The sequence below is a fragment of the Rhododendron vialii genome, chromosome 3a (genome assembly GCF_030253575.1).
Source record: "Rhododendron vialii isolate Sample 1 chromosome 3a, ASM3025357v1".
NCBI lineage: Eukaryota > Viridiplantae > Streptophyta > Magnoliopsida > Ericales > Ericaceae > Rhododendron > Rhododendron vialii.
In genome coordinates this window covers 146,629-274,472 of record NC_080559.1, presented here as the reverse complement: position 1 = coordinate 274,472, position 127,844 = coordinate 146,629, and the positions used below count along the sequence as shown (strand labels likewise).

Here is a 127,844-nt window from a genome sequence, read left to right as displayed (position 1 = left end):
CGATAAACGCACTAAAATACAAGAAAAACACGTATTTTTGTGCACTTTTTACATTCTTTAATACACATTCACACACCTACTATCGTCAGCCCATTGGGCTAATTTTAAAATTTTCCTTAATAATTATATTACACAGGATCTTAAATCGAGGATGAAGAACAACGACATATTGAGATACAAAAAGCATATTATGTGATCGTACCAAATGTATATTAATCACATTTCTCATACACTACGTTTCTATATTTAATGTGTAGATGTACTCAACTACTCATTGGCTCACGGACGGACTAAGTGGAAGATGAGCCCGGGCGATCAACCTATGCAATTTTCACAATTTGTTTAGAATAATTATTGTTTTTGTCAAGAAAAGTTTCTAAACCCGCTCTTAAGATTGTATATATGGGTCTAAAAAATTTGTAACTGCATGTATGTTCTATGTTTTGCGCCCTCTTAAAATAGATACGGGTGGCAAGTGAAGTGCAGTTGGTGTCTCCCTTTATACTCCTATATGCACATGAGCAATGTTCGATTCCTGTAAACATCTCTCCTCCTCCCCCAATCGATCCCCTAGGATAGAGTAGGATAAGTTTAATGAATGAAAAATAAAAAGAAGAAGAAGAAGAAGATACGGGAGCATATATCATAGTATAATTTATTACTACAGGTAGATCGAAAAAATCTAAGTCAATTATTTTGGTAGAATTTTTGCAGCTTCATTGAGAGAAACTGAGATAATCTTTTACAAGTCACAAACTTTTCTTTATAATGTTTGATCCACTCAATGATGAACTCAAAATTATTGTTTTGTGAAGAAGACAGTAACATAACATCACATACTATATGTTAAGAGGAGTTGGTTGGGTGATTAGTAGTTGAACGTTTTACATAATCAAAATTAATTAGACTAAGTACGTACCCAATCAACTGAACCAACTTGCAAGTCCATATTCAACTCAACTTAAGAAGATAGATTTAAGGGATTATCTCTCTCTCATGTGACGTGAAACAGGATCCACTGTGATCCTTTTTGATGATCTGATCAGCTAGCTGTTTATTATGTAAGTCTCGATTTTTAGAATATTCCAGCAAAAAAACACCACATTGATTAGAGATTGTTATCTATGAGAACGAATTATATTTGTCATGAGAGAAATAAATGGTACTAGAACTTTGACCATTCGTTCTCTCAAGACATATCTTATTCGAACCAAATCTTAGTGATATCTAATTGACATACATTTTCTCAAAGATGATGCGCGCGTTGAGTCTTACAAAAATGTGACCTCCACTAATGGACAGTAGGATTGGTCCTCAAGATTATTCAAAATGCATGTAAGTTGGTACAGACACCTGAGTCATAAAAAAAAAAACAACAACTCAAATCATTATATGATAGTACCTTGTTGGGTCTTATTACAAATCATACGAGGGATCACATGAGGCATGATCGATCAGTTGAAAGGATCCCAGTTATTCGCTCACATGACCAATAATTTATTAGTTAATTCGTCGCCATATAAAATTCATTGGCATTTTTTTTTTGGGCTAAAACGATAATAGATGATATTATTAATCTCAATCAAAATATATCAAGTAGAAGGCTCATTCTTAGATAAGGGACCAAGAAACCATGACGGCGTGGATTCAATCCAATGGCTATACCGCAAACCAGAAAAACCTTTCTCATCCAAAAACACACACTTCACCATAAGTTTCGATTGAAATCCAATCGACAAAGTAAAAAGGAAAAAATTCCATAATGTCACAAACCATCCTAATTCATCACCGGTAGAACCATTGTGACCACGGCCACAAATCACGAATCTCTGACGATCTTGAGATGCTAACCAGAATCACAACCATGAATGCCGACCCACTGGCGACGATCGAGGAGGAGCAGCGGAGGAGGGATCAACGGCGAAGAAAAGCCGAGAGAAAAGAAATGAGGGGTTAACCCAAAGAAAACTCTCATAAGGGCTGTGAAAAAACCATCACCGTAGAAGAAGAAAAAAATAACACTATCACGGCCTGTTTGGATGGCGGAGAAGAAGGGGGATTTGTGAGCCGGCCGGATTTGGAGTCCTGGTCCCACTCAAATCCGGTGTTTGGTTGAGTTTTAAGGAAGTTGGAGTTGAATACTGTAGCGGCTTCAAATCCCCTTGGAGGTGGATTTGTGAAGAACTGGTCTGAACCCGTCGTTGGCAAATCCGGGGGTTTTTCAGACGTTTTTACCCCTCCAAATCCCCCTTATCGATCCAGGTGGCCCTCGTTTTTGTTTACTCAGATGATTTTTGTTTTCTGAAAACCAGACCGACGCAGAGGGAGAGAGAGTTTTTGTTTTCTCAGACGATTTTTGTTTTCTGAAAACCAGACCAACAATGAGAGAGAGAGAGATCTAGAGAGAGAGAGAGAGAGAGAAGAGAAGGAGACCGAACGGAGAAGATGGTCGGCGGAGAGAGAGAGATCTTATAGCCAGAGAAGACCCCTGATTTCTCTGGGCTGGGTTGTTTACGTCGGCGTCAGAGAAGAAGTAAACCTGCGATGGGTTTTTTTTTTTTTTTCTTCTTTCCCTTTGAGGAAACGATAGAAACGAGGTCTTGTGTACCTATATTTACATATACATATGTTTTTTTTCCCCAGAAAACGAAGTATATGGGGTCCATGGGTGCCATTTTTCCACTTTTGCAATTACGTTTTTTTAATTTTTTTCAGAAAATAATATTTTTTTCTAATAAAAAACATGATTTCAACATTTGTGTTCTAAAATGAAATTATTTCATCATAAAATTAAAGATAAATATCAATTTATTCTAATTAGTATGAAATAAATCAATTTTGAGCATTCCAAAAATCAAAGTAGGGGCAATTCAGTCATTCGATATCTAATCCCATCATATACACCTTCCATATCCTCCTTGTCAACAAATCATCCAAACACCTCATTACAAATTCACCATTTTTAAGAGGTGGGGCCACCCTTCTTAACATATCACCCCTCATTACATATCTACCTTCAAATCCACCCTCATTCTATATCCACCCAAAACAAATCCTCCATCCAAACGGGCCGTCAAGGTGAAGCCCTCCCCTCCAGCGCCTCATAAGGGCTGTGAAAACTCTAGGGCAAGGGAGGGAAAGGAAGAGAGTCGGCTACGGTTTTTTCTGTGAGAGAGAGCGCTCCAGTGGACTGCCAACAAATATCTTGACCCTTTGGAGTTGATACGTACCTAGCACTCTGGTTAATTGATTTCCTGATTTTTGCAGGGATGTTCTACGTAATCGACCTAAATTTTTGCACGGATGTTCTACTAATCGAGTTCTACCCTTTTTTGTTCTCAGCGAAAGTCAGAATTGTTAATTAAAAGTTAGTGAAGTTTGAACCTTTCTTAAATGCATGAGAATATATAGTGTCCAGGAACGAGTCTTCTACTTGATAAAGTTGTAATCATTGAAAATATGAAATTGAAAAATAGAATATACCAACCATTCTAATTTTTTCAGTTGGCATATTTTTTGAAGTGATCAATTTATCGTCGGATGAATGTTTTAGTTGATAAATTTATCCAATGATAATTAACTTTCAATTTAGATAAACTTTTTTAATTTTCTTTTCGAGTAAATATAATGTTTTCGGTGATCTCCGGTTAGCTATGCAATATGCACCATTAGGGGGCATTTCTATTAATCTATAAGTCGCAGACTACAATTTTTTTTTGCATTTGTTAGTTTTACACCAAAAATTGGGAATTAATTTTGCCACTGTCCTTTTTGTTAATGCCATTCCCATTCTCTCACAAAATAAATCATCTAATCAAGACACAAAGGGGAGTGGCAAAATCACTCCCCCAAAATTTTATGTATTAGTTGTTTGTCTCGACGAGAGGAATCGAAAAAATAAGAAAAAAATTTGACTTTTACCCAAATGTTTTGGGAAATATCTAAGGACAAGCCCAAAAGCTGACTTTTTGGACTTTTCTTGGAGATTTCAAAAAATACTTATATAAAAGTCATAAATTTTTACTTTTTCGATTCTTTCGTCGAAACGAATTAATAATACAAAAAGTTTGACACAAAACTAACAAATGCAAAAAAAATTTGAATAAGGACAAAAAAAAAAATATTGTCCACAACTTTTAGATTAGTAGAAACGCCCTTATTTTCATTTGATACTCTTAGATAATACGTGAATAAGGTAAACACGTATTGAACATCAATTATTTTATTGTTGTAGCTGAGGCTAGTTCAGTTGATCAAAACTCCATCTTCTCACTAGTAGATGAGGCGTTTGAATCTCTGTACCAGTGTATGAGTTATTTGTTAGGATTATTTATTCTCTTAATGATGCTATTAGTTCGGTTGGAGGATTGTGAACATCTTTCTAGTTTGATGTAATTCTAATATTTGAATTCTCGTTGTACATAAAAAAAAAAAAAAGGAAAATTTATATAAATGATCTTTCTAATTTTATCTGAGTCTCATTTTTGTCCTCCAAGTATCAATTACAATTTTTTTAACCTTCAAGTTTGGTTTTCGTATCAAATTAGTCAAATTGATAACTTCTGTCAGTCAAACTGGACGGAAAAAAAATCAAATTGATGGCAGTTTGGACGTTGTAGTTCATACCAAGTTGGTCCAATTGATGACGTTTGGCCTCAATCTGATTTTTTCCGTCTAGTTTGGCTGACAGAAGTTATCAATTGGATCAACTTGGTACGAAAACTAAACGTGAAGGTCAAAAGAGTTGACTAAGGTTGACAAGCATTGACCGGCGTTAAAAGTGCCTAAAACCCTAAGGTACCCTATATAAAAAGTGCCTAAAACCCTAGGGTACCATATGAAAGTGTTTAAACCGCTAAAACTCTATAATAGGAAAGTATACCCTAAAACCCTGTGAAATTGTCTAAAACCCTATGGTACCCTATGAAAGTGCCTAAAACCTTAAGACACCCTATTAAAATGCGACAAGATTGAAAAAACACGAAAAATATATATTTTGTGTTAGCCAAACAATGCCCTTGTCTCATTTAAGACAATTTAAATGAAAAAAGACATTTTTTGTGTTAGTCAAACAAAGCCTTTGTCTCATTAATGGCAATTTTATCTTTTCACAGACTCTAGACTCTAAAATATTTTTATTAATGGACTCTACACATCACAAAAATTTACGCTGGATTAAAACTCATATAAGGTTGTTTCATTTGGACTTTAGACTAATATGTTGGTATATATATATACTATCTTGAACTCGGAATGGTTCCGCATAATCTGTTCTATATATTGATACAAAGAGTAGTAACAAAATGTTTTTAGAATTGTATGTATGGTCAATAGTATTTTCGTTAATTGGTAGGATTAACTAATTAATGTCACCTTCATTATATATACACACACACACAAATCTTCTTATAAGGGCGCCCTTATTAGGATGTCCCCTTTTTCCGATCGAATTTCAATGATCTGAGTCGCTCAATGTGTTCAGAACATGATTCTAAGGATGTCCGCGAGAAATTGGCAAAAAAAAAAAAAAAGACCGGGGAGGGCTCGATCAGATCATTTTTTGTATTTCTAATAAGTTGTTTAATCGTTGGCATGTTGAATCGTACAGCGTTTTGATAAAATGCAGATGCCCTTATAAGAAGGGGACTCATATATATGTTGAACCAATGCACACAATACTTTAATTGCGATGTGAGTAGTTCCAGTTGTTATCAGAGTACGTAATTGGAAGTAAACAGCCTCTCCACAAAAATAGGAAGAAGGTAATAAGTACTTGTGCAGGCTAGGCTAGGCTAAGCTAGGCGATGCAAGCACTGGCCCCGCATAAACGTGTGGTGAGAAAGTGGCAGTGCCAATAGGGAACTGAATAATCTCCCCTATAATTTACTCGATAAAAAATAATTTAATTACTACACACAGTTATATTATTTTACCATTGATCCCGTGTGTATAAACGACGTGGATTTCAAAACAGAACCGCTCCCATTCTGTTCATATGATATGATATGATGGTCATCACATGATGTATATGATTGCATGAGATGATTCTTTCTTTTAGAAATATCACGTACTGTATAATGGTTGACGAATTCTTATATAATAGTATATGTTTCTCTTTCTTTCGTTTTTTCCAAAGAGATCGAGGATCGATGTAATTAATTAACTAGATATTATTACTGGAGGAGTACTACATATATATATATATATATATATATATATATATATATATCACAAGCAGATAGAGAATTAATTAATTTACTTGATCATCATCATGTTTAATTAAGAGTTGATTTTGACGGGTGAGGTAATTATTAGAGTGTAAAGAAAGAGAATGTTAGAAAAAGCACAGGATCGGACATGGTCATTATCTCTTAGTAATTATATATATATATATATTGGTTTAAACTTCAAATTAACCAAATTAAGTAGCTAGCTGGCTAGCTAAGCTGGTGTTGTTTTTGGGATCACCCAAAGGATCCCTAGGAAGCCTCCAAGTGGCATTGTTTGGTGCCTTGAATCGATTGACCTAGTAGCTAGTTACTCGTAGTTGATATATACTTATATATATATATAGTAGTATATATGAATGAAGAAGACGATCGAGCTGCAGGCAATTGGAATTAGGAAACTTCGTGCCTAGCTTGATATTGATAGATAGAGATACGAATAGGATGTGATACAGCTAGCTAATACGGAGATACGAGAAATAAAAATCTAAAGCTCGATCTGTTTCCTAGCTCAATGACTTCATCAATTAAGTACTACGTACTGTAATAAGATGTTACATTTAACTAATCTGTTAAGCTTTTCTTAGGCAATGAATTTGTCAACACAAGATATTGAACAGATATCATCCGTCTATTTTGTCTATATATTGTACTATTTCAATATTAATAGAGTGCAAAGTGATCTTTTGATCGAGAAGCGTCCTGCCATTTGGCAGCTAATTACACCTAGAATTTACTTTTTAAAATTGAATATTTACACAACTACTTATAATGATCTTTTTTAAGCACCCCGTTTGGCCGCATAACATCACAGGGTCTATTTATTTAATCATAGCTGTCTTTAAGATTTGCCTTCTGGCATTAATGATACGCAGTAGCAAAGGGAAAAAATGATATGGATGAAAAACAATGACTATGACATCTACAATATTTTTTACTTGCCGTGCCTATAATTCTCATATTAGTATTCAATATTTAAAGTTAAATTTTCCAGCCCATAATTACCACAACAATAGAATCTAAATTGATCTTAGTTATCTTTAAGATTTGTTGTTTGTTGTTATTTATTATGTATACTCCAATAATAATCAACAGAGTCCTTTTAGCTAGTGAGAAAGGTTTGCAACGAGGACAAGTATTGATTATTTAGGGCAGTGATTTTGCCACACTCTTTTTTGATAATGCCACACCCTGCAAATGTATTTTTTGGTGCAAAAATACACTTGCAGGGTGTGGCATTATCAAAAAATAGCGTGGCAAAATCATTTCCCATTATTTATTAGTTGTCCTTTTACGATAAAAATTTAGTAAATATAAATGGTCGGCCATAATTAATCCTACTTTTTATTTTTAAGCATTCTGATTTCTAAAAAACACTGAACAAATCTTGTTAATCTAGTTTAAATTTCAACCGAACTAATCATCTTTATATGCATGAGTAAGTATCATTTTACGTTTCAATTTTGAATTTTAACTAAACCAAAACATCCCCATATCTAATAGACTTCATCTACCTATTAAATTTTCAATGGCCCAATGTTATTATCAAACCTAAAAAAAATATAATATCTTAAAGGGCTCTATCTATACCGTATTTTAAACAAATTAGCATTCTTTCTACGAATGAATTAAAAAATTAATCAAACCGAAACAAATTTATTACAAAAAATGGGGCTCTAATTCTCCGACTTCAATATCTAAATCTAAAAAAGCATGCATATTGGTTTTCTAATTCTTAGATCACATACATATTTCCTTCACCACACCACTTGCATGCCCACTTCTCTTTTATGTTATGCATGGTTCACTATTTCGATCGAATTGAACTAGCAGTAATGAGTGCTTGCGGTGACAGCGGCTCTAGGATTTTCATCCACCGGTGAAAACCTTATACTGTGTTGGTGTAGAAAACTCTATGGAAAAAATAAACTTCAACTTGGCAAGATACAGTGTAATAAGAAAAAGGAAAATGTACAAACAAATTCAACGGTTTTGCAAACTGATAATCCAAACACAAAACCCTTACATAATATCTAACAATATCCTACGACGAGTCTTTATACGTTAAAAATTCAATTTCCCAAATTTAATTAGACTTTCACTCATTATTCTAACTCTGCACGAGTGATCCACTGCCGAAAATACTAAAGAAAAAATTATTTATATGTAAAAATAATAATTTTTTCAATGCATTTTCTTAACCCAGGAGATTTGATTGAACCCCCAAAATAGTGGTAGAGCCGCCCTGTTGCTTGACATATTAATGATACGGAGTATACAGCAAGAGAGGCGAAAATAAATAGGATATCAATATATATAGTACTAACACTGGTGGCTAATTTCTTTTATTAGTCTTACAATTTTGGGTTCAGTCACATTACAAAAGACATATTACCATTTCTATTTTTAATATCGGTTTTGCCGTTCATTTTGTCAATGACAATGTACTTCGATCACTGAGTTATTTTTGTCCAATAGAAGTCCTAAATTTTTGCAGGGATGTTCTATTAATTGATCGAGTTCTACCCTTTTTTCTTCGTAGCGAGAGTCAGAATTGTTAATTGAAGTTAGTGAGATTCGAACCCCTCTTAAATGCGTGAGCGTACATGATGCCTATTTATTACTTGGCTGCCACTCCATTTGAGATCGAGTTCTACCTTATGAATGATTTGAATCAACTATTTAGGTTTGGGGCGGTCCCCGTGATAGGCTATACATGAATACAGCCTATATAAGATATGATTTCAAATGGATGTTATTTGTCCCTTTAGTATACGCACGCAAAAGTATAGTTTTTTTGTTCTGTTTGGACTTGCTTTCTTTGTCAAACGTATGTTTTTGAGTTCGAGTTTTCTGTAGTTTCGATTGTTCTGATTGTTCCTCTTCTCCCATCTTATTTTGATTTGCAAAAAAGAGAAAGAGATAGAAACGGTGTTGTTTGATCATACTTTTTAGTTCAAACAATTTTCTTTCCGACATCGGAATTTCATGCATCAAATGCATACGATGCTTAATTACAAAGAAATTAAGTTTATTACAAAATATTGGTTAAGAGCTACAACCACGTACCTACGTACACCAAGACGTGAGATTCATGAAGATCAATAAACACATACTATTGCAAACCAAATGAAAAATATGAGTCAAGGACTTTTTTTATTTTTATTTTTTCTTCTGTCAAACGAAAATTCATAAAAACTTACGAAACAAAGTACTACATCAAGAGTATCAACATAATAAACATATTGTGCAAGGAAATAAAATAACTACTAAGCCTAGTCTAAAACTTGCCTAATGTTCAAGCTATTTCTAAGCACAAACTCTCTTATAGCAATGGGCATTTCCACAAGGAATACAAGGTTGACATCTTGTTCAGTACCCCATCGAGCAAGATAATTTGCGCACTGATTGACTATTCGGTAAGTATGGCTAATCGCGGTGTTGGTCTGATCAATGAGTCAAGGACATTGCCAATCAATGAAAATGCAATAGAAACCCCAGCAAACCCGAATCATTAATGGGAATAACTAACCACAGGCGCAATCCGCAAATCTCTTATAGCTAGAGATGCAACAAACACTAAACAAAAACCAAAGAAACACAACTATAAAACCACCGCTCTCGTGCAAGCCATCAAAAATCGGTCGTTATTGCTACAACAAGATCTAGGGCAACTTCACCAGATGTTGTGCCCGGCCATGAAGGTTCCTAAACTAAACCTCCACACGGAGAAAAATACTACTATAAACCTCCCCCCCCCCCCCCCCCCCCAAAAGAAAGGGGAAATTAAGACCACACTCATCCTATCCCGCCAATAATATACTATTCTTTGTTCTGTCCACCCCGCCAAAACTATAAATGCCTCCAGATATGAAATTGAAGGGATGGGAGTGGAGGTGGCGGAATAGATCGGTGAGGAAAGGGAACGGTGAAGGCGAAGGGAGAGAGATGTCAGACAGGAGAGGAAGAGAAGGAAGGGGGGAGTGTAACTGTTTCTTGTTTTTTTTGTCTATCTCTCTAAATAAAGAGGAACAAAGTTTGGGCTCAATCAATCCTGTGTCTAAATCCATGTCAAGCATCACCTTGAGCTGGCAATTTAATCTGGCTGGATGATGGAAGAGGATTCGACACTCACTAGGCATTTTTCTAATACAACTCAAATACATAGTTCGTCTTAGAGCATCTCCACTCCTCACTTAAATCTTGATTCAAACTCAAATTTGAGCCAAAACTCTCATCCATTCCTTACCCAAACTTATACCGAATTTGAGTTTTACTCAAATTTGATTATACTCAAACCTTTACTCAAATTTTTGAAGGCAAATTTCACACATTTAAATTTACAATATTGCTATTAATAAAGTTTTTACTCAAATTTGTGTATATTTGTGCTTGGATTTGCGTTTATCCATTGAAACACACAATACCAAATCAAAAATTTACTCAAATTTGGGTAAAAAAACTGAGTAAGGAGTGAAGATGCTCTTATGTTACAACCTCTCTTAAATTGACCGGTCATGTAAGAAAGACTTGATTTACCATTTGGGTCAATGAGAATTCATGGGTACACAAGATGTTAGCTGGCACAGTCAAGGATAGATCAGTCTTTTTATTAAAGAATTGGCATAAGAAATTGTCATCCCGCAGCAGAAGAAAGGGTCAAGATACCATTTTTTAAAATTGAGATTCAAGAGAATCTCCATAGGAATACAAACAAACAAACAGAAAAAAACACCAATGCAGACCTTCCAAATTACTAAAATCAATAGTTTTAAAGGGGTGTGTGTATGTATATATATATCCATAAACATCCCATACACATGACACCAAACAAGGACATGTAGACAAAGCCCTTCGATACTAAGTTCCAGAAATATAGAGTAGTTCCCATTTTTGTCTCCCTCGATCTTTTAACCCATAATAATATTATCCCATGGAAATTCAATTCCAGCAACAGCACCAAAAGCATAATAACCTTCACAAAGGGAATAATCCAATTCCAGTGAGTAAAGTGAGCAGTAGTAGTTTCAAGGGAAGGAGCAGAGGGACTAATGCCATTAACAAGTTTGTTGGGGTGAGACAAAGGCCTTCTGGGAGATGGGTAGCTGAGATCAAAGACACCACCCAGAAGATCAGGATGTGGCTTGGCACATTTGAGACTGCTGAAGAAGCTGCTCGCGCTTACGATGAAGCTGCTTGTCTTCTCCGCGGATCCAATACCAGAACTAACTTCATCACTCATGTTTCTCATGATTCCCCTCTCGCTTCTCGGATTAGAGATCTTCTCAACAGTAAAAAGAGTGACAAAAAACCAAGTGCTGATTCTAATTCTAATTCTACTTCTACTTCTACCAACCCCATATTGAGTACCAGTACCACCACCACCACCACTACTACTAGCAGAACAACTACTAGTATTACTAGTGCTCGAAATGGTAATGTTGGTGGTGAAGCTATTTCTTCATGCGAGAAATTCCAGCATACCCAGTTGTTTGATGTTGCATACAGGCCTGATATGAGCGAATTTGAATTGGGTTCTTTTCAAACTGGCAATCCATGGGGTTTTGGACACGGAATTGATCGGTTTCCTTTCAATCAGGAACCGTTGGAATTGCCAAGGAATGTTATTTCCTCTGAGACAAGTACTGCTGAATTGGAAGAGTTCTCGGAGTTTGATCGGATGAAAGTGGAAAGGCAGATATCTGCTTCACTTTACGCGATGAATGGGGTGCACGAGTACATGGACACTACTCATGATCCTACTGAGGCCTTCTGGGATCTTCCTTCTTTGTGTTCACTGTTCTATTAACTTTCTATTAGAACTTGTCCCACATTGATTAACTATTCTTTACCTAGCTTAGTATGTCAGTCTAGACAATATCTTCACTCATTGTCAATTGATTTTTTGAGTTGAATGCTTTGTTTCTGTATTTCAGTTTAATAAACGAGCCATTGAATCTTATTCTTCTTTCTTTCTTTCTAGTTTATATTTTTTCTCACTAAAAGAGTGGAAAGAGTACCTTCTTCTTTGGCTTCATCCGAGACTTGAAAATGAGCACTTGGTTTGGTTAATGATTTCTTCAACTTTCTGAGGGAGTGGAGGTAACTGTGTTCTTCTGGGTGTTGTTAACATGTTGTTGGGAAGGTTTCTATTATACGCTTTCTCCGTCTCTCCATATTTTTTTTTTGATCACTCTGTCTCCTTACGTAATTGTTTCCATAATTAATTGCATATGATGAAATTGAAGAATGGATGGATCAACTAACATAGTAGTAGTGGTTTTATTTGTGACAACGTAATATAAATATATCCCACCCCTTCGTATACCATTGACTGATTATCGTCTCATAATTAGTTACGCCTTAAACTAGATAAATTACCATAGTTGGTGATATTTTACTTTCATGTGAATGTCAAGAAGATCGACCAATTATTTGCTACTCATAAGTTGCACCAGTCTATTATTTTTCTTCACTCTTTGAAAAGCAGAAAATATTATTTTTCTTCACTCTTTGAAAAGCAGAAAATAAATAACATGGACAACAATTAAATTCGTTGGCTAGTTTGGAAAGTAGGGGTGCACCCTGATGAACTAGCTAGACTGTTTTCTATCTTGTGCATATATAATATTAAATGAAATGGGACGAATTAAACTAATAACTGCCAATTAATGTTATACAGATTTGGAATATTTTTCACTGGTTAGCTAGAATGCTTCCTTAACTGGTGGCTAGCTACATTTTCGTAGTGGGTTAGTGCACTAATGGAACTCATTATTGAGTTGAAAGTATGTTTGGAAGCTTGTTTGGAGAGTACAAGACTTAAATTACCCGATTATAAAAAAAATTGAAGGCTTAGAGTATTTTTTAGAGGATTCTTCACATTTTATCATCAAAAGTGTCATTTGATACCTTTTATAACTATTGGAAGGATGAATCTTTGAAATACACTCCAATAGATGCTGATTCCTTCAAAAAATACCCTTCAAATACTATTTTTTCAGCAAAAATGATCATACATACATACATACATACAAAGGATAAAAAGTTCAAGCACAAAAAATAAGAAAAACAAAAGGTTAGATGATACAGTAATACTAGTAGGAGGTTTAACTTTGGAGGGGTGCTACCTACCCATGCTCCAAATTTGAAGCAATTGAGGTATTGGAGCATTTAAAAGACACTAAATTACCCTTCAATTTTTTTGATAGAAGTATATATATTAGTAGGTGTTTTGAGGGGGTTCTGGTGGAGAGGCTCATCCACATTGTAATAAGGAAATTGATATGAATAAGCAAACTTAACAACAATGCTAAAAAAATACCTCACATTGTAATAAGCAAAGTTACAAGTCTTTTAGCAAATAATCAAATTCCATCCATTCCATAACCAAACTTAACAACTTTTACCAATAACCAAAACTCAATAACCAAACCCAATAACCAAACTCAAAACTAAAAAACTAAAAAACACCCCACATTAGAATCGTCTCATCAAGACGAATAATTTGGTGTGGTCGGGTGCGTGATTAAAACTCGTTTGCAATTGGACATAGGTGTATTGCGTATTGTGGGGGTTTTTTTTATAGGGATGCAAAAATAACCAATGTGGAGGTAAAGTTTGTTAAGTTTGATTATGAACTAAATGGATAATCAAATACTGACATGGCACATTTTGGTTATTGAATTTGATTATTCTCATTGCGGATGCTCTTAGATTAGAAGAAAGAACATTGCTTAATTAATACTATAATACTACTACTCTATTATATTAGCATGTGATTGTGATATATATGAGAGGGTCAATCATTTGTTAGTTAGGAGCAATTTTTAAGAGCCCGGCCGGGGATGGATTCAATCAAAGGAGAAGAGTACATACATGTGCATATATAAAGTTTGATTGAGACGTGTCGGCTGCAGGAGTGGCAAGCCACGAGGCAGCAGACCAACGTTTGTACACATCAGCGTAACTAGCTAGGAAGGGAAGTTTGTTCGTTTTGTGCTCTGCTTTCGTGGGTCCTGTCCTGTCTCGCCGTCTTGGGAGTTTGCCAGAAGATACTCTATCTATCAGAAAAGGAAACCGAAACCAACTCAAACTCAATCCAAGGAAAAACTCTGAACCTCCCTGTGTCTGCTTCTCTTCACATCTCTCTCTCTCTCTCTCTCTCTCTCTCTCCATATTACTACCATAATAGGAGTACAATGGAGAATAAGTGGCAGTGGTGAAAAATAAATGGGGGAAGAGAAATCAAATTCAGCAGCTGGTAATTCTGTATCTGTATGGCCTGCTGTCAAGCCATTCGTCAATGGAGGTGCCGCTGGCATGCTCGCTACTTGCGTCGTTCAACCCATTGACACCATCAAAGTTACTACTACTACTCTCTCTCTCTCTCTCTCTCTCTCTCTCTCTCTCTCCAGCATTGTCGATAATGAATATATTTGGGAATGAATATGTATGCAGGTGAGAATTCAATTAGGGGAGGGATCAGCAGTGGAAGTCACCAAAAAGATTATTCGAAATGAGGGAATTGGCGGCTTTTACAAGGTTCTTCTTCTGCTTTCTCATTCTTATCACATGTTTATATGTTGGCTGAGGATCTGTTACCAAAATTCTTGTTTTCTTTCCAATCGACGGAGAATCGACGGAAAATCGTATTGTAAAGCTTGCTGGAATGTGGATGTGAAAAGTGGAGTTTGGTTCCTTGCCGTATTTCAGGACTTCTTTGGAAACAAACAATGAAGTGGATGAAGTATGGAAGAAGATTAACAAAATGGACTTTATTAACCCTCAAGGGAGAAGAACAACCAATCGAGATGATTGAGTGAACAATTACAAGTTAATTCTACTCCTAAAAAAGAAAAGATAAAGGCCTGATTGGCGTTGTTTGTGTGTCCTTACAATGAGGCCTAAAAGGCTATTTATAGAAAAACAAAGATACGCAGGAAATAACTTCCTAACTTCCTAACTTCCCACTACTCTTTATTCTTTTCTTTGCTTCCACTTGTCCAAATAACTTCCCACTTCCCTTCAAATGTGTAGGAGCATGACAAGTGTCATTTTAACCTCCAAGTAAATAGAGATACGCCAAGTGTCCTGCACATGTTATTAAAATACAAATACCAATTCTAATAATAACAAAATAGGTTGCATTCCCATAATTCCCACCTTTCGGCCAATTATCGACGGGCGGTGAATATATGGTCCAAACAATGCCCCCCTTATTCATTTGGGTGAAGTGCTAACGTAACCCAAGTGAATAATGAACTAGTACATTTTAAATCACCCTTCTGTCGATATCGACGGGTGATAACTTATAGTGGTGTAAATAATTTGCCCACCATTCTGGAAGAGTTACCAACACAATGCCCTGTAACTTACCTAACTAATCAGTTATCATCGAAATTTATTTTGATAGTTGGCCTATAAACGTGACTAAATTTATAATCAAAGGCCAATATTTGCGAGCAAAGCCTCATCCATTATCGACACAAGCACAAGTGCAGAATCGACGGGAACTTGGCTTATTATCGACAGAAACATCCCACTGTCGACGGGAACCATTGACCTTATTAGTCTTCAACCAAAACCACACATATGGCTCTGGAAATCCAATAGGAACACTTAGTAAAGATGCAACCTCATATTTGAACAAATAGTTGTTCACAATTCACTGCCATAATTGGCCTGAACTCATACTCCATGGGTAAGTTTTCACTATTCTTAACCCGTATAGATGGAGTGGAGGGATCATTTTCTATTTTGACCATTCATGGTCTAAATTGAAAAACTCTAGTCGAATGACCATTTTCATGATTCAACTTGCCTGAGTTTCAAATTTTCGAGCCCTTTAGTGAATTTTGCCCCCCCAAGTTCATTTGGAAAAACCAAATAAAACTGGGCAAGTAAAGATTTTCACATATTTTTCAAAGGATTCTTTTGGCTCATAAACATGATTACAGTTTATAATCAAGGGCAATTACTACCAGAACCATGATGCCAAATAGGTTGTAAGCCTTGTGAATTATGATCGACAGAAAAATGTTCCTATCGACGGGAGCATAACCTGCTATCCATGGCTAAACAAATTGATTTCTTTTACCGTCGATATCCAAACAAATTGGATAAAGTTTGTCAGCCTTGGGTAACTAGAAAATTCAGAGCAAAAGGCATCAACATATTGGCCACTTTACTGCCATTGGTAGTTGTAAGGCCAATTTCCTTCCAAAACTAACACGTACTAGTGCATTGGTCCTTTTGGTAGCCATAATCTTCAACAAATGGCTTAATTTGGCCAAACAAAGGGAATGGGTACTGGATCCATTTATTTTGTTTGGCCTTCTCATTTATCGACGGAATTTTTTTTTTTAAGAATTGTTCCAAAATTTGGCCAACAAATAGCCAGCCTTCCTTGAAAAATTTAACTGTTCAAACTTTCCATTTAAGGCTGAATACTTCAACATCCTAAGCCATTTTGTTTTAACAATTTGGCTTTCTAAAGATGAGTTTGCCCCCCAAGCAAATTCGAAACTAAAAGAGGGCTTATTTCATTTCATAGTTTGGCCATGTATGTCCTGATTTCGTGTAAAAATCTTGAACGAAATCAACCATTGGCCTTCGTTTGGCCAAAATATGAGTAACCGCCATTTCATTATTGGCTTTTGTTTTCTCCATGAAAATCACCATTATAATTTTCCACATCTCTAAATAATATATAGGAAACCATTATCATAATTAACAGGATTGGGGCAATCTCAAATCAATTGATGCCCCCTAGTGAATGCTTTAAATTATGGCCAACGTTTCCTTTTCTGTTTGAACAGAGACCAACCATTACAATTTGACAAATGGCTTCTCAAGCCATTTATAAGTCATACCCTTTCAAGGCTTGTACTGGGTAAATCATATATATACGAGAAAACAATTTAAAAGCAAAAGGAAAAACTGTAGAAAAGCAATGAACATATATATCTACACCTCTTAACCAAAATTGGGCATGTTTCAACCAAAACCAATACGGATACCAATACAGATGGCTTCTAAAAAATCCATTCCTCTTCCGAATATTGTTGATCAATAATTGAACAAATAATTTTGGGGTCCTTGTGATTGATGTGTAGTGTGCCATAAGAGGCACATATTGACTTTGATTAGTTTCAACTCCAGGCGGTACTTTAAAACCAATGGGCGCGTCTCCAATTTGGCCATTCCCATATTGAATTCCAATTCCATTATTTTCACTAGTATTTGGAAGTGGTTGATAAAAATCCGTTGGCCTTGGGCTAGGCCTAGGTTCAAAAATTGGATTTTCAAATACTTGAGAAAAAGGTACCTCAGTAACATGATTTGGACATCCACTGCTTTGTCCAAGGTTAACGTTTACGTTAATTGGTACTTCCATTATTGGCTGATTTCGAGCCATTGCAACTTTAAACATAGCCATCAATGTTTTGGCTATTTCACTCTCTGGATCATTTAAAACCCTCGCAAATCGTTGAATCAAATCAGACGATTCAATCTGTGAGCCATTTGGTGCCATTGCTTACTTCCCAATTAGTAATGAGCCCTTCCTTCTAGCGCCAAAATTGTTACCAAAATTCTTGTTTTCTTTCCAATCGACGGAGAATCGACGGGAAATCGTATTGTAAAGCTTGCTGGAATGTGGATGTGAAAAGTGGAGTTTGGTTCCTTGCCGTATTTCAGGACTTCTTTGGAAACAAACAATGAAGTGGATGAAATATAGAAGAAGATTAACAAAATAGACTTTATTAACCCTCAAGGTAGAAGAACAACCAATCGAGATGATTGAGTGAACAATTACAAGTTAATTCTACTCCTAGAAAAGAAAAGATAAAGGCCTGATTGGCGTTGTTTGTGTGTCCTTACAATGAGGCCTAAAAGGCTATTTATAGAAAAACAAAGATACGCAGGAAATAACTTCCTAACTTCCCACTACTCTTTATTCTTTTCTTTGCTTCCACTTGTCCAAATAACTTCCCACTTCCCTTCAAATGTGTAGGAGCATGACAAGTGTCATTTTAACCTCCAAGTAAATAGAGATACGCCAAGTGTCCTGCACATGTTATTAAAATACAAATACCAATTCTAATAATAACAAAATAAGTTGCATTCCCATAATTCCCACCTTTTGGCCGATTATCGACGGGCTGTGAATATATGGTCCAAACAGGATCGATCTAGTTTTTTTTTTTTTTTTATATGGAACTCACAACTTTACGCTTATCTTCTGAAGGTTTGATGAATATTGTGGTGTCTATGGAGGGAGAGAATAGGCGATAGTTGGAGGGGTGTAGTTTAGATATTCCAAAGCTGAAATTATACAATTTTATATACTGATCTTTTATTTTGTTCTATTGTTCCCCTCACGTTGTGTTTTGCGGTTTAGCCAATTTCTCAACACTTTAAACGGAAAATAACAAAAACTGAAAAAACATAGATTTTTTATGGCCGAATCCCCATGTAGTCAGCGAAGTGGCAATCCAAAGAGGAATCTGGCGCGACATATATACCTAACATTATAGACCTTACGTGTGAAACTTCCTATCTTTTCATAGATTTCATTGCTATTTGGCCTTGAGCATTTTGAACGAGTATAATTTGGAAGTTTTCATTTTTGCGAGGGATTGCAACGTAAGTGTAGGGCACAATAAACAAAAAGACTATTTGCAGATAGTCTTGCACCGTGGGGATTCTCAATTTGAGTTGAAGTCAACTCACGCTATCCCTAGAGATAGCAGTTCATGGTTCATTTCAAGAACATTAGAAAATAATAGAACAACGTAATCAACAATTCTAGCTCAGATGTAGCTGCGCACCAATGATGTAGTCATTGATTTTGACTGCAGAACCGAATTTCCAGAAGGAAATTTTTTGATGATTGGGATAGTAGTTCTGCAATATCCATACTTGCAATATTGTGGTTCAATATGATAGTTAATATATCTCTTCATAAAACCAAGGTTGTTCCTAAGTCATTTTCCCAAAGTACAATAATTTCTTTAAAATTGATTTGTCCAAACGTCTGCTTGACAAGTTAACAAGGAGAGGTTAACCTTGAAATTGCAGGATCTATCTGTAATATTGCATTTGGGATAAACCCACTATTTTTACATTGCATGAAATCCAACTTTCCTCCCACGATTTCACTGCTATGAAGGACAGACCGGATTGCAACATGACTATCATGACATGAACACGGTGAACGATAAACAAATCAAGACACAGTAATTTTGTTTAAGTATACATGAAAATATCAACTACTTCCATCCTCTTATAAGTATGCATGGAATTACGATCAAACTGCCCTGTCGGCATTTACCAAGAGATAACTTTATCAGGGGTAAGCGGCCATTTAACATAAAATTTGTGGCATGCCCCCAGATAATCATATAGGCATAGTTGAGAACTAGTTAATATTTAAGCCTGCAAAGGAAAGAAAGAAAAGGTTTAAAGAACTACTTTGAGTATGGTAGACATTATTCCTCTAGGCCTATGTATTTGTTGCTTACAAACTTTCTAATTGTTCTTTCGCCAGGTTAATGTTTGCCCAAAGCTTTCAGATTGTGGCATTGTGTTCTCGTATTTTTGGCTCAGCATGTGCTTTTATTGCTTCATTTGTGTTTGCTACTGAACTTTAAGGAGCTTTGAAGTTCTACCATCTTGTCTCATGGTGTAATGGGTAGTTATTCATTGTTTCGTAGAGTTGTCTATCCTTAAGTTTATTGGTCCATAAACAGTAATCATTGTGCAGGGACTTTCTGCTGGTTTGCTAAGACAAGCTACTTATACAACCACACGGCTTGGAACTTTCAAGTGAGTTTCCTTGAGAATGAATGAAAATTTTGAAAGCGTGTGGGTAATCTGAGTGGTTTATTTGAATTTTTCATTTACTATAGAGATTGTTCTGTTTCATCTATGATAGTAGAGAAAACTGTATTTTGTTTTTGTAAATCACTTCTATCTATTCCTGGGTATTGCCTAGTGAAATTGTTTAGATATATCATATAATAACAATTTAGGTGTCAGATTTTTTTTTTTTTTTGGTAAGTAATTTAGATGTCAGTTTTGATCTGATTGTTATTTTAAATTGGTTTTCATGGTAGCTCTCTCTCTCTGTCTCTCAATCACACGCTGCTTGCCAGTTGCCTTCTTGGAGGCGTGTTGGTACCATCAAAGACAAACGAATACAGAGTATGAACTGGCTTAACAATGGGGAGTTGGGGTGTTATTTTGAGGACGTAATCAAGAATCTTTAAAGACGACTATTTTATGTCAAAATTGTTGTGCTGGGATCACGGAGTGCTGGGATATTAAGAAACAACATGCAAATAAAATGAGTGTAACCGAAACGACAATTAGACGGATGTGTGGTAAGACTTTGGAAGATAGAATCGGATGGTAGGGGTAGCACCAATAGAAGGTAAGAGGAGAGAGAATAAATTAAGGTGGTTTGGACATGTTTATTGTAGATCGTAAATGTGGTAGTTGGGAGGAGTGATATGGTTACCGTAAAGGGTAGCATTAAACGGAGTGCTAGACCAAAATTTATTCTAGAGGCGGTAGTTCGAAAGTATCTTCGTTTGTTCGATATCGCGGAACATGATGCCTTTTGCAGAGCTCAATGGAGGGAACAGGTTCATGTAGTCGACCCCAATTGATTGGGATTCAAGAAGTTCCCTTTGGCGCCATTGAATATATTCACTTAGCTGATACATTCCAGTTTATCAATCTAAACTTCAGCTTTGCTTGGAAAATATTCTATGCTGGGATCAACAACATTTCTGAGGTGATGGCCTTCTTTCTAGTGGTTTCTAGTGGAACCAGACCACTATATGTAAGAGAGAGCAGGTCCTACAGCTTCTGTTGGGGGGCAATTGTGGGGCCTTCCTGCCTCTCATCACTGCACTGGACCGTCCAGCCCAAGGGACATCATCCAGAACCATTTACTAACTAGCTTTGAACTGAAAGATTTTTAATTTCCGCAGATTATTAACCAAAAAAATTTCATAGGCATAGTTGAAAACTTGAAGGTCCACATGTTTTAGAACAGGGTTCAACGTGTAAAAGGTTGCACTTCTAAACAATTTTGGAAGGAAATGGCAGGCTCATTCATATGAGGCAATTGATAGCTCTTGCTTCGATAAAAAGGTTTCTAGGGCCTTGACGTCCTTAATGCGGTGGTTCCCATTGTTGACAAAATGTAGTAGAATAGTTTTGTCAAGCAATCCAGCTATTGTGCCTAAAAGTGGTAGTCTTTATTCTTTCCACATCTGCTGCTTCTAGGGCTTTCCTAGGCCTGCACAGATTTGGTCTTGGTAAAGAAAGTCAAGGATGGAACTGAGATTGAAAATCTTGATATTCTAGCCGCTTTTAGCTCGACAGGCTTTCTTTGCCTTTTCATTTTCAGTATCTCGGTGATTGATGATATGGTGCTATATATAAATTCCTTAACTGGCCTGTAACATGTAGCTCTATATGGGAGTTATCCACATTTCTAACTCTCTTGTGTGTGTGGATGACTGGGAAATCTAAGTCTCTTGCGTAGTGTGGATGATTGGGGAATCTAACTCTCTTGTGAATATAACCAACTATCATTAAAAATCTCAACCTCTGGAATAAAAATCCGTTAGAAAATTGTTTGGGTTCATTTACTAACAGAGAAATGTGGCTAAATTTTGAATACACCATCTCAGTAATGTTGGGATATCGTCTACCTTGGTACCTAATTAGTGTTACATATTTTTTAGCACAAAATATGTCTTCTCCTTTGCAGTCTCTTGATAATGCGTTTCAATTGATTGAAGATCATATGTTCTCTTTTGCACAAGATTTTGACAAAAAAAGTAGTTGTTGCCAATGGTGGAAAGCCCTTACCTTTATATCAAAAAGCTCTTTGTGGCTTAACTGCTGGAGCAATAGGAGCTTGTGTAGGAACTCCAGCTGATTTAGCACTTGTCCGTATGCAAGCTGATGCCACTTTACCACCTTCTCAACGGCGGAATTACAAAAACGTTTTCCATGCCCTCTACCGGATAATAGCAGATGAAGGTGTTCTTGCACTCTGGAAAGGTGCAGGTCCCACTGTGGTACGAGCAATGGCCTTGAATATGGGAATGCTTGCTTCATATGATCAAAGTGCTGAGTTTTTTAGGGATTCTCTTGGTTGGGATGAAACCAGAGCTGTAGTTGGTAAGATGATTGACCAAGTATTCATTGTTTTCAATTGCTTCAGTTTACTTTAATGTTTTGATTTGAACCAGTATGTTCCTCTTTGGAGTAAGTTGAAATAATATGTTAGGATGAACTTTGTTGTGTAACTCTCTTTATTCTTCTACAAATAAATGACATTTTGGAGTTTTAAAAGGTTGAGATTGTCTTGGTAAGGTCAACAGGACTGCTGGTCCTTTTGCAGGTCAACAGGACTGTTGCTGGTCCTTTTGCAGGGCACACAACAACAGTACACTTCTATTTGCTGTAAGATGGTTATGGTTATTCGCTCGAAAAGACCCTGTTGGAGTAAAGATTCAACTTTCCAAGTAGATGAGTTTTGAGATTCAGGTCAACTTCAGTTTAAAGATGCAGTGGAACTGCTATTGGACTCTTTAAACTTATGCATGGATATGTAGATCCATTTAGCTGTGCAGCTTCCCAATTTGCGAGTTCTTCCTTGCATGTTCCATGAAGGTGTAGAACTTTGGATAAGGTCTAGCCTCCAACCACTGGGGAACCTTGACTGGAGTTAATTTCTATCAAATTTAGAGAAACAGTTGAATCAGAGTAGGTTATTTTTGCAAAGGATTGGAGACGTTCATGGAAGTGGAGTTTGAAATGTACTAAGATATGTATATAGTATGATTAAGAACTATATTCGGACATTGTTTTTCTTCAGGTCTTGCCTCCAAGAAATTTTTTCTTCATGTTCATCCCTTTTACCATAAGAATTTCAATTTTCTTAACAGAATGTTGTATTTCATGTCCTGTTGGCTTGATCTTTCTCTTGCAGGAGCAAATGCAGTTTCGGGATTCATTGCTTCGGCGTGCAGTTTGCCATTTGATTATATAAAAACTCAGATACAAAAGATGCAGCCTGATGCTGAAGGGAAGTATCCCTATACTGGCTCCTTGGACTGTGCCATTAAAACATTGAAATCACGAGGACCCTTGGAATTCTATAGAGGCTTCCCCGTCTATTGTGTTCGAATTGCCCCACATGTCATTGTATGGTACTCAACTCTGTGTGTGTGTGTGTCAGTGTATGTGTCCGCGCGCCAGCTTGCGCGTGTTTCGCAATTTCTCATGTTTTTTGTTTTTATTTTTGGCAACTATAACCTTACAGTTTGGTTTTGTTTCAGCTAATCACATCAATATTTATTGCTCGACTCAATCTTAAAAATTTTGAATCACCCGTGACTTCCATTCCTTTTAACTTATTTCTTGTTTTATGAATCATATGTGACTTCCATCCCTTTCAAGTTATTTCATCAGCTTTATCGATGGTTTGCCAAATACTTGTCTATAACTCTCGACAAAGAAAATACGGCTTGGATCATGGTAATTCGAGGAGATATACCCCATTTCTCGTACCTGGATCCCCTTAATTTGAACCATTTTTTCCCTTGTTCTTCATCACACGGTTGCTGGGAATTTGTCATTACTAGTTCTGTAGTTCTTCTCCAATGCCAATTTGAAACTTTATACACCCATAATTTAACTACCTGCTTTTTGACTTGGTGAAAAGTTTTCGATGGATGATTTTGCAGCTGACATGGATATTTCTGAACAAAATCAAGAAGCTGGAAGAAGCTATTGGGTTGTAGGACCCAAGTAGAGGAAACTTTCAGTACATTTAGCAACCTCAACAAACAATTTTCTTTCCTTTTTTTCTCTGTGTGAATGAATACCTGAACAAAGAAGTTGACCAATTCTGATTTTGTATGAGTTCTGTGTTTGTTGTAAGAATTCTTGTAATTTCATTAGTTGTCTTCTTTATTACTCTGCCATAATTTTGAGACATTCAGTACTGTTAGGTTATCTGTTCTATAATGGTACGAGTTTCACATCGACATTTCAGCTTTAAGTCTTTGGATTAACAAGCGAAGCTGTCGTGCCGATGGATCATGGACGGTAATGGAAATGTAGAGGCTTACCATCTACATATGGGTATTGGGGCAAAAAATATTTATTCCATTCAAAAATTGATATGTAATATGATAAAATGATAAAATGACGGAGGAGCTAACAAAACACGTACTGCGTCCCAAATTTTAAACTGAAACGAACTATAATTTAGCAGTTAGTAAAAAAGCAAAGTACCGAAATAACATTGTACTATGGCCAATACTCAGTACACAAACCACAATATGTTTCGTCGTATACCAGTATTATTTGGTTGTGATCCTGATCCCCATGAAAAGCAAGCACCATAATATAGGGCGATTGACACAATACCGAACAGCTTGCAACCTTTTTATGCCTACCTGGTAGAATATGAGAGAATGCCTCATCAATATCCTATCCTCTCAACCAAGTGTTTCTATAGGAGGAGTTGTCACGCAGGGAAGCATCATGGGGCTTATATTCCATTACATAGCTATGGGGAAGCTTCAAGTGCCGTTTTATTGCATCTCTTAATGCCATCACAGCCTGGTTAAAGCCAAAGCAAGGCCAACTTATTAAAACATAAGGCTTAAAGATGAAAATGAAAATGCAGCAAAAGCAGAATGATGACTCGCGGAGCTGACCTGATGATCCGACGCATTACGGTTCCACACGCTCAGTATGTCCTCATTGAACCGAATGCTTAGTACCACACCACAAACGTTGTCACCATAATCAAGTTGGTCACCCACTAAGGCTAGAACCTACATAAATATTCCAGACCAAACAAATGAATTTAGAGTTCTTCGATAATCGAAATTAGGGAGGAGAGAAAAATTTGCTCTGAACATGACATCACTTCTTGGGGAAATCTTAATCTAACATTTTCTCTTCGTGAATTGGTGCACTAAATACCTTACTAGAGCAATAACAGACTTCCTAAGAGGGAGATAAAATTAGGGAGAGTATAAACTGTACTCGTAATATCAATTCAAAATTCGCTAGTGCCTCCGCGAGGAATAAACAAAATGTTCATAAAATGCAATAGAGGCCAAAGAGTGAAGACCATTAGGACATATTAATAGTGACAACAATAAAGATAGTGACAATAATTCTACCATTCATCTATCCTTGTTTTCTCCCTGCGGATGGGTAAAGGAGTTGGTTGTGATTTAACTGTTAGATGGTGAAAGTTTGTGAGGCTTCTATGAGACTAGAACCCAAAAGTCTCCAATATGATGTCTGAGAGAACCGGCAAACTCACAAAAGGAATTCATGAATTTGGATGCAACTATTCTCAGCAAGGGTTTGCATCCAACATCAAGGAAGTTGGCATCTACAAACATGCAAGTAAAGCCGTTGCTGAAGTTGGCACCTGTATTCAAGCAATTAAAGGCTTTGAGTCTCTTGGAAGGGGATGATGTGAATTAGAAAGAGATTAAGCTAGTGTAGGTGCCCCAACAAGCTACAATAAACCTCGACTTTAGCATTGATTCAGTGATGGTCAGAATATTAGCGCAAAAAAAAATATATATATATATATCTTGGAAGACAAGCCAACATAACCCAAATCGGGAAAATTTGAAAGAGTTGCAATTGGGAAAACAGAGATAATTCGTCGAAACTTTAAAATCAGTCATGAATATGTCTTGCCAATGATCACTGTAGAAAACTAGAATAGCCAAGGTGAATAGAAAAAGATAAAGAAAAGAATAGTAAAACGACATAAAAAAGAATTGAGCTGTGCTACACTTACCAAATCCTCCCAAAAGCGACCTGAGATTGCCTTCTTGAACCGTATAATCCACTTACCACCATTGCAGTTGGCAGAATCCTGATCAAATAATAAACTCAGAAACTGTCTGTATTCGAGGACATATTTAATCTTCCTATTTCACATCTTCTGCTTATTGCTTACTATTTTAGGGTGTGTGGGCAGGCAAGTGAGAAAGGAAACCAGTGGAAGGATGATCACGTAGCGGTTTTCTTTTCAACTTTTACTATTTGGTAGGTAATCAAAATGAACCCTAAATTAGCACAGGTAAATATATATGTATCACATCTAATTACCTCCCACAGAGGGCGGATTCCCTCCTTAAAAAGATGCAAATCAGTTGGGTTCGGCAAAGATGATGGACGAGCCAAATGGCAATAGCAGACCCAAAAAGCTTCAACCTACAAATTTGGTCATATTAAGCTATAAGATTAACACACTAAACCAAGATATAGAAATCAAATTAAGGTCAAGGCTACTGATTGAATTCGCTGTGGCCTCACTAAAAGAGAGAAGAAAAATTACCGTACTAAAATCCACAATTTTCTTTATATTATCTTCATATGATGTTTGACTCCGAACTCCAGGTGTTCGACGAGTGTACCAAAAGACAAACTTGTGCTGCCCATGAAAAATTGTAGCAAGATGAGTTGCACTATTGAGGAATAAATATGGAGAGAGAAAATAATACACTAAACAAACAAACTGAACAAGCTTAAGATAAATTGCCCCCACATGAAAAGAATATGCAAATAAAATCTTAAATCATTTGTTTTCAGGCAGTGAATCTCTAAAAACCATTTCTCAGGTCCTCAAAGATTCAAATATTCCTTAGAAAGACACCCCGTTATGATATAATGATGCAGCGGAAGCTAATGAAAACGCGAACTACTACATCGAGTCCGAATCCGTTGATTAGTAACGAATACCCGGAGATTGAAATCCTTCTCTAAACCTGTTTAGTCTGAGAATACCCAGGAATAAAGGCATGAAACACTTTGTTGATTCCGTAGAATACCAAAGAATGGCATAAAAGAGAACACTCTTTATAATTTCATTAATCATCAAAACTGAATAGCCCTAAGGCTTACAACTCAATTTATAGTAGGAGAAACCCTATACACTAGGAAATAAAGAAAAAGGAAACTACCAAAGTTAGAATCGAGTCTTCTTAATCAAATAATTCTTAAAAGGAAACTAAATAAACTAAATTGAAAAACTAAATAATGTAGACACTTATTTCTATAATTGCAAGATTCCTAACAAAATAAATAAAACAAAAATAAGGAACTTTATATTCTTTTTTTAAATAATATAATCTTTTCATTCTGCATCATAAAAACTCCTACCCCTGAGGCCCTAACTTTTACTGATGATTTACAGAGGTTGTTCTAGAAACCAGAAACCAGTTCATTTTCACAAAAATTATCAAATCAATCCAGTCGCCTAGGCTTGCATGAGCAGGTTGAACACGGTGTAATAGTTCGGAAAAAATTCTAAGCAACTAATTTTCCCGTACACAGTTGACCAAACCCAGGATTAAAATTCGGAATATAATAGTAAGCAGGAATCAATCGCAAGATAGTAGTAATACGTAATTGTCCACAATTCAGAATCAACACGAATCGATAATTAATTCATGTTTAAGACACAAAACAGTGAGCAGTAATAGCAAGAAACTACAAATAAGTAGTAATGAATAAAGCAAGAGCAGGTCCGTATAACTACAAAGAGTGAGAGAGACACTAGTAGTACCCTACCTTGAGAGGGTGGAAACCGGCCTTGAGGTCGCGAGCTTGGCGTTCGCGATCTTCGGCCTCTTTATCTGCTGCTGCGTTGGCGATGGTGGAAAGCGTAGATGAGGGATCCAATGCGTTCGAGGAGGAATTCTTGTTGGTGTCGAATTCCTTCTTCTCTGCCACCACTTCCATTTAACTACCTTCTTCTCCGACTACCTTCACAGTTCACACCCTGCTCTGCTCTCTCTCAAACCCTAGTTTCTCTTCCCCTCTCTCTCTCCGGGGCCTCTACTTTCACACTTCGCAAACCCACCCATTTCGACGAGGGATTAGGGATATATTACACCTTTATCCCTTAAGTATTCAATGTTGGTCTATTTTCGTCCTTATTGTATTGATTGAACTCATTTAGTCCCTTTAACTACCTACCTTGTTACTCCTATAATCCTTTAATGCTGAGTTTGGAAAATAGAGAAAAGAAAGAAAAGTTTTAAAATTTTATTTTCCTTTGTTTGGGGTTTGAGAGAAAATGACAAAAATTGAATGTTGAATCATTCATTTCAATGAGAGGAATCACTAAAGTATGAAAATTGTAAATCGTAGTTGAAATTTTTTTTTATATAAAGTGACACAGTAGACAAAAAAATACCAACTGCTAGGTACTTTTTGTCTTAGCGAATTTTTTTTTACTTTGGTTATAATTTTTACCTTTTAGACTCCTTTCGTCGAGACCGATGATTAATCCAAAAAATGAAACGTGAATTTGAGAACAAAAATTCAAAAAAGACTAACAAAAATACCAAAACAAATACTAACACAAAAATTTAGGGAAAAACCTGTTTGGAGTGATGAAAGGAAAGTATTGGTAGTGCAGTCTGTTGTGATGTGATCCACCATCTATGGTTATGGTTTCTTTTACACCGGTTCATGACCTTGAACCCGACCACGGTTCTCTTCTTGATAAATTATATGGTCTCTTCTTGATAACTTGCAAGGACAAGTGAAGCTGTTTTTTTTTTTTTTTTTTGCCCTTTCTTTTTAGCAAGTTGTTGTACTGTATGAGAAACTTAAAACATCCATGTTAATTTGAGAACAACTGAATAAGTACCATCGGTGTATCTCCATTTATGTTCAAAATTTGAGATTAAACACCGTATACATCTTTGGGAGACTCCGTACTTGCGTATGCACGTAAATGCCACTCTTTGTCACGCACACACTCATGTGCCATAGAGTGTATGTTGTGAAATCAGGACAATGGAAACCTTAACAAATGTAGAGCCATGGGGGGTTTATATCAATGTTACGGTGGTTGAGATTTTGTGTTTAGAATTCCATTTGAGATGTTGATAGGATTTTGGGATTAAAGCTAGCTAGTTAAAAAGGGTGTGAGAATTCGGAATGGATTGGAATGTTGGACGACTAGCTTTCTTCCCCATGCATTGCCAATTTGGCATTGATATCATATCTCAGTTAGGTGGGTTGCATTAAGATAAGTGATGTGATGGGGAACATCAACTAGGGGAGGGGAGTCAGGGGACCCATTTACTATCACATAGGAGTACTATATTCACGTTCAATATATAGCTTATTATAGCAAATGCATGGACTATTATTAGTATATCATTCCTTCACTCTCTTGGATTAGGCAGAGGAGAGGCTCCACGTCTGTGACTATATTGTGGCCTCTCACGTTCCTTCCCGTTACTTTTCCCCATACAAAGCGTCAATTTTATTGCCGTTTAAGAGTTTTTGGCCCAATCGGCATATAGAGTGCACTCAGATTTCATGATTTCAATTTCTTCCCATAGTGTTAATTTAATTGTTCTGACGATACTTACTTCGCCAAGGAAAACAAACTTCTTTGCAATTGAGAGAGATGTACTGAGAGTCAATAAAAAATATGTACAACGTACGATACAGAATATTTACAACGAAGGAATTAACCACATAACTAAGCCTACACTACACGCAATGAAAACAAAGAGTTTGGATTGTATCCTACCCCTACAGATCGTCCAGTTTAAGCCTGCTGTTGGCTCTTAATTTCCTTGTAATTTGATTTGATAGTGGGTATCGATTATTTTTTAAAACTCATCAAGACATTCATTTTTTTTTTTCAAAAGTGAGAAGATTATATTGATAAACGCACAACGCACTTACAAAATGGAGATCATTACAAACAACTTAGATAAAGCCAAACTCATTGTCTAACAAATACAAAATAAGTAAATTACAAGGCAATCAACGTCTTTCATCCTAACCCAGACATGGCCTGACACAATAGCGACACTTTTAAACTGCCTAACATTTAATTAGGAGGCTCAAACAAGAAAAAGTGCAAAGCTAAGGACAAATACACCAAATATCCAGATGGTCCGATGCACTCGAACCAAGTACGAACACACCCAGGGATGGAGCCAGGGAGGGGCCAGTAGGGGTGGTTGCCCCTGCAAGAAGAAAAAAAAAACCACTACTACTATATGTAAAAAAGAAAAAATCCTAAGAAAGTATATAGGCTCGCTTCTGTGTAGAATTTTGAAAAAATATATATAATAATAACCTTTGAAATACGAGGATACCAACATTAATTACTAAAAGCTAATGGCTAAAATATAACAAAAAATAAAACTGTAGGATTAATATTGTGAATATTCAAGTAATAAACTTTCACCTTTCATTAGATTAGGGATGGCAATCCTGGCCGCCCCGCCCCATTCCCCGCCCCAAATATATTGGGGATTCGGAAATTTTTCGGGAATCGGGTAGGGGATGGGGATAATTTTTAAAAAAAATGGGGAATGGGTAGGGGATGGGTATGAGTCTGTCCCCGCCCCATCCCCGCCCCGCCCCGTTTGTGTGTGTGTGTGTGTGTATATATATATAAAATAAATAAGTTATATACATAAATGAAAATTATATAGGAGTACTATATATACATAAGTGAGGAAGAAAGAAAGAAACTAAATCTCACTGTCAATTAACATAGAAGTAATTGAATTCACTTACCACGGATAGAAGATTAGTAGAAAAAAGAGCTCAAATCGATAGTTCTAGTCAGATAAATATTGTTCACGTCTAATAAATATTGTTCACGTCGGAAACTCATGAAATAGCGTCGTGTTGAGAAACTAAGAAACGAAGCTTTAAAGAGCTTTGCGTGTGTTGTTTGTTCTTGGCGTCTTGCTGCAGGAGGGATACCGGATTAAGAATACCGATTTTGCCTGTGGTTCCAGTTGGATTCCCGATTCCCCACGGAGATCCCCGTTGCCCGTTTGGGGAGGGGATGGAGGGTAAAAATAATTCCCCGATGAGGATCGGAGAGGGGATGGGGATGGATTTGGATTCGAGGATCGGGGACGGGGATAGTGGTATCCACCCCCTACCCGCCCCATTGCCAACCCTACATTAGATGGGTTTGTGTTTTGCAGTTTTATTTTATTTTTTGCCATAAAATCTCAATGGCACACCAAATCTCCTTTCTCTCTTTCTCTCAGCACAAACATCTCCAATTGTTAAGACTTTAAAGGTAATTTCGAGAAAATAGCGACGGAGGAGAAGAAATTTTGGAAACCCTAAGTAATTTGATGAAATTTAAGTTGTAGGTATGTTTTCCTCCAATTATTGTTTTAGACTTCTACTAAATCTTTATTTTTTGACTGATAAAATCAAGTAACATGAAAGTCCATATACCGAATTCGTCTAGTTATGATGAATGAAAAGGAAGAAGATGAACAATGAAGAAAAGCAAGACACATACATCAAGATCGTTCCCATTAGTTAAATCGATTTATATATTTACGATATTTTGAATTTTAATGTATTTACGTGATTATGCATACGTATTTTTTTTTCCGCATGCACGGTCGCCCCTCTGTGGTGAAATTCCTAGCTATGTCCCTGAACGCACCAATGAACTTCTAAGAACTACAGATCTGCCAAGCACCTCTCGCCACAAACATCGTGTAGGAATAGAACGCTGAAGCACAGATATCGTTGTGAAGCAACCTTGATTGAGAGAACCCGATCTGTAAAAAAAATTTGTCCAAGGACGAAACTAATAACTCTCGTAGAACGAGAGACAAAACTCTCACAAATCAGATGACAAATCGTTGATTTGGAGAGACGGAAGGAAAAAGAAAAAAACAAAAAAAGGGAGTCGATAATACCATGGCCTCCCTCTCCTGCCGCCGCACACGGGTATGGAACCCAGCAGAAAAAGGGAAAGGGAGAAGATCGAAAAATTGTGGTGACTAGAATTTTGAGAGAGAGAGAGAGAGAGAGTACTCTCTCCCGTCCCCCCAAAAATATGCCACTACAAAAGACATGCATTTTTTTTAATAAAATAATAAAGTACTTTTTTTATAATTTCTTAAATTTCTCTAACACTAAATCAAAGAATTAAGATATTTAATTTGGTGTTTTAAAATGATATTTAATTTGGTGCTAAAAAATGTTGAAATTTATACACAGAAGTACTTAATAGACTATCATCAATAAATACATGTTTTTTCATAACAGAATATCATCGTGGGACGGAGGGAATAGTATATTAGATTCGAAACTCATTTATATTAGGTGAGAGTAACAAAAATCTAGAAGAGAATAGCAAAACTCTCTTCTAGATGAGATTAGGTCGTTCAGCTAAATAAGCCAAGATGCTTATTTTTTTGTCCTTAGTCAATTTTTTTTTTGCATTTGTTAGTTTTTGCGTCAATTTTTTGGAAATTATTGCTTCGCTATGATGAAATGAATCTAAAAAGTAAAAAATTATGATTGAAACCTAATTTTTTTTAATAAAAATAAAAATAAGTCAATAAGCCAATTTTTCGTCTTTATTCAAAAAAAATTAGATTTCGATGGTAATTTTTTACTTTTTAAATTCCTCTTGTCATGAAGGGGCAATAATCCGCCAAAAATTGACAAAAAATTAATAAATGCGATTTTTTTTTTGAATAAGGACAAAAAAATAAACCAAGTGGCTTATTTAGCCGAACGGCTAGCTTTGCTGGGTACACGTGTCCCTTGCAGCCAAGTGTCAATCTCTATTATAAAACAGAAGGGTGTGGGGACAAGTTGTTGGAATAGCTATGATTGATTTGATCCAAGGGCTGAGAGGCATTCTCCTCATCTCATTAAAGAGCCCATTTCATTAAAGAGCCCACATTTTAAAGCTAATTACACAACTGCCATACATGCCTTGCCACCACATTCCAAAATGTATTCACCGTACTTCGTCTTTTGAAACCCCCACGCCATAATTCCTCTCTCTCTCTCTCTTCTCTCTCAAGGCACACCTCCATCACCATCGTCCTCTCTCCCTCCTTTGTAAGTTTAATGTTTTATTCGTTTAGTACCCTCTTCTGTTTTGAAGTTTGTAATTATTGCTAGGTTTTCAGTTTCTTATTAATCACCCATGGCATACATTTACTTTCAAAGTGTTTGTTAAAATACATGGTAGAAATAAAATGAACTCCATTCAGACATCTTAAAAAAAGCCAAGGAAACAAAAGCAAAAAAAAATTTATGGGCTCTTCAAATTCCAAACATCATTCAAAACTCCCCAGCTTATAGGGTCTTTTTCCTCATTCAGGCATTTTTTTTCATCCCTTTTGAAAAAAACATAAAATGAAATAAGCAGCAAATTGTAGACGAAAAGCAGAACTCAAAGAAAAAAAGACCTACCAGCATTATTTTTTTGATCGGTACTTACTGGCAATTCTGGTGCAAGAGAAGTATTCTTAAACCAATCAAGCAAAATAGGCCCCGAGGAAAAACAGAAAATAGTTTTGGAAAGAAATCGGGGGAAGTGTAGGGACCCAGAGGTTCGGATTCACTTGATCCAATAGTCTTTTTCCTTTTGTTCCCTTAAATTGTGGTCAAGAAGCCTATTTTTGCATATACAAGTTGACGGGTCAACTGTTTCGAGTAATAATCTTCACACCTTTCTTATACATTATAACTTTTGGTTGATGCTGTGGAATTGTACATTGTTGCAGGGGACCAATTTTGCTTTAATGATTACCAATAATCCTTCTTCCTCGATGGTTTTAGCGCCTTACATTCTTGGCCTGAGTTGATAAGAAAGATTGACAAATTCTATTTATTTCGGTAGGTTGCTTATGTGGTGGTTCGGTGAGTTTTTTTTTCTTATAATTTTTTGATCTTTTGTTTGGAGACCGTAGCTTAATGATTTCCTTCTTGAGGTGATTTCTTTTGGAGGCCGACACTTGAACTGTCATATTTATTGTAGCTTCTCATTGTGGTGTACCTCAGACTCTTATGAACTTTTTTTATCTCTAGGACACCTGATGGTGTTTACATGATTCAGTACCAAAATGCTTGGTTGCTATGGCTTATGGACAATACCCTGGTAGCTTGGATCAATATTGATTTTGGTTGCTGCACTAATTTCTAGGTGGTGCTCGGCATTTTCTTGGATCAATATTGATTTTGGTTGCTGCACTAATTTCTAGGTGGTGCTCGGCATTTTCATGCTTCAAGCAGACAGGGGCTCATTTTGGATCAATACTTTAAGTTGGTTTGTGCTCTCCTATCTCTTAGTTGGGTTTATGCACATTCTGTGTCGGGTTGTGATCTGAAAACTCTTTTCCTTTTTTGGCTTTGTACGGTTCCTTTTTTATTTTATCAAATTTGTGCTGAGTTGCAGATGACTGTCGCGGGGTAATCTTTTTTTTTATATCAATAAAAAAAATCTTCGCCATTCAAGAAAAATGGGTTAATTTCCAACAATTTGAAACTACCTAAAAAATTTTAGCTACCTACAAATTGAAATAATGTTTTGAGCCACTATCAAGATTCAAAGGGTAATTATTTCAATTTCAATCGAGGTGCGTAGTGCCGTAGGCACGGACAAGCACTAGTAAGGTAAATTTAAGGACAGAAGTCACAAAATTGAGAAAAAAGTAATACTAAGAAATCAAAAAAAAAGAAAGATACAAGAGCCAATGGGAAATCCACAAATATCCTCCCACCTCTTCAAAGGCAACACACCACAGTCTCTTTCGCTTTGTTCGGTTCGTGGTTTAGTTTTAGTTTTAGTTTTGTTTTCAATCATTACCCTATTTCTTTCTCCAATCATTATCCTATTTTTTCAATTATTACTTTCCCATCTATCTCTATCTCTCTCCAATCATTACCTTTATCTTCAATCATTACTCTATTTCTCTCTCCATCCACTACCAAAACTAAACTAAACTAAACTCTCAACCAAACACAACCTTTATTTTTTGATCCGTAACACACACCAGTCATTATCATTCCATGCCAACACCCACACGCAACCGACACCTCTTTTTCTCTTCTCCTCAAATGCAAGGAATCAGATCTAAGATGAGAATCACTTCCCTTTTTCCTCCTAAGGACCTCGGGGTTGTCGGGAGTGTTTGGGCCAACTTGTGTTCATTTTGATTAATTTTCTTCTCAGTTCGGCCAAACCAGGCCACCATGCCGAGAATTCATCAAAAATTATTTTTTTGGCGTTCTGACCTCAAAAAGCGAATCTTGATATGTTACGAGGAGACCAAACCGACTAATCAACCGGACTAATTTGGGGCTTAGAATCTCCTCCCTGTTTCTGTCTGTAGAACTGTTTAGAAAGAGAGTAACCCTTTGATTTCCCAATTCTAACCCTCTGATCTCGGTACCTTGGACGGTTCATCTTTATCCAAAAATATTGCTAAATACAGTGATAAATAAAAAACCTATATCGAAAATTGGAAAGAATATCAAAAGGATGGGATTTTGGTCTTTGGTGGGCCACTCTGGACCATAACACTTGCCGTCAGCTTTCACAACAAGATAAGCTCTCATCACACTCATGAATCTTCTTTCATTTCATTTGGCTTTTATAGCCATGGGAGTGGCTTGATCCAAGTGAAATTCCTACACTAGATTCCATGGAAGCCACCTTCATTGAATTCCAATAATTCAACCCAAACCACCCCACCACACCCCCCCCCCCCCCCCCCCCCCCCCCCCCCCATAAATTTCAATACCCACCTCTTGATATTTCACTACCCATCTCTCCTTTCCGAAGAAAAAAAAGAAAAGAAAAGCCATCTAGTAGATGAAAGATGGATCTTCAAGAGTGGGAACTCCTTCCCGATGATGGGTTTCTTGAAATCCATGATGATGGTGGGAAGCAAATTTTCTCGAGAAAATACGGGGGTGATCCCAGAACAAATATTTTCAATACCAACTACTTCATATGCCCATCTCAAAAATCCCCAAATCCACCTCATAATCTTCCAATTGTGCCAATTCAATTGGCAAAAACTGGTGCTAGTACTGAAAAGGCACTTGATCATGATGAACTAGTGATCAAAGAAGTGATCACCAAGGTCCCAATTGATCAGGAGGAGGCAGAAGCTCCTAATGATATAGTAGGGATTAATGTGAAATCTGATAGGGAACCCGTTTCCCAAGTTTTCTTCAAAAAAATGGAGGAAAACGAATTCGTCGACATGAAAATGGACTCCCCAAGGTCCAGTGGCAGGGGAGTTGTGGTGCCTCAAATAGATGCAGCAGGGATATTCCAGTTTGAGGAAGAGGAGAAAGAGATTGAGATCAGGAGGGAGAGTACTCAGAGTACTAATAAGACCAAGAAAACAAACCAGGATTCAGATTCCAATACTCCTCCTAGCCATCAGGATAAAGAAGGTGGGGCCGTGAATATATGGAAGTGGAGCTTAACTGGAATTGGTGCTATCTGTTCCTTTGGTGTAGCTGCTGCCACCGTTTGCATTATCATCTACGGAACCCACCAGAAAAACAAGCAACAGCAGAATCAAAAGCTCCGGTTTCAGATCTACGCTGAGGACAAGGTTTGAAATACTAGTTCTAGTATTTTCTACCATTCCTTAAGCTTCACGTAATTTTGCTTACCTGTTGCCTGGTTTAGAATGGCGAAACATTATTATTCATCCAGTTGACCTGGACCAACCCAATACATAGGAAGATCAGAAAAAAAAAAAACACCCAATACATAGGTGAATTCAATTACTACGAATGAAGTGATCGTGTCAAACCCTTCAATTAAAGATCAAGTGGATTGTGAAGTAACCATGCCCGGGTTCAATTCTCATTTTTCGCCGATCCTGAAAGAAAAATAGCAAATTTATGTCTTCCCTAAATGTTCTCGTCGTAAGGCTTAGTTCTGAATGTGCATATGTTACGATATGAATAGATCTTCACAATAGAACTCATGATTTAGAGTTCATTATATAACATATTAAGGTATATAGCCAATTTCAATAAGCGGCGGTCTCAATGGATGTTCATCCAGCAGGAGTTGAATCTACGAAGTGACCAGTTATGAGTTGGGCACTTTTTTTTCTTGGCCAAACGGAAATTCATGAGTGAGGCGCTTTTACCCATTTACTTACGGATGCTTAGTGAATATCCTTGGTGAATACCCAAATTTGAATTTCAATGTGATCTATATCGTAAATTGAACATTCACTGTACTAGAAAAATGATGCGTTGAAATTGGATTTAAATGCAGAGGATGAAGGAAGCGGTTCACCAAGCTACAAAGTTGAATGAAGCAATATTAATATCATCAGCAGTGAGAGGTGTGCCCCTGACCAGAGGAGCTCAGATTGCCTTTGGTGGTTACTATGATGGTCTTTAGACAGAGAAATCATGGAAGAAAGAAGACCGAAGACCAAGTTCAAGTGTAATTGAGATCAACCATCCAGATTCAGCAGACCGGTCCTACGTATCAGTACCCCCAGAATCTTGGAATATGTTAATAATACATGTCCTTTTGTTAGGTCTATTGCATGCCATGAATCTACTACTATATAGGATCTTTCTATTTGAATGTAATTATATGCTGGATGTGTAAAGATTCTATTTACTGGTTTGTATTCTAGACTTGCATATCATTGGTGAATCGAATTCTTATATGAAGAATGCCATGACACTAGTTTTTAAATGCAGTCTGTGTCAGAGTAGCATTTGTTTAGTAAACTGCACTAAACAAATGCTAACTAGGATTAGTAATTTTCATTGGCATGACACAAGGAAACGCGGATTTCTTTACATATTGTAACCACATTAGGAATGGGATTCTGGAAAGAAAAAATAAAACTAGCAATTAGTACAGTTGTTTTGCAAATGAAAGAATCACATTTTTATTATGGACGGACACCCTACCCTTGACGAAAAGAATGTGATCCCATGTAAATTTTTATTAAAAAAATTTATGCCCACCGTATCATCTGCTAAATCAAACATTGCCAAGATTACAAACCCTCCCCCCTCTCTCTGTTCAAATATGGATTTGCACCATTGAACATGATTACCAAATTATACTAGTAGTATTCTAGCATTGTAGCACTCCAAAATTTGGCTGTAGCGGTGCCAATTTATTAACTTTCAGCCACTGGAGATGATTTAAGGTTGCTCTGCAGCTAATTGGGAATCAAAAAGGTTCGAAACAGGAATACAGGAAATTCACCTCCGGCCCTCACTCTTCTAGTAGATGTTATTCCTTGCTCACACATATCATGATTGAGTTGTTTAAAAAGGATAGGAATTAAGGGCATTCATAATGGTACACTACTTTTACAACCTGTCATTTGCCCCTAGTGTCTCTGTGGTGTCAAATCCCAACATGTACGAGTTCATCCCCTTTGCCCCACTCCCCACGAGAAATTTTTTGAGTGTCGGGTGGGTACCACGTCATCTGGCTGGTGTGGTGCTCGAGCAACACATTCGGACTGTCCAAAAGTGTATTAGACGGCTTAGATTGAAACACTCTCTCTCCTCTTTCTCTCCTTTTTTCTCTCCAAATCTGAGCCGTCCAAAACCGAAATGGACGGCCTAAATGCGCCGAGCAGGCACCACGTGGTCCTCGCTCGGCACTGAAAATCTTCTCCCACTCCACGTAGAGCTGGTATTCTTTTTTTGTTTCAATCATTGTACAACCACAATCATTTCACATAAACACACACATACACCTAAAGTGTCAAGGGTTCCACACATAGATTGTGAGTGTGCGTGCATTTGGGTGTTTGAATATGGGTGTGGTTGTAGATTACTTTTTCTTATTCCGTACTATGAGAAGTAACAGTTTCATCTACCACGGTTCCTATGAATCATTCGTATTGTAAATTGGATTGTAGAGTTCAATACAAGGAACAGAGTGACAAACTCACCAATGTCAAACAAAGAATAGTGCGGGAACATATGAATTGCACACATTGGACACATATGGGCTCCATATTATTTTATGGTATCTATGTGCATTTACGGTTTCTGACATATATATCTATATCAGAATTTATACACATATATTCATGTTTGAAGTATCGCTCATTTGCGTTTAAATCCTCTTGCAGCTTGGCTGCCTTTGGCATTATTGCTAGAGTTAATGGTGGATCAGCTCTTCTGTGGCGGTGTGGTCGTGTGTCGGTTTCTTCTGCTTTGGCTATCGAAGCGTGGGCCTTAAGGATTGCTTGTATTGTGGCCATGGAACAGGATTTCACAGAGGTCATCTTTGAATCTGATTGTCAGAACTTAATTAACTCGATTTGCGACTCCGGGATGCAGTGTTCATGGGAGATCGAGGCAATTGTTAATGACATTAGGGAGTGGGCTATTTCTAAAAAGTGGTCCTTTGTTTGGTGTGGTAGGAAGTGTAACAGTGTTGCGCACTGGATTGCTTCTCATTGTAGGGAGAGGAATCTTTTGAGTCCTTCGGGTTGTATTCCGCCCTCTTTAGTTTCTGTTTTGTCCAAGAATGTCTCTTGAGCTGGGTTTTTTGGATTACAATGACATTTTCAAAAAAAAAAAAAAAGTATCGCTCATTTCAAATTACAAGTTCTCTTGGCAAAACTCAATTGAAACCTCTCACCCATAACTCTCTCTCTCTCTCTCTCTCTCTCTCTCTCTCTCTCTCTCTTGTACTTTTCTTTGCAGAGTTGGTTTCTCCATGTCAGTTTCATAGTATATCTTTTGGTTTGTTTCTTCTCATTCAGTTATTATGGTGATCAACTATCCTTGTGCGGTTAGATTCTTCGGGGCTGCCGCACAACCATGAATATTAGTACATTCCATACTTGAAAAATGCTAGTACAATATACACTTTTGCATAAAATTTCAAATCATCAAGACATCAACACTGAATTCATTACTTTGGTTTATACAATTCATACCACCAATTGTGAATTCATGACATTGGTTTATATGAGTTTTCATGCAAATGTTGTGAATCTTTGAACAGGTATCGTGAATCCTTATAGAAATGTTATGAATTGAATGATAATGAAATGAATTTCCATACAAATGACATAAATCCAAAGCGATCAGGGGGTGCAAGCCATACAAACCCAACCAAAAAACATACTAATTATAGCATTTCCCAACTTACAACATTTAGTAGTAATTGTTTATCTTGTACTTGTTGATATGAGATCTTATCATGAGCCTCCAATTTCACTTGTATATATTCATGAGGCATTTCCATTCTTTCGTGTCCGTCACAACCCATTAGATTAACTTTTATTGCAATTGATTTATTCCGTAGGGATTGCAATGAAACGGGAATATTAATTCGAGTTGTTAAGGGGTGTCTTGATGCAACTGCAACCATTTATGTGTACCTTTTTTCAAGGGGAAACTTATTAGATGCTCAACGTGATTCACAAGAGAGCTTTGCTTTAATTGGGCTTCCTCCGCAAGTGGCTGATGGGATTGAACCCCAAGATTAATCAAAGAGTGTGTAAGCTAACCCGAACACCTGAGTTATTAAAAGAAGAAAACCATCCCGTTGAGCGGGTTAGCAAGACTTTAGTAAAAATATTATGCCCATCCAATAATAACTGGGTCAGTCACCGATTATTGTTGACTGCTGCTTCAAAGGGTTGCTAACATGAAAAATCAAACTTAAATATGATATTAGGAATTTCCTTTTCTCTGATCGAACTGAAGTGAAATGATTGAAGAAGATTTTACGTACAAAATACATTGAACCCAAGACATGAATGGTTCCAACAAAGTTATCGCTGTCATACATTTGTAGTGAACCCCACTACGTAGCTGTTGACAATGAAGCCCCGGTTTGGTGTTACTATTGTTCAATCAATTTTCTGTGGTGGCTTTTTAATTGGCAAGAGAAGAGAGGCTTTGCTTTGCTTTGTTCAATTGGAGGAGGTGTTTCCTGTTCCTTTCGTGTCTTGGAAAAATATCTGCAAGACGAGAGGTTTATAAAAAGACAAGTATGCTAAACCCAAAGAAAGTTCCCCTACGTCTTGCTCTGCTGTACGTGCTTGGAGGCATTTACTTTTGTCTTTATTCAAAAAAAAATTATATTTCGGTCAAAAAATTTTACTTTTTAGATTCCTCTTGTCGTGAGGATGCAATAATCCCCAAAAAAATGACAATAAGCGAAGTGATACAAAAAAAATTTAAATAAAGACAAAAAATTAGCTATTGTAGCTTATTTATCCGAACTGGGCCTAAATAAGACGTTAAGCTTGGCCAAAAAAAAAAAAAGACGTTGAGACGTCAAATCAAACAGGCTTTTAATCCAGCTTTGCAGGTTGAAAAAACAATGGGTAAATTTCACTGACCTCCCCTGAGGTTTCTGACACAAACAGAAAGCTCCCCTGAGGTTTCTGAAATCTCAGTAACCTCCCTTACTTTTGCTGACATTACCAAACTTTTGCTGACATTACCAAAAGTCTCCCTTCCGTTAATTTAACCTTTAATGGCGTTAACTATTGTGACAAAATGACATATATGCCCTCTACTTGTATTTCCATTTGCCCTCTACTGAATAATTCTTCCCCTTTGCAAAGAAATCCAACGGAAATTGCCGATTTGGACGCTGGCATAAGCAAAGAACATAATTGGAGAGAAATAATTAAACCTCACTTGGGTGGGTTTGGATTAAAAAATTAAGAGTGACTTTTTTTTTTTGCCTTTATTAAAAAAAATCGCATTTATTAGTTTTTCTTCAAAATTTTGACTTATTGCTTTGTCTCGACGAGAGGAATCAAAAAAGTAAAAATAAAATTGATCGGAAGTCTTAATTTTTCTAAGAAAGAAAAAAAGTAAGTCAAAAAGACAGTTTTTTTGATTTTTTTTTGTCTTTTTAAAGAAAATTATGAGTTGTGTAACGCCTCGATTTTCGGACACGTTAATTAAATCATTTCTAATTGATTTAATAATCCATAAAACTGATTTAAGAAATAAAATTTTATTAAACAGAGTTTAGCAGCGAAAATCTCAAATACTGAATTCAAAACAACTTAACTGTCTTACAACCCAATGAAATAAAAACAGAGTTTGACAAATGTGATAACACTTTTGGAAATTCAAATAACAATACTTTAAATTAACAGAGCTTCTAAGGGTAGGGTATCCATGGCTCGACAAACTCCCCTTCCTCAGCTGGGAGGTCCTCACCTTGATACTGATCATCTTGGAGATGATTCTGCTCTTCGGTCTCTTGATTACCTGACATAAAACGCCAGCCCAACGGCACCATAATGAGTTTTGAAACTCAGTAGATAATCCCAACCCTACTAACCCCTTATTCTACAGTTAGCAGTTCGATGATATAAAAATTGACAACATACAGAAGGTACAGATTAATAGCACATCATTCTTTTTCTTTACTATCCATCAACTTACATGATATCTAAGGATTCTCTCCACGAGATCCTTTTCCTCCCACATCTACTAACTACAACCGTCTCATGGGTCCACCCTTCCTCTTGCTTATCCTGTACCAGGATCCTAGGTGAGTTCACCTAAATTATATATCTAGCATGTTCTCACTTAAGACCATAACAGGAGGATCGAGTCATCCCATGACGCATCGTACATTAGGGTCGGACATCACCTACCACTAACTATAACCGTCTCATGGGACCTATTTCCTCTTGAACAAAAGAAGTAAATTTTCCCATGACGCATTATACATTAGCGTCACAACATCTCTCAATACAGGGCCCCATTGGTTACCCTTGCCATAGCCATGTCTCAAATCGAAATCCACAATCTCACACCTTAACACTTTATCAGTTTCCATTTACTTAACACCGTCTACGTGAGTTACTACTCGTAACCACCCAGTGAACCTAAGTCCGACTAGCATGTCCAATCATATATCACCAACAACAACTGAATCCAACATGATACATTTCAATAAAAACACAAGCAAAGCAATTTATAAGTGCAAAATAATTAAACATGTAGATGTTAGGATTGGGCCGATGCCAAGAAAAACAAAAAAAAATGTACGTGACAATACCTAATTCGTTAAAAGGGTTAACTTGATTTACTTAAGTGACTTTAGTATGTTATACTTTTTGATCTTCAAACTTCAGAAAAAAAAATGTGTACCTTGTTAGCTTTCTAGTGCTTAACTCACTAATATATTGTTTCACTTTAAAAAGAATCTATTAATTATTACTACTCCTATTTATTTAAAAATAATAATAATAATTAGTTTTTTTTGTTTTGTCAAGAGTATTCTGCTTCTTCCCCCTATCTCTCAGCTTTATTAGGTTAGTAGTAGTCTCATTAAGTATAAACGATTTTAGTTTAACTTGAATACAATCATTATCTTTTCTTTTCTTTTCTTTTCTTTTCTTTTTAGGACTTAGCTACTACATATGTTATTGCTAACATTCAAATAAAATCTATACATTCCAAAATAAAATAATCCTACCATGTATTTATCTTATATAACATTCAAAGTTAATACAAGCAGAACACGACAATGCAAACAGTAAAGTGAAACAGAAATTAACATTTGAAGTAATGAATCCTTCTATGGTTAAAATCACATGACTAGATAATACAAGGACTAAACTGTAATAACATCATTTAAGCACCCAAAGGTTTTGGACAGCCTCGTCCGTTTTTCCGAGAAACAGAGCATGAGTTGGTTTAATGGGTTTTGATGCAAAGGCTCCATTTTTAAGGTTATAACTCATCAAATACACAATGATAGGACTTAATATACTTAGGAGAAAGTAGAGAAGCGATTATCCTACCTCGGATTCGGCCGAAAAAGCGATTAATGGATTCGGTCAATTTTTAGCGATTTGAGAAGATGACGGAATCGGAGGACTTCGGGACTGCCTCGGAATGAATGGAAGATAGGCTGTGGATGCTTGGTGATGTAGTGGTTGTTTGAAAACTTGAATTTGATGTGTGGAGTAGTGTTATGTAAAAAAAAAACGTTTTTCTCTCTCTCTCTCTTAAAACTCCATGAATGAGAACTCAAGTTCTCTCCCTTTCTCTCTTTTTCTTTCTCTGGACTGAGTAGGAAAATGGAAATGAGTAACTTTTTTTTTTACTTTGATTTTCGGAATATATGGGTGTGTATAATGGAAGGGAATGAGATAGTGGGGGGTGGGGAGTTGTAGACTTGTAGTGGGTTCATGGCATAGAGGGAGAAGTGGGGAGTTTAAAATTTGCACATGGGGTGATGGGTAGCAATATACTCGGCTGGGATGGGGGAAAAGAGTAGTTGGTTAGGAGTTTTTTTTTTTTTTCCTTTAGAAAGGTAAATAGAATTATGAATGCATGTACAATAAGTGTAAATTATCATGTACTAACATAATCATAAGTTTTAACTAATTAATTTAATTAATCATTGAATGTGAATTTAACATTTCAATTTTTTTTATACTACTTATTTATTTATTTAAATTAGGATTGTTACAAGTTGCGATTAAAAGTTTATACTTTTTTTATTCCTTTCGCTAAGAGGAATCAATAAGTCACAAAAAAATTGACGCAAAACTAATAAATGCAAAAAATTATTTGAATAGAGAAAAAAAAAAGTTACTCCCGACTTTTTAATCCAATTGTGCTCTTATTCTGCATACGCAATTACTACTCGAATGAAATAAACATACACACATTTTTATATAAATCGAGTGAATTATTCTTTTCCGGTGAATGGAATGAGCAGCATGCGAAATTGGTAAAATAAGGATAAAAATTGGTTGCGCTGTGGCAAAATTGGGTGCGGCGGTTTTGGGCACTTTTTACGATGGGGCATTGGGTGGTGATAAGGTGATGGAAGAGGTTTATGGAGGTTTACAATTTATGCTGGGTTAGAGGTTTTGAGGGCTCATTGTCTATATTGAACAAGAAAAATGGATAGAATTGCTCAATACAACAAGTTCATATTCCAGAATTTCTTATTGAAGACATTTTAGATTTTTTTAAATAACTAAGGTGTTCGGGCTAACTTAAGTGCACCTCGAATAATTCTGGGAGCCGAATCCTACCGCCCATTTGCAGGGAGCCCAACTAAAGGTAGAAATGGGTGGTCCGAAAATAGTTGATTGCACTCGAGAGATTTCAAACTTGAGACTCTAGAAAGGAGCAAACTCCTAAGTCTCAAATCTTGACCACCAGGCTAACTCCTTGGGGTTTAAAACATTTTAGTTTTGTGTTCAATTTTTTTAGATTATTAGTTTATATCAAGCAAAGAAATAAAAAAATTTAAAAATAGGAACTAAAATTGAAAGAATTAGAATAACAAAACATAATACTACAAAAAAATATTTTTCTTTGTTTATGTCCTTAGTCAACTTTTAAAAGTCTGTTAAAAAAAACTTTTAAAAGGTTTTGATCATAATTTTTTACATTTTATGTTTCTCTTGTTGAAATGAATAAAAAATCCATCAAAAATTGACGCAAAACTACTAAGGCAAAAAAATATTTGAACAAAGACCAAAAAAATCCAAAAGAATTATTATGGCAAACCACACCTTAGTTTATTTTACAAAGTAACTAAAGAATTTGTTATTTTTCTTTTTTGAGCTTATTAATATAGTCATTATTATAAATATTTTCAATTAAATATTTGCATTTGAAATAGAATAATTGATAGATTCATATGCTTTCTATCTAATATCCAAAATAAGTCGGCTTCATTGCGGCAAAATTAGAATTTGAATTGTAATATGGGTGGAAGAACACATGAGTTTAGAAGATTTAGAGGTCAAAGGGCATTTTTGGCAGTTCAAGGCACATATTATGACATCATCAGCAAATTTTGTTAGCATATGTAACGGCTGGTAACAGAAGGGGGACTTTTGGTAATGTCAGCAAAAGTAAGGGAGGTTACTGAGATTTCAAAAACCTCAGGGGAGGTTTCTGTTTGTGTCAGAAACCTCAGGGGAGGTCAGTGAAATTTACCCAAAAAGAAACCATCTAGTTGTAATTAGTATGGGTTAGGCTGTGTTTGGCTCTTGAATTTTAGGATAAAAATACAAAAAGAAATAGGAAAAGATAGATATGTTTCTATTTTTTTTCTTTTATCAAGTTTGGTTAGGAAAATGAGAAGTAAACGAATAGGTGTTCATCAAGAAAACATTTGCTTGGATGATACCCATAGTGTACGTTGTAAAGAAAGGCAAAATTGCTATTAAATCATGTAGTCTAAAGATACAACTAATGACATCACTAAAGATTGTGTTCTTAGATATGAGTCCTTATCCTTAGTGAGGGAAATAATTAAGCAAACACATCCAGAACTTTTACCTTGTTTTCTTTCAGATAATCGAATGTTCAGATTAGTTTACGTGCATCTCAACTAATCAGGTGACCTTACAAAACTCTACTATCAATAAGTAGAACCGTCCCTCCACAATAGTCAATAATGATAACATACGAATGTTACTTGCAGGGCATTGTTATTCTCGAAATCTCTCTCCTTATTTTGTTTTCTTTAGTTTAGTTATGATATTTTCCCTGTTGATAGGCATGTTGTTTAGTTCGTTTATCAAGTCAAAATTCACTTCTAATACTAGTACATTTGTGGAGTGCTGATGCCCTAGGAACCCAATTGGCGGAACGAACAAAGGTATTCCAAGTCCGTGGCGACTGTCCTCCTGAGGGAGGGAGGAGTCACGAATCCAAGAAGGATCAAGACATGTGCTACCGAAATGATTGCTATTAGTTCCATCAGCCAGTCCGGAATCGTTCACAAGAATCTTGCTAAAAATATTGGCTCCTAACCATGGTTAAAAGAGTGATAACCAGCCCCAAGGTCCATTTGCCTAAAAGCACAAAATGGAGGAAGAGGCAAGTGAAAAAATTCTACTTCAGATCAGAACATGCAAATACTCCTTTTTTAATTTCTGATATTCGGGGATTCTCAGACGACAAAGTACTCATGGTCCAATTTACCACAAAAAAAAAAAAAAAAAAAAAAAGTAGTCATGGTACGTCAATGTTTTCTGTCTTAGAATGAGATTCAAGTCGGTAAGGGAAATCAAACGTCTTCCAAGTAGGAACTTACGAGTGATTCATTCCCATCGCTGAACTGGCCGGCCAGGGGAAACCTAAACCTGGCTGGCTGGTAGAATCTTCTACTACCAGGTAAGACATTAAATCTAGACTAGACTCTATATATGAGAGAGCTCACATTCAACAAACTCATCATCAAGATTTCTAAACACGTGTAGTAGTATCAAAATTCAAAAAAAGATAAGAAAATGATTCTATACATACACAATTAAAGCCAAAAGAAAGTGGGCTATATATAGAATTAATTAAACTTCAGAATTTGAACAATTCATTCCTCAGCAAGTGAATCTAGCTAGCACACAAGTAATTAGTCATTTCCACCCCCAAAGGCATTGCAATTCCTTCAACTGATCGAGTACAAAAGAAAGACCATCAAAATCACAAGAAATGGTCAAGAGTACTGACATTCAATTTGAGAGTAGAAATATATTCGTAATGGAAATTGTAATACAACAATTTGAATATATTCATACGATGATTTACAAAAAAAAAAAAAAATACAAATAATAACAAATGAAAGCCTAATCAAAAGAGTCTAATCCCCTCCCCCTCACCCAAACTCATGATACTGCTATTTTCGATCTAGTAACTGCGACTCGGAATAGAGACTCAGAAAATTATTCCACACACATTCCACCCCGGTTAAATAAAAAATAAAAAAAGTGAAAGAATCTGCAAACAGAGAGAGAGAGAGAGAGAGAGAGAGAGAGAGAGAGAGAGAGAGAGAGAGAGAGAGAGAGAATTAGAAGAGAAGACCAAATGCGAGGGCGGCAAGAGAGGCAAAAGCCGCGGGTAGAAAGACAGTGGCATCGGACACAGGACTAGGGGCAGGGGCCTCTGCTGCGGCTACATTCCCGACGGCCGACACGGCCATCAACAGCATCACCACCGCAACAAAGAGCTTCATCCTCAATGCCTCCATTTATCCTTTTGGTAATTAATCAGTTGTTGAGAAGCTAGCTAGCTAGCTAATTTGCAATTGTAGATGAAGAGTGTGATGTCAGAGGGAGGCAGAGAGGAAGACAAGTACTGATGAGTGAGCTTCATTAGTACAAGGTAAGTATGGCAGTTATATAGCAATGGGGTAAGTGCATGTTCAGGGGCAGGCGGGCAGGCAGGCTGCCCGAAGCGACCGTTAATCCCAACCCCCACATGGACGGACGGACGGACCCCCTTTTTTTAGCTTTTAGCTTTAGCTTTTTTTAAGGGCATTGGACTGTCAATTAATTTACAGCTAGGGTACTACTGTCCTACTCCTACTACTGGTGGACTGGAGTAGTAAATATTAATATTAATTAGGTGCCATATGATATGATATGATACAGCTGTCTGCCATTGCCAACAGCATTCTGTCCTAGCTTGTGTGGACAGGACTCCATTCCCTGATCTCCACTCTCTCAGTTTGCAAATGCATGGAGTACTCAAGTATCTAGGCAATTTTGCCCCCCACATATTTGGACCTTCTGAGATCCTGCACCAAGTATCCTAGGGGGTATGTTTGACTTTTCGGTTCCAATACAACAACATTAGTACTGAAATTTCCTCGTTGGAAGATATTTTCAATGGGTGCATGACTTGTAATTCACTCCTGTTCTCGATCGTATAATACTAACAACTTTTTGAGTTATTTATGAGGCCAGGCCAGGCCAGGCCAAGCCAATCCAAAGGGTAATTAAGGTGATGAGCTGTACATGTTCATGGGATGGGATAACTTTTTTGCTGGAAATGGTGGTGGTTGGTTGTCTCAATGGGGTTCAATTATTGCTGTGACTCTGTGAGAGTGAGCTGACAGGCATGCCCCTGGAGTGGATAGAGCAGAGCCCAGCTGATTTCATCAATTACTACTACTTCTTTTCCTTTTTCCAACTAACAAAAGTTCTAAAAGATCCATTCAAGCCCCATCCATCCCAATACTCTATTCACTTAGCCAAAAAATAAATTATAAAAAATAAAAATCCCAATACTCTATTCATGCATTAGCCTTTTTTCTTATCTATATATTCATGCATTACAGAGGAAAACGTTCATATGCATTGCATACCCATAAGGCTTAGCATATGATTATGAATCATGATTTACAGGTACTTACAATCAGTCATGTTAAATGATGTACATTGTTGCCCCATCAACAAGTTTTTGCTTATGCAACAGTACTCCACTTGATTCCATTAGCTCTTATTTAATCGGTGGATCACAATTGTGGGTACACAATCAGGATAAATAGTACTATCAGATTATTATTTCTTATACTATGGGTCTCTGAACTAAAATCGTGCTCCTCGACTACTTTCAGAAATTCAAAGTTAACAATCAGGTAAACTTCTTGATTCCAAGAGGTTTTTGTTAGCAATAGGAGATAAACTTGTAAGCTCGGAAGTAAGCTCCTAGTTATTACTCCATAATGCTACCACAAGACAAGACCTACTTGAGAGTTAACCTATTGTGCCTTTGATTAATTTGCACTTATCAAGAAAGTCACGTCCTTTTATCAATTCTCTCTGCCAAATTTGCTTTTGCTCAGCTGGACTTGTGCTTTAATTACCTTTTAACGGTCAACAAACAGTTTGGCCATGACAAGAAAGAAAGAAAAGGAGCAGCAAAGCCTGAAGAATCTGTTAGAGCATCTGCATGTGTCTCGCTTCTTCTCACTTGAAGCTAAAGTAACGAGCTAACGATGAAAAAAGACCTCACATCAGCCTCGTTAGTGGTGGGGACCACTTGCCAAAATTTTTGTTTTGCTACAGTTCCTCGTTCTATTTTCCGAGCAACTGTTCACTTTTCATTCTGCTGTTCATGGCTACACGGCTACAACAGTGACTCTTCTTGACATTTTTTTTTATATTTTATTTAGTTCTATGTCTCTCTAAGGAATCTCTTATGAAAGCCTTAGGAACAAGTATTAATTATAACCCTTTAAATTGTTTATATCTTGTTGGGCTTTAGGAACAAATATTAATTAATTATCTATCTTGTTGGATGGGTGGAACACTTAATTTTTTTAGACTGTTTATATAATAAAAAATACTAGATAACAAGTGAACATTTGCTCTGAATGAGATAGTTTGGTATTTTTTTTGGAATAAAGAAATAATATTTTTAATGAAATAGTGTTAATATAGAGAGTCTGATACAGTAGAAATTTTAAAAGTAAATAACTAAAGTAATAAAGTAATTTTTTAAGGTATAAATTGGTCCAAAATGTAGAGAGCATGGATGCTCTTAAATTCAAACACTAGCCATGGAGGAGTACTACTGTTTTTTGCCAATTTCCTGAATTAATAATGATGACTTTAGAAATGGCTTTCTAGAAAACTTTGGGAAATTTATAGAAATGGTCCTCCTAGTTTCATTCGAGTCTCATTTTCATCCTTCAAGTATCAATTAAAACTTTTTTGGACCTTCAAGTTTGGTTTTCGTACCAAGTTGATCCAATTGATAACGTCTATCAGCCAAATTGGATGGAAAAAATTAGATTGAGAGAAGATGTCATCAATTGGACCAACTTGGTACGAACTGCAACATGCAAACTGCCATCAATTAGATTTTTTCCGTCCAGTTTGGCTGATAAAAGTTATCAATTGGACCAATTTAGTACAAAAACCAAACTTGAAGGCTAAAAGAGTTATAATTGATACTTAGAGGACGAAAATAAGACTCGAATGAAACTAGAGAGACCATTTCTATAAATTTCCCCAAAACCTTCGATGAGGTGGGCCGCCCTCTCATCTACGGAACCTGAGATTATGACGAGGAGGAATTCTGGTTGATATTTGTAAGCTTCCATGTCTTCCATCCACTATATGTGGGAATAGGAGTACTGCATGTGGTGTATATATATATACTAGTGCATATATGTGCCTGAAAGTACGACGCAATGCATGCCCGTGTCTGAAGGGATGGCGCAACACTTTCTAAACACAATCTAAATGAAGTATCAAACACCGGTTGTTTTTTTATCAAAAAAAAAAAAAATCACTTTTTCAATTTCTTTTCGATACAATGGTTGTTTTTAACTCCATCTCATATGGACTGAATTCCGTGTATATGTATGTCCCACTCTATATGAGAGGACATTAACCGTTCAATGAAAATGTACCCATATGATAGAAGCCAAGGTAGAAACTTGAAAACCTTTGATTTGGTTTCTCTCTTTGTAACGTTCAAAATTTAAAAATAACTTAGAAAATGTGGAAGGTTAATCTTTTTCTTTTTCTTTTTTGAGGGGGGGGAGGTGAGGATAGATATCTCAATTTTGAACGTAAAATCTAATTAATAGCAATTGTGCAATTACCACTGTTTGAGAGAGAGAGAGAGAGAGAGAGAGGGAAAGCGTAGGATTCATGGGGCAAATTAATAGTTACTCCTTCCGTCCCTTTTTTAATGTCCAGTATTTCATTTTGGATTGTTCCTTAATAAATATCCATTTTGTAAAGTTAGTGGGTAAAAGTGAGTACATTTTCCATTTTGCCCCTAAAAGTAGAATCTATTTTGAAAAGTTAGTGAGTAAAAGTATAATGATGATGTTTTCATAGAGAGTAAATAGGGAAAGTGGAGGTAAAAGTTGATGTGAAAGGTATAATGATGATGTTTTTTTAATAAGTTGAAATTACGAAGCGGAACACTTAAAAAGGGACGGAGGGAGTATAATTTATGTAGAACATAAGATTCAAAAACCGTTCTCCTTTATTTTTTAGATATACGTCTTTGTGTTCCCCTCGATCAGCATTATATTAATGGTTACATATAGGGAGCTACATTGCTCCTGCTGACCTCAAACACAAATTTCACTTTCACCACGCTTTTTTACGGAATTTTCCATCTCCAAATGGAATATTGCATGAACGTGAAAATAAACAAGAAGAAAATAAGTATACTACCACAAACAAGTGTCACGTACTGTGATTGTGTGTGTATTTGTGAACTTGATTGTGGTGCTAGAAGAATGATTGTTTTCACAAATACTACAACATTTGATTGGCATGGTTACTTACTTACATAAGGGATGGAATGGAATTACAGATGATCTCATGGAATTGCATTACCAAATTTACTCACTCCCATAATTTATAGTAGGAGAGGCCACACACACACACACATATATACTATTTATTATATTACTGGGAGTGTTTTTTTTTTTTTTTTGATCCGCCTGGGAGTGTTTATTTGTTGGTAAGTTTTTCTTTCTTATTTGAGGAATTCATCTCTATGGGTTGGGTTGGGTTCGGCCACCTAACTCACTCCACATTGTTGAGGGAGGCCCAATGAAACCCAAACCAAATAGTTAGCCCATTTAGAGCCCAGTGACTCTTAATCAAAGGAAAAGTAAAGGATCCAAAGCCCAAACTTTATTACTCTTAAACAATATAATTGGTTGTTGGCATCGTGAAGAAGTTATCCAAAGCCCAGCAAAGGAGTTTGCCTTCTTGTTGAAATGGATCCAGCCAGCGAAACAGCCCAACAGATGACGACGACGACGACGTCCATTTGCAATCCGACGGTTAGGATCATCTTCGCTTCACTTATCAGGTCAGGAGAAGGAGAAGAGAACACAACACGCATTCCATTCCACCACGACACACATATAAATGCAGTCAGTGACTCAGTGTAGGAGGAAGAAGAAGAAGAAGATGGCCTCCTAGGTGTATAAGAAGAAAACAATTACCACCCCCCTCCCCCCCACCAGAAGATAGTCTTTCTATAGAGAGAACTTGGTCGAATTGTGATTAATCTGGTTATTTCTTTGATTCCAAGGAAACAACAACCAACAATGGTTGTTTTTCTTCGTCGGAGAAAATCGCATCTTTCTTTCTGGCTTCTCTGACATGGAAAAATTCATTTTCTGTAAGCTATCTTCTCCTGCTATTTTTCTGCTTTACATCTTCTTCATCTTCCTTGAGACCCACAATATTCCCCCAATTTTCGGCTTTCTAATCCCCCATCTGTGGATTTTCAGTGATTTTCTAGCAAGATTTGCTCTGGGTTTCTTTCAACCGCCGTAGATCTCAAGGTTACCCCTTCTTCATCTTGATTACTTTCAACTGGAATTTTCCCTTTATATATCCGTTGTTGACGAATGAACCACTAACGGGTGTTCAGAAAATTTCACATTTTTTTTTTCCTCTGTTCTGGCAGATATGGAGAAAGAAGAGAAGAATCAGAATCAGAACGTGTGTAGCAAGCCACCAGAACTAATGAAGTGGAGTGAATTGAAGAGAAGCAGGTGTCCTAGGAGTAGGAGAGTCGGAGACCACGGAAATTCCTACCAGTCCTATCTCGACAGAGTTCGCCGGAAAATCACCACCACTCCCTCCTCCTCCGACAAAGAGATCTCTCTTCTTCAACCCACTCGCCTCTCCAGGTATCACCACATCCCCCACAAGGCAGATGAAAGAAAAAAGAAATCAATTTTTTATTTATTTATGAGAGTTCATCGTTTGTATTGAATGATTGGGTATAAGAAAAGAAAGAACTAGAGTTTCGCACAAAATCACTTCTTTTTGATAAGTGATTTGGTGAGGAATGTTCCAAAAATGACATTTTCCGATTGATTCCTTCCTCTTTCTCACGAAATCTTATCCAAAAGAAGTGATTTTGTGAGAAATTCTAGTTGACACCCTTCCTCTTTCTAACCAAATCTTACGAAAAAGGTGATTAGATTGACACCATGCTCATCCTCCAAAGATACTGTAAAAGTATTTTCTGAATGAGCATGGCTAGATTTGCGTTACTCTTGAATAACAGGCCTGGGTCTGTTTGGTTGTAGGAATTCTGAGGGGGTTGCTCTGCTGCAATCGGAGAATCGGAAAACTGGATCTGTGTCACCGGAGAAGGAGGAGAGAAATTACGCGAGGAGAGGGTCGGCGGCGGGGTGGTTGGATGAGAATAGTATTGACAAAGCTGGTGGTTCAACGGATGGAGGAGGAGAAATACAAAGAGAAAGAGGAATTGAAGAAAATAGAAGTAGGAGGAGGGTTGTTTGGCCAAAGCTGTATATTACTCTGTCAAGCAAGGAGAAAGAGGAGGATTTTATGGCCATGAAAGGTTGTAAACCCCCTCACAGACCTAAGAAGAGGGCCAAAATCATCCAAAGAACCTTACTCGTGAGTCTCCTTTTACTACTGGAGTACTATTTTTTAACAGTGTAGGGAAAATTAGGAATTCATTTTTTTCGAATTGGGGGGTTTTATACCCAAAATTTCCTCTTTCCATCTCTTTCCTAATTTTGGGTAGAAATACTAATTCGGTAATTTTTTGGGGGGTGTTGATTCTCCTTCCATATGTGGTGGAGCAGCTGGTAAGTCCAGGGGCATGGTTAACTGACATGTGCCAAGAGAGATATGAAGTCAGGGAGAAAAAGAGTTCTAAGAAGGTATTTTTTTTAATGGATTTTGCTTTTGATCTGAATTTTCTCCGTCCATTCCTATCCTAATTATCCTGAAGGAAAAATTGAGGGGACCATAAAAAAATTGAGGGGAACTTTTATGGTCACTCATCTAATGAAGGAGACTAAAAATGATCTTAATTTCAGTTGTTGTTAAGTAGTAGTATGTGTGTGTGTTTGTGTCTGTCTGTTACAGAGACCGATGGGATTGAAGGCCATGGGAAGCATGGAAAGCGATTCAGAATGAAGAGGAGGAGCCTAGGAGGTGATTTCTACTTCAGAAACGGAGAGATTTGCTTCCTTTGGATTCTTATTACTCCATTGTTTCTGGAATTTTTTATTTTTATTTTTTGGTCTCTGTTTCTTGTTTTATGGTTACTATTTGTCAATCTAGGAATAGTTTGGGGTTAGGAGAGACCAGCCTCCACTGTTCTTGTATAGTAGGAGTAGCGTACTAGTATTGACTTTTTAGGCAAAGAAATTAATTTTTAAATATTAATTTTGACATTATCTTGTTTGTTCCATGTGGTGCTACCAGAACAAATTTCTTCCTTTTTCTCTCTTTTTTTTTTGGTATCGGAAAGGGGGAGTGCCTAATTATATTATAACTCGGACAAAAAGTTGATCAACGAAGCACGTCGATGCACAAAACTCCCAAGAGGGAGAGAAAATGCCTCCCCGCAGGAGGGAAAAATGCCTCTGGAGGATCACAAACCACCCCAGGGGCGGAATCATTAAAAGCAACAGCTAAAAGAGAACCAATCTCCACTTTAACACTTTTCTGTATCCATGCCGAGGGGTGCCTTAGTTCCCACCTTTGCTTAACAAGATAAACCTCTCTAGCGGTCCGCCTAGCGTGCATGAAGGCGATAAATGTCGTCCTAGTGAGGACTTCTGGCATATGTGAAACCAGATTGGTAATTGTGTTAACAACTTGAGAGAAGTGAGAACGACAAGGCCCAACTCTTCATCCACTTTCGAGGGATCCAAAGGATCTTTGCCTGAGTACAATATCTTGTTTCGTTGCTCTTTCTCATAAGGTTGGCTTTGCAGTCATCGCAGGATTCATAGTGGTGCTATTTTAGTATGCGTAGGAAACAGTCAAAATGGACTTTCAGAAAAAGAAAACAGTAGAGAAATCAATTTCAACCTCATTTCATTTGTTCAAGTCCTCTCAAACCAATATTTGGAGAGTTATGGATGCATTTGTCTACATCAACATATAGTATTCTCGATCCAACTTCCGAAAAGAAAATTGCAGTCAAGTCAATTGCTACATAGAACATAATAAAGGAGTTATTGGTAACGCAGGCAACGCTTTAATCATAAATAAAAACTGGCCATGGTGAGATTATATCTATCCAATTTATACATAAACCATAAGGTGCTATACGCATATCAATATTACAACTGCCAAAGATGTAAAAGACCACCAAAAAAAAAAAAAAACAAATAAACAAAATAGGTGGTGAACCACGAAGTACTACCAGTGATCTCACCACAGCTTTGAATTAACATGGTTCTCACTATTTCTGCACTGAACTATTATTTTGCCAAGAAACGGTTTATAATCCAAAGAAATAAAATAAGCAAAAAAAAAAAAAAAAAACACTCTTCAATCCATTTGAGCTAGTAGCTCGTACATGCATGGCTACATGTTGTTATCCTGCACAAGAACCGTAGGGTCCCTCCTCTTCAGGAACCGTGGCATACATGAACTGTTCAACTCTGAGTTCTCTGCAAGCACGTAGAGACAAAACAAGCACAATCCTGCTTCAACAAGAACAAATAGGTTAGAGTCACAGGGGTATATATATAGTTTAGAAGAAGATAACAACAAAAGATGAAGAAATGGAGAGATAAATCTGAATTGAGTGTCATCAGGGTCAACAAATTACTTTCTATCCTAGTTAGTAACTCCGGCATGAAAGATCAGAGGAATGGAAAATAATAACTCCATTTGCGCAACGTCAATCCACGTCCTATTTTGTTCTGAATAACACCATATTCTTTCCCCGGTCAACAGTTAGGACATCAACCTTTTTGCCTAATTACAGCACTTAAGCTAAACATGGGCGCAGGTACAACAATAGGCCGATGTTGCTCTATCAACTTGAACCTGAGACCTCTCCTATGGGCATCCCAAGGCCTCAACGACCGCTTGGGATGGAGCCCTTGGTCTACTCATGTATGCTTGTGACTCTAAAACAAGTATTTCACGCAAGTATTGGTCAAAGTGGTTACAGAATCACTGGCTAGATGGAAATAATTGGAAATAGCACAACAGCTTCCACAAGTGCACACCTAATACACATGCACCCTTATGGGGCTATTTACATCAGTTATCTTACTCCAGAACTTGAAAATTAAGCTTGAAGCAGGGAGTTCATTAGTGACAAGAAAGCAGCCAACTCATCTTATTGAAAGTTCAACTGCTATGCATACTTTGAAATTGTCAAATGTCAATACAAAAGAAAAAAATATTTAAGTAATTACCAACACTAGGGAGTGGCAGTTCCTCTGTCCCTCCGCAGGTGCTACCAGGGCTCCTTCTACCATCTTGGTAGGCTGGTCCAAACCAACACCAGGGCGATTCAAATTAAATACAGATTGTGCTATGAGCAACAATGGGAAAAGTGCAGCTGGAGGTATTATTCGAAACAGTGATGGGCAGCGGATCAAAGGATTCAACAGGAACATTGGAAAAACCTATATTCTTGCAGCAGAGCTTTGAGGAATTAGGGATGGTCTTTATATGGCTTTGGAGAGTAACATACAAAGCCTGGACGTGGAAACCGATGCAATTACAGGAAAAGGGAAATGTGCAACATCCTCTTTATCGATTAATTTCTGATTCCAGGTCTCTAATGAGGGGGTTTATGTCAATAACTCTAAAGCATGTGTTCCAGGAAGCTAATGGATGCACGGATGTGCTCGCAAAGTCAGCTATCGGCAATGGTTTGGGCTTGTCTATTTTTACTTGTTGTCCAACTGTTTGAAGTGTTTTATTCCACGAAGACTCAGAGGGGTTCAATACCCTAGACTTGTTAATTCTTATTTTTATGCAGCCTTATTCTACTAAAAAAAAAATCCTGTACATGCAAAGCATTCGGCCCGAGTGGGAAAAAAAAAATCAACTGATTGTGCAATGATACAATAGGCCGACAGAAAACAATCCCTGTTTACACCAAAAGTTGAAACTAACAAAATAAAAAGAAGATGCAAGTTCTTCACATACCAGTATAAGCCACTGTAACACCAGAGACCACTCTTCCCACAGCAGACAGAAAGTACAGACTCGCAACCACCTGTATAGAACAAACATAGTCATGGATGTTTGATACTCTTTCCTCACTATGAGGGCCCAAAAGAATACTGAATACCCGATAACCCTATTCAAAAGATATGACCGTTGGCACGAATGGACACAGAATTTCAACAATTAACATTCAACTCTTTCTTCTCTTAGATATTAACAATCAAATCTCGGGCAATGAGAGTCAAGCTTAGAGTATAAGGATATGTCCTGAAAATTTAAATTTTCTTTGCACTAAATAGTACATACAACTGCACCCAACAGTTTGGAAGGTCAAGCTCTCAACCTTGTGCATATCCCTGAACCTCATTGTGCACCCAACCTGGAGGCACCACTGATGCAGAGTTCAAGAGGATATGAAAGGCAAGGAAATCGTTTACCCAATTTGTTCTTAATCACAGTTTTTACAAAGAGGCCACAAAAAATTGGGTGCTAAGTAATTCTTCGACAAATTTCTTAGGCTAGTAGTACTGCATCAATAGTCGTCAAATTCGACATTTGGTTTGATCAATTTCTGAACTAGATGAATTTCATGGCAACATAGGACAAATAAGCAATAAGAGGCGCATGGAGAAGGAAAAGATCTGGTGGTAGCAAAGGAAGCACTCAGAGTCTGACATAAAAAGAAAGCATTAAGGTGGAAGCAAAGCTTAACCCCTTCTTTAGTAAATATTCCCACTCAGCAAACACACACTCAAAAGACATGCACTATGTTGTTAATTACAAGAAATTAGTGAGGTGTTCCAAATCTGACACCGCTGATGTTGCCCACAGGGACGGAAGTACATGTAAGGGTGGGGGTGCTCGGGGCCATTATTACCCTTACATGTATGTATATTTATTGCAAAAATGTAGTTAAGGTTTTATTTAATTGGCACCCCCACAACACCCAAACCCGAAATGCACTAAATATATGCACTATTGAAGTAAGATTCCTAGACGAACTTTTAATTTTCGGCACCCCTGTTTGAAAATCCTGGTTCCTCCACTGGTTGCCCACTTGATCCATCAAACTCGCATCAAGGTTATTTTACTAGGGTTAAAATTCGGCAGAGGTCAATAGCACAAATAGAATACTATAATTCACACCACGTACAACACACATGAACATATTATTGCTGGTCATAGAGTGTTCCTAATTGAAGACTATTAGTAACTCTTTGCGGAACATAAATGATCCTGAATTTGGTGAACTAAATAAATACCTTGAGAAACAACCTCTTATCATGCCCAGTGGCTGCAACCCTTAGAACAGACTCAGCAGCACCTATAGTGTTAGCCAAGCATGCAAACATGTTATTGGCAGTATCTTGAGAGATCTGCCATTCAAGGGGATCCACGGGCACCCTGTAAGAAAAATATAAAATATATATGGCATCAAAACAACATATCCCCAATCCAAGCATCAAAAACCCTAGGGGGCTTGGCTTGGCTTGGTTGGTGAGAAATGAAGATGAAGAAGTCAAATAAAGTATGCTGGAAATCCTCCTAAGCGACGCGTTAAATAAAATAAAGAAATAGAGTAGATTAGTACTCGATTTTGATGTGGCGGAAGAGGAGGCCGAGGATGGCGAGGGAGCAGAGAAGGACGATAAAGACATCGGAGACTAGGGAGACGATGCTGGAATTCCTGTAGGCGCAATGGTAGTACACCAAACTCCCGCATATCATCACTACCAACGCCTTTCCCACTCCTCCACCACCTCGTCTTGCTTCCCGAAGAGTACTATTTTTACTACTCCGACCGGACTCCGGCTCCGTCATGCTTTGCTCTCGCTCTCTCTCTCTCTCTCTCTCTCTCTCTCTCTACGTCCGCTAGTAGTAGAATACTATTATCTTTGCCTACCCTACCCTACCCTACCGGCCCGCTCTCCTTGGCCAAACAAGAAAAGAATTCTCAATCGCGGGTTACATAGGAGTATTATTTGTTCTTTCCCCATAATAAATTCAGGCATCGTCAAAGTCAATTGGGGTTGTATGTACGGAGTATTTATCCGATTGGGATTGGGATTGGGATTGGGGAGGTGCGTTAACGAACAAATTGTGACTAACCAACTTGTATTCGGGTGGACCGGACCAACTTCTGGTCCAGTTTTGCATCCCCCGATACACTATGTATTCCAGTTTTTCAGTCGTTGTGGGCCTACTCTTGACTCAAATATGATCGAAACCATTCATTCTAAGATCTCGCAAAAAATATATGTTCTTGTAAAAAATTGGCTTAATCAGACACATATACTACATATCTCAACAGTTGAATTGTATAGACTGTGTTAAAATGGACAATGAAAGTTTGAACGGTTCATTTTGTCTTCAACAAACATAAGCTATTGACTTGTTATGGAAGCTAATTTTTAAAAAGGACGAGCATATTTACAAGATCTCTAAACTGTGAACCGCTCCAATTATTATTGTAGGCCCGGAGCAGGCCCTAAACAGTCCAAAATTGGACCACACTGGAGCATATAAAACTGGACCAAAATTAGTAGTTTGATTTTCTTTTGAGCGATTGAAGTCCTATTCAGTTATGATTCTTATTTTTTAAGTACTTATTTTTCATTTTACAAGACAGATTAATCTCTTACAATACATCACCTTTAATTCAAAAAAAAAAAAGTAGTACTTATTTTTATTTTTATTTTTTGATCCGAAAGTAGTACTTATTTGAAATGAGTTTTAGTAAGTAGAACACACCCGTTAACTCAATTCAACTACGTTTTAATATTTGCTATCTGATAAGTGACAACTAATATGTCGGAACTTTGAAATTAACTTTTAGCTGCGATCTCCCAAATTCGTTGTTTCCGTAAACTTTACATTAGTGTTTTTGTTTTAAGGAACTTGTTTATGCTATTTTTTGTTGGTACTTGGCAGCTTAATTTCATTCACTAAGAAGAACACAGGAATATCCTTGAGTATCCCAAAACAACAAGACCATACAGCCTTACGAACAGACAACAAACAACAACTACCATTGAAGATTATGACCTCATCGGGTTGAAGCTTCATCTTTCTGTCCTATGTTCACTTGGGGAGCTCATAATGCCAAATACTTGACATATAGTTCATGCAGTGTAATTAACATTGATGTGGAATGGTTTCGACAGGCAAACTTTTTCACCTTTATCATTTGAAAATCTGTATGCGGTATGTTGAATTTCTGGTGAAAGTACTATTTACTTAGCTACCTCATTCATGCTATGTTGCAGCAATGTCAACTTCCCTTTAGTTTGACGCGTGCATTGTTTTTCTCTTTCGAGCAGGTTTCATTTGTGAATTTGAAGATGTCTATGATAATAGTATATGTATCCAAAACATTTGTTCTTCTTTAGCGGACAATCCTCGAATTTTCCAGCCAACTGGAGTAGTTTAATCCACTTGTTGCGTTCGAAAAGCAGAGGGGGAAGTGAACAGCTAGGCAGGAGAGAGAGAGAGAGAGAGAGAGAGAGAGAGAGAGAGAGAGAGAAGGGTAATTAGATGACGGTTGTGAAGAACAATCATGTGCCTGTTTCGTTCTATTTGTTTTCTCGTCCTCTCAAGCCAATCTTTGTTTCTGGTTGAATGAATGCATTTCATCAGTGCAGTATTCTTGAGCCAACTTCCGAGTCAGAACAAGACTTTGAACCGGGTCACGTGTTTATGTAGAACGTTTCCGACATTTCCATATATTATCCATTTCCATAAGAAATTCGCTGTCAAATCAATTGCTGCATTGGGATCGTAACATTGATAAAGAAACAAAGACAATATTCCAAAGCAAGCACTGCTTTTCAAGCCTAGTTCTCCTTAGCTATCGTGGCTTTTTGAATATTTTGTCCTTATTCAAAAAATTTCCGCGTTTGTTAGTTTTGTGCAAAATTTTTGTAGATTATAAATTCATCCCGATAAGAATAATCGAAAAAGTAAAAAAAAATTGGTTTTTAGATTCCTCGTGTCAAGATAATTCAATAATCCACAAAAGCTTGATACAAAACTAACAAACTCGGAAATTTTTTGATTAAGGACAAAATGCCCAAAAAGCCACCATAGCTAAGGAGAACAAGGCCTCAATCATAAGCACTGGCCATGGAGACACTTTTAACTAATTTTGGCGTAACAAATGTTATACATAAACCCCTTAAGGTACTGTTACAAGCGTCTCCAAATTACAATCGTTAAAGATGAAAAAGATAACAAAAAACCAGATAAAAAAAAAAAAAAAACCGGTAGTGAACCATTGATATTATGGATGGTACTACTAGTGACCACGGTTCCCACTAATCAAAATGGCACTATTCTGCACTGAACAATAAACAGAAAATAGAGACAGTAGCATGTTACTTTTATCAAACATTTCCAATAATTAATCTCGTATCACTAGTGTATCGACTGAAATTTCCCCTAGTATGATAATAGAGTTCTTTTTCTTTCTTTTTTAAAATACCTACTGCGTTAAAAAAATGATGTTCTGACACGAAACTAGTGAAATAAGATAGATCAAAGGAACCTGAATGCAAATACAAAGTCACTGTGATTGCAGAAATCCTTTCTCATCCAAGTAAGATGCCACTTGCCCTGCCATCTCACATGGTGTAGGGCATACCCCATCATGCTGTTGTATTTCAATCTGTGAATATGGAAAAGAAACTTAAGTTTCAAAGCGGAACAAAGAAGAAGAACAAGCACGCCAGGTATTGGGGATGGATTTGGTCCCTGATGAAAAAATTTATGCCTAAAAGCATGGTTTGAGTGCATAATCTACAATAACCTACCTCACAATTCAAAGGTGGTTCATAAGGATCATCGATTCCAGTAAAACCTGCAGGCAGTGGATTACATGAAATGCACGAAAGGCCTAAATTGATGTAAACAAAAGACAGAGTGAGGCGGAATTAAGGGATTGATGTATATGCTTTCATAGGTACAAAATTTTAACCTTTCTCATATCCTGCTTTCTATTTTCTCCTCTTTTTTAACATCTGCTTTTGTTCTATCCAGATACTTATCTTGACAGGGTGGGGGAAGAGGGGGTGTTGCACGTTTCGGGCCCGTAACAGAAATAATACTTTGCCAACATTCACATCCATGTTTCTTGATTTCAGATTTTCTGCTAAGTTGGGTTAAGTGTTATGCTAAAATTTTATACCACACCAGTGACTGAATGATAGAATCCTATAGCTGAATGAATGACTGGTTTCAATATCACACCTCTAATTTTTCCAGCACGTGCAAGCTTGTAAAGACCTTTTGGGTCTCTTCCTTCACACACTTCTAGAGGCATGTTCATGAAAACCTGTGAAACGTGTAAATTGAGTCATCTTTCCACAGCCAAAAGGAAATTCCAACCCAGGCTGTTACTGTAATAATGGGAGTTAAAGACACTTGCTTCGATGAATTTTCCATCTGGCATCATTGCGCGACAAGCATCACGGTCCTTTCTGTAAGGAGATATCAAACTGGCAATGCAGATTAAGCCAGCATCTGAAAAGAGACTTGCAACTTCCCCTGCATTTAAAAAGAAATGAACTTACAAGCTGGAAAAAATGACTTCAAAAGATTTAGTCTAAGTATACAACAATGCCTCAAGTGTAGGATAAATTGACAACAAACACATTCTATCCTTGTTTGTTTTATAATTTGCATAAACACATAATTGTATGGGTATAACTACAATATGCATGCCCCAAACTAGCAAAATTCAAAAGTTTTTTGCACAATCCAAAATTTGTGGTAAAGATTAGCATTTCTTGTCTAGATTACTCAAAATTTCTTGGAGAGAGAGAGAGATTGAGAGAGAGAGGAGCACCAGCTTTATTGATACCATTAGTGATGCATAAGAGTTGAAAAGTTAACCAGCTCCCAACTTTAAATAAGTTGGAACTTCAAAGTAGTAGCCCTAGTACACAACACCAGGACTTCATCACTTTATTTACTTTTACTTAAAACCTAAATACAGTCAAAATTTTTAATCCCGTATCAAGTTAGGATTGACATCTTCTTGTTCACTTACACCTGCAGCAAGCCGGTTGTTTCTCTCATAAACTGACAGAAGTAACTATGTGGGAAGTTCTGTTTATTGTTAACATCTGCATTTATGCCTAATGAAAATGAAACATCAGATGATAAAATGTTGGCTTAACAGGAAAACCTGGAAATATAACTCATAATTCATGATGCTCATCGGGCAGAAGCATACTCACCGACCCTGCGTATATTTTCAGTTCGATCTTCCGGACTGAAACCAAGATTCTTGTTTAATCCATGCCTCAGGTTGTCTCCGTCAAGAACATAGGAAAGCTTACCCCTGGAGTGCAATTCTCTGCCTAACGAGCATGCAAGTGTGCTTTTGCCTGAACATTGTGGACAGGAAATTGTGTAAGATCTTGTTTAGCCACATATAGCATACTATGTAGCTTCTATACCATTTAACAACTTCAAAATAATTTCCCTGTTCAAAACGCATATCGGCTAGAAGCAGATCAATGCAAATAACCATTAGTTTGTAGCAAGTGTGCTGTAAATCTCTAGGCATTCACCCAAGAAATATCATATGGTATCTTGGCTTCAACTGGAACCAGAAAAGAAGAGAGAAGGGGCCGCATGAGTTGGACATCCCACTGTCAACTCTAGTCTAGCCCACTTAAACAATAAAAAGCTATTCACAAAAATACAAACATAGGCTCGCTCATTTTGGAGGCATTAAAAAGAAGGTGCCAGAAATTTTCAACCACAAGACAAATGGAGTGTAGAAAAATAGAAGAAAATGAGCCGATAAACTGGCATCAGACTGTACGTTGCTTTTAGATTCAGCAATTTATAAATAATTCTCTATTTCTTCCAAATGTTTCCTGTCATAGATATCATTGGTAGCCAAATCCATTCCCCTTCTTTCCAAAGGAACACAAAAGGGAAGTGAAATGAAAAAGGTAATAAAATGAAAACCAAAACATGGTAGCGAGAAGTAATGAAAACTTGACCATAAGCATTAAGAATTTAATTTTGTTCACCCTTCTTAAAAGAGGGTGAACATTACCCTCCTTCCTATTGGTGTTGAAATGGTGTGGATCCCACCACAAAGTGATATCATACTTATCAAAAGGTATATTGCGGGGGTGGGACCTACACTATTTCAACCAATAAGAGAGAGGGTAACGTTCACCCTCTTTTAAGGAGGATGAACAAAATTGAACTCTGCATTTAGGACCCACACCAGATTCTCCTATCACAATTAACAGTATTAAGAAGGCTGAATGCGTAGAAAAGCTCGAATTTTGACCCATTGAACTACTTTTTTTTTAAGCACAAATCCATTGAACTACTTACACTGACTGCATCAGGCAATCTATTTATCAACTCAAATCTCACACGGGCCACATCTGTTGAACATGGATTTGGTCCTCACTGAAGATCAACTCAAAAGTGCAAAAGAGTATGAATGTTTTGAAAAAGCACAAGAGGTAGACAACTGCTCTGTGATGAGAAAAAAAAATTATGTTTTGAAGCTTCATAAGATGATGGATCAAAACCAGCCATCTTCTATTAGAGGACATGCTCAGCCGTTCAATTACATGTCTACAATCAAGTGACCCAAAAGAGAATGTTGAGAAGGATGAGAAGCAACTTGGACTTCCATAAGGACCATAACGTAAGACTCAAATAAAACCGTGATCAAGGTAGAACAACCCAACTCTTGATTGATTTCTTGGCATGGTAGATAGTTTTGGCATTTAGAGTGGTGTATAGGTCCATTTCCTTGACAAGAATAAATTCTTTACACCTCCGGTGTAAACATTTGTTTCCTCCAAATCAATTGCATTGCGCCACGTCCCCATGTTTTATTACTTGGGACCACTGTTTTGACACGTGTCGCAATGAAATTGATTTGAAGGAAACAAATATTTACACCGACCGTGTAAAAAAATAAATTCTCTTCCTTGACATGCTTCTTTAGGACACCAAGAAGAAAAACATGAAGGATGATCTGAGTGACCTATACGGACTAGTGACAATTCCGCGCAAGGTACTTGACAAAGTTAAGGGTACAAAACCAGCCAAACAAGGCGAGGTATTACAGCTGATGCTTTACATAAAATATGAATCTAGATAGTCATGAACTGCAAAATAAGAAAAACAAGAAGAGATGTAAAGAAGGTGCATATTCTCAACAACAAATAAGAATTGCAGTGAACAACTATATAGACATTACTCAACCAATTGGTAACTGGAATATATCGGGGGTGAGGGGAGCTGCTGCTAACAGCTCACAAAGAAAAATAATAAGCAATTTAATCAGCATCATAGAGAAAAACCTGATCCACTGAGCCCTGTTATCCATACAACGCATCCTTGTTGATTAAGTAGCTTTTGTCTTTCAAGCTTACCAACCGGACATTCATGCCAGAAAATATTTGTTGCATTGCCCACAGTAGACATCAGAAACAGTTCTTTTCTGTCCACAAATAAAATAAAATCAACAATTGTTACACAACATAAAGTTAAACTCTTCCTGTTTTTCACCGAAAGGGGGGAAAATAGCCAATTTTCAAATGGTATTTATTGGTTTGGAATTTAATCAAGTTAACAATATTATTTCGATGATTCATTCATTTTCCATATGATAATCCCCGTATTGAGTTCCTCGTGAGTCATGACATTCAAAACATTATAATAGACATAAGCAAACGGCTTACCCCTTGTGCAGAGCATTTCTTCTGTAGGGTGGAACAAAAGTATATGATGAGTCTTAGTTAACACTACGAAAGACTAACAATCATCCAGTCTAGCTTCTAAAACAAAAATAAACTAAAGAATAGGACTAGGATTCCTCTCCACTTCCTAATCTAACCAGTTAGTGATCAAGCGCAATCATATGGGAAAAGCAAATACAAATTGGCGTATACCACCCGTATTGCCTTAAAATCAATAAATTTTCATCCACAACCCGAACATCAAATAAGAAATGATGTGATGAGTATAGTTTTTTTCTTCTACTGTACATAAGGAATGGTGATGTGTGTAATTTTAGGCACTAATTATGGGGTGCAAGTATATTATTAAAATGTACTACTCCAGAATTCTCAGATTATCTACTAACAGAAAACCCCATGATGGAAATGCTCATATGCACGGTCAGTATACACGCGTACTATAGTATTGTCTATCATCGTGACCCGTAGGAATGTTGAATGTAGCAGAAAGAAACCGATGAAAACTAAACAATAAATCTAAGCATTGCCTTGAAAAATAACCAAGCGGAATCAGATAGATCAAATACCTGCGATGGTAACTGGCAAGGCTTATTATTACGGATATGGAAAACTCCTCGTCCGAGAGAGAGAGAGAGAGAGAATGAAGATCCGTTTCGAGAGAAATGAGGGTCCGGCGGTGCCGCGGTGTTTACGAAAGTTAAAGGGTCTCCCTGAAATTGGGGTGTTAAGTTGGGATTTTGAATCTGGACGGTTTTTACTCTTCCTTACTTTGCGCGTGTGCCAGCCTTGAATGCACTGGTCGGAATGAATTTCCGCACAACCAAAGATTACGTCGTAGAAACTAGTCGTCTCCCGTGTCCTTGATAATGACTCCAGGAGGCTCCTTTTCCTTTTTCTTCGCAATATTTTTTTTCTTGACTTTCTTAATTTAAAAATGTTACTATGTATTAATTAGTTAGACTTTTTATACATACATATATATATATATATATATATATATATATATATATACATACTAGGGCAAATTGAGTAGGAGGACATACTATAAGGATTTTTTCTATAATAAGGATAGAAATATTTTCCCGTAAAGTCTAAAGAACATCCTATTCAGAATTTACAAAAAAATTCCTCCCAAGGTTGACTGGCATTGACAAGCGTTGACCAAGGTTGACCGGCGTTGACCAAGGTTGACCGGCGTTAAAAGTACCTAAAGCCCTAAAGTACCATATGAAAGTACCTAAAATCTTATGATACCCTATATATGAAAGTGCCTAAAACCCTAGGGTACACTATGAAAGTGCCTAAACTGCTAAAATCCTATAATGGGAAAGTGCACTCTAAAACTCTAGAGTACTCTATAAAAATGACTAAAATCTTATGGGGTATCATATGAAAGTGCAACAAGATCGAAAAATACAAAAAAGAAGAAGACATATTTTGTGTTAGCCAAACAAGACCCTTATCTCATTTAAGACAATTTAAAAGAAAAAAGATATTTTTTGTGTTAGCCAAACAAAGCTCTTGTCTCATTAATGACAATTTTATCTTTTCACGGACTCTAGACTCTAAAATAATTTTATTATTGGATTCTACATATCATAGAAACTTAGGCTGAACTAGCTCCTATGGAGTTGTTTCAGTTGGACTTTAGACGCATATGCTGTATATACTAATAGTAATAAGAAAAAAGAAACCAATAACCAAACAGCCCTCTTTTGGAACATGACCAAGCACGCCCTCAAAGGCCGGTTTCAAGTGGTGTTCCACTTTTCAAAAACAATATTTTTTGAAAAAAGAAGGTAATTTTAAACTCAAATATAATGAAAACGAAAAAAAAATTCAATTTTTTTGCACCGTTTAAAAGATTTTAATGAGATATATCAAACAAGATCCATATTGGTAGGAAAATTATTTGCGTAAACACAAAAATTTTAAGCTTGAAATTACATTTTTTTTTCAAAAAGTACTTTTTTTGGAACGTGGAACACCCCCTCAGTGACTCAACCGTCCTATCAGCCTATTTGATCCTTCTCGCGAGTTTATTTTGATGCTCGAAAACATTAATCATGTCGAAAGTGTGTACTCGTTTTGCGCTAGTTCAAAACGGCTCTTTTATTTTGTAAGCATTTTGGCCATTCATTTCCAACCTCATTGTCATCGGGGATCCTAGGGTCGCTAAAGGATATAGAGATATTTTTTTAGAGTTGGGTGTTGAGATTTCTTTATCGACATCATTAGTATCCAACACTAGGGCCTTTGAGTTTGCAAAAAAGTTCTATGTAAATAGAGGGTCTTTCGACTATTCGCCCGTCTCGATGAGGGCACTCGTAGAATTCGATAAAAGTTTGAATATAGGAAGGATGTTAGGATGTCTATTTGTTCCATCAATTAAAAGTTTTGTTTTTTGTCAAAACCACCATTTAATTTAAAATTCGAGCATGTCTAATATAAAAAAACATCTCAAAATGATATCTAAAGCTAAAATGCGTACACAGTAAACTTTAACCAATTTAGCTAACGCCATTGCTTATTTATTCAATTACTTTATTTTTGTAAAACTAGCAAATAAATAATGGCATTTAATTTAAGCAAATTAGATGCCAGACGAAACAAGTTAAAAGACTCATTGCAACATGTCTAGCCTTTTCCGTTTTCACAAGTTTCTGGCTTCTTTCAGCTTATTAGCTAATACTACTAATGTTGTAGCTTTTCCACAACTATTCCAATTGCTTCGCTACTGGTAGTACCAAGTAGAACCATGTAAAGTCTTCCTATTTCCCTGTGCAGATCTTGGAACGCGTACATTTTTAGAATGCAATGAATCTACTTAGCATCACCAGGGCAAAAATCATCCTGAAGTTTACGGTGATTCTTACCCAAGAAAATAGCAGCTACATAAATTTAAATTACACAGCACTTGCTTCACATTAAATAAAATTCACAAGTACAACAGCAACTATGAACCACAACTTTGGCTGCAATTGCTAGGTTGCCAACAAAATATAATCAAGTCCTTTTGGTATATACTACTCTCTCTCTCTCTCTCTCTCTCTCTCTCTCTCTCTCTCTCTCTCTCTCTCTCTCTCTCTCTCTCTCTCTCTCTCTCTCTCTCTCTCTCTCTCTCTCCTTGTTTTCCCGTTACACAAGCAACAGAGTACAATAGTTAACATCAGAAACCTGGAGTTTCTTTTGATCACAAGACAAGGCTAACCTGGATCAAGTCAAACACTCCCCGGCTACCAAATTCGACATCCCATCTTTGAGTAAGGGTAGAAAAAACAGACTCCCTTGCCCGTCAACAAACAGTACGACCACAACATATTGATGCAATGTAGAGATTTTTGGACCATTTTTCCTGCAAAAGGTACTAAATCCAATTATGCACGACTAGAATGTAACATAAAAAGTAGACTCCATTGAGTAAATATTGACAACATTTGTTTCCTCCAACGTTTATATCAAACTCTCTTCGTATAGACGCAGACTGACAATCTAAACTTCTGGAGACACGTGTGCCTTAGTTTTGATCAGGCTAAAATCCTATCCTGCTGTTGCTTTCTCCTCCTTTTTATTTCCTACTTTTCTGTTGGGGATAGAAATTGGTCACACCCTTGCTATAAACTATCAAGGAACGTTCAAGGGAGCAATGAGCGCAGGATACAGGATATAATGGCAAACAATAGCGCACACTTATGGTATGATCTTCTATTCCTATTAATTCAATTATAGTTAATGACACGCATTGCAGAAACATTCTGAACCAAAGAGAATCCAACTACTAGAAGTACGCCCAGATATTAACCTTTACATGGGTGCTTGGGAAGGCAGAGGTGCGTAGAGTTTCTTGAGTCTCGTCCATCATTTTACGCTTTGGTATACTCAAAATGAAAGCTGCTTGATCAGCAGTAGCAGCCATGGAAGTTATCCTGTAACCACTCTCCCACCGCCTGTGTATTCCTTCACTGGGGTACAAAAAGTCAAGCTCCACTACCTAGCAATAGTAAGTTCAGAAGAATCCATTTCAGCTTAATTCAAACGAAACAATTCACAGAATCCAAAGCAAGAAGTATTTGGCACAGGTTACATTAATTACAACTCAGTAAGACAGGCAGACCTCCATACCTGTTCTGAATATCCTGAGTTCCTTGACATTACCACACCCCAACGATTCCCAGCAGTAGTCATGGAGGTCACATGAAAACCTTCTTTCCACTTTTTATTAATCCACTTGAAAGGAAAAGATTCACTCACTTTGTAGGACTGTTGTGTGTAAGGAGTTCCTAGGATTACGAAACATGCAATTAGTAGAGAACCAACGATTGGTAGGTCATTAAAAAATGAGATATATCATTTGAAAGATGAAGAATGTGGTCAAATGACTCAAATATTGGACCATCCTGAATAAGCAAAATTGTGTGTCATTTGACAACATCACAGAGTATGGACTATCGCCATGCCCAGTAGTTAAATTGGGTGCCAACTCCTAGTCATCTCAGGAAAAGCCTGCAGGCTGCTAAGGCCACATTTTGATTTCTAGGATATGATTCCTGTTGGAAATGGGGATAAGTAAGACCTACGTGTTGTCAATTAGATTAGTAATAGATAGGATGTAGGGTGGAATCATATATACGCCAGTGGTAAGGCCACGACGTAATGACATTACTAGAACTTATGATAATTGTGGTGGTTACTGTACTAGAACTGTAGTGGGCCAAACTCGGTTTGACTACTGGGCCGAATCCGCCTTACTTTGGGTCTGTCAAAGCAGGAAGCCCAAACCCCTAGAGGTGAGATGGGCCCAACCCTGCTCCATATGGTCCAAAAGGGAGCCCAGGACCCAGATTCGGTGGGGTCAGTCCAGACCGACAGTGTGCCCGACCTGGATGAGGACCCGGGAGTCAGTAGGAGATATTTATGCTGTCATGTTTTGAGCACGTGGGACCGACCACGTGTTGGCCGAACGTCACAATGACGTCACTGACCAAGGCAGTTACACGTGACATCAAGCACATGCCGTGCATGAGTAACTTGGAGAGCAAGTACAAACCGTCTATATATATGAAGGGATAAACCCTAAGAAAGGTATGCAACTCCTAATCTGAGATCTACTGTTCATTGCTCCCTTCTTCTCCAAGCACTGATTTGGGCACCTGGCTCCTGGCACCTGGCACCTGAGTGCCGTCCGGCTGACTCCAGCCCCATGGCAGTAACGTTGGTTCTTTTGCAGGCTAGCTCTCGGAGGAGGAAGGAAGCGTTAGGATTTACCCATAAAGCGCTCTCAAACCACCACCCCACAAGAACCAAAACCAGAACTGGGTGGTAGTTCTTCATAGCCACTGAACCAAGTGCCGGCTCACACATAGATGTTCTTATACTGACTCCCAGTTTACAACAAAGGTCTATGAAGACTCAGTTATGACTCATATGAGCGAGGGTGTCGGCCTGCGAGTTGGATTCATTGTCTTCGCATTTCAAGGACACGACGACAATATATTCATATTCCTTAGCAGACTACTTTATTTTTATTTTTTTGTGTGATGGTGAATTACAATTACAAAGTATGTTTTCTAGGTAAATATCCAACAAAACATATCACACATGGATCCCACACAAATATCCGAGTGTACTTCATTCATTTATCACAGTCGGCGTGATATTAGCCATTGGGAACGTGAGACGTTAATTGCAAAAAGAAAGATCAGCGTCCTCTCTCTCAACAATTCTTGACATCTTCTCTATTCGTTTTTCTTCATTTTTAACATTACCGGTTTGTTTCCTCCTGTCAATGAAAGTTATAATGGCTTAATCATCTGAGGAAAGTTACATCACTTCAAGAATCGAACAAGCCACTGAAAAAATTTGCAGTGATTTCACCAAAACTCTTGGCATCTGAAACCTCAACATGGAAAAACATGAAAACCCAAACAAGCCTCTGCTCACCCCCAAAAAGGAAGGGGGGGAAAATAGGTACACTCACGGATATAAAAATATTTTTTGCTGTGTGCCTACTCTTTCGCAATTTTCGTTTGCCATATCAACATCCGTGTCCGTATACACGTATCCTTGTTGCTAAGGTTTCTATTTCTACAACTAAAACACCTGAGGAAGGCATAATAGATTGAGTCCCTATTGATTAAGGTATTATCTAAACCAACAAACTAGGCCTAGTGCACCAATTAGTTGGTCGCCTACAATCCATTTCAGCATTCTTCTACTTGCCCCAAATGGCCGCCCCAAGCTACTTTATTTGCGCTTGTGCCAAGACCCATTAGTGTCTGCTCACCCGAATTGTCCAGGAAAAAAGAAAAAGAACAGTTCATAGCGCTTAAAGTGTATCCCCTACATGTCTGCAAGCCATGGCACCTTTGCAGAAGACAGGTTTGGGGTGGCCGGTGGGTGTTGTGATAACACCACATTGTAAGTCAAAGTGACGTCGGTTTGAGACCTGTGTTTTAATGCATAAAAACACATCATTTTGAAACACATAATGGTTCCCACATAACACCCAACCCCTGCCCACAGAAGTGTCATGCTTCTTAGGTATCGATCCATGGAAAAAACAAGTTATTAACCAACCTTTCGACATAACAACCAATGAACTCCCATTAGCAGCACCAGCTATAGAGCTGATGTAGTAATTCTTTTCCCACTGTTCCATAATCCAATCCTGAAGAAGTAGAACAAAAAACAGTAGTGAGTGTCACTGACTCACCATACCAGAAGTTAATCAAAATGGGAGAATCTAAACATGCCAAAAATGACCTTGTGCAGGAACACAGCTGAAAGTTCATAAACCTGGGAACAGAAACCAGTTCCCGCATCCATGATTAAGGCCCAAAGATTTACTGCAGAAGCCACACAGCTAATATATAATCCATCTTCATTGCCCTTCTCAACATGTTGGCTCAGCCTTGAGTCAGAGACATTGTAGTGATATCTGTAAATACAACAGAATAACAGCTTATTTGCAAGAAAAAGACGTATTTAAGTTGCATTCGTGCAATTGAAGGGACTGGCATATTTAAGCAAAAGACATAGTTAAGTTGCATGCGTGCAATTGAAGGGCACTGATATGAGCATATTCTCAGGGCTTACTTTGAAACATCACTTTGCACGTTGCTTCTATAAAACCAAAAACTGATACCAAAAACAAATTAAGTTTATCCAAAATGAAGACTATCAAACATTTTCAAATGAAGTGTCCTTCCCATGATACAATCCTCATAAATTTTGGTTTCGGATAAGAAAATTACTGGATAGAGGCATAGAGCCCTCTTCAATAGACTATCCAAGTTTAAATGCTCAATCCCTGTTTTGAATCCTCATGTTAAAAATTCCTTGGTCATTTTCAGTCTCAAAGATGTTTCCGTTTGGTGTATTTATCTATCTAGCATCTATAAAACAGAGAGCTGAAATTGCCTGAGTAAATAACAGATGAGCAATGAGTGTCCGAGACAGCTGTAATGTGTCCTTTAAAGAGATTGTAGATACCAAAAATATCATGTTCAACATACTTTGAACAATCAGCAACAGAAACTTCTCAGGAAGATTAGAAAAGAACTCGCTACACATTGGACAAAAACTAGTAAAAACATAAGAAACTGTAAAAAGCCAACTCTTTGGGCCTAAGAAGCACGGATACAGACACGGAACACGATATTACACGACACAGACACGAGGGTACACTATTCCTGCAAAATGTAGGACACAGACACATTGGTGATACGTCAGATTGTGTGTGTGTGTGTGTGTGTGTGTGTGTGTATCACTGAATGTTTGCTTCCCAAATTAAGTGCTAACCTATGTTATATGGATCCTTCATTTTGGTTGAACTTGAAGTACTCGTGTCAATGTGTCCGACACCCGTATCCATTTTGACACTCGGATCCTATGTCAAATTAGCTAGAAAAGCGATAGTTCTAGTCTCACATGGACAGGAAATAGCAAAAACATATTTTTCTTAACCCCTTCTTATTTATTTACATTTCTAAATATGATTTACAATACATAATTTGAAAAAATTACGCAATATATACTACAAACAAATGTTCACGACGTGTCCCCATGCCCATAACCAATTTGAGAATACATATCCGAGTATCTAAGATTTAAGTTTAGGAAGGTCCGATGCTTGGACTTGCACTGCACTCGATAGTCGCACCCGAGTCCATGTAACAAAGGTGATAACAGATATAGTAAGATATAATAAGTTCTAAAGAATCAACATTGGTATGGGATTCAAGAAATCCTTGACAAAATAAGGCACCGGGAACTGTAAGGAATCCTTCAAAAAAATTCTATGAATTTTAAGTGAATTTGGTATGATTAGACTGATTAGTCGTAACAACTATTATAACTCCAATTTTGTATATGATATTTGCCGAATTCCAAATTTTCTAGTAATCACATGTTAGGAAGTGTCAAAAAAGTGTGAATCACGTATTTATTTCTAGTCAGACACAATGCAGAAAGAGTGTTGGACACTTGTCTGAATTAAGATTTGTATTTCCTAGTTATGGACACCGAAAAAATAGTAGTGACCATGTGTCCAACGAGGTTTGTTGTCCAACACATTTCCGGTGCATACACATCACCTTCTTTTAAGAGTTCGTGCTTCTTAGTTTAGGATTTGGAGCAGCCCAGGTAAATTAAGAGACCAGTCTACATGAACTGAAGGGAATTGGGAACTTAATTATCACAAACAGTTTGAAGTAGTACATTAAAGATATCAATATTAGTGCTACATTCACAGGAAAGGCAACCTACTATGCTTGTGCAAATGATTTTATAAACCCAATTCAAAATAGCTTACAAACTCCAAGATACTAATTTGGTTCTCTAGTCAATGTACCATCCACAAACCTTTGAGTTATTATCTTTCTTTACATCTCAAAAAGAATAATTGGATTCACGTGTATAAGACAATGTAAACCTCGAAAACATGCACACATTCATTATTCATTATATTCGATGGGAATAAATTAAATTGAAAAGAGATTGCAAAAAGAGGAAGAAAACCCTGACAAAAGTTATAACTCCATAGATTATCACTTGACTAAATCAGAATCTAAATTAACAGTAAAAGCAGCATCGCAACTCTTATACCTTCTCCATTTAAGCCAACCCATGAAAACCATATTTTAATAAAATAAATATTGTCAATATTAGGTTGAACTCAACCCCTAAAAGGTAGCTAATGAGATGAGGGAGGCTTCACGTTTATATAGCACACAACTTTTGTACCCGTGTCATATAATTTAGGATTGCACTCACATGTCACTATGTTACGGTACCAGGAACACTAATGCCCAAGCAAATTATGTTTGGTACGCAAATTCCGAAACGTGTTACACTTCTGTTCCACAACACTAAATCTATCAATCCAAAGCGATCCCCAACGAGTTCCAAAAAATCAGCTTATTAAGGTAAAAAGCTAAAGAGAATAAAAATTTAATGAGACCAAATGTAAAAATTCAGTGATTATGCTCCTAAAAATGTGTTTTTCTAGGATAATTTGAATTTGAAAAATAACACTCCATTCTACTAGATGTTTAAACGCTTGGAAGGGTAAATTCAAATTTTGTCATCTGTAGAAGCCTACCCCTAGGGTAAGCATGCTGCGTATCACGTTCCTGTTCCTGTCCCCGTTCCCCGTACCGGTATGATCCATGTTCCGGGTAATATAAGCCACACCCTCCCTCAAGGGCAACGTGCACACTTAGCAGCACTTGCCACGTAACACGTGCGATCTAGGGACACACACCCGACCAACTCTCATGCTCTAGCTCTGATGCCATTTTATGTGGTCATGGGTAGAACTGAGACTCAAAAAACAAGCTCTTGAGCATGACCTCACACTTTTATAGCTCATCATATTTTTGCATCCAGTTAATGTGGAACTTCGCTTCACATTTACACAACCTACATTGCATTACATCGTTGTCATTTGTCAATGTTTTATCTTCAAAAAGTAAACAAAAAAAATACAAAAGAAACGCCCTAGAAAAACTAAGAAACATTACAGAATCTTTTTGTTTGTTTACGCAAAAATAATTTATGAAGACAATAAGTCTTCCATAATTATATAGAACAATGGTTAGAGGTTGGGGGTTTAATTTTTAGACATAATATAGAATCTTTTTGGTTGTTTGCAAAATAACACATAATCGTTCAAAAGGAGTTAAGAGGTTAGGATTTCAATTTTCAAATGCAGATAAAAACAATCAACCCAGCCCTGTCCGTCCCCTCAAAATAACATACACACAATTATGACAAATCAGAGATTCATTTATTTCTTAGCCTCCATTTTCCTCGAAGTCATTTCCAAAAGATAGTAGCGACAGTCCCAGATTATAACTATCCAGCAAATTTCAACGAGTTCCAAGTTGCTTTCAACAAAATACAATGAGCAGTTATGATATTAACATGTACGTGCATGCGCATAGAGTGGTTATGATTTTTCTCTTTACTCACACATAGAGTAGTTATGATATCAAACATGGTCTCCATTCTCAGTTATCTCCTCAGTATATGCATTTATGTAAAAGGCATATGACTATCTAATACACTACTAATCTTTCAGTGTATCATTGTGCTGTAATCTGTCTTTCAGGGAAAAGCAAATAAGACGTCCTCGTTACTTCAAAAATTAGGACACAATAATTACGTCCAGATTTTCAGAATTGTCTCACCCAACAGAACATAGACACTCAACATAGGACTTAAAGCATTTTCACCAACTGTTTTATGATCCTAAGATCCAGGCAGGTCAAGCTCCCTTGACAAACCCCCACCTGCACCCCTTATGTCCAAAAAGCACTGGTTCGCACCATTGGTAGGTTCAAAATTTCTTGAAACCTGGAAACTGAAAATACTTGAGCTCCAGAAGACATGTTTGCAATGCCCCATCAACATAAGTACATTAAACAAAAACATCCATGAAAATTCATCACATGTGGCGAGCCTTTGTCTAACCATGATAAGTAACACATGCATATTATATACGGGCTTACCTCTGCTTCATGGGACGGCGGGCATTGTAGACTGATACCCATTGAGTAGCAGGACTACCCAGACGCACTTTCTTCTTGGGTTGCTCATCATCTTCCAAATTTATAAGCAATCTTCCACGCTTTTGCCCGACCTGATCATGCAGAAGACAACAGAAAATTAATCTCAAGAATCTAACAATAAATGACACACAGAAATCAACACAATAACCTTGAGGGCGCCATCGATTCTAATTGGTCTTAGCGATGTGCATGGTTCAATCAGGCTTTCAAAAAAGGATATCAGCTTGGAGTAATTTGGTTCCTCATCAAATTTCATATTTGTGACGGCCTCAAGGAACTGTTTGAATGGTGGAGGACAAAAGCAACACATCAATTCTGGAGAAGTTCCCATTTTCTTCTTACAAACAAGAAAACTTTTGTTGTCTCCCTGCATAATTCAAACCAAAGGCCAAAACTAATGACTTGCACTTCCAGCCGCTTTGAGACCTCAATCTCAGAACAGTAAGAGTTAATGCTACCTCACCTGATAGCCTTGCCATGGTAGTCTTCCTTTGATGAGAAATATCAATGTGTATGCTAATGACTCCAGATCGTCCCTTCTGCTTCCTGTACGACCTAAATGTGCATGGACACTTGCATATCTTATTGTGCCCCTGCACAAGTCTGTCAGCATATGCGACTCAAGAAAAATCAATTAACATCCAGAGGTTGACAAACCTGAATATATCAGGCCGCTGATCATATTCAACATGCTGACTGGATGACGCATCCTTCCATCTAGATGCTGAATGAACAGTATATTAGAGCACTAGCAATCATATCTTAGTATCGAAAGGGGTTACATTGCACTTAATACTTAGAGACTCAGGGAGGACACACTGGAAAATAACAGAAGAGAAAGGGAGGACAACACACCCAAACCAAGATCGATAAGATATAGCTTCTTCTCATCGGGCGTTGAAGGTTGACCGAGCAAAAAATTCTCTGGCTTCACATCTCCATGCACAAACCTTGTTATAGGAAATAAAAGCGCTAGTCAATAAGTTTGGAAATTGCAATAACACTTTGCTATGGTGAATCTGAGGCATGTTTTGAGGACACAAGGTAGATACTTCAAAAGGTGGAAGCATATAGACTATCTACGGAACTCACCCCTTCAAGTGAAGCTTTTCAAGAATTGATATTGCCTCCACCGCAATGCAAGCAACCATGTTTGGTGACATCCTGTCATAGGTATAAGTAGACAACTATATCATTCCTGCACGAGAGGCATATACATCACTCATGCATGACAGGAAACTTGAGTGAATATGTGAGGGTGTTTTTGTGCGGATGACTGCGTGCACGCTTTCTAATTTTTTCTTGTGCGCGTGTCTGTATGTTTTTTTTTTTTTGAGTGTGTATGTGTGTGTGTGTTAGAGAGAGAGAGAGAGAGAGAGAGAGAGAGAGAGAGAGAGATTCTATGTCTTACGATTGGCCTAAAGAATTCCATACATCCCAAAGGCTAGGCCCAAGCATGTCCATGACCTGAAACATTTGTCTTAATCACCTTCAGAGTAATGTTTGGGAGTCCTGATGCAAAACAGAATGATGACAACTAAACCTCACCAGAATGTAAAAATCTCCTTGACGGCCCTTGTAGTGAACTGATGGAATCCCATAACATCCATTCAGTGTGCTTTATAAGAAGTTCAATTTAAGACATTTAGAATTAGGAGAAATACAACTCAAATCCATATACCCAGCGTGAAACTAAAACATGGCCCTTACTTGTACACTTGCCACTCATAAGGAGGCCCATAATTGCAGCCCTTGCTATTCCGGTGCTCGAACTTCACAGCAACCTGTAAAATGAATGAATTAATGCATCAGCAATGTGTAAAATAAATATCTTAATGCATCATTCTGAAACGAAATCCCACACAGGAGTTACGAACTGTTGGACTACCTCAAGTGCATCTGGTCCTGTTCTCTCGGCGGGATTGCCACCACTTACCCTCCTGCCAACATAAACTTGGCCAAAACCACCCTTACCCAACTTCCTTTCTATTTTGTATGAAGGAGAGTTGCCCACTTGCACCTGCAGGCAGTAAGAACCTCTTCTTTAAGACATCAGAAATTCCCCATCAGAGAATAACTAAACTACCTAAAAAGGCCTAAAAACGCATGTAATGTAGAGCATGAGCAGAATAGAGAACATGGGTATCAAAGGAATAAAATACTCGGACATTGATTGAAGCCATATTGCATCCATCCAACTTATATGCCTGATAAATGAAATAGCCAAGTACATATCACAAATAGGAAAAATGATCGAAAATGAAGTTACCCTCTCAGGTACAGGAGTTGTGCTTGCTTCTTCTTCGACCCCCATCATTTTGTCCGCGCTTCCACCCTCCATCGCAATATCTGCAACCCCTGCTCTATTTAGAACTGTTTCTCTGACCCCTATAGCAACAGCTTCAGGACGAACCTCACAAGGAGGCTCCGGTTCAAGATCTATCAACCTAATCCCTCTTCCTCTACCACCCTCAGTTGGTCTCACAGGTTTTGCTACTGAAGGCCCTTTTGCTAATGGGGCATTACCACCCCTTCCTCTTCCTCCGCCTATTCTCCTCCTGGTTTTGTTTTGAGAAGGCAAGAGCCAATTTTCTACCTGATCAACTGGTTGAGGAGTGGGCTGAAGATCACCAAGCCTTTTCGATCTGCGTGCTCCGCTTCGCAGCTCTGGCATCATCACCCCATGCAAATCACATGCCACGTAATCTCCCTAGTATCTCTTTTGATCTTCTGTAACAAGTGAACCAAAAATGGAGAAAAACGAAAAAAAGCAACAAAAAAAAAATTCAAAACAGGGAAAACAGATGAAGATAAGAGATGAAATGCCCTTCAAGTGACCATAAACATAACCTTAAAGTAACCCAATGCATTAAAAAGTAAAAACCATAAACTAAACTACAACCACTGGATGAAAGAAGAACTAAATCCCACAGCCAATGTGGTGAAATTGGTGCAATACTTTCTTAGATTGTCAATGCGTATAAGATCCTTCAAAGAAAGGGAAACAAAATGGGGGCATAGTGGACAAGCAATAGATATCGAATTAATAAATTCTATGTTAGCAAAGAAATACTCAATCATACCAATGGAGATACCATGTTTATCTTGCTTGTCCACATTAATGAAAGTGAATGTAGCTGGAAAATATAACATATACATGACCAATGTTATGCTTATTTCATCTTAGAATTCAAAAGGGGAAAATCCTAGCTACTAAGCAAAAACAAGTTTTCAAGGAAAATGAAAGCTTTTTCTTCCATATCTAGCAAAACTAAATGATTTTAAAGCTATCTATATAAATCCGATCCCTCAAAACAATCAACAAGGTCTCAAAACAGAAAAAATAAATAAATAAATAAATAAAACCAAGAGAAGCAAACAAAAATATATCTAATCCGATCATGATTAAACTAGAAACAAGTCCTCGTGAGAAAGATTAAGGAATGAGTCAGAAAGAGAGAACGGAGCATGTGCATTGATGATTGAAGAAAGATAGTACAAGTGATGGATCGTACCTCGAAAACAGTAAAACGAAGACGATCGGGGACGGATAACGGAAGAATCGATTTAACATTTAATCTGGAAATATGCGTATAGAATAGATGAGACGATCGGGCACAGATCTTCAGTGAATACTCGTGACATTTTCAGTTTTGTCTGTGTAATTAATAATTTGGTTAAGATGAAAGCTGAAGCTAAGGAAGCTGCTTTTTTTTTTCCCTATGATATGAGATGATACGATATGATCCTGTCAGTTATAAATTCATTCATCAGTTCAGCAGGAGGGGAAGATGAGACGCGGGTGGTAGGATTCAGAAACCGAAATTTTTAGGTGGAAAAATTAGGAGGGGGGGAAGTGCGGGTGCAGTACTGAGTACGTGTGTGAGGTAAAATGAAAATGTCGATGGTATACCAAGTGGAGCGTTTGTTTGTTGTAATCAACTCCTCCAACTCCTCTCTTAGATGGATCGCCCATATACACCTTCCCTATCTGTGATTCTGCAAATTACCATATGCATATACTCCCTCCCTATGTGCGTAAATTTCAAAAAACCTTAATCTTAAAAAAAATCACGAAGAACTTGTTCGGTTGGGGATTTTGATTTTAGACTTTACTCTCTGAGCACGATCTCTAATAATTTTTTTTAATTATTATTTTCATTTCTGTTTCTATCTCTCTCCACTAAATACCCACCAAAATCCTAAAACGAACCCGTGTGTATTTTACATGAGAGTGAGTTATGTCCAGATGAGGCGAAAACTTTCGCCATTGTCATTTGTGGGCCCTGACGGATGCTTATTGAAGTGATCTGAACCGTTCATTTTGTAGAGCTCGCAAAATAGTATATTCACTAAAAAATTCAAATTTATCGGGTATTCATATGTATATCAAAAAATGAATCTTAGTTTATAAAACGGATGGCCTGGATTTTATCAATAGTTTTTAAGTTAAAATGTGCATGACCGTCCATTTTATTAACCAAAATTCAATTTTTGATATACCTATGAATGTCCGATAAAGCTGATTTTTCGCGTAAATACTCTATTTTGCAAGCTCCACAAGATGAACGATTCAGATCAACGCCATGAACGCACATTGAGAGCCACAATGACACCTCATTCTGGAAATAATTTTTTCTCATTTTACATATTGCCTCTCTGGTGTCAAAAAGTCCCGTCTGTTTTATACTGAGAAAATCCTCACTGCATGCAAGCTGCCTTGTAATTATTACCAAGTGATACAAATGAGCAATACTACTGATACTGTATTTTTTATTTCATAGGCACAAATGTATGTGGTGGGCTAGTGGACTTTATAAAAACACTTTTGTGGGAGCCACCACACTTGTGTCAATAAAGTATATAATGCGGTGTCACTAGACTTTTACAAATACGTTTTCTTTTCTTTTCTCTACTTTTTTTCCCCTTGACTGAGAGAGTTATTATTAGTTAGTTTGAACATAATTTAAAAGGCAAACCACCTTAGTCGTAGTAAGTAGGTGTAGCCTACCAAATCCGGCTGCAAAAAACATACAAGGCGTCGTATTCTGAGTTTTTTAGGTACAATTCTTTTTTCTTTTTCTTTTTTTTGACAAGAGGTACAATTCTTTCTTTTTTTTTAGGTACAATTCAATTATACTCCTATATTTGAAAAATTTTGTGATTGCAAATATGGACAAACCAACTTATTTTAAATAAGTTTAAGTTAAGTCTAAGATAACGCAATATGCTTTTCGCCAAAATATGATTTTTTCCCCCCCTCTCGTGCATCTCATGTGACTTACCCATCCGTGCTCCTACCTCATCGAATAAAAATCTCAAGGCATTATCCCATCCACTACATCAGTGCAAAAATCCATTCTCTCTAAGGTTTTAACGTTTAGGGCTCCTACCATGGTTGGCGCCCAGGGGCGTTTACTGTTTTCTTCTCTCATCTCTCTAGCAATTCACAAAATCTAGGTTTGCCCCTCCGCCATCTACCTTCCTCTTGCCTCCCACAGCCTGCACCATGAACTCTATTTTAGGCTGCTTGTGCTACCGAATGGCAATGAAAATAAAAATAAAGACGCGAAACGATTGGTAAGTATAAATTCACATCTCCAAGCGTGTTTTGGATGCATTACATAGGTGTTGTCCTGTTGAACTTGAGCTTATGATTCAATTTATGGTTGACAACCTAGTTATTATTTGTTGGCGTGAGTATATACCTGGGGATGTAGTTGCGATTGGTAGGATTGTCTGGTCCGTTCCGCCCACGTCATTCATTAAAATGAACGCCGATGGGGCCTTTTGGGAAGGCCGAGCGGGAGCAGGAATAATATTTAGAGACGAGTTTGGGAGGGTCGTGAGCTACAGGATGCTTTGCGTGCCGCTTCGCAAACTTCTGAGGCACGAGGACGCAGAGTGCGAGGCTTTGAGAGTGGGTTTAGCAGCAGTCATGCGCAGGGGTACGAGTACATTGTTGTAAAGCTCGACAACATCCATTTCGTGCATGTAATTCAGGGTAGCCGCCATATAGAGCCTGAAGATTCAAAATTACTCCGGTAAAACATTCTACAATTGTTTTTCTTTTACATTTATTGTTCTTATCTTTCTACTAACTATTTTGTTTGATTTTTGAAGGAAATTGCCGGTTGCTTTATTCCAAGACTATTCTGCACAGTTTACATTATGGCAAAGGCAATAAACCAGTAGACACCTTGACATTGATAGCTCTGAAGTTTGGGGGGAGTCTCGGAGGTTTATAGAGTTTCCAATGGCTTATGGACATTTTTGGTCCCCAATGTATTATTCGAGTGCCGTTTTGGTCTCCAACATACCAATTGTAACAATTTCATCCTCAATGCTTCAATTTTGTGTTTAAAAGGTCCCTACGGCTGACGCCGTCGCCTCTTTTCGTTAAATTGGTTGGATAAATTACAAATGTCACCCTTAAGGTTTATATTTGCATTACAGTAAGCCCCTACTTAATTTCTACAAGGTTTATATTTGCATTTATTTGATTTCCGTCAATTTTTTTTTGGATGATTGATTCATCTCGACAAGAGAAATCCAAAGGTGAAAAATCACTATCGAAACTTTTTTTTTTTTAATAAGTTACAAATATCACCTAGCAAAACACGAACACCCGGCAAAACCACCTCCAATTTTTTTCCCTTTGAACATTATCGACCTACAAGCACTTGTTGTTTTCCTATTGTGATGATTTTTCATGAGGCCACTAGATTTTTTTTTGAAATTAAGAAATAATGCAGATCACTTGTGTGCAACGCGAAAGTGAGCCTCATGGTCATGGTCCGATGGTCAATACCCATAGACGAGTTCATCCCAAATTATATTTGGAATAAAGGCAGAGAAATTGAATTGATTATGATTATTACGAAGACCTACGTGACAAAATCACTGTTTTTATTCGCAATTTTTTTTTTACTTCTCCATAAAAAAATTGCATTTGTTGAATTTGCGACAAAAAAAAATCGCATACTTTTACAACATATACAAATACACACACACACACACACACAAAGAGATACTATAGATGAGGAAGCCAAACATGGAGATGGAGGGTTCTAGGTCTATGAGGTGGTGAGTTAAATGGGCGGCTATGGTGGGTTGAAGTAGTCTAGACTATAAAAAAATTACATTTTTTTACTTCTCCATAAAAAATTGGAGGTGATTTTGCTAGGCATTTGTGTTTTGCTAGGTAATATTTGTATTATTCAAAAAAAATAGTTTCGATAGTGATTTTTCACCTTTTGAATTTCTCTCGTCGAGATGAATCAATAATCCAAAAAAAGTTGACAAATCGAAATCAAAGAAATGCAAATATAAACCTTGTAGAAATTAAGTGGGGGCTTTATTGTAAGGCAAATATAAACCTTAAAGGTGATATTTGTAATTTATCCAACCAATTTAACGGGAAGAGGCGACGGCGTCAGTCGTAGGGACCTTTTAAACACAAAATTGAAACATTAGAGATGAAATTGTTACAATTAGTATGTTAGGGACCAAAACGACACGCGAGTAATACATTGGGAACCAAAATGTCAATAAGTCAGTTTCCATTAGAATTGTGCTCTAGACTATTGGAGTTTGCAAAAAGTCTACACGTACTCGATGTGCAACGGTTCACTAATCACACAATTAAAGGGTGACCTGGATAGCCTTGTTGGTTTCATGAAAATTAATACAAATGGGGCGTTTCTGCCCTCGTAAAGTGGGTGGAGGAATAGTTTGAGGGACGTTTTGGGATTTATAGTTTGTTTTTTGGCAGATTGCCAATACGTTCCTAGGATTTAAATTCAGTTTATAACTTTGAACATCATGCCATGCAATAGACTTAATTTCCTATCTAAAATAGAAACAAGATACCAGATTGAGGCATACGACTAGAGGTTAAGAAGTGTATCTGAACTATTTCTCAAAATTATAGAATGAAACAAAAAATGGATGAATGCATCGCTTATTTGCTAGCTTAACATGAAGAAGATGTACTTAGAGCAAGTGCATCAGATGAGGTAAAAATGCTTTTTAGCTATTTTAGAGAAAAAAACACAAAAAAATAGGCTGCACCAGATGAGGTAAAAAGGATTTATGAACAGTAGTTCGGTAGCCAGCCTTTAGTATTTTGTTGTTTCTTTCTCTCTCTCCTCCCTCATCTCTCTCTCTTCTTGATCGTGCAACCCAATCAGCTCACTGACTGAAGTTGTCGAATCCGGCCACTTCCGTGACTTATCAGCTCGTTGGAGAAGCCTTTGACGGAGAAGATGTACTAAGAATTGATTTTTCTCGACTGCACCGGAGGTCCGACGAAGTCAGAATCGATCTCGACCAGTGTTCTAAAAGGCGGGATTAATCACCGGTTAATGGGTGATTAATCGAAAATCTGGGTTGTCCGATGAGATTAATGGCTAAAAGGTTGAATTAGGCGGCTAGAAGATTAATCGGAGTTCGGCGGTGATTAATTGCCGCTTCATTAGTCGGCGTCTAGGTGGCGATAGGCGATTAATCAGTTCATGGGCGACTAATTGGCTAATGGGTGATTAGGCGGGGTAAATCTAAATTTTTAGAAAACGAAGGGGGTAACTGTTATACTCATACCGGGTTATTTAAGGCTTCGAATTAGGCTCCGTTTCAGAACCTCCTTAAAAAATATACAGCTTATTTCACACTTTCAAATTCAAAAATAATATAAATGATTTTTTTTTGCATCTTATAAAAGATCTCATCGAGATTTCGATGAGATCTTTTAAACAAGATCCATATTACATATTTTTAGATTTTAATAAGTTTATAATTTTTGAACTTAAAATTGATTCTTAAAAAATTAGTGCTTTTTTCCGTTTTCGGAAACGGAAAGGAGCCTTATGTTGGGCTCTCATTCGATCAGCCTCTCATCGATCTGGGTCTGGGAAGAAACCCAATCATTGCCGACTGCCGACGCCAGTACATGGACGATCGCCTCTCATCACCGACGCCAGTCATTGCCGCCGCTAGTCATCGCTGCCGCCCGTCATCGCTGACGCCTTTCATCACCATTCACCGCCGCTGCGCCTCACTACTAACTGCTGTAAGCCTATAAAGTTTCTCTCGATGCCTCTCTCTCTGTAATTTCTCTCTCTCTCTCTCTAATTTCTCGATCCCCCTCTCTCTACAGTGAGTAGTATTTTTTATTTTTTTTGACAAAATTTAACATTGAGTAGTAGAGTAGTGTAGTATTGTAATTACACAATGTAAATTTATGGTTTGGACCGTTTGGTGTAGCCGTGTAGTAAGTAACTAGTTTGGATGGGCCATTTTTACATTTTCCAATTCTAATTTTTGGGTTTTGGGTGTTTGGCAAGAAGAGGGAAAATGGGTTTTGAGGAAAATGAGTTTTGGGTTTTGATGTTTCTAAAATAAAACCGAGAATGAGGGAAGAGGAGCTTTTTGAATTGTCATTTTCCCATTTTGGAATTCTGGCATGCCAAAAAGACCACCCTATCCTCTCCCTTTTGGAATAATCTCCACTTTGCCTTTGAAAATATCAACGTTATCTGTCCAATTTCGGAAGTACATTTAAAAAAGATGTACTTTATACACCAGTGATTTCAGTTCATGCACCAGTCCAATTCGAAAGTACATTTAAAAAAAATTAATTTAAAGATTATTTATATACATTATACACCATTATTAATAACTGGGGGCAACATAGTAAAAAATCAATCCATAATTCATTTTTATTCCATATCTTCCAAACACTACTCCTACTGCAAAATGCATTCTGCACATATCATCCAAACACTCTACCAAATACAAAATACATTCTGATCATAATCCCAAAAGTCAAAAAGGCAAAAAACGAAAAATGAAAAATGAAAAGCCAAAAAGTTGCCTCTCAAACACCCCCTAAGCATTGACTGTATGATACACAATTTAGAAGTGGTTTCATTTGGTTTGAACTATGAATATTGAACTTCTATGTCTCCATATTTGAAATGTAGAGAAGTGTTAACATTCAGAATTGTTAACATTGAGTATCTGATAGCCAAAGAGAACTAAGATTTTTTTTGGGAGAGAAGATATATCACATCAACTAAAAAAACTGTGATTATTAATGGTAGGGACTCTAGGGAGGTTGTAGAATATGTAAAAAAAAAAAAACCCAACTAATTGCTAAAAGGCGATTAATGGCCGATTAATAGGTCTCGAAGCTTGAAGGTGGTCGGCCGCCCGCCTAGCGCCGAGCGCTTTATAGAACATTGAAAGGCTTGGGTTTCTCTCTCTACTATTCCTGGAATCAATCTTCAACAGAGGTCCAGCAACGTCGTCGATCAATCGCGAGGTCCGGAGACCTCGATCTCACGTATATGTAGATACATTATATATGAACATATATAGAAATATATACTACAAGTTTATTTTTTACTAATACAGTATTTAATTAATGGACAGAGAGAAGAAGTTGGGGAAGCTTCTTGATTTGTGGGTTTTTCAGTTTAAAAATAGGCTGCTGATTTTGCCACTCTTTTTGTTTGTTAACGCCACTCCCCTGCAAGTATATTTTTGGTGGAAAAAAATACACTTGCAGGGGAGTGGCGTTAACAAAAAAAAGGAGTGGAAAAATCATTTCCCTAAAAATAAAGGATAAAGAAAAAGAGTGAAAAATGTATATTTTAATAGGTGTTAAGTAAAATAGATAGTGATGGTGTAGTTGTGAAAGAAAAAGTTAATAGGTAAATTAAAATTGTGAACTATTCACAATGTAGTTTAGCTACCTATTGGTGTACATGCTCGTAGGGGTTCACTCTTCATTCCCGAGGCAAATGATGTGGTTTTTTTTTTTTCCCTTTCTCTTTTGGTTTCTTTACTTAAATTCTTGATGATTGTTCAATTGAAGTATGGACGTTCAACTTTTGAAATTGTGTGATACACATGCGATTACCATATGCAAGTTTATGCTCCAAAGTGACATTTTTAATAAAATCGTCAAATCATACCAGTGTTGTTAGTACTTGCTGTTGCTCTTTCAAAAAATTAATACCAAATAGAAGTGAGTTGCTATACCAAAAACAAATTGAAATTCTGTTTGTCACCATTTTTTTGTGTGAGAATTAACCAGTTTTGTTGTTAGCATTTGTTCAACGGACAACCTCCAAAACCAAATAGGAAAGCACTGTACTGAGGTGTAATTGCTGAAGCCCATGAAGCCAGGCCAGGCCGGCCCTTAAATTCTGGTATATGTTTTCTATGGCGAGTATTTTTTTCGATCTTTCCTTTGTTTCTTGTGTTGTTTGTCCTTAAATCCTTTGCTTTACATATTTGATGAGTTTCCCATAAGAACTTTATTAAATCCTTTGCTTTACATATTTGATGAGTTTCCCATAAGAACTTTATTGTCTGTGTCTTATTGGTTTATGTTTTCAATTTTTTTTTTCCTGAATTTTTTACGTGTCATGTGTCTTAGGCTGTTTTGAGGCAAAATGGCTGACACGACTTTAGTGCAATGTTGTCATTTTGCTCTCACATGTATGAGCGCGGGCACGTACAGGCAGTCAAACACAATGCATTTAGCAACCATTTTTCCAGATGTAAACCCAACTTTGTCAACACTAGTGGTGAGATATTTGTTTTGTACACCATGTGCTATGCACTTCAGTTGTGTTGTGGTTTCCTAAAACACCAACAACACTTCTTGTGGTTGCTGTCATGTGTACATTTCACGAATCTTGAGTTATATTTGCAATAATTCTTGGTTTAAATTAGTACTACTTTCATCTAAATTTTGTGGAATTGTGTGAATCCTCATGGTTCCCTTCATATGACATCTGAAAAGTTTATGCTTTTTCATTGTTAATAGAGCAGCAGATTTGTTGGTACTCATCAGGCTTTGCTTCATCAAATTGAGAGTTGAATGGTGATGGATGTGCCCGTGAAAAGTCAATTATGAAGTTTCGATACACCAGAATTGTGAAAGATGATGACAATGTAAATCAGAAAGTTCTGGGTGAGCTTTGCCATAATCACTATGTCTACTTTTGGTTCATCAATCATTTTCCTATAATGTATGAACTTAAACATTGGCTTAATTTTGGGCAGCTAATATTTTTATGCTATAAAAGATAACGACATATGATAGAATGAATGAAGTTAATTTGGGTTTCTATATTCTATTAGATTAAGGCAAAAGCCAGAGGTTGCTACCTATGAATAACTTTTTTTTCTTGCTCCACTCAAATTTGTCCGAGGTTGATAAAAACTGCTACTCAAAACACCGATCACTGATTGATGCTGAAAAACTCTGCCAGGTAGGCATGTTATAATGAGAGGAATTCTTCTTTATTGTACCATTTTGGTCACTCTTGCAGTCAGTTATATAGGCAGCATCTCATTTGTTTAAAGTTTGTTTGTCCCATTTCTCTATGTAATACTAATTACAAAGTTAGTCCAATTTATTTATTAACGACCATTGGATGATCCAAAACGGCATACTATTGAGAGAGAGGGTGTTTCAGTTCCATTGGCTATTATATCAAAGTCTAAACAGGCTTCGATGAGAGAAATATTGTTCATCGCTCATGGGGTTACCCTTTAAAACATTTATATATAACCCTTCACTTTTGTATTCATTTAGTCTCTCATTCTTATCCATCTCCCTTAAACTCTCAATTTCCAATACCAGGGTTCTGAATTCTGAATTTCTTGATCTTTCAATTGAGGTAATTTTATTGGCGAAAAGACATGGATATTTGTGTGTTTCGGTGTGCCTATGTATATGATTTACGGGAAATGCTGATTCATGTTTTTCCTACACGTATAGGAGTATTTGGGATTTGCAGGAGAGGGACACAAGATTAGAGAACATGTTCATTAATGGGATTGTTAAACAATTTGCCCGTTAGCCTCTAATTGCAATCCTTTCATAAATTTCGGAGGAATCTTATGTTTGGCAGCCCTCCTGAAGTTCCTAAATTTAGTTCTGATCTTTTTTAGTTTTTTTTTTACAAGGTTCTATCTCTCTCATTTTGTGTACTGGAGGTGGAGTCTGTATTCAAATGCAACTTGTGGTTTAGTTAATCAATTGTAAAATTTTATCCTGGTTGTGTTGCAATTCATTGTTATGTTCATGGCTTAGTGTGCTTGTACAGTATTTCTGTACTGGGCCTAAACTTGCACGCAGTCATCTCACTCGTACTCAATAGTAGACCGCTTGGTATTTTTCACTTCCAAAGCAAAGGCAGACCGCTGGCTCCTGTGGGACCGTTGTCAAATTATATTGGTCAAAGTTGAGAGCTTTTTGCGTCAAACTGAAACTGTAGATTCATATATCAAGTATACATGCATACCCACATCCATCGTACATGCATATCCTCGGATATAAGGTCATAGAGAAGGAAGCCTATCTTCAATAGTTGAATTGAAGCTTTTTCTGCTTTTTACTTGCGCAGGCAATGTCAAAATAGCTGAGTAAATAAGAAACAAAGCAACCTATGCCTGTTGGATTGAGAGCTATTAATTCCTAGTTGAGTCGAATCCAAGAATTCATGGTTCCAAATCGTATATCTCTTCTCGGGTCCTTCCCAAATTCCTTTCTTCCTTGCTTCCCCCGTAAAATTACCATACAATTTCAACAGGTTATTCGTTCTCTCCCCTCCAATTTTTTTGTCTTCATTTTCATATAGAAATTCAAGCTTTGACTAGTATTTGTGTTCATTTTTGATGAATGAAAATTGTGGATTGTTGCAGTACTTGTGTGGAAGGGTGCGCAGATGGAATTGTCCTGCCTTTAGTAACGCAGCTACTGCTCGAGCTCTCGATGACTTCCCAGTTGAAGAACCTGAACGTGATCCAATCAACATGTCCAGGGCAAAGGTACCTGATTTTCTTAACTCGATGGAGCAGCAAGGTATACAGGCTAATCATCATACCTATCTATTGCTCTTATCCGGGTGCCTCAATTCTGGGTCTTTAACTGATGCTAAGAAGCTTCATGGGAGGATTTTGAAATCTGGGTTTGATGTGGATCATGTCATTTGTTGGCGGCTTGTGGATGTTTATGCGACTCTGGGCTGCTTAGATGGTGCAGTTCAACTATTTGACAATATGTCTGATTTAAGAGAGTCTAACTGGAAAATCCTAATCTCTGATTTCGCTGGAAAGAAACTGACTTGTAAAATGTTAGGGCTATTTTCGCTAATGATAAAAGAAAACGTCAACCCAGATGAAACCACATTTGCACATATCCTAAGGGCGTGCATTGGTGATAAAGTCGCCTTCCAGTTTGTCAAACAGATTCATGCTAAGATTATTCATCTTGGTTTTGGTGCTAGTCCTCTTGTTTGTAATCCTTTACTTGATTTGTATATGAAGAGTGGGCTTGTGGATTATGCTAAACGAGTTTTTGGACAATTGTCTTGGAGGGATAGTGTTTCTTGGGTTGCTATGCTATCTGGTTTATCTCAGAATGGATGTGAAGAAGAAGCAATACTGTTATTCTGTGAGATGCACAGATCAGGAATATTTCCTTCTCCTTACGTCTTGTCAAGTGTTATAAGTGCCTGCACCAAAATAAAGTTATTTGAGGTGGGAGAGCAGCTTCATGCCCTGGTTTTCAAATGGGAACTTGCATCTGAAACTTATGTGTGTAATGCACTTGTCACCTTATATTCACGCAGTGAGGACTTTATATCGGCCGAACAAATTTTCAGCAAAATGGGTTGCAGGGACGAGGTCTCATATAATACGCTCATCTCAGGGCTTTCTCAGCGTGGATTTAGTGCGAGAGCTCTCCAGTTATTTGAGAAAATGCAGCTTCATCATTTGAAACCCGATTGTGTTACCATCGCAAGTGTTTTGAGTGCCTGTGCATCAGTGGGGGCTCTTCATAAGGGAAAGCAACTCCACTCGTATGCAGTAAAGGCTGGCATCTGTTCGGATATCATTGTTGAAGGTTCTCTCCTTGACCTTTATGTGAAATGTTCAGATGTTGATGCTGCCCGTGAATTATTCCTTTCAACACGGAAAGAAAATATCGTTCTGTGGAACGTGATGCTAGTGGCTTATGGTCAGGTAGGTGATCTTAGTGAGTCATTTCAGATATTCTCAAAGATGCAGATGGAAGGGTTGAGACCTAACCAATTCACCTATCCAAGTATATTGAGAACCTGCACATCCATGGGAGCTCTAGATCTAGGGGAGCAGATCCATACCCAAGTCATTAAGACCGGTTTTCATCCAAATGTATATGCTTCTAGCGTGCTTATAGACATGTATGCTAAGCATGGGAAACTGGATTCCGCTCACAAGATTCTCAGAAGAATCAATGAGGAAGATGTTGTCTCTTGGACGGCCATGATTGCTGGATATGCCCAGCATGATCTGTTTGTTGAAGCCCTTAAACTTTTTGAAGAAATGGAAGGCAGGGGGATCCGATCAGACAATATAGGATTTTCAAGTGCAATAAGTGCATGTGCTGGAATCAAAGCATTAAATCAAGGGCAACAAATTCATGCTCAATCAATAATCTCCGGTTATGCACTTGATCTCTCAATTGGAAATGCACTGGTTTGCCTTTATGCTAGATGTGGTAGAATTGAAGATGCATACTTAGCATTTGACAAAATTGCTGATAAAGATAATATTTCCTGGAACGGATTGGTATCAGGATTTTCACAGAGTGGGAATTGTGAGGAAGCACTTAAGGTGTTCTCTCGAATGAATCAATCTCAAGTTGAACCCAATATGTTCACCTTTAGTTCTGCTGCTAGTGCCGCTGCTAATACAGCAAATATAAAACAAGGAAAGCAGATACATGCTAGAATTATAAAAATGGGGTATGATGCGGAAACTGAGGCATCCAATGTCTTAATCACATTGTATGCCAAGTGTGGGATCCTTGATGATGCTAAGAGAGAGTTTCTTGAAATGCCTGAGAAAAATGAGGTTTCTTGGAATGCCATGATCACGGGTTATTCTCAACATGGATGTGGTAGGGAAGCAATAGAACTCTTTGAGGAAATGAAATGGCTCGGTGTGATGCCAAATCATGTCACCTTTGTGAGTATTTTATCAGCCTGTAGCCATGTGGGGTTGGTAGACAAGGGGCTCAGCTACTTCAAATCCATGAGGGAAGAACATGGCCTAGAACCAAAACCAGAACATTACGTGTGTGTTGTTGATATTCTTGGACGGGCTGGCTTTCTGCACCGTGCAAGAGAATTTATAGAGGCAATGCCAATTGAACCAGATGCCATGATATGGAGGACCCTCTTACGTGCTTGTACGGTGCGCAAGAACATGGAAATTGGAGAATTTGCGGGCAATCATCTTCTGGAACTGGAACCTGAAGACTCAGCAACTTATGTTCTCCGGTCAAATATGTATGCAGTTACAGGAAAATGGGACCGTAGGGATCACACGAGACATATGATGAAGGACAGAGGTGTAAAGAAAGAACCTGGTCATAGCTGGATTGAGGTTAAGAACTCAATTCATTCGTTCTTTGTCGGCGACAGGCTCCACCCCTTAGCAGATAAAATATATGAATTCTTAGAGGACCTAAACAAACGAGCAGTTGCAATTGGTTATGATCAAGACCGTTCTAGCCTTTTAAATGATATTGATCAGGGGAAGAAAGATCCAACTAGGTTCACACATAGTGAAAAATTGGCTATTGCTTTTGGACTCCTAAGCTTGTCTAACGCACTGCCGATACGCGTAATTAAGAATCTTCGCATCTGTAATGATTGTCATAATTGGATTAAGTTCGTTTCGAAAATCACAAACCGGGCCATTGTAGTACGGGATGCATATCGCTTTCATCACTTCGAAGGTGGTGTCTGTTCATGCAAAGATTTCTGGTAATTGAAACGATCTGATCGTGGAGAAAACTGAAACCATTTTAGGGGTCCAAGGCTCGGAAACACATCTAAGCCTCCAAGGACAACTATAACCTCTCTCTGGATACATATCTGATGGTATGTGGAATTTTCTTTGGCCTCCACTTAATTCATTTACTTATTGATTGTGCTTTTATGTACATGTATCCACCTATTAGTAACTAACTTCAAAAAAGACAATCAAGAGCAGAAAAAAGAAAAAAGATTGACAAGACTAATCTTTCTCGAGATGTCTAAACTGAGTCGTAGAATAGACATTAAATATATGCCTTTCTCAAACTTGCTAATCCACTTTGCAAGCTATAGAAATCAAGCTCATCTTCCATGATATATAGAGATGGGGACAAAATGGGTGGGGGGCGGGTAGGGTGGCCCTGGCCGCCCTCAGCTGTTGAGTAATCATATCATTACCCTCATCAGTTAAAGGGTTCTCCCAAACTACAACGAATGTCCTCTCACTAATTTCTATTACCTCTATGTTATCGTGGGTAACAAGCGTGAGTCTGGAAGTACTGATATTCAAGATGTTGACTCAACCATGCTTGCTATGGAGGAACTGCATCTTTATTCAATTTTGTCAACTGGGTGGAAAGTAGTTCATGGGACGGACGCTATGGACTTGTGGTGTGCAGAGTCACAGACTTTGCAGTATAATGCAATTATTTCCATAGATGCAATCATTGCATTGAATTGGATTATTATTTTTTGTGTTTGTAATTATCTTAGATCTTCCCATCCATGGGCCGTAATCTTCTCTTTTTGTGCTGGGGGTTTCATTAACAGGTCTATGCAGAGGGACAGCTGGACCTACTGGGGGTGCAGCAGCTATTGGTAGGCTTATAGGGCCTGATTCACCTATAGCATTTGAACCAAAATCAGGGGAAGCCATATGTCTCATTACTAATGTTTTACCCTTCATTGAACTGATCATGGCAAGCATTTCTTTTTCCGTATCTCTTAGTTGCATACAAGGTTTTCCTAAAAGCTCTTATTAATCTCAGTTGTCCACACAATCACAGATGGTTGCCTGAATGGAAGTTTGCGAGGATCGTCGGGAAGGAAGCCTGACCTCTAAAACATACAAGTGAAAAAACATTGGTGGTCATATTGCAGAAAGTAAACCAGTGACTCTTTTTCACAAGTTTCCTCTGTGCTTGTTCTTTGGACCTTGTTCGTTTTGGGTATTTTGGATTTGGATTTCTAGGTAATGAGTGTAGAGAGAAATAGAGTAATGATTGAAAATAGGGGTAATGATTGGTGAGATAAATAGAAAAATAGGGGTAATGAGTGGAGAGAAAAATAGGGTAATAATTACAAATCCAAAACCAAAATACCGAACCGAACGAGCTGATGTTCTGTTGATATCGGTAGCTGACGACAACTATTCTATGGGGAACTCCAATATTGATTATGGTGTAATTTATCTTATCCAGCATGGTTCTTTTTATATTATGATATGATTGCTTTGTTTTGATAGATGGAATTATCCAGAAGGAACGACTCATAGCACCGATGTGCACACATATCAGTATACACTTCTTTCCAAGTTCCTTGACACTTGCCTTCTCCTCAGCCAGTCTGTCACTCACTTTCTCAACTTACAGTCCAGGCCAATCTCAGACATGGAGCGGTGCAAGACACATTCCGACTACAATTCTGCGGGGAGCAAGCATGTTCATGCTAATCGTGCGTACAGTTTCTTTGCCAACACTTGAGTCTCTACTTCATTAGTTGTCTTTCTTGACTATCACATTTAAGTCTTGTGTCAGTGACATGTTTTTGTTTCTTTGGACAGAGCATTCCTGCTTAGAAGTCATAATTTTTTGTTGATTGCGGACCATGCATGCTTGGCTAGCTGAAGCCGAAACAGCTAGCGAGAAAAGATGGGATGTGGTTTAGAATCTTTAGATGAGAACTTAAAACTGAAGCCTCACACCAGTTTACTTTCTGTACTTGATTTTAGTCAACTGCCCGTGATTAGTTATTGATGTCAGCGTGGTTCATGCTGAGATCCTAGGTCACATGCATATCTGTAACTGTAAGCTTTTTCTTCCATATGTTTAATTGCTTTTAGTTCATTCGTAAGGGCTGTAAACGAACCAAGTAGCTCGCGAGCTTGGCTCGGCTCGTTAAGGCTCGGTTCGTTTAGTAAATGAGCCGAGCTTGAGTTTTCGGCTCGTTTGACAAAAGCTCGGCTCGATAAGGGCTCGACTTGTTAAGGCTCGAGCTCGAATTTTGGGCTCGTTTAGTAAACGAGCCGAGCTCGAGCTCGACAAAGCTCAACTCGGCTCATTTACAGCCCTATTCACAATCATGGGTGTTGTTTAAAATGTGATTTTATTAGGGACTTTTGGTTACATTTCATCTCTTCTAAATGTTTGGGTTCTCAAATCCTATTCAACTTGCGTGATTCCTCTTCGGTGACACATTCTATATAGAGTAGCCACTTATTCTAACTTGCAAGCCCCAGTATTTCACGTTTAGGTTAACTTTCATAGCCCCCTTCAACAACCCTATTTTGACTTTCCTTCTATGAGAAATGATGTTTTTAAGGCAAGAATGGTTCATTGAGAACCACAGGTTTATTCCAGCTCCACGAATTATATTTTACTACCAGAATGTTCCATTATGACCACTTAAGAACTAGTTTACATCGACCTTCTTCTCAGTATTTATAACCTCAAGCCTATTCAAGTTTGGGGGAAAAAAAGCCTACTCAAGTTGGCCGTTGAGGTCTGCCATTACCCGAAAAGTTAGATGTGATGTTATCATGTTAGGCATGCTTGGATTCTCATAGTTCCGAATTTTGCATCGATACAAGTCTTGTTGTATATCTATTTTCTTAGCATGCCTATCCTTGCTTCCTTACACTTCACATTTCTTGCTGTAAAATCAACTCAGTTTTCATGTTAACTTGGGTAGCGACCTCCTGTACTTCGGAGACTATACCTTAATTTGGTTTCCTGTGCTTGCTTGATCACTTCAGCCCAGCATCAATTTTTGATCGTTTCTATGCAAACGTAAGGCTTAAATCCTGAATCCTTTGCTCTACAACCTAGTTGAAACACTTTGTCATAGATATATGATATGTCTAGATTATTCAAGTTCATTTTTTCTATAATTCGTATAGGCTGGTATATATGGGTGACATGTTAGAAGTTAGTCTCAATTGTGATGGAAGTGCACAAACTGATTTATTTTGTCATATTCTTTGTGGATAATGCATCCTTACGACGGGTGGAGGTGAGTGTCAACTCATAGTTCTCTTTCTGTTTTCAAGTATCTGTGCTGCACACCCAATTATCTGAATAAGTAGTTACAAAATCTAAAAATATTTTTAAAATGTAGACAACTGTAAGCAGATTTTATACTGATGCGGCTTAAAGCAAGAGTTATGCGGCATCAGTTGAGGCAGTCTTGAGTTGGCAAACGTAAGCTCATCCCAGATCCAGAATTTATCTATTTGGAATTGGCAAGAAGAAGTTTTGGTAGCCTTCTAATTCAGCCGGTACTTATATTTCATGTCATTGTATTGCACCCTTCTTCTTCTTCGCTTCTTTCCATTGAGCAAAGTTGAATCTATTGTGCAATCAATCTGTTTGTGACCGGCCCTTTAGCACGAATAGTTAATTGTTTTTTAGGAGATCCAAATCTTTCATGTGTCTTCAAAAATTCTTTTTGAAGTCGTATTTGACCTTCAGATTGATAAACCTGTACACATTGGAGCCCCTTTTCTAAATTACTGCTTTCTCTTTCCCAATTTGCTGGACTCTTATGAAAAGAAGTATAATTTTGAGATAAAAATAAAAGAGTACTGCTATGGGTACCGACGGTACCCATAGGGAAAATGCACCGACGGCCACCGGACGGCCGTCTCCGGTCACCGGACGGCCGATCCGAGCCGTCCAAAAATTTTAAAAAATAAAACCGAGTGGCCTTACGCGAGAATCAATGGCATCCGAGGTGTGTAGGGTACTTGATCCGAGCACCCATTTTTCGTGTATATTTGTATATACGTGTATATACACGAAAAAGGGGTACTCGGATCAAGTACCCTACACACCTCGGATGCCATTGATTCTCGCGTGAGGCCACTCGGTTTTATTTTTTAAAATTTTTGGACGGCTCGGATCGGCCGTCCGGTGACCGGAGACGGCCGTCCGGTGGCCGTCGGTGCATTTTCCCTATGGGTACCGTCGGTACCAATAGGATTTCTGAAAATAAAATACTTTTGCGCATCATTTTTTAAATTTCTTTGCACCATATTAAAGAGCTCTTGAAGTACTTTAGTTTGGTGTAAAGAAACTTGAAAAATGATACTAGAAAGTATTTTATTTTTCGAACCGAAAATTGCACGACTTTTAGTAGGAGGTGGGCAATTTAGGCCAGAGGGAGTATTAACCGGACCACCAAGGCGTTTCAGCTATCTTGAAGTACTTTAGTTTGATGTAAATGATGAATGCATCGCTTATTTGCTCGCTTAACTTGAAGAAGATGTACTTATTAGGGTTCACTCTTCATTCCCCAGGCAAATGATGTTTTTTTTTTTTTCTCTTTTGGTTTCTTTACTTAAATTCTTGATGATTGTTCAATTGAAGTATGGACTTTCAACTTTTGAAATTGTGTGATTCACATGCGATGACTATATGCAAGTTTATGCTCCAAAGTGACGTTTTTAATAAAATCGTCAAATCATACCAGTGTTGTTAGTATTTGCTGTTGCTCTTTCAAAAAATTAATTCCAAATAGAAGTGAGTTGCTATACCAAAAACAAATTGAAATTCTGTTTGTCACCATTTTTTTGTGTGAGAATTAACCAGTTTTGTTGTTAGCATTTGTTTAACGGACAACCTCCAAAACCAAATAGGAAAGCACTGCACTGAGGTGTAATTGCTGAAGCCCATGAAGCCAGGCCAGGCCAGGCCGGCCCTTAAACCGAACCAAAAGGGCCCAATTACCACATACTCCACGAAGTTCTATTGTTTGTCGAAATTCAAGCACATCATGGAGAGTGATTTCCAGGGCTTTCGGTTTCCCTCTGCTTTCGCGTCAAACCTTCTTCGCTGCTAAACCTTCTTCACTGCTAGGGTTTCTCTCTCTCTCTCTCTCACGAGCAAGCATACTGAAGAAGAGTAAAGAAGAGAGTTCAGAAGAAAATGGTGTACGGAATGCAACCCTATGGGATACAATCAATGCTAAAAGAAGGGCACAAGCACCTTTCTGGACTCGACGAGGCTGTGGTCAAAAACATAGATGCCTGCAAACAGCTCTCTACCATCACCAGAACTTCTCTTGGTCCCAATGGTTTGTTTTTCTCTCTCTCACTCTCTCGCCTTCTTTGAGATCTCATATACTACGTGATTGATTGCCTCTTGCCGCCACTGTGTGAGATTTTTTACTGGCATATTATATATGTGAATTTATAGTTTGAGATAATAAACATCAGTACGAGGAAGTACGAGGAAGATTGCTGGCTTCCAGTTCGTGAAAGGTGATCTGGTGTTTTGAGGTTTATGGCATGTCAGCTGTATTATACAAAACTATAAGACAGTTGTATTCGTAGATCAGTAGCTGGTGTTTGGTTTTCTTGCTTACCGGAGTTTCTTATTTCCTTTTTTTTTAAAAGCTAGGTCCTGCATTTGAATTAATTATGGTTCGCTTGACTATAAACCAGTGACCATTCCAGTTGCTGCAAAATTGCTACTTTCATCTCTTCAAATATATGTTGAAGCAAAACTTGCATAGATGCATTAATTCATTGAATAACTTGAAGGAAAGGACATTCTCAAATGTTATGCGCTATATATGTTCAAACAAAACTTGCATAGATGCATTATTTCATTGAATAACTTGAAGGAAAGGACATTCTCAAATGTTATGCGCTATATATGTTGAAGGAAAACTTGCATAGATGCATTATTTCATTGAATAACTGGAAGGAAAGGACATTCTCAAATGTTATGCACAGAGTAGACATGATCCTTTTTCTTTGGAGTTAAGCGTTATTGTGCATTGTTGCTTTTTATTCTGGGTATTCTGCTCTTATAGATGCAGTTTAAACTTCCGTTGTTTGCTAAGAGAATTGCCAAGTTTTTCCATCAGTTCTGTTTGGTTGTTAAAGTAGTTTAATATTCAGGTATGAACAAGATGGTTATCAATCATTTGGACAAACTTTTTGTCACAAATGATGCTGCCACTATTGTGAATGAGCTCGAGGTTCAACATCCTGCGGCCAAAATTTTGGTTTTGGCTGGCAAGGCTCAACAAGAAGAGATAGGTGATGGAGCGAACTTGACAGTTTCTTTTGCTGGGGAGCTCCTTCAAAATGCCGAGGAGCTTATAAGGATGGGACTGCACCCAAGTGAGATCATCATAGGCTATACGAAAGCGATTAATAAGGTTGGTCATTCTTTTATTGCGTGTCTGGGATCACTTTGATTTCTCGCCTAGTGCTTGCACAATCTAATTGTTTTCCCCCATCTTTTCGCAGGCCATTGAAATTTTGGATGAATTGGTTGAGAAAGGTTCTGAAAAGATGGATGTGAGGATTAAGGAGGAAGTTATTAAACGAATGAAAGCCGCCGTTGCTAGCAAGCAGTTTGGGCAGGAGGATATCTTGTGTTCTCTTATTGCTGATGTATATATTTCCTGGTGTTCCTCTTATTAATTTTGGCAATAGCATGTGGTGTGGTTGGTATTTGACAATTATGATATTGTTGCATGATAGGCGTGCATTCAAGTATGCCCCAAGAACCCTGCAAACTTTAATGTGGACAACGTCTGGGTTGCAAAGCTTTTAGGTGGAGGCTTGCATAATTGCACCATAGTTCGAGGTATGGTTCTAAAGATTGATGCTGTTGGATCCATAAAGCGAGTGGAGAAGGCTAAGGTTAGCAAAAATGTATCCGTTATTTTGTTCTTTGTTTTCAACTATTTCCGTTCTCAACCTCTGATGTTGTACTGCTGGACAGATTGCAATTTTCTTCTCTTATTTGATCCCGACTTTGTTTCTGTTTCTCTTGGCTGTCATTTGATTTTTGTGTTGGAAGTACAACCAATTTCTTGTAGTTTGATGCTTGATTGCTTGGAATAGGATAGGACTTAGCATCTGTCTTTCTTTGACTGCTATTCATAAGTTTCAGTTTTTTGGGTGCCACTAACCTTTATTTGCATGACACTTTCTGTTTCGGATATGGTACTAGAACAATATATATGGCAGAATGGAATTTTGCCATTGCTCATGTGGGGAATAAGTTGCAAGAGAATCAAGCTCTAATGATTTACTTACCAAAAAAAAAAAATTACTAGGCAGAATGATTTTTGCTAGTACTCATTGTTGGTTGTAACATTCAAAGTATTGGCCATGAATCAAAGTGCCTGTACTTGTGGTTACAAGAATGATAATGGTGTGATGCTTGATGTGAATTTATACTCCTATATTTGCAGTTTGGATGATTGAGATACAGAATGGAGGTATAAAGAGTATGAGAGGATTGAGAAAAGTTAGAAGGCAATGAGCCTTGAAACTCACTTTAGTCACCAAATACATGCAGTATGTATCTAGGGAGGCACTGAATGCTTGTAGACATGACGTCCTTGAAGGTGTAAAAAGCTAAACAAAATTTCAGAGTTAAATAAGCAGTTAAATAATCATATCGTTTTATGTCTTTGATATCAGTTACTCCACTAAGATTTGTACAAGGTTGTAAGCGTATTAAATAAGAAGTTATACATGATTCAAGTTTTAATATTTGTGTTGAACCCCTGATGGAGTAAACTGTCATCGATAAACATTTTGCTCTTGAGATCGCTGTAAGTTTTGCTTTTGTCTGCAATTAGATTTTAAAAGCTCATCATGAAGTGAGTTTTCTTGGTTATCAACAGAGTTCTTTTGCTTTTTTGATTGACCACGTGAATAACTGCATAAGGATAGTTTTTTGGCTATAAAGATGTGTCTGATGTTTTCAACTCAACGTGTACATGCTGGAGATGCTAAGTTGCTCTTGCTCCAGCTAATGCACAACCTATTATTCTCTTTTGTAGGTTGCTGTGTTCGCTGGTGGTGTTGATACATCTGCAACTGAAACAAAAGGAACAGTGCTTATTCATAGTGCTGAGCAGGTATACTCTAGAGGAAGTTGTTTATGAGACGGCTCCTTCTCTGCATCCTACCCTGTCCTTTTCTATATTTAGTCAACTTTCTTTGGAATTGTCAATGCATACTTGGATTCATTTTTTTTTTCTTTTGGATTATGGTTTTGGACTTATCGATGCATTTATCTGTTTCAGAAATCACTTGGATTGTATCTATATTTTCTTTATGCTAAATTTTCCTGGTAAATTCTTCTTGCCATCCGTGTATTTTCCAGCTAGAAAATTATTCGAAAACAGAAGAAGCCAAAGTTGAGGAGCTTATCAAAGCAGTTGCTGAGGCAGGTGCCAAGGTTATTGTTAGTGGCGGAGCAGTTGGAGAGATGGCACTACACTTTTGTGAGCATTACAAGTACAGTGATTCTCACCTTTTCTTTTGTTTTTTATTTGATTGTCATTTTATTTGCACTCTCATTTCTGTGGGTTTGAACAATTTGTAACAATGGTCAATGCTCTATAAGACGTTATCATTTTGCAAGGGTTATTATATTTAAAAACGGTCAATGCTCCATTTGACATTCTCGTTTTGCTGCTGTTATTACATTTAACTATATAAGTATGTTATCCCATTCATTGTATGAATATGGTGATAGCCAAGGCAAGCGGCAAGGGGTTTTTACGTTTAATATTTGACACCTAAGGAGGTACACCGCAACTTTGAGGATTTGGTCATCGTATAATTAATTAATGCGGACAACTAAATGCATTGCAACGCCCTTAATTGAGCAAGGGTGGCCGTGTTTACCCTCCGTCAAAGAGCAATCCTAATTTTCCCTTATGAAGCAACGTTTGGGATTAATATGCAGATGCTCTTTTAACTCGGGATTTTTTCTTCCTCTTTCATTGGTAATCTGACCGAATATCCATTAAATAAGCTTCTATTGATGCATCGGCTGAAACCAGCTATTACTCTCTTTTCCTCTCTTCTCACTTTTTGCATGCATGATCTTTTGGTGTGTGCGTCTTGGGGTGACAGAGATAATCTGAAAGTACCAGCCACGCTTCTCTTTTCCTCTCTTCTCACTTTTTGCATGTATGAACTTTTGGTGTGTGCGTCTTTGGGTGACAGAGATAATCTGAAAGTACCAGCCACGCTCTTCTTTCTTCGTGTTGATTTCTTCCTTGTGAATTATGTATGTATTGTGTAAGGTTCTCTCATTGTGCTTAATAATCTGTTGCAATTCAAATTTATTCACAGGCTAATGGTCTCAAAAATCAGCTCGAAGTTTGAACTGCGACGATTTTGCCGTACAACTGGTGCCGTTGCTATTGTAAGCATACTTTTGTGTTAGCATAAGTAGCAGTTCAATAAGTGGGAAAAAGATTTTCATCCTTGTGTTATTAACTTTTGAAACAGTTGAAGCTTAGCAGGCCAAACCCTGATGATTTGGGGTACGTTGATTCAGTGTCAATGGAGGAAATTGGTGGTGTTAGGGTATGGCAAACACCTTTCTTTTGCCCTAAGATCATAATTTGTTGTTGTGATTTGTTTATTTTTTCTTTCGGTTCTTTGTTTTGTTTCTATCTTTCTTTGTTTCTTCTTCTCATGCAGTATGATGTTTGTCTCTAACATGTAATAGGTCACTGTTGTGAGAAATGAAGAAGGTGGAAACTCTGTATCAACCGTGGTTCTACGAGGAAGTACTGATAGTATATTGGATGACCTTGAAAGAGCAGTTGATGATGGTGTGAATACATACAAGGTAGTTCTGTAGAACATGACAGTTCCATAATTTTTGTTAGTAAGGTCATGTTTTAATGTAGACACCTTCTTTGGATTCTATTTGAAACTTCAGTGAGTTTTGTCGCATTGATGCTTGGAAAATAGGTGTTTCAGTAGTTTCTAATGGATGCTGAGTAGCAGTCCGGATGATGCTTTAAACTTTTCTGTGCCAGGCAATGTTCAGGGACAGCCGTATGGTGCCTGGAGCAGCAGCCACTGAAATTGAGTTAGCTAGAAAACTGAAGGAGTTCTCTTTCAAGGAAACAGGGTATGCTAGAGAATTTCATGTCAGAATTCTATTTTGACCACTTTTTGGTGAAATTGTGCTTGGAGCAACCAACAGGGCTTTGTCAAACTCTTTCTTTGCAGATTGGACCAGTATGCTATTGCAAAATTCGCTGAGAGCTTTGAGATGATACCTAAAACCTTGGCTGAGAATGCTGGTCTCAATGCTATGGAAATAATATCTTCATTGTATGCGGAGCATGCATCTGGAAACAGCAAGATGGGCATAGACTTGGAGGAAGGTGTATGCAAGGATGTTTCTACTATGAATATTTGGGACCTCCATGTCACCAAGTAAGCTATTTCTTACTTTTTAAAGCTGTTATCTTCTTGCCGGTCTTGATGTGTAAGGATTTCTATGTTTGGTGTAAACTATAGTAACCTCCATTGAGGTTTAAGTAGAATAACAGACACCATGCTTATGTACCAAAATTGAATTGGCTGCCAATATCAGAATTTGTATAGCCTAGGGGTCTACAAATTGCACTTAAGCCCCTTATTTTGAAACATTTTAATAGAGCGTCAAAGTGAACTAAACTCCATTCAATGAACCATCTCTCTATTGCAGAAACATCTCTCGAGCCATCTCCACCATCTACCCAGGTCATCAACACTTCCTCCTCTCTGCAATCAACCGAACACCACATTACACTTACTTCCTACCAACTTCAAATTCCCCGTCTTTGTATTTGCATTCTCCCTCTGTTCGTGAATCCATACCCTTCCACCACACTAGCTCTCTCTGTTGCTCTTTCCTTCGATTGAACTGGATTAAAGTGGGCGGTCAATTGGCGGCTGGTGGATAGCCAGATAGACCTATGTGTAATATGAGAGAGAGAGGGTTTCCTTTTGGGGGGGGGGGGGGGGGGGGGGGGGGTTGGGATTTAACCTCATGCTGTTGGCATTTTGACCTCTTTCAATCCTGCATCAAGTTGGATTCCGTAGGTAACTTTCTCTAAAGCCACTTTTGAGCAGAGGCCATACTGTTGAGGATTTACTACAATTGAGAGTCCAAAAGCAGATAAATGGAAAGACTGAGTTGGAAGGCTTGTATATCAGTTGGCAATTAGTGCTTTGAGTACAGGATGAACAAGATTTTCTGAAAAGCCTCTCTACTGCGTGGGTTGGAGGGCCTTGGCATAGCATGCAATTTACCTCTGTGATTTTTAGTACTGAATATGTGCAGTTATGACGATAGTTGATAGATTTTATCTGTGCACCTGTCTCATACAGCTATGCTATGCGACCACGTGTCAGGATATGATTGGAAGATTGTGGTGAGGCCTAATTTGGCCTGGACTTGCGTTGGGGCACTGTGCAACAAAACCTGATAGAGGAATTGTTCACTTTAGTTACACAGTTTGAACATATTTGTTAGATTGTAGCATTCTGGTTTATAATCTATTGACTTTCTGATTTCAAGCTACTGTACTTATGGCTTCTCAGTTTTAAATTCTAACACTTCACTGTAATTTGTTTTGAACGGCTAATACTTCACTATTATGAATTTATGATGACCACCTTTTTGTGCCATACCGGCCCATATTGTGTCTGCTAGTGTTAGCTGAGGTGGGGTTGGCTTTTTCTTGGCCTGCAAATCAGCCCTGCTCAATTCCTGACCTAGTAAGATGTATGAACAGAATGCGGATCCCAATTATTGAGAAAGGGAATCAGTATGCTTAATGTAATGACTTTCACGTATTTTATGAGACTTAAACTATTTGGTTTGTGTACAGGTTCTTTGCCCTCAAATGTGCTGCCGATGCTGCTTGCACTGTGCTACGGGTAGACCAGGAAATAAATCATTAAGACATTAACTATTGGTCCATGGTTTACTTTCTGTTGAGACATCAGAGTTGACTATACTTCAACTAGTATCCACCTTTTTAGTTGTTTCCCTTTGAGTGGTAGAAGTTTATATACCAACTAACCAAGATATGTTGCGAAAATTATTTATAGCCATTTACAAGCATTTTTATTATTCTTTCGTACGAGTGTAGAAGGCATTGTGAGAAGGTTTTTCTATTGAGTATGATTGCGTAGCCTTACTGTTCCTTGTTGAAGTACTTTGAAGATTAACTGAAAAAAAATGAAGCAGTTAGTCGGAGGCTTCTTGAACAATACATTATTCATCGCAACGTAGTAGTATGTTGACAAATAAGTGGATCATCTTTTATCATTCTGAGACTGAGTTGCTGAAGGGAAGAAAATCTGTCCTGCTCCGATACTCTTCCTATCAATCTTATGCTGGAGTGAATATGGAGGATGAGGTTAATGAACATATAAAACTTGGACGGCACATAATAGAGAGAACTCAGAGAAGCACAAAGGTATTTGAACTTAAGAAAGTTGTAGGCACAAAGGTATTGGAAGCTGCTACCACAGAGTAGCCACCAACGAACCCCACAAAACCTCCGAAGCAGCCACTACCATTTATTACTGTGCACTCACTGCGGTACAATCTAAAGCTCACACCATAACCTAGATCTTAAGGGGCAGGACTTAGGCCCAATGTCAGAGCTCCGCCCTCCTATATAAAGATGGTCATATGCCCTCACTCTAGACACCACATTCATACTATCCTCAGAGTGTGTTCCTGCCATATTTGACATCAAGACCTTCTACAACACCTATATTGCTTTGTCCTAGAATATGAAGTTCAAGAGTTCATTTTTCGGGAGCAGAGAAATGGTTTTCATTTATCTCGTCTTTTCTTTACTTTTCTGTATGTGATAGCCACTGATAGGGTGTGTGATCAAGTAAAATAACTCAAGAGGGAGGGTTTTCCTATTCAAAGCTTGTTGTTTCTATACTAAAATTCGGAAGTTGAGTTTGAAAAGCCGATGCTACCTCATGCAATTCTTTTGTGGAGTTGAGAGTACTAAGAGGGAATTGGGTGGAAGGTTGATTAAGATTTTCGTAAGACATGGTTGTTGCTTGTGCATCCCCCTTGATTGGTTTCCTCCATGGGATGGGGTTTTTGTTTCATAGACCATATCTAATAGGATCCATATAGCTGTAAGGTCAAAATGATCCCTCCAATTAGGGAAATGGCTTTCTTCTGTAGATTTAAGTTTATTTTATTGCCATTCCTTCTTACATTGTTTACCTCTATGCTTCGAACATACAATCCAAGGGATTTTATTTCTTGGAGTATTATGCCTGGGCTTCATCCTGCAGATTATTATGGCAAAACCAGCCGGTGGGCCAGGGAAGAGGGAGCAGCCTGCAGGGATGGACAAGGACTAATTTCTGCATGAGCTGGGCAAGTGATTCTCTAATGACCATGCTCGTACCCAACAAGTTGAGTTTTTGTTGCCTTTGCGTGCCCATGACTTAGGCCTGAGAAACTTTTGCTTTGCAGTGAAGTTGATGGTGTAGTGTTTTGTACATTTTGATTTTGTTTCTTAGGTTACCGTTGATGGATGATGTAAAATTCCTTGCTTTTATGGCTGCGGTGCGTAACTTGGACCATTTGAGTTGAGGAGGGGTGTTCCCACATGATACTCTTTCAAATTAATGATTTTCTCACTTCTTGTTTGGGATGGTAGTTTTAAAAGTCCGAATGATGTATTTGCCAAATTAATGTTGTCACCCTACTTTGTGAATCTAGAAAGCTAAGATATGCTGTGGTAAATTTTCGAATGGTTTAAGATATGGCAGTCAGAGATGTGAATTGGGTCTCCTTTTAAGAGTTACTTTGCCCGTTGATGGGCTTTAAATTTGAGCATGGTAGTAGGCTTTTTCTGGTACCACTGTTGAACTTAGGCGTAGAGGTCTAGTTATGAAGTGCCTGCTGGATTGAAAGCTGCAATAAATCCTAGTGATTATCTTCTACCATACCGAGTAAAATTGAATGCAGGAACACTAATATAGAGTGCAACAGGAATCTGGAATTAACAAGCACGAGGCACGACATTCATAAAGGCAATCAAATTTTTTTTGGTGTTGGTCTTGTATGGGTGGTGCACGAGGCACTTAGAACTGTTGTTGAATATTGGTGATGCGTTCGTTGACCATTGTGTCAACAATGAAGAGAGCAGATATTGAGCCAGCCATAAATGTCAAAGCAGATGGTCAGCGCAGCAATGGCCAGCCATTTGGCTGCCACTTTAGCACTTTGGGGCTTGGCAATTCCCATTGATTGGTTGCAATTTGTTATGTGGGTTTTTGTTGCGTCCTCTGCATAGGCACGAGCAATTTTACCTGTGCTCCATTTTATTGATGGCGTAATACTTCACTCTTGGAAAAGCACAAAAATTAGGGCGTGAGACATTCAGCCGGCCGGTAGGCATAGAAGCTAGAGTTCGTTAAGTGGTGAATTGAGGATAGTTTTCATAAGAACATGCTCCAGTTAGAGTGTGTGTAGCAGCCTAGCAGGCAAGCCAAATAAGCATTTTAACCACAAAAGACATCCTTCAAGCAGCCTCAAAGAGACTTGGTGATCGGGCTTTGCCCCTAAGGTGTTTGTTCCTCGGTCCTCTAGATTTTTTCTTTTCATCCAACCCTTGGTTTCCCAATTGGTTGTACCCATTGTCAAGTTTTCTAAATAAAACTTTTATTGCCTATAGAAAAAGAAAAAGAAAGAGAGACTTGGGAAAATACCTTCTATTATAGTGTTTTGTTGTTTTGTCGAATCTGCCAATTTCTCTCCCCATTACTATACTTTGACCTTTTTTTCCCCACATTATCTCCTCATTTCTCTCTTCCCGTTCTCTATAGTTCTTTCAAGTTGTTTGCGCTCAATTTTCTCTTGCCTTTTTGGTGTCTGTTTTGACAACTTGTCAACTACCAACGAAAGGTATGAACCTAAATTCGTCTCAATTCGTTCGTAAATCTCTTATAGGGGAATCACCGTATAACAAATTTATAGTTGAAATTTTAGGATTAAAATGAGCAAAGAAACAACATTGAACTCTATTAGGATTAAAACCCTTCAAATGAGAGATTGAACATAGAGGTCAGAGAAGTAAGAGAAATTTTCTTATGTAACCCTTTGCTAAAATATTTGTTATTAAATTGCCCTTCATATAGAAAAATGACTCAAAAGGTAAGGCCTTTTTACTAATTTCAACAAAAATAAATAAAGACAAAAAAGTGAGTGCTAGTGAAAAAAAGGAATTTGAAAATAATTCTCTTTCTATGACCTAGGGCGTTCAAGAATAATTTTGTTCATCATCGTTGGATGAGGGTAACTTTATTCATGTTCGGTGAGATACATTGCAGCTTTCGAGTCGATAATCAAAACCGTTTTATATACCATTTGACTCATGACAAGTCCCACTGATTTCGCCACTGTGGGCCTGTGGCATTGTTTTAAATGGCAAAAATATAAGAAGGTTATCATATAAAACATGTTTTATTTTTTTTATGCAAGTGGAAAGTCTTAGTGCACTTGAAGAGTCGAATGAAGTTCCTACAAATGCTTCTGGTTTTGAGTTTATATATATATATATATATAAAAGGCTTGCCAAGATTAATTCATGGAAGCATTGAAAAAGCCTGAAGGTAAAATTTAAAAGGAAAGAAAAGAAAAAAAAAGTAGAATACTGACAAAGGAGCTCAAACAAGAAACAGATGAGAAAAGCAAGGATAGAAAGCACAGAACGCACAAGTCATTGGCTTATTTGTTTTGAGCGGAATTCATGGCTTCTCTTCTATCCTTCACTATTCTTCCAAAACCAAACCTAACAAAGGTGGCTTGTTCATCATCCTCAACTGCAACCGCCCTAACCCCACCAGAGATTCTAACTCTTGACCAGAAATTTGGCCGGAAAGGCATTAAGTTTTCGGATTCCGGCGATGTTGAGCTGACAGTTAGAAATGGAAGTTCATTGAAGCTTCGGATACCCGATGGACACATCACTTCTTAGAAGCCCAAAGTCAACTGGAAAGATGATGGCTTTGAAGCCCTGGCTCTTTCCCCCTTTTCTTTTTGACCAATTGGAAGTTTAGAATTTTTGCTTGATGAGTCACTCCAAATGCATTGGATTTTAGAACCATCATGCACAAGACATATTCATTCAAAAAGTGCTTCCAACAAGGTTAGATACCATACCGGCCTTTTTGTGGAAGTAGTTTGATTTGGCCAAAAAATATGAAGTTATGTTGAATGTTGATTAAGAATGTGTTTGTATTCTTGACGGATTAGCAGAGGAGAAACAACTGCTAACGGAAAAGAAAAAGAGAAAAACATTACAAGTCCCTTTGCTTTTCTTACCCTCAACAAATCTACAATCCAAACAACAGTTTAGTGGACTCCATTACACCAAATATATAGTCAAAACTATTGGTAGGGGGTAGGAAATTTTACTTTTATCGGTTAAAAATGATCCCCCTTGAGACAAAGTTGGGAGTATTCTTTTCAAGATTGTTTGTAATTGGTAGACAAGCGTACGAACTGCCCAGTGATTACTTTGCAATGAAGGAAATTTTCGTTGCATTTGATTACAGGTTGAATTAAGCTCCACCAGTGGAACTCTTGATCTAACCTACATCGTTTCACTCTACCCGCTGAGCATGGCAACAGCAGTTATAGTGAAAAACAATGGGGGAAAGGCTGTGAATCTGACAGGTGCTATACTTAGCCACTTCAAGTTCAAGAAGAGAAGCGGGACAGGAATCCAAGGACTCCAGGGATGCTCTTATTGCACCCACCCTCCTCTCTGCTCGCCGTTTGAAATTCTATCTCCAGCTGAAACCATGGAAGACCCAGCTTGGTTCTCTCTCACTTGGGAGCCTGAGAAGAAACCAGGAGTATGGACCACACAAGATGTTCCCATCACCATTTTCAAGAATATGCTCAGTAGAGTGTACAGTGTTCCTCCATCGGAAAGATCAAAACAGTTTTATACCACCGCTCTTACTAAATATGAAACCCTTGATCAGATAGATCATTTTTGTTTAGCTAGCTTACTTTTTCAAAGCCCATGCATTTTTGGGAATTGTCAAGTGAAGTGGACGATGCAGAATGTATTGGGAATGTTAAGATATAAGTTGGGCATACTTAGGTCAAGTTAGAAACCAAAAGCTGGGAAATTACTGAAAGCACTCTTTAAGTGCTCAATTGTGTTATCAAATAACCTCTTGAGGAATCGATGTATCTGCGTGGTATTCTAGTAATGGAACAAATAGATTCAATTGCAAACTGATAATCTGACCATAGCTTTTAAGAGCGATTAGAGAACAACTGAACACATACTTATACTTCACTGACTTATTTAAATCTGTATTTAACAAAATGTTGTACTTGCGTTTTCTCAGTTTTTGTTGTGTTCTTTGTATTTTTTGTTTGGCAAGGACGAGAGTTGTTCTTCAGGGTAATCAGGATTGGTTTTGAGGACATATATGTATCAAGCCCAGGTACGGTGAAGACTATTTTATATGCACGGGGTCTGGATCATTGCTAGTTCTTGTGGTGGTGAACCCCAGTGAAGAGTGGAGAGGGGCACAAGTCATTGAACACGATAACTTGTAATCTAAATAATTGTCATGCTAAAATAAAAATGTCTATTGCCGGCTCTTTTCTCAATATTTTTTTCAATCATTTATTTTTTGTTCAAAATTGAAACTAGGTTAAAATTTCAGTTTTAGTTTTAGTTTTGTTTTCAATTATTACCCTATTTCTTTCTCCAATTATTACCCTATTTTTTCAATTATTACTTTCTCATCTCTTTCTATCTCTCTCCAATCATTACCCCTATCTTTAATAATTGCTTTATTTCTCTCTCCACCCACTACCAAAACTAAACTAAACTTTCAGCCAAACAAAACCAAGACTAATGTTGTATTTTGTACAATAGTCCAATTGCAAAGCACGAAATCTAGAATTCACATCCTTTCTAATGTCTAGCAAAATGGAAGTTCCTGCAGCCTTACATTGCAAAGCAACTCTACCGTCTGTTACCTCTACAGTCCCTCAGTTTCAAAGCGTAGACTGAAAATTCGATCCGGCCGGCTGTCTGTTACTTCTACAGTCCCTCAGTTTTAAAGCGTATTGACCGAAAATTCGATCTGGCCTGTTGTCTATTATCGAAACAGAAACATGAAGTGAAATGAGAATAAACTTTTGTAGTAAAAGATTAACATATTTGTGCTTTGAGACAGTTACACTGCATCTGCGGTAAAGTGTAAATTGATTTGAGACTTGAGAGAGATCAAAGGTTGGTTGTGGTTGTGCCAAAAAGAAGATAAGGCTACAAACATTCTTGGCCAACCACTATAAACCCCATCCGAACATCAGTGAAAAATAGGTGAGCACATACATGACTTGACAAGAGAGAACAGAAACTGAAAACAAAAGAATAAAGATATCATTGTAATCTTCTACTACAAGCAATGAAAACAAGAAGTTAATTAATCCAAATGGGACTTGGATCCATTCAGTGAGACAATGACGTCTCTCTCTCTCACACACACACACACAAACTTGTGACAACATGCGTTGTGCGTGTTTTTTTTTTTTAAAGGCAAAAGTAATATTTTATTAAAGAAAAAAAGGGAGGAGAATCCAATAAAAAGTTGGACAAATACAGCAAAATTGGACAACCCAACCTCATAGGTCCAAAGCCCAGTACAGAAGGCCTAGAAGCCAAGATTAATTATTTTGTTTTATTTTTTTATGCAAGTGGAAAGTCTTAGTGCACTTGAAGAGTCTAATGAACTTCCTAGAAATGCTTCTGGGTTTGAGTTTATACGGTCCGGATCTCCTAAGGGATCTCGCAAGGCCTTATCGTGCTGGACTCTCCTTTTCCGATCGAATTGCGACGATTCAAGCCGCTCAAAGTGATCAGAACGTGATTTTAAGGGTACCCGCGAGAAATCAGCAAAAAAAATGATCTGGAAGAGCTTGATCCGAACAGTTTTTTATTGAACGGTTCAGTAAAAAACTGCTCGGATCAAGCCCTTCCCGATCATATTTTTTGCTGATTACTCGCGAATACCCTTAAAATCACGTTCTGCACACTTTGAGCGGCTCGGATCGTCGCAATTTGATCAGAAAAGGGGAGTCCCACACAGTAAGGCCGTGCGGGATCCATCATTGGATCCTAAGTGTGAGTTTATATATATATCAGTAATGCTACACGCACAGGAAATGTGCACAGATTTTTTGTGGGGCCCACTACGGGTCTCACACAAATAATCCGAGCCGTTCATTAAATGTAAAACATTTTTTCAAGAGCCCCCGCAAAAAATCAGCTCAATCCGATATCTATAAGTGTTTGATTCAATCATTTAACTTTTCATTATCCTGAGATTCGAATGAAAAGTTAAATGATTGAATCAAGTATCTATGAGTATCGGATTGAGCTGATTTTTTGCGGGAGCCCTTGAAAAAATGTTTTACATTTAATGAACGGCTCGGATTATTTGTGTGGGACCCGTAGTGGGCCCCACAAAAAATCTGTGCACAAAATCTGTGCACATTTGCTGTGCGTGTAGCATTACTGTATATGTATATATATATATATATATATATAAGGTTTTGCCAAGATTAATTATTGGAAGCATTGAAAAAGCCTGAAGGTAAAATTTAAAAAGAAAGAAAAGAAAAAGAAAAGTAGAATACTGACAAAGAACAAGCTCATGAGAAAAGCAAGAATAGAAAACACAGAATGTAAAAATCCGGTATTTTAATAAATATTAATAGATATCAAAACCAAAAATATTATTTTGCTCATTAATTTATTTAATGCAAAAAATTATTTTTAACGTCACAACAAAATTTTATTCCATAATCGATTGTGCGCGCACATTCTGACGAGTTAATTCTTTATTGTGTGCGTATGTATACACTGAATCATTTTACCTAAACCTTAACCTAACTAAATCCTCCTTAATCCTAATCAAACTATTACCAAACCCATACTCCACCGTCACCAATCACTTCACATCTCCTTTCCCCTTATTTCCAGCCGAAACTCTCAACCTCTCCCTGCCATTTTCAGGCTCCCATCCCCCCGCCCACACCCCCGTGCTTCACTCCTCCACCCCATTATTATATATATCCCTCCCCTTTTAATTTATATATATATATATATATATATATATATATATATACAGTCAGGTTGTTTCGGTGAGAAATCCTGCATTTTAATACTTCCTTTTTCGATTGAATTTCGATGATTCGAGCCGTTCAAAATGATTAGAATGTGATTTTAAGGGTCCCCACGAAAAATCAGCAAAAAAAAATGACCAGAAAAGGCTTCATCCGAGTAGTTTTCATTGAACGGTTCAAAAAAAAACTGCTCGGATGAAGCATTTTCCGATCATTTTTTTTGCTGATTTCTCGCGAGGACCCTTAAAATCACATTTTGCATACATTGAACGGTTCGAATTTTCAAAATTTGATCTGAAAATAGGAGTCCCGCATTTTAACAAAATAAGGAATCTCTCACCCAATCCGTATATATATACATAGTATTATATACACACATCACACACACCCACTCCTCCTCCTGTCCGAGACAGAGAGAGAGAGAGAGAGAGAGTTCTTCGGCCACCTCCTGCAGCCACCTACCTCCGGACCGCCGCACCTCTCGGCCAACCCCACCAACCGGTCACCACCTCCAGTCACCTCCACCTCTCCGCCACTCACCACCTCTCGACGCCCCACCTCCAACCGGCCGTACCACCCCGTAACCTCCACGGTTTTCACCCCCTCGGCCCGTACCTCCTCTCCACCGGAAGCTCACCCCACAGCCGTGCTCACCATCACCACCACCGGACGCCATCACCACCACCTCCTCCAATCTCCAACCCCAGCCGTGTATCATCATCACCACCGGTTAACTCCACTCCTCAACACCAACCGGGGTCCCCACTGCCGTACAAGCTAGCACCACCTACCGAGCTCCTACCCGCCGCCATCTCTTTTCCGAACCACTCCGAAAACCGTTTTGCCTGATGAGAGGTAGTTCAGAACTCACCTCCCTAAGTATATGTCGTGTCTATATTAATTTTTGTGAACGGTATGATTGTATTCGAACCCAATGACTCCGGTCGAAACCCGGCCGGAACCGGCTCCCCTGTTTTTGACCGACTGTTTTATGCTTCTGTTCTTTTGAATTTTTTTGGATAAATTACAGTTTAGCCCCTCGTAATTTAAGAGCTTATAAATCTATCACTTGAGTAGTAAAAGTTAATATTAAGCCCCGAGGTTAATTAATTTCCAATTCCAACGCCACCGGCCGAAACCCACTGTTTTTCCCGAAAATGGTAGCCACTGGATTTGAAAAAAATTCTTAGAATATTTGCAGTTTAGTCCCTCAAGTTAGATTAGCTCATAAATATAACCCTTGAGTATTAAAGGCTAAGATTATAAGTTCCGAGGTGATTAAGAGTAAATCATAAGAGTAAATCATAGACTTTAGTTTCGAAAAAAAAGAAAAAAGAAAAAAGAAAAAAGAAAATAAAAGAAATAATTACTTAATTTGTTTTAATCACATGATTAGTGTTATCGCACGGTTAAATAGTTTTAGCATGTTAATATGTTTAGTTGGATCATTGAATCGCATGATTTAGTTGAACGTATGATAAATTAATACGTGTTTAGCTTTATCGCATGATTTGTTATTATTGCGAATTTAATTGCCGTTAGCCTGTGAGCATGTTTCGAAAAATGTTGAACTGTGTGAAATGTTGTTGTACTGATAGAATGGACAAATAGGTTACTGGGTTGGTTGTGATGTGCGGACTTATCATCTTAGACGTTGAAAATAGGTTTAATGGAAAATGGATAATGTGAGAGGCTGTAATTTTGGATTCCGGGCAATCCTGAATTGGAACCCGTGGTGATGTATTGTTGATGGATGATTGGTGGTGATTTGTTGAAAGTATTGATTTACGAACCCTGGGTACGGCATGGTGGTCGGCTCTCGGATGTTGGGACGGGACATAAGGGTGGTATTGTGCTTGTGTCACAACCTGGGTTAGCTGTGCACGCGTGCGCATCTGGTGAAGTTTTTATCCAAGCTTATGGTCACGGATGTGTTACCCAGTACATAACTTAGGTATCTTTCATTTGAATCTAGAAAAGGGGAGTCGAACCACACTAGTGCCTTACGCCGGAGGTTAAGGGTAGGAACAGATCTATGGATAAGATCCGAGATTTCACATAGGTTGAAGAATAGTAATAAAATGATTAATTATTCTTTTTTTATATTATGTCAATGCATTTCAATTATATTATCCTATTGCTTATAAGTTATGGGTTCGGATGGGTTTTGGCTACTGAGCGTCATCGCTCACGGTACTATATTGCCCTGGTAACTCGAACGCCAGGTACCGAAGACGGAACATAAGTGTCGTACGATTCGATCAAGTTCAATCCTATTAAGGAAGAAGCTGAAAACCTTGGTTTCCGTGCGCATAGTCGCTCTGATTAATTTAAGTCGACTTTATTTTGGAAGATTCTAAGTTTATTTGGAAATTGTATATTTTGATTTATTCGAAACGATTGTAATATAATGACATATGCTTTTGAAATGGTGACGTAGTAAATCTATGAAATCTTTTTGTGAAAATAATCTTTGAAATGTTTATTAATGTCTCTGAATTTTCAGGGCGTTGCACCGAACGCACAAGTTACTAGCTTATTTGTTTTGAGTGGAATTCATGGCTTCTCTTCTATCCTTCACTATTCTTCCAAAACCAAACCTAACAAAGGTGGCTTGTTCATCATCCTCAACTGCAACCACCCTTTCCCCACCAGAGATTCTAACTCTTGACCAGAAATTTGGCCGGAAAGGCATTAAGTTTTCGGATTCCGGCGATGTTGAGCTGACAGTTAGAAATGGAAGTTCATTGAAGCTTCGGATACCCGATGGACACATCACTTCTTACAAGCCCAAAGTCTACTGGAAAGATGATGGTTTTGAAGAGATTCTTTACACTCTTCCGAGCACTGATATTGGCTCCTCTGTTACTTCTACCACTACTTCTGCCACCAAAGCAAAAGGCGGGATCGGTTTGGTCATCGACAACGTTAATGCGTCTGATCCAAATTTCAAACCATCCCATGTTATAACTTCTGAATGGTCTGTAAAGGATGTGGATTCAGATTCCATTGATGCTGTCCAGGTACATATAATGCCCAACAAAGTCCTTGGAATATCTGGATAAAAAAAAAAAAAGTTTTTGGAATATCTATGCTCTTAGTTTTAGTTCTTATAATCAATATTGGTTTACGAAACCAATATTAGAACAAAAATGATAGAGGTACCGACCCGGGGGAGGGATTTCGTGCCGCCGGTGGGCCATCTCCGGCCACCGGACGGCCGATCCGAGATGTGTAGGGTGCTTGATCCGAGCACCCCTTCAAGCACCCTACACACCTTGGATGCCATTGATTCTCGTGTAGGCCCCCTTGCTTTTTTTTTAGAATTTTTAGACGGCTCGGATCGGCCGTCTGGTGGCCGGCGGCAGTCGGTGCGAAATCCCTCCCCCCAGTCGGTACATATAGCAAGACTCGCTGATAGTAAGCAAGAAAAATATAATGGGACGCTCACTACTCTCTGTACAATTTGATTCTAATTCAAATGATTTGCGCCCCAAAATTGAGCCTTGTTCCCTGGCTCTTTTCCCCCTTGACCAATTGGAAGTTTAGAATTTTTGCTTGATGAGTCACTCCAAATGCATTGAATTTTAGAACCATCATGCACAAGACATACTTGATTCATTCAAAAAGTGCTTCCATCAAGGTTAGATACCATACCGGCCTTTTTGTGGAAGTAGTTTGATTTGGCCAAAAAAAATGAAGTTATGTTGAATGTTGATTAAGATTGTGTTTGTATTCTTGAGGGATTAGCAGAGGAGAAACAACTGCTAACGGAAAAGAAAAAGAGAAAAACATTACAAGTCCCTTTGCTTTTCTTACCCCCAACAAATCTACAATCCAAACAACAGTTTAGTGGACTCCATTCTACCAAATATACAGTCGAAACTATTGGTAGGGGGTAGGAAATTTTACTTTTATCGGTTAAAAATGATCCCCCTTGAGACAAAGTTGGGAGTATTCTTTTCAAGATTGTTTGTAATTGGTAGACAAGCGTACGAACTGCCCAGTGATTACTTTGTAATGAAGGAAATTTTCGTTGCATTTGATTACAGGTTGAATTAAGCTCCACCAGTGGAACTCTTGATCTAACCTACATCGTTTCACTCTACCCGCTGAGCATGGCAACAGCAGTTATAGTGAAAAACAATGGGGGAAAGGCTGTGAATCTGACAGGTGCTATACTTAGCCACTTCAAGTTCAAGAAGAGAAGTGGGACAGGAATCCAAGGACTCCAGGGATGCTCTTATTGCACCCACCCTCCTCTCTGTTCGCCGTTTGAAATTCTATCTCCAGCTGAAACCATGAAAACTGAGGACCCAGCTTGGTTCTCTTTCACTTGGGAGCCTGAGAAGAAACCAGGAGTATGGACCACACAAGATGTTCCCATCACCATTTTGAAGAATAAGCTCAGCAGAGTGTACAGTGTTCCTCCATCGGAAAGATCAAAACAGTTTTATACCACCGCTCCTACTAAATATGAAACCCTTGATCAGGTAGATCATTTTTGTTTAGCTTACTTACTTTTTCAAATCCCATGCATTGACACTTAGGATATGGGAATTGTCAAGTGAAGTGGACGATGCAGAATGGATTGGGAATGTTAAGATATAAGTTGGGCATACTTAGGTCCAGTTTGAAAACCAAAAGCTAGGAAATTACTGAAAATACTCTTTAAGTGCTCAATTGTGTTATCAAATAACCTCTTGAGGAATCGATGTATCTGCGTGGTATTCTAGTAATGGAATGAATAGATTCAGTTGCAAACTGATAATCTGACCATAGCTTTTAAGAGCGATTAGAGAACAACTGAACACATACTTATACTTCACTGACTTATTTAAATCTGTATTTAACAAAATGTTGTACTTGCGTTTTCTCAGTTTTTGTTGTGTTCTTTGTATTTTTTGTTTGGCAGGGACGAGAGTTGTTCTTCAGGGTAATCAGGATTGGTTTTGAGGACATATATGTATCAAGCCCAGGTTCCTTATCAAAGAAATACGGTGAAGACTATTTTATATGCACTGGGTCTGGATCATTGCTAGTTCCTGTGGTGGTGAACCCTGGTGAAGAGTGGAGAGGGGCACAAGTCATTGAACACGATAACTTGTAATCTAAATAATTGTCATGCTAAAATAAAAATGTCTATTGCCGTCTCTTTTCTCAATATTTTTTCCAATCATTTATTTTTTGTTCAAAATGGAAACTATAAATGCAGAGATGATAAGACTAATGTTGTATTTTATACAATAGTCCAATTACAAAGCACGAAATCTAGAATTCCCATCCTTTCTAATGTCTAGCAGAATGGAAGTTCCTGCAGCCTTACATGCCAAAGCAACTCTGCTGTCTGTTATTTCTACAGTCCCTCAGTTTCAAAGCATTGACCGAAAATTCGATCCGGCCGGCTGTCTGTTACTTCTACAGTCCCTCAGTTTCAAAGTGTATAGACCGAAAATTCGATCCGGCCGGTTGTCTATTATCGAAACAGAAACATGAAGTGAAATGAGAATAAACTTTAGAAGTAAAAGATTAACATATTTGTGCTTTGAGACAGTTACACTGCATCCGCGGTAAAGTGTAAATTGATTTGAGACTTGAGAGAGATCAAAGGTTGGTTGTGGTTTTGCCAAAAAGAAGATAAGGCTGTTGTGCCAAAAAGAAGATAAGGCTACAAACATTCTTGGCCAACCACTATAAACCCAATCCGGACATCAGTGAAAAATAGGTGAGCACATACATGACTTGACAAGAGAGAACAGAAACAGAAAACAAAAGAATAAAGAAATATCTAAGAAAAATATCATTGTAATCTTCTACTACAACCAATGAAAACAAGAAGTTACTTCATCCAAATGGGACTTGGATCCATTCAGTGAGACAAGGACATCTCTCTCTCTCTCTCTCTCTCTCTCTCTCTCTCTCTCTCTCTCTCTCTCTCGCGCGCGCGCGCACGCTCAAACACACACAAACTTGTGACTACATGCGTTGTGTTAATCTGTCTCCAATAATATAAGACTTTGGAAGACAAAAATTTACAGTTTTGAATGAAACATATCCATGGTTTACGCTTCCATCTTCCCTTCCAACTTCATTCATCCTTCCCCAATAAAATGCAGTAAGAGTTTCGCATCTCTACACCCTTATTTTCCTTCAGCGCAACAACACACCAGCATCAATACCAAAAAGAGATATTTTCCATTGCCAGGAGTGGCTTCAATTCCGTATCCTGTCCCCGCGCCCATCAACGTGGACTACTTGGAGAGTGAGTTCAGCGGCCATGGAGTCACGTTTGAGGATATTAGCGACAGCTGTGTTGTCAAGATGGGATTGGAAAACGGAAGTCTTGCCACCGTGATGCTTCCAAGTGGCATGATCACATCATACAAGGCGTCCATGTGGCATGGGGGCCTGCTCGAGCTTCTTCACACTTCTGTTTCTGAAGGTGAGGATGGTAGCGATCCAGTGATTCAAGGTGGGGTGTCCTTAGCCTTCAAAATTGAAAGTGATGACGATGGTGGAGTTTCTTGGTCCCCGAATACTTGGGCACTTCGGGATGTTAGAGGGAATCCTGACGAATCCATTCAGGTCTGTCTTCTTATGACTAAAGACTCGCCTCTTTTTCTTGTTTTTTCCTTCTTTTTAACCTCTCTTTTCAGATGGTAAATAGTTCTCAGAACATGGTGTGTGAATCAAATCCATGCTTCAGTTTTGAAGATGGGATTCAGTTACTGGAAGCAAATGAGCAAATTTTAGGTTGGAGGAAACTCCAAACCCTCTGATATTGGAACTTGTCACCTGATTAGAACAATTGGCGCCATTCTTATTCTAGAAAGAATGTGGATTGGATGAAAAAATTTCAGCGGAAAATTTGGCCACTAAAATAAAGCTGGGTGCGTATGATGTGTTACTGTTCGGAATTGTTTTCATTTTCCAAAGAAAACACAATAGAAGGTTCACAATCACACACGGTGTATGTTTTTCTGCTAGCACGGTTCTTGAAATGGCGTCTTCAAAACGGTGAGTTGCTTCCAGGGAAAAAATTCCAAATTCATTTTTGGAAATAGTTTGCCAACAAGTTTGTAGATTCAAGGAAACAAAAAACAGAAAATGAGAATATTACCAAACAGGCGTATGGTAATATCGTGTTAGTGTTACAGCTAAAAGCAGAAGACGATTGATTAGATGTTCCATACTGCGTATGTAATTCTTTTCTTTGAGTCCAAATAAGTCTTATATGAGCTGCACGGCTGCACCCCCTTTTCTTTGTGCATGTTCCCCATCTTTGCTTCTCTAGCTTTTAAGTAAATTCTGAGAGCATACGAACTTGAGAAATGCAGGTAGAACTGGTTAGCAGTAATTCGGAGGGCATGATTGAAGTTAAACACATTTTGACTCTCCAACAAGATCTCTTAAGCTCAGAGCTTGTGTTCTCTAACTCGAAATCTTCACCCCTTCGCCTGTTGGGTTCCATCGTAAGTCATTTGACAGTGAGCACACCAGATGCAACTTATGCACTGGGATTGGAAAGATCAAATTTCCACAGCAGACCGCCCTTTTTGTCAAATTTCAGCATTATTCCTCCAGAATCTGGCCGGACGAAGGATTTCGATTTGTGGAATCCTTTTACGGTCGAGGAACTTTTGTCCACTTGGGGTGCAGGGAAGCAGAACAATGCCGTTGATATGAAAAGCAGGGAAAGAGAAGAAGATCCAGAGGGCGAAGAGGATGACAACAATAAGCAATTGACCGAAAAAATGAGCAGAGTTTACACCAGTGCGCCTCGGGAGTTCATAATCCTTGACAGGGTAAGTGATTTGACTCCGTGTGATGTCTGATCGGTTGATCCTTACTCTTACTGATGCTTTGGAAGCAATCAATACCACTCTTGTTAACTTAATACTCCTAGAACATATCAAACTAACCAAAATTTGGTTGTTGCCGTCACTTTGGATATTATTTCTTTGAAGCAATTGCCAATCGGATCTTCAACACACTTACTCCTTTGTTTTCCTCTCGTTTGCTATCCTTGCACGTGTCAAACAGGGTAGAAGAAACTCAGTTGTGGTACAAAGAGAAGGGTTCAATGAATTGTACATGTTCAGTCCTGGCTCAGCTCATGAATGGTACGGCAAATATGCCTACATATGTGTTGGACAATCAGCCCTGCTCGAGCCTATAATCCTGGGTCCTAAAAGTGTATGGAGAGGTACACAACATTTGCACAATCCGAATCTCTAAACACAGGACACAATTGGAGATGAGGAACATTCAGAAAGGAGAAACATCATCCGGGCCTGCTATTTGGAAAACAGTTTTGTTGATCGTGATAATTCAGTATGTTTTCTGATGGAAATGTTTTGGATGAAGAAAAGCATATATAGTGAAGAGAAGCCCATTTTGTATATTGCAGTATGACATTTGTCATAGCAAGTTATGAATCATGTACCGTACTGGCATTGTCCAAATCCGATACCCTACACCTCTAATTTCGTTTCACCTCAAATACCAGCCGGTACCGGACGATACCAGCCAATACCGGACAGTTATTGTTTGCAGTATGACGTTTGTCATAACAAACGAGTTATTGTTTCCAAGCACCCTACGGTTCAATGGATTTTGCATTCAATATTTACCTGAAGCATATCAGAACGATCCAGCAAAGCAACACTAGGAGCAAAGTGTGTTCTCAACCAACCTGATGTTACCATAAAATTTCCAATAAAAAACTACAGATAGATTTGCCTGGATAGGAAGAATCAACATCTTTGCTAACTCAGTGACTTCATTTCTATTAAGCACATCAAGCATCCACATTTTTGTCTAATGACATACAAAAGGCATTTGGTTCTCAACAGACTAACTCGAAATTTTCATTGGAGGCATTTAACACAAATACCATCCTAATCTATTTTTTTGATACATCAGAACGAGGAAATTAGGTAGGAACAAGGCCATAGCCATCATCCTGGTCATTAATCAACATTGAACATATGAAAAGTGCAAATAGCACAACAAAGAGGCTACAGACCACTTTGGTAGGAGATTTGCAATTGGTTTTCTGAATTTCAAAGGTTTGGAACTGAACTTTGCTTCCAGGAGACACCTTCTCATTCACTTGAAGATCAGCAGCAGTGGGGATATCTTCAGTTGAGGAGACAGATTCTGAACCAACTTGGAGCTGTTCACTGCCAGCAGGTAGTTTTTCATCCCTTTTCACCTCATAGTTCATATCAAGGGAAAGACCATTCGGGTAACATTTGGATGCAGGGCTCCACTCAAAATTGTGGGAGGATGGACTTCTAAACCTTCTGGTTTGCTTTCCAGAAAAGTCGGCTCTCTCATCATTTGGATCCTGAAGAGAACGAATGAGTTTCCTTGGAGTCGTAAAAATCTTGATGTTTTCAACATTAGTCTGAGAGCGGGACCTCTGAAATACAAAAGGGCAGCAAATGCAGAGACACTAGAAAGTTAGTGAAGCCAATGCTCCCTCCATCGGCTTGAGTGACTACATTTATTTTCTCAGAAACCTCCCTAAAAATTTGCATGCATTCCTTTTCCCATGTTAAAGGTCATCTACATGTAGTTTTTTATTTGAAAAACGAGTCCATACAAAATATCTGTACCTTTTGTTTAGTAGGTTCATCATTCTAATAGTGATAATGCATAAAGCACCTAAAATGGCAAAGGGAGTGTATAAGTACTAGAGTACCAAACCAAAAAAGAAGTCTCAAGTTCGTTGTTTAATTTTCCTGATGAGATTGTGTACTTTCACTACACATTAACTTCTGATTCTAAAATTGTACTCACATCAAAATAATCGTGCAGTTCAATAAGGTCAATTTATGTTGGAAACTTGAAATTATGCGAAAGGAACTAGAATTGTATCTTACAAATTTTGTAAAAACAAGTTTATGTTCTCAGAAGTTCTAGTTGGAGATAGAACCGGACTAAAAATTTGTTCTCTTCATGGTTCTTTGAAAGCCAAGTTAAAAGAATCAGCTCACAGGAAGCTCCATGTATTGTTTCCTATTCTCTGTTTATTTGTTTTTGTTGACCAATAGAACCGTTGTCCTGATTGAGTTAAATATTGGCATCGCATCCCAGAGTAAGTTTTGATATCTTAACAATCAGTGGCTCATTGCTGATAAGAAAACACTTGGTTGTACCTGAGGACTAGGAGTTGTACTTCTTGGAGCTCCATTTCTTGGACTTCCATGCAAGAATCCTGCAAATCCATTTGTGTAGTCACCATCGCCATTGGAAAAATCATCACATTCAGAGTTTTCAATGGCACTTTCATGAGTCAGCTCAGAATACAAGCCATCCTTAAGAGATACATCCACCCCACCATTCTCATACTGCCTCCAAAGTTTCCGGTTGACACTCCTTCGATCATAACTAAATTCACTAGAAAACTGACACGGGGTAATTGGTGATTCCATCAAAGAATCATACCCACAAAAAGAGTAAACAGTTTGTGATTCAGGTGATGCAGCCACAGGTGAACAATCCCCAGAACCCCATAAATCTCTCCCACGACTATTATCCCTTCTACGAAAATTCGACCCTGCAGCTGAACCCATATCCCGATCGAATTTGGAGCCTTTATCAGTGGCTATCCTCCTAGCAGTTTGCAGAGCCTCAAAAGCAGCCCCCTTAACATAAGCCATCTGATCAGATTGGCACTTCTCCATCTCCTCAATTACCAACCCAAGCTCCGAGAATATGCTTTTTGGATCCAAACACTTCATCAAGAAGTTGACCATCTGAATGGCTGATAATCTTTTCTGAGAATTACCCTCAGAAACTCCAACTTTCAAAATCCGCAATCCTGACTGAATTAACAATCTTGCATATGCCTCAACAATCAAACTATTATGCTTGGCCAAAGCCATAACTAAGCCCATGTGAGAATTGGCAAGCGTGGGCTTTTCTAAAGCCCCGGCGACTCTCTGACAAACTTCATTCACCATCTCACCTGAAGCAAACCGCCAATTATCAGAGTCCACAAGAGCCTTTAAGCAAAGGGCAGATCCAGAAGATAGGCTCTCTTGACTAGCCAAAAGAGAATCCGAAAGAGGCTTGCAGAGGGAGTGTATTATCTGCCTCTTCTTGTCTTCTGGGGTGCTGGGGTCCATCCCGTACCTCGCTATTGCTGGGACCACCTTGGAACAAGCCTGGTGAAGAGCAAAAGACCCTGCACTTGAAGTTAAAGTACTGATAATGGTGGTCATGATGTTAGCTATTTGAGAGACAATTTTTGGGCCATGGACGCGAGCAAGAACTTCATAGAGCGAAATTGTGTACTCCCCAGAGGAAGAACCAGTCTCCTTGGTTTCAGAAACCTGAGCAAGAAAGAGCGGAATGGCTTTTGAATCTAAGTCTTTCACATATGATTTCAGGGCCTTCATAGCAGATTTCCTGCTGTTAGAATCTTTGTCAAGATTTTCCAACTCTTGCCGCAAAATTGGGCTCAGACTTCTGCCCATTGTTAACCTGCAAACAACCCCCATAAAGATATGGACTTTCATACATACAACACATAAAAGAACCATTGTATGGTCTTCAGAAAATTCACTACGTACTAAGTGAAACCTGATAGATATACACATTAACACAGATACCCACATGCATACATAAATACATACATAATTTCTTTTATTAATCTGGGAAAAGGTTACCTAAAGTCTAAAGAACTGGTAACTTGGGTTTTTCCAAGACTTTCTTTCTTACTGGAAATGAGTTCTTGAACAAATATCAAAACTGGATCTAAAATGGTACCATCTTTTTAAAAAAATTCACGCAAAAACAGAGAAGAGGGTTTTGCTTATTGTGAAGGAAACTGAAGAAGAAGATATGAGGAGTTGCCATGGGGAGATCTAGGAATCTGAACTCAAAGAATCGTAAATGGACGAAAAATCGTACCTTTGCGGTTAAAAAAGAGAATGAAGAGCTGAGTCGGTGAGTCCCTTTTCTTCTTCTTCCTCCTCCTCTTGCAATGTTCTTTGCCTGTAATTACTTCTAAGCTCTATATATCAGTGTGCATGTGAAGAAACAGCAGTTAAAGATTACATACGGAAACTAGCAGAGATTTGAGTATAGGAAACAAGTCAAATCAGAATCTGGGGAAATACAGGTACAGATGTGAGGGTTTTAGGGGTTTTTGGGTTTTCTTTCCTGGAATTTCGTTCACAACTGGATCCTACTAGTGGAAGGGGGAGAGAGAGAGAGAGAGAGAGAGAGAGAGAGAGAGAGTGTATTTATCTTCTTCAACGGACCATATTCATGTCTATGTCTACCTCTCTCTGGCTGTCTGATTTTCTTTATTTTGCCCTCCGTCTTCTTTTTCCTTTCTTGTTTGGGGGGTACGCCTCGATTTCAAATCTTTCTTCGAAATTCCGCCGCTATCCCCACCAGTACTCATTTTTCTCCGACTACTTTCTTGTTTGCCAATACTACCCCCCATGAAAGTAGTAGTACTACTACAATGCTTAACTTGCAATAAGAAGTGTAGATGGTGCCCGAGGAACGTTTTGGCGGAATAAAAAAAAAAGAAGTGTAGGTGGTTAGGCTCCGTTCCAGAAACCTTCTTAAAAAATAAGTACTTATTTTGGAACTTCTCAAAAAAAAAATAAGAAGGGTTGTTCCAGAAAACTCAAATAAGCAGCTTATTTCACATTTTCAAATTCAAAAATAACGTAAATGAAAAATAATTTTTCAATTTTTTTTGCACCGTATTAAAAATCTCAATGAAATCTATCAAATAAGATCCATATTAATAGGAAAATTATTTGCGTAAACACATAATTTTTGAGCTTAAAGTTGCCTTAACCAAAAAATAAATACTTACTTCTTATTTTGTGGAACAAACTTTATTATTGAACAAAAAATAAGAATTTATTCAAGTTCTGGAACGGGGCCTTAGAGGTCTTGTAGTCCCCCTTTGGGCTGTGAGGTTTCAAGGAGTAGTTAAAAAGATGACAACTAAAAGACGATTGATTAGCTTGATATGGATCAAACCGTCTCTGGATGAGGGGACAGGTTTTCTACTACTACTATTAAAAATACAGGGCTGAGTTCTTGTCCAATTGTGATGCTTCCCGTTCAGTTTTTAAAATTTTGGGTCT

General features: G+C 37.8%; 14 protein-coding genes and 1 pseudogene across 18 annotated transcripts; 9 read left to right on the top strand and 6 right to left on the bottom strand.

Moving 5' to 3' along the window:
- Positions 1-11,058: 11,058 nt before the first annotated feature.
- Positions 11,059-12,189, top strand: LOC131318821 (ethylene-responsive transcription factor ERN1-like). The gene has a single exon (XM_058348809.1). It carries the CDS (start codon positions 11,161-11,163, stop codon positions 12,034-12,036), a length of 876 nt encoding a protein of 291 aa, XP_058204792.1. The 5' UTR covers positions 11,059-11,160; the 3' UTR covers positions 12,037-12,189.
- A 2,150-nt stretch (positions 12,190-14,339) lies between these two features.
- Positions 14,340-24,413, top strand: LOC131318819 (mitochondrial dicarboxylate/tricarboxylate transporter DTC-like). Its single transcript, XM_058348807.1, has 6 exons — positions 14,340-14,591; positions 14,688-14,771; positions 19,996-20,058; positions 22,073-22,433; positions 23,248-23,462; positions 24,005-24,413. The coding sequence occupies exons 1-6, from the start codon at positions 14,460-14,462 to the stop codon at positions 24,059-24,061; spliced, it is 912 nt and encodes a 303-aa protein (XP_058204790.1). The 5' UTR covers positions 14,340-14,459; the 3' UTR covers positions 24,062-24,413.
- A 93-nt stretch (positions 24,414-24,506) lies between these two features.
- LOC131318820 (eukaryotic translation initiation factor NCBP-like) lies at positions 24,507-28,202 on the bottom strand. The gene is made up of 6 exons (XM_058348808.1): positions 27,876-28,202; positions 26,641-26,736; positions 26,412-26,516; positions 26,098-26,175; positions 24,986-25,105; positions 24,507-24,887 (listed from the first exon to the last, which is right to left on the bottom strand). The coding sequence occupies exons 1-6, from the start codon at positions 28,044-28,046 to the stop codon at positions 24,756-24,758; spliced, it is 702 nt and encodes a 233-aa protein (XP_058204791.1). The 5' UTR covers positions 28,047-28,202; the 3' UTR covers positions 24,507-24,755.
- Positions 28,203-35,640: 7,438 nt separating this feature from the next.
- On the top strand, positions 35,641-37,815 carry LOC131318818 (uncharacterized). The gene is made up of 2 exons (XM_058348806.1): positions 35,641-36,700; positions 37,381-37,815. The coding sequence occupies exons 1-2, from the start codon at positions 35,951-35,953 to the stop codon at positions 37,507-37,509; spliced, it is 879 nt and encodes a 292-aa protein (XP_058204789.1). The 5' UTR covers positions 35,641-35,950; the 3' UTR covers positions 37,510-37,815.
- Positions 37,816-47,569: 9,754 nt separating this feature from the next.
- On the bottom strand, positions 47,570-48,220 carry LOC131318817 (arabinogalactan protein 13-like). Its single transcript, XM_058348805.1, has one exon. It carries the CDS (start codon positions 48,088-48,090, stop codon positions 47,911-47,913), a length of 180 nt encoding a protein of 59 aa, XP_058204788.1. The 5' UTR covers positions 48,091-48,220; the 3' UTR covers positions 47,570-47,910.
- Positions 48,221-52,557: 4,337 nt separating this feature from the next.
- On the top strand, positions 52,558-55,071 carry LOC131318815 (uncharacterized). The gene is made up of 6 exons (XM_058348802.1): positions 52,558-53,009; positions 53,122-53,175; positions 53,301-53,526; positions 53,932-54,268; positions 54,460-54,537; positions 54,746-55,071. The coding sequence occupies exons 3-6, from the start codon at positions 53,303-53,305 to the stop codon at positions 54,794-54,796; spliced, it is 690 nt and encodes a 229-aa protein (XP_058204785.1). The 5' UTR covers positions 52,558-53,009; positions 53,122-53,175; positions 53,301-53,302; the 3' UTR covers positions 54,797-55,071.
- Positions 55,072-55,867: 796 nt separating this feature from the next.
- Positions 55,868-59,776, bottom strand: LOC131318816 (reticulon-like protein B23). Of its 2 annotated transcripts, none has more exons than XM_058348803.1 (4): positions 59,400-59,776; positions 59,071-59,212; positions 57,788-57,857; positions 55,868-56,322 (listed from the first exon to the last, which is right to left on the bottom strand). In XM_058348803.1, the coding sequence occupies exons 1-4, from the start codon at positions 59,627-59,629 to the stop codon at positions 56,201-56,203; spliced, it is 564 nt and encodes a 187-aa protein (XP_058204786.1). In that variant the 5' UTR covers positions 59,630-59,776; the 3' UTR covers positions 55,868-56,200. The 2 variants fall into 2 exon arrangements, with proteins under 2 accessions (XP_058204786.1, XP_058204787.1); XM_058348804.1 differs by having other exon boundaries at positions 55,868-56,319.
- A 2,508-nt stretch (positions 59,777-62,284) lies between these two features.
- On the bottom strand, positions 62,285-67,461 carry LOC131318814 (adenylyl-sulfate kinase 3). 2 transcript variants are annotated; one of them, XM_058348800.1, is made up of 7 exons: positions 67,119-67,461; positions 66,154-66,293; positions 64,045-64,194; positions 63,231-63,349; positions 63,053-63,137; positions 62,617-62,663; positions 62,285-62,471 (listed from the first exon to the last, which is right to left on the bottom strand). In XM_058348800.1, the coding sequence occupies exons 2-7, from the start codon at positions 66,275-66,277 to the stop codon at positions 62,370-62,372; spliced, it is 627 nt and encodes a 208-aa protein (XP_058204783.1). In that variant the 5' UTR covers positions 66,278-66,293; positions 67,119-67,461; the 3' UTR covers positions 62,285-62,369. The 2 variants fall into 2 exon arrangements, with proteins under 2 accessions (XP_058204783.1, XP_058204784.1); XM_058348801.1 differs by lacking the exon at positions 67,119-67,461 and adding an exon at positions 67,080-67,103.
- A 1,987-nt stretch (positions 67,462-69,448) lies between these two features.
- LOC131318811 (casein kinase 1-like protein HD16) lies at positions 69,449-81,675 on the bottom strand. 2 transcript variants are annotated; one of them, XM_058348796.1, is made up of 17 exons: positions 81,538-81,675; positions 79,894-80,354; positions 79,513-79,644; positions 79,335-79,408; positions 79,173-79,242; positions 79,036-79,091; positions 78,717-78,788; positions 78,480-78,574; positions 78,282-78,348; positions 78,088-78,217; positions 77,773-77,991; positions 77,565-77,695; positions 73,315-73,489; positions 73,129-73,219; positions 70,675-70,832; positions 70,355-70,543; positions 69,449-69,907 (listed from the first exon to the last, which is right to left on the bottom strand). In XM_058348796.1, exons 2-17 carry the CDS (start codon positions 80,299-80,301, stop codon positions 69,848-69,850), a joined length of 2,127 nt encoding a protein of 708 aa, XP_058204779.1. In that variant the 5' UTR covers positions 80,302-80,354; positions 81,538-81,675; the 3' UTR covers positions 69,449-69,847. The 2 variants fall into 2 exon arrangements, with proteins under 2 accessions (XP_058204779.1, XP_058204780.1); XM_058348797.1 differs by having other exon boundaries at positions 81,140-81,558.
- A 5,871-nt stretch (positions 81,676-87,546) lies between these two features.
- LOC131318810 (pentatricopeptide repeat-containing protein At4g13650) lies at positions 87,547-96,579 on the top strand. 2 transcript variants are annotated; one of them, XM_058348794.1, is made up of 8 exons: positions 87,547-88,840; positions 89,491-89,610; positions 89,852-89,911; positions 90,424-90,500; positions 91,052-91,237; positions 91,350-94,579; positions 95,979-96,191; positions 96,297-96,579. In XM_058348794.1, the coding sequence occupies exons 5-6, from the start codon at positions 91,148-91,150 to the stop codon at positions 94,464-94,466; spliced, it is 3,207 nt and encodes a 1,068-aa protein (XP_058204777.1). In that variant the 5' UTR covers positions 87,547-88,840; positions 89,491-89,610; positions 89,852-89,911; positions 90,424-90,500; positions 91,052-91,147; the 3' UTR covers positions 94,467-94,579; positions 95,979-96,191; positions 96,297-96,579. The 2 variants fall into 2 exon arrangements, with proteins under 2 accessions (XP_058204777.1, XP_058204778.1); XM_058348795.1 differs by lacking the exons at positions 87,547-88,840; positions 89,852-89,911; positions 90,424-90,500 and having other exon boundaries at positions 89,460-89,610.
- Positions 96,580-99,657: 3,078 nt separating this feature from the next.
- LOC131318812 (T-complex protein 1 subunit theta-like) lies at positions 99,658-108,268 on the top strand. The gene is made up of 13 exons (XM_058348798.1): positions 99,658-99,805; positions 100,638-100,900; positions 100,992-101,138; positions 101,229-101,390; positions 102,545-102,622; positions 102,871-103,004; positions 103,851-103,923; positions 104,010-104,087; positions 104,233-104,355; positions 104,549-104,643; positions 104,745-104,954; positions 106,397-106,454; positions 107,841-108,268. The coding sequence occupies exons 1-13, from the start codon at positions 99,658-99,660 to the stop codon at positions 107,907-107,909; spliced, it is 1,638 nt and encodes a 545-aa protein (XP_058204781.1). The 3' UTR covers positions 107,910-108,268.
- Positions 108,269-110,225: 1,957 nt separating this feature from the next.
- Positions 110,226-112,227, top strand: LOC131319321 (photosynthetic NDH subunit of subcomplex B 2, chloroplastic-like; annotated as a pseudogene).
- Positions 112,228-115,102: 2,875 nt separating this feature from the next.
- On the top strand, positions 115,103-119,998 carry LOC131318813 (photosynthetic NDH subunit of subcomplex B 2, chloroplastic-like). Its single transcript, XM_058348799.1, has 4 exons — positions 115,103-115,572; positions 117,224-117,740; positions 118,770-119,210; positions 119,633-119,998. Exons 2-4 carry the CDS (start codon positions 117,276-117,278, stop codon positions 119,825-119,827), a joined length of 1,101 nt encoding a protein of 366 aa, XP_058204782.1. The 5' UTR covers positions 115,103-115,572; positions 117,224-117,275; the 3' UTR covers positions 119,828-119,998.
- Positions 119,999-120,576: 578 nt separating this feature from the next.
- On the top strand, positions 120,577-123,349 carry LOC131319138 (protein NDH-DEPENDENT CYCLIC ELECTRON FLOW 5). Its single transcript, XM_058349278.1, has 3 exons — positions 120,577-121,302; positions 122,055-122,522; positions 122,761-123,349. Exons 1-3 carry the CDS (start codon positions 120,775-120,777, stop codon positions 122,953-122,955), a joined length of 1,191 nt encoding a protein of 396 aa, XP_058205261.1. The 5' UTR covers positions 120,577-120,774; the 3' UTR covers positions 122,956-123,349.
- A 132-nt stretch (positions 123,350-123,481) lies between these two features.
- Positions 123,482-127,107, bottom strand: LOC131319137 (protein SINE1). The gene is made up of 3 exons (XM_058349276.1): positions 126,643-127,107; positions 124,884-126,213; positions 123,482-124,144 (listed from the first exon to the last, which is right to left on the bottom strand). The coding sequence occupies exons 2-3, from the start codon at positions 126,204-126,206 to the stop codon at positions 123,653-123,655; spliced, it is 1,815 nt and encodes a 604-aa protein (XP_058205259.1). The 5' UTR covers positions 126,207-126,213; positions 126,643-127,107; the 3' UTR covers positions 123,482-123,652.
- Positions 127,108-127,844: the final 737 nt, after the last annotated feature.

Bases quoted from the DNA above. Each gene is read 5' to 3' on its own strand.
- LOC131318821 (XM_058348809.1), top strand. From the start codon at position 11,161: ATGGAAATTCAATTCCAGCAACAGCACCAAAAGCATAATAACCTTCAC.
- LOC131318819 (XM_058348807.1), top strand. From the start codon at position 14,460: ATGGGGGAAGAGAAATCAAATTCAGCAGCTGGTAATTCTGTATCTGTA. The intron at 14,592-14,687 runs GTTACTACTACT...ATATGTATGCAG, and splicing joins AACCCATTGACACCATCAAA to GTGAGAATTCAATTAGGGGA. The intron at 14,772-19,995 runs GTTCTTCTTCTG...ATCATTGTGCAG, and splicing joins GAATTGGCGGCTTTTACAAG to GGACTTTCTGCTGGTTTGCT.
- LOC131318820 (XM_058348808.1), bottom strand. From the start codon at position 28,046: ATGGAAGTGGTGGCAGAGAAGAAGGAATTCGACACCAACAAGAATTCC. The intron at 26,737-27,875 runs GTAGGGTACTAC...TTTCATGGGCAG, and splicing joins CCGGTTTCCACCCTCTCAAG to CACAAGTTTGTCTTTTGGTA. The intron at 25,106-26,097 runs GTAAGTGTAGCA...ATATTTATGTAG, and splicing joins GTCGCTTTTGGGAGGATTTG to GTTCTAGCCTTAGTGGGTGA.
- LOC131318818 (XM_058348806.1), top strand. From the start codon at position 35,951: ATGGATCTTCAAGAGTGGGAACTCCTTCCCGATGATGGGTTTCTTGAA. The intron at 36,701-37,380 runs GTTTGAAATACT...ATTTAAATGCAG, and splicing joins AGATCTACGCTGAGGACAAG to AGGATGAAGGAAGCGGTTCA.
- LOC131318817 (XM_058348805.1), bottom strand. From the start codon at position 48,090: ATGGAGGCATTGAGGATGAAGCTCTTTGTTGCGGTGGTGATGCTGTTG.
- LOC131318815 (XM_058348802.1), top strand. From the start codon at position 53,303: ATGGAGAAAGAAGAGAAGAATCAGAATCAGAACGTGTGTAGCAAGCCA. The intron at 54,269-54,459 runs GTGAGTCTCCTT...GTGGTGGAGCAG, and splicing joins TCATCCAAAGAACCTTACTC to CTGGTAAGTCCAGGGGCATG. The intron at 54,538-54,745 runs GTATTTTTTTTA...TGTCTGTTACAG, and splicing joins AGAAAAAGAGTTCTAAGAAG to AGACCGATGGGATTGAAGGC.
- LOC131318816 (XM_058348803.1), bottom strand. From the start codon at position 59,629: ATGACGGAGCCGGAGTCCGGTCGGAGTAGTAAAAATAGTACTCTTCGG. The intron at 59,213-59,399 runs GTACTAATCTAC...TTTTTCTTACAG, and splicing joins TTCCGCCACATCAAAATCGA to GGTGCCCGTGGATCCCCTTG. The intron at 57,858-59,070 runs GTATTTATTTAG...TGTTCTATACAG, and splicing joins ATAAGAGGTTGTTTCTCAAG to GTGGTTGCGAGTCTGTACTT.
- LOC131318814 (XM_058348800.1), bottom strand. From the start codon at position 66,277: ATGTCTACTGTGGGCAATGCAACAAATATTTTCTGGCATGAATGTCCG. The intron at 63,350-64,044 runs GTGAGTATGCTT...TTTTAAATGCAG, and splicing joins TGAAAATATACGCAGGGTCG to GGGAAGTTGCAAGTCTCTTT. The intron at 62,664-63,052 runs GTGTGATATTGA...CACTGCCTGCAG, and splicing joins ACGTGCTGGAAAAATTAGAG to GTTTTACTGGAATCGATGAT.
- LOC131318811 (XM_058348796.1), bottom strand. From the start codon at position 80,301: ATGATGCCAGAGCTGCGAAGCGGAGCACGCAGATCGAAAAGGCTTGGT. The intron at 79,645-79,893 runs GTAACTTCATTT...TACTGCCTGCAG, and splicing joins CAACTCCTGTACCTGAGAGG to GTGCAAGTGGGCAACTCTCC. The intron at 77,992-78,087 runs GTGAGGTAGCAT...TGAATTATGCAG, and splicing joins TACCATGGCAAGGCTATCAG to GGAGACAACAAAAGTTTTCT.
- LOC131318810 (XM_058348794.1), top strand. From the start codon at position 91,148: ATGGTTCCAAATCGTATATCTCTTCTCGGGTCCTTCCCAAATTCCTTT. The intron at 91,238-91,349 runs GTTATTCGTTCT...GGATTGTTGCAG, and splicing joins TTACCATACAATTTCAACAG to TACTTGTGTGGAAGGGTGCG.
- LOC131318812 (XM_058348798.1), top strand. From the start codon at position 99,658: ATGGTGTACGGAATGCAACCCTATGGGATACAATCAATGCTAAAAGAA. The intron at 102,623-102,870 runs GTATACTCTAGA...TGTATTTTCCAG, and splicing joins TTATTCATAGTGCTGAGCAG to CTAGAAAATTATTCGAAAAC. The intron at 103,924-104,009 runs GTAAGCATACTT...CTTTTGAAACAG, and splicing joins CAACTGGTGCCGTTGCTATT to TTGAAGCTTAGCAGGCCAAA.
- LOC131318813 (XM_058348799.1), top strand. From the start codon at position 117,276: ATGGCTTCTCTTCTATCCTTCACTATTCTTCCAAAACCAAACCTAACA. The intron at 117,741-118,769 runs GTACATATAATG...ATTTGATTACAG, and splicing joins ATTCCATTGATGCTGTCCAG to GTTGAATTAAGCTCCACCAG. The intron at 119,211-119,632 runs GTAGATCATTTT...TTTGTTTGGCAG, and splicing joins AATATGAAACCCTTGATCAG to GGACGAGAGTTGTTCTTCAG.
- LOC131319138 (XM_058349278.1), top strand. From the start codon at position 120,775: ATGGTTTACGCTTCCATCTTCCCTTCCAACTTCATTCATCCTTCCCCA. The intron at 121,303-122,054 runs GTCTGTCTTCTT...TGAGAAATGCAG, and splicing joins ATCCTGACGAATCCATTCAG to GTAGAACTGGTTAGCAGTAA. The intron at 122,523-122,760 runs GTAAGTGATTTG...CGTGTCAAACAG, and splicing joins AGTTCATAATCCTTGACAGG to GGTAGAAGAAACTCAGTTGT.
- LOC131319137 (XM_058349276.1), bottom strand. From the start codon at position 126,206: ATGGGCAGAAGTCTGAGCCCAATTTTGCGGCAAGAGTTGGAAAATCTT. The intron at 124,145-124,883 runs GTACAACCAAGT...TTTGTATTTCAG, and splicing joins GTACAACTCCTAGTCCTCAG to AGGTCCCGCTCTCAGACTAA.